Below are 144,179 nucleotides of genomic sequence, written 5' to 3'. Positions count from 1 at the left end.
GTATTGATTTTTTCCAGCGACTTTTCCAGTAAATTGATAGTCATTAAATGACCTAATCTCAGTAACTATAAAATTTCTCTTTGTCAACAGTATTGTTCATAGGCTGAATCTTCCTTCAACTTACACTAAATTGACAATTATTACATTAAAAGTTTTATCGCTCTTCTAATAGTATCTGAGATTTTTGTACATTCTGTTTTATCAGCTAAATCACAAATATAGTTTAATTAAGTCAAAAGTATAATTCTTCAGTCCAGCCCACAGGTGATATGGTGTGTATGTTAAAAGTGTGGGGTTGGTTTGACTGACTGAGAGTTTGGAGTCCTAGTTCAGCCATTCAAGTTCTGAATACTCTCTCTGTGGTGATAACTATAAATAGCTTTCTAGTCTCTAAAATGGTAATAACTATAAATAGACAAAATGAGTTAACAGACATTTTAAAAAGTGTCTAGCACAAAGCAAATGCTAATAATTGTTAGCTCTCATTTTTATTAACCAAATCAATGTTATGAATGCCTATGAACTGCAGGCTTTCAGTGAGCTTTAATGAATTTGACTCACTACATGAAGATGAAAATTCAACAGGGATGATGAAAAAGGAGGACTTGTACTCTATATTTCCTAGCTCTAAACTGGCCTGGTGAACTCTCTCCACCCTCAGAAGCCTCTTTCCTTTCCTGGGAGTGCCCTAAAATATCAGCAGAACCCATATTGCCAGGTTGGTATCTGCAGTCGCCGTTATTAATACCCACATGCTTTTCCAGGCCCTTTGAAAACAGAAGTAACTTGGAGGCTGCAGTTCCTACAAATGAACTCAGGAGGGCCATCCAAGGCAGCTCTGGCCAGTAATAGGTGGCCACAGTCTAGGAAAGACCAGATTGGCAAGAAGCGTTGGTCTTTTGATGGGCTCTACTAATGGAGTGCTCTCTGCCTCGTGGAGGTCTGTCTGCATCTGCTTTAGTTGACTCAGGGTATGGTATTTAGTATATGGGAGTCAAAGCAGGTTAGCTGGCTGACCAGCAACTATGTGGCTCCCTAATAGTAACAGTCAGTGGTGCCCGGGACCCAGAAAGAGGGCATGAGCGTAGTAGCATGGTTTGACCCTCCAGAAACCCTGCGCAGGGGAAAGATAATGTGCCTGGGGAATGGAAATTTTTGTCTAATGAACTTGAATCCTGCAACCTTGATAAACTCACTAGTTCCTGTAGCATTTTTGAAGGTTCCTTACAATTTTCTGTGCAGTTGATCATCTCATCTGTGGATAAAGACATTTTTACTTATTTAATCTGTATGCTTTTTTTTTTTTTTCCTTTTTACTGCCTTGTTGCACAGGCTAGTACTTCTAATACAATGTTGTCTACAAATGGTGACAAGTGGACATCCTTGCCTTTTCCCTAATTATTTTACCTTAAGAAATGTTAGATATCTTATCAAGTTGAAGAAGTTCATTCCATTACTAATTTGCTGGAAATTTTTATCATGAATGAATGTTGAGTTTTCTCAGGATTTTCTGTGTATTTTGTAAGATGGATATATGGTATTTCATTTTGTCTGTTGACAGGGTGAATTACATTAATTGATTTTTGAGTATTAAGCCAAATTTGCATTCCTGGGAACCCCAGTTGGTCATGGTATATTACCCTTTTAATATAATATTGGATTTGTTTTTTGTTTTTGTGAAGAATTTTTACATCTTTACATTTTTTGGTAGATGTTGGTCTCTAGTTTTCTTTTTTGTAATGTTTTTGCCTGGTTCGCTATCACAGTAATGCTGGCCTTATAACATTAATTGAGGAGTGTTCTTTCATCAACTTTTGGAAAGGCTTTGTGTCAAATTGGTATTATTTCTTTCTTAAAGGTTTGATAAAATTCACCAGTGGTATAATCTAGGAATGAATTTTTCTTTGAAATAGTATATTTAAATTATGAAATTTTTTGGATAAATATGTGGCTGTTTAGAGTTATTTTTATTTCTATTCCATTTTAAGTATTTTCTGATTTCCCTTGTAATTTTTTTCTTTGACCATTTAACATTAAAAGTGTTGTTTAATTTCTAAATATTTTTCCAGATATCCTTTGTAGTTGACATTTAGTTTGATTCCATTTTGCTTCAAACCTATACTCAGTAGCATTAAAATCTTTTTTAAAAATTAGCACTTATTTTATTGCCCAAAATGCAGTCTATTTTGGTGGATGTCCCATGTGCACTCATGTGTATTTGTAAATAATGTGCATTTTGTTATTTGTGTGTCAAATATTCTACATATGTCCTTTAGGAAAAATTGGTTTACAGGACTGTTCAAGTTTTCTATATACTTTCTGCTATTTTATGTAATTATTATTTCAATTACTGAGGGAAAATTGTGGAAATTTTCTTTTCCTATTTTTTTTTTTGTCTTTTTAGGGCTGACCTGTGGCATATGGAACTTCCCGGGCTAGGGGTAGAATTGGAGCTACAGCTGCCAGCCTATACCACAGCCACAGCAATGCAGGATCCAAGCCACATCTGTGACCTATACCACAGCTCACAGCAATACTGGATCCTTAACCCATTGAGCAAGGCCAGGGATTGAACCTACATCCTCATGGGTACTAGTTGGGTTTGTTACTGTTGAGCCACAAGGGAACTCGTTGGAAATTTTCAACTGTAATTGTATATTATTTATTTATGTATTTAATTTTTTATATAATGATTTTTATTTTTTTCCATTATAGCTGGTTAACAGCGTTCTGTCAATTTTCTACTGTACAGCATGGTGATCCAGTTACACATACATGTATACATTCTTTTTTCTCACATTATCATGCTCCATTGTAAATGACTAGACAGAGTTCCCAGTGCTACACAGCAGGATCTCATTGCTAATCCATTCCAAAGGCAATAGTCTGCATCTCTTAACCCCAAGCTCCCAAACCATCCCACTTCCTCCCCCTCCCACAAGTCTATTCTCCAAGTCCATGAGTTTCTTTTCTGTGGAAAGGTTCGTATGTGCTGTATATTAGATTCCAGATATAAGTGATATCATATGGTATTTGTCTTTCTCTTTATGACTTACTTCACTCGGTATGAGAGTCTCTAGTTCCATCCATGTTGTTGCAAATGGCATTATTTTGTTCTTTTTTATGACTCAGTAGTATTCTCTTGTGTAATATATACCACATCTTCCGAATCCAGTCATTTGCTGATGGACATTTGGGTTGTTTCCATGTCTTGGCTAGTGTAAATAGTGCTGCAATGAACATATGGGTGCATGTGTCTTTTTCAAGGAAAGTTTTGTCTGGATATATGCCCAGGAGTGGGATTGCTGGGTTTGTGTATAGTTTTCTAAGGTACCTCCATACCGTTCTCCATAGTGCTTGTACCAGCTTACATTCCCATCAACAGTGCAGGAGGGTTCCCTTTTCTCCACACCCCCTCAAGCATTTGTTATTTGTGGACTTATTAATGATGGCCATTCTGACCGGTGTGAGGTGGTATCTTGTGGTAGTTTTGATTTGCATTTCTCTAATCAGTGATGTTGAGCATTTTTTCATGTGCTTGTTCACCATTTGTGTATCTTCTTTGGAGAAATGTCTATTTTTCAATTGGGTTGTTGGCTTTTTTGCTATTGAGTTGTATAAATTGTTTGTATATGTTAGAGATTAAGCCCTTGTCAGTTGCATCATTTGAAACTATTTTCTCATTTATTTATTTTAATTCTATCAATGTTTTATATACTTTGAAGTTTGTTTTTAGGTGTTTACACATTTAGGATTTTTTTTTCTTGATTAATTCACCCCTTTATCATTGTAAAATATTCCTTCTTATTCATAGAATATTCATTGCTAAATGAATTGAAGTATAGTTGATTTACAATATTGAAGTATAGTTGATTTACAGTATTAGGTTAGTTATAGGTGTACAGCCTAGTGATTCAGGGTTTTTTGTGGGTTATATTTCATTAAGGGTTGGTTATTACAAGCTATTGGATATAATCCCCTGTGCTATATTGTAAATCCTTGCCACTTATCTATTTTATGTATAGTAGTTTGTATTTGTTAATACCATACAGCTAATTTGTGCATCCCTCATCTCTGTCTTCCCTTTGGTAACTATCAGTTTGTTATCTATGTCTGTGACACTGTTTCTATTTTGTGTATGGATTCATTTGTATTATTTTTCAGATTCCACATACCACATTTTGCCTTTGACTTACTTCACCAAGTATAATATTCTGTATGTTCACCCATGTTGCTACAAATGGCAATATTTCATTCTTTTTTATAGTTGAATAATATTATGTGTGTGTATAAAGTCTTAATCCAATTATTTATTGATGGGCACAGAATTTATTTTTTAGAATAGTTTTAGGTTCACAGCAAAACTGAATAGAAAATACAGATATTTCCTATATACACATGGCCCCACACATGTAAAATCTCCCCCTCAATTAACATCCTCCACCAGAATGGTACATTTGTTACAATTGATGAACCTTTAGGAATAAATTATTATCATCCAAAGTTTATAGTTTACATTAAGGTTTACTCTTGGTGTTGTACATTTTATGGATTTTAACAAATGTATAATGACATGTACTAACCATTATAGTATCATGCAGAATATTATCCCAACCTAAAAATACTCTGCAATTTTCTCATTCATCCCTCCCACCCCCAACCCCTGATAACCCGCTGATGTTTTTAATGCCTCCATAGTTTTGTCTTTTCCAGAATGTCATGTAGTTGGAATCAAACAGTATGTAGCTTTTTAAGATTTCCTTCTTTCACTTAATAATATGCATTTAAGGTCCCTACATAACTTTTCATGACTTGGTAGATCGTTTCTTTTCCGTGCTGACTAATTGTGCATTGTTTGAATGTATCACAATTTGTTTATCCTTTCACCTCTTGAAGGACATCTTGTTTGCTTCCAAGTTTTGGCAGTCATGGATTAAGCTGCTCTAAACATCCATGTGGAATTTTCTGTATGTATAAAAGCTTTTAACTCCTTTGGTTAAATACCAATGAGCATGATTACTGAATCTTATTAAAAGAGTTGTTTAGTTTTGCAATAAACTGCTAATCTGTCTTCTAAAGTGGCTGTATCATTTTGCATTTCTACTAGGATTTAATGAGAGTTCTTGTTGCTCTACATTCTTGCCAGAATTTGGTATTGTCAGTGATTTGAATTTTGGCCATTCCAATAGGTGTATAGTGGTATCTTGTTTTTTAATTTGCAATTCCTGTATGACATATAATGTGGAACATCTTTTCATATGCTGACATGCCATCTGTATGCCTTCTTTGGTGAGACGTCTGTTCAGGTCTTTTGTCCATTTTTAAATCAGGTTGTTAGTTTTCTTATTGTCAAGTTTCAATATTCTTTGAATATTTCAGGTAGCAATGGCTTATGTGATGCATCTTTTGTAAATATTTTCTCCCATTCTGTGTCTTCTCATTCTTTTGAACTATTGGCTTTTTAGCTATACTGTTATTTCTGGTGGCTGCTCTAGGGTTTTCAATATATATCTTATCATAGTTTACCTTCTAATAATGTTATAGCACTTTATATATGGAATAAAACCTTATAGAAATATATTTCCTTTCCCCATTTCTGTCCTTTGTTCTATTCTTGACATACAGTATACATCTACATATATTTTAAACACCACAATACATTGTTAATATTTTTACATCAGGGTGCCATTTGTCTTTTTCAGTAATTATGTGAAATTTACCTAATAAAAATAAACATTAAAAATGAGCATTTCTGTGGCATTTAATACATATACAGTGTTGTACAAGCACTATTTTAATCTAGTTCTAAATAATTTCATCACCCCAAAAGGGTACACTTTACCCACTAACTGTTATTCTCCACTTCCCACTCTGCCAGCCCCTGGTGACCATCAGCATACTTTCTGACTCTATGAATTTTCCTATTCTGTATATTTCAAATAAGCAGGATCATACCATATGTGATCCTTTGTATCTAGCTTGTTTCACTTCAATTTTTTTCTTACACATATGTAATGAAGTAAGTTAACTACATTATTAGTTTATTATTCCTTAGTTACCACAGATTAATTTGCTAACAATATTTTATTGATTTTTTAATATAAATTCTATGAACCTCTTTTAAAGTAAAAAGTCTACTAAACAAAGATAAGAAAAGCTAAAGTACTTTTTGGTGAAATTAATTACTTGTTGATAAGATGTTGAGAAATGGTTACACATGTTATTGTGAGTACAGTTAATACTATTCAGCCAGAGAAATAATATCTAATTACCAAGAGGTTATATAAATAACAAAAATAGGGTGAAAGATATTATACTAAGGGCTAGAAAAATAAGTTTTGATATATTGGAAAGAAAACTTGATACTGATCTGATTTTATAACACTACAAATTTTATTACAGAAAACATTAGCAATTCCTATTAACATTTATACATGACCTTCATTTTTAACATGTTTTGAAATGGATGGGACAAGTTTGCATAAATTCATATAAATCTGGCATATTAGGGGCTTTAACCAGTTACCAAAAGGGAGAAGCAAATTGATAATTCTTATACATATTAAATCAAAATTTTCTTTCCACTTCAGGGTTTTGGGATAATAAAATGATCAATATGCACATTAGGTCAGCACTACTTGCTATCAATTATCTGTATTGTTTAAGAAAAGAGCATTGAAAGGAGTTTAATAAACATTTTGTTTCAAAATGCAGACTATTGTAATTTTATTCTTACAGATAACGCAGACTTCAAATTAATAATCTGATGTTTAAAAATTATCAATCGCATAGGATTTTAGAATTTTATAGAACTAGAGCATCCTTCAAGCTAGAAAAGTAACCACTCCTTGAGGATGGGAAAGTATTAGTAAATCTGATCTGTATTCCAGTGCCACTTCTCTGTTTAGCTAATTGAAGATTATGAGTGGCTTTTTTTCCCTTTGAAAATTAGTTAAAATTTTAATGTAATGAGAAGGATCTTAGAAAGCTTGGATTTTAGCCTGGCTTTGCTTGTAACTAACTATAGAACACTGGGGCCATTAATAACCTCCCTATGTATTGAATTATACACACTGGGGTTAACATCTATATGTTCACTTATTTATCCATTCTCTCTCTCTCTCTCTCTCTCTTTATATTTGAACTCTGAGGATGGTGATGACCAAGAATAGATAAACCCCTCCATTTATGGTGCTTACATTCAATTTGGGAAGGAAGACACATTGAAAAACATGTAAACAAATAATATAATATCAGAAAGTTATAAGTGCTATGAAGAATGTGTGAGATAATGGGGTAACAGATGATGATAGGGGCAGTGTGATATATTAGATTTGGTGGTCAAGGAAGGCTTTTTTGAGGAAGTAACTTTTCAGTTGAGATAATGAGTAAACCATTTAGAGATCTGGTGAAAGAGCTCTTCACAATTAGCAAACATCAAATGAAAAAACCCTGCTACAGGAAAAGTTTAGAATGTTCAAAGGAGCATAGCGAGTAAGAGGTAGAGTGAAAGAATGGTATGACATGAATGCAGAGAAGTAGGAACAAATCATTTCTATCTACCGAATTTTCAAAAACAGCTTTGCTGGGGTATGATTTACATACAATAAACTGCATGTATTAGTGTCTTAGGGCTGTTATTAAAAAGTACCAAAAACTTAATGGCTTAAACCTCAAAAATTTATTGTCTCATAGTTCTAGAGGCTAAGAAGTCCAAGATAGGGTATTAGTAGGATAGGGTCAGGCTACTCTAAAGGTGCTGGGAAAGGATCTGTTTAGGCCTGGTAGATTCTGGTAGTTCCTTGCCTTGTGACAACATATCTTCAATCTTCACATGGCATTCTCTCTGCTCATATGTGCATCCAAATTTCCCCTTTTCATAGGACACCAATCATTTTGTTCAGGGGCTTAACATACTCTAGTATAACCTTATCTTAACTAATTTCATTTGCAATACCTCAATATCCCAAATAAAGTCATATTCTGAGTTAATGGGGGCTGAGACTTCACATGTGAATTTTGGGGGTACGCAATTCAAACCACAACAGTGCATATATTTAAAAGTACAACTTGATAGATTTGACATATTTATACATCCTATGAAATCATCACAATTGAGATAATGAACATATTCATCACATCTAAAAATGTCCTCTGCCCCTTCATAGTCCCTCTCTCTTTCTCTTCTTTGCTTTTCCTCATCCCCATGCAATTACTAATTGCCTTTTGCTCTCTAATGATGATTCATGTTTTCTAGAATTTTATATAAGCAGAATCATATGCCAACTACTTTATTTGGTCTGCCTTTTTCACATAGAATAATTATTTTTATTGAGGTAACATTGGTTTATGACATCGTTTTGTGTACAACACTATAATTCACTTTAGAATATACTACACTGTACCCACCACCAAAAGTCTAATTTCCACCTATCACCATACAGTTGACCCCCCTTACCCTTTTGCTCTTTCTTTAACCCTCTTTCACCTCTGGTAGCCACCAATCTGTTCTCTGTACCTATGTGTTTGTTTTGGTTATTTTGATTTTTAAAATATTCCACATATGATTGAAATCGTGTTATTTGTCTTCACTTAGCATAATATCCTCAAGGTATGTCTATGTTGTTGCGAATGGTAAGATTTCATCTTTTTATGACTGAGTAGTATTCCATTGTGTATATATAATCACATTTTCTTTATTCATTTACCCATTGATGTGCACTTAGGTTGTTTCCATGTCTTGGCTATTGTGAATAATGCTGCCATGAACATAGGGATGCACATATATTTTTGAATTAGTATTTTCATATGCTTCAGATAAATACCCAGAAGTGAAATAAATGGATCACATAGTTTTATTCTTAATTTTTTGAGGAATCTCTGTATTGTTTTCCATAGTGGCTGCACCAATTTACCTTTATCCCAAACAGTGTATGAGAATTCCCTTTCTCTACATACTCTTCTATACTTTCTATTTCTTGTCTTTTTGATAGTAGCCATTCTGATGTGTATGAGGTGATATCTCATTGTGGTTTTGATTTGTATTTCCGTATTGATTAGTGATGCTGAGCATCTTTTCCTGTGCCTGTTGTCCATCTGTATGTATTCTTAGGAAAAATGTCTATTCAATTTCTTTGGCCATTTTTAAGTTGGATTGTTTGGTTTTTTGATGTTGAGTTGTAGGCGTTCTTTATGTTTTTTGGATATTAACTCCTTATCAGATACATGGATTTGCAAATATCTTCTCCCACTTGGTAGGTTGTCTTTTAGTTTTGTTGATGGTTTCCTTTGCTGTGAAAGAAGCTTTTAGTTTGATGTAGTTCCATTTGTTTATTTTGTTTGTTTGTTTGTTTTTCTTGCCTGAGGAGACATATCCAGAAAGATATTACTAAGACCAATTTGAAAGAGTATACTACCTGTTTTTTTTTTTTTTCTAGGACTTTTATGGATTCAGGTCTTACATCCAAGTCTTTAATCCATTTTGAGTTAATTTTTGTGTATGGTATAAGATGATGGTCTAGTTTCATTCTTTTGCATGTAGTTGTCTTGCTTACCAAACACTATTTATTGAAGAGACTATTTTTTCTTTATTGTACATCCTGCATTTTTGTTTGCTGGAACATTTTTGATTATTGATTCAACCTCCTTACTAGTAATTGGTCTCTTCAGATTTTCTTTTTCTTTATAGGGCTGCATTTGCAGCATATGGAGGTTCCCAGGCTAGGGGGTCAAATAAGAGCTGTTGCTGCTGGCCTATGACACAGCCATAGCAATGCAGAATCTGAGCCATGTCTGTGACTTATACCACAGATCGTGGCAATGCTGGATCCTTAACCCTCTTAGCAAGGCCAGGGATTTAACCTGTGTCCTCATGGATGCCAGTCAGATTCATTAACTGCGGAGCCAAGATGGGAACTCCCAGATTTTCTATTTTTATCATGATTTAGTGTTATTATGTTACTTATTTCTAGGAATTTCCCACTTTTTCTAGCATATCTGATTTTTTGGCCTATAATTGTTCATAGTAATCTCATATTCTTTTGTATTTCTGTGATATCAGTTGTAATATCTCTTCTGATTTTATTTATTTGAACCTTCCTTTTTTCTTGGTCAGTCTAGTTAAGGGTTTGACAATTTTGTTTATTTTTTCAAAATTGAGCTTTTAGTTTTGTCTTACTTTTCTATTGTTTTTGCTCTTAATTTATTTCTGCTCTAATCTTTGTTATTTACTTACTTTTACTAACTTTGGGATTAGTGTGTTCCTCTTTTTCTAGTTCCTTATGGTGTAAAGTTATGTTGCTTATTTGCTATCTTTCTTGTTTCTTACCATAAAAATTTATTACTATGAAATTCCCTCAGAACTGCTTTTGCTGCATCACATTGGTATGTTGTATTTCCATTTCCATTTGTCTCAGTGTAATTTTTCTCTTTTGACTTCTTTTTGACCAATTGGTTATTCAATAGCATATTGTTTAATCTCACATATTTGTGAATTTTACAGTTTTCAATTTGTAAACTGATTTCTAGTTTCATACTATTGTGGTTGGAAAAGGTGCTTCATATGATTTCTGTCTTCTTAAATTAATTGACTTGTTTTGTGGCCTAACATATGATCTATCCTAGAGAACAGTCCATGTGTAGTTGCATTGGATAAAACAGCCACCTTTTTCTGTCTATAATGAAGGGCTTCATGTAGAAGATGAATCTTATTTTTCAATATGGTTGCTTATAGTAGTCGCTTATGATCAGAAAGAGAAATTAAGGAAACAATCCCATTTACCATTTCATCAAGAAGAATAAAATACCTAGGAAGAAACCTATCTAAACAGGTACTCTGAACACTACAAAATGCTGATGAAAGAAACCAAAGATGACACAAACAGATGGAAAGATATACCATGCTCTTGGATTGGAAGAATCAATATTGTCAAAATGTCTATACTACCCAAGGCAATCTGCAGATTCAGTGCAATCCCTATCAAGTTACCAATGGCATTTTTCACAAAACTAGAGCAAAAGAATTTTAATTTTGTATGCAAGCACCAAAGACCTTGAATAGCCAAAGCTATCTTGAAAAAGAAAAATTGAACTGGAAGAATTAGGCTCCCTGACCTCAGACTCTAATACAAATCTACAGTCATCAAAACAGTATGATAGTGGGATAAAAACAGATATATAGATTGATGGAACAGGATAGAAAGCTCAGAGATAAACCTATGCGTCTATGATCAACTAATCTGTGGCAAAGTACACAAGAATATACAACGGACAAAGATAGTCTCTTCAATAAGTGGTTATGGGAAAACTGGACAGCTACTTGTATAAGAATAAAATTAGAATATTCTTTAACATCATGCACAAAAATAAACCCAAAATGTGTTAAAGACCTAACTATAAGGCAGGATACTATAAAACTCCTAGAGGAAAACAGAACAATCTCTGACATAAATCATAGCAATATCTTTTTTGATCCACCTCCTAGAGTAAAGAAAATAAAAACAAAATAAACAAATGGGACCTAATTAAACTTAAAAGCTTCTGCACAGCCAAGGCAACAATTAAAAAAAGACAACCCGCAGAATGGGAGAAAATATTTTCAAATGATGTGACCAACAAGGGATTAATCTCTAAGATGTACAAACATCTCATGCAGCTTTATATAAAAAAACAAACAGCTCAATCAAAAAATTGGCAGAAGACAGACAGATGGCCAAAAATCACATAAAAAGATCCTCAACATCACTAATCATTAGAGAAAAGCAAATCAAAACTACCATAAGGTGTCACCTCACCCCAGTCTGAATGGCTATCATCAAAAAGTCTACCAACGGTAAATGTTTAAGAGGGTGTAAGGAAAAGGGAACATTCCTACAATGATGGTGGAATGTAAATTGGCACAATCACTACAGAAAATAGTCTGGAGTTTCCTTTAAAAACTAAATATAGAACTACCATGATCCAGCAATCCTATATATACCAACTCCTGGGTATATATCCGGAGAAAAACATAATTCAAAAAGATACATGCACCTTAATGTTCACTGCAGCACTATTTAGAATAGGCAAGACATGGACGCACACTAAATGTCCATTGACAGAGGAATGGATAAAGAAGGCGTGGTACTTATATAGAGTGGAATATTACTCAGCCCTACAAAAGAATGAACAAATGCCATTATCCTATAGGGATTATCCTAATAAGTGAAGTAAGTCATAGAAAGACAAACATCACATTATAGCAGTATAAGTGATATTTAATCACTTAGAAGCTCATCAAAATGATACAGAATAACTTGTTTATAAAACAGAAACAAACTCACAGATTTTGAAATGAAACTATAGTTACCAAAAGAGATACTGTTGGGGGAGGGATAAATTGGAGGGTGAGATTAACACATAAACACTACCATATATAAAACTGAAAATGAACAAGTACCTACTGTATAGTACGGGGAAGCCTACTCAATGTTCTATAAAATCTTATATGTGAAAAAAAGAATGGATATATGTATATGTGTAACTAACTTTTCTGTACACCTGAAACTAATACAACATTGTAAATCAACTCCACCCCAGTAAAATTTAAAAAACACAACAAATTTCCAATTACAATTTTGGATTTGTCAGTTTCTTCTTGACGTTCTATTAGTGCTTGATTCATGTACTATGAAACTTTGTTATTAGGTACATAAACACTTAGTATTGCTATGTCCTCTTAATGAATTGATTCCTTTATCATTTTGAAATGATCCTCTTTAAGCCTTGTAGTATTCTTTGAAATCTATTTTGTTTTATATTAATAATGTTATTGCAGCTTCCTTTTTTGATTAATGTTAGTATGGTATATTGTTTTGCATCCTTTTAACTTTTAACCTGATTGTGTCTCCATGTTTAAAGTAGATTTGCTACAAGCAGCATGTAATTTAGTCTTTTTCACTTCACTCTGACAGTTTCTACCTTTTAATTGGTATTTTTTTAACATGTATTAGTTTGCTCAGTAAAAAATTTCCACAAACTTAACAATTTAAAACAGCACAAATTTATAATCTTGCAGTTTCCATGGGTGAATACTAACTGGGTTCTCTTCCCAGAGTCTCACAAGGCTGACATTAAGTCCCAGCAGACTGCATTCTCATTAGGAAATTTTATGGGATAAGTTCCCTCATATTGTTGGCATAATGCAGTTCCTAGCAGATGTATGATTGAAGTTTTTTTTTTCTTTTTTTTAGTTGCTTTAGGTCAGGGGCCACTCTCAGGTCCTTGTCATGTGGCCCTTTCCTGAATATGGTAGATTGAACCTTCAAGATCAGCAGGAGAGCATCTGCTGCAGCTTTGAATCTCTCTAATTTTTTTTTTTTTTTTTGGTCTCTGACTTCTAAATCATCTTTTAAAGGGGCCTAGCCACAATCAAGGAGAAAGAATTACACAGTGTGTACATATTGGGAGGGCTTTCTGAGATTCTACCTGCCAAAGATTATTTAAATTAATATTATTATTGAAATGGTTGGATTTAAAATTACCATCTTGCTCTTTGTTTTCTATTTGTCCTATCCTTTCTTTTTTGTTGTTGTTGTTATCTTTTCCTCTTTTCTCTGAGCATGTGTATAATTTCATTTTATCTATCTTCTTCATTTATTAGCTATAAATCTTTGTTGTGTTATTAGTTGCTTTAAGGATTATATCTTTATTTAATTTAATCTTAGTCTATCTTTAGGTGACGTTATATCATTTTACAGAAAATATAAGAAGCTTATAAAAGCACACTCCCATTATGACCCTCTTAGCTTTTGTGCTATTGTTGTCATATAATTTACTTCTTCCTATGTTAAGAATTCTATAATATTATTATCTTCCTTTAAACATTCAATTATCTTTTTAAGAAATTTAAATAATAGTAGAAAAAATTGGGTGTTTAAATTTTATTCTGTGCTTTTTTTAATTGAAAAAGGTTGACATATAATTTTTAGTTTTAAATGTATTATATAGTGATTTGACATTAGTATACATCATGAAATGATTACAATGAAATGTCTGGTAACTATCTGTCCCCATGTAAAGTCATCATGGCATTATTGATTATCTTCCTTATGCTGTATATTACATCCCCATGACTTATTTATTTTATAACCAAGGTTTGTACATCTCGATTCCCCTCACCTATTTTGCCCACCACCCCGTCCTCTCCCCTCTGGGAATTACTTGTTTTTGATATCTCTGAGTCTGCTTTTGTTTCATTTTGATGACTTGTTTATTTTTTAGATTTCACATATAAGTGAGATCATACAGTATTTGTCTTTCCCTGTTTGATTTATTTCACTTAGTGAAGACCTTTTGGATTCTTCCATGTTGTCACATATTGCAAAAATTAATTTTTTATGGCTGAGTAATATTCCCTTGTGTGTGTGCATGTGTGTACTGGCCTATAATTGTTGGCCTATATCTATATATAGATACATATACACAAACACCATATTATCTTTATCCATTCCTCTGTTCATGGACACTTATGGTGTTTCTATACCTCCCCTCTTATAAATAATGCTGCAGAGAACATTGGGATAATATCTTTTCAAATTAGTGTTTTTGTTTTATTCAGAAAAATACCAAGGAGTAAAATTTTTATATCACATGGAAGTTTGGTTTTTAATTTCTTGAAAAATCTCTATACTGTCTTCCATAGTGGTTCCACCAATTTATAATCCTGCCAACAATGCACAAGTGTTCCCTTTTCTTCACATCCTCTCTGACACTTGCTATGTCTTGTCTTTTGATAATAGCCATTCTAGCAGATGTGAGCTATCTCATTTCATTTGCATTTCCCTAATGAGTAGTGATATTGTGCATCTTTTCATGTGTCTCTTGGCCATCTGTATGTCTTCTTTGGAAAAAAATGACTATTCAGGTCCTCTGCCCATTTTTTAATCAGGTTTCTTTTTGATATTGTGTTTCACGAGTACTTTGTGTATGTTTGACATTAAGCCATTATTGGGTATATCCTAGCAAATATCTTCTCTCATTCAGTATATTTCCTTTTTTTAGTTAATAATTACCTTCACTGTACTAAAGTTTTTAAATTTGATGTATTTTTTATTTTTCATGTGTTTTTGTTTCCCTTGTCTGGGGAGACATTAAAAATATTGCTAAAATTGATGTTAAAGAGCATACTGCCTATATTTTCTTCTAGGAGTTTTATGGTTTCAGGCCTTATGTTTAAGTCTTTAATCAATTTTGAGTTTATTTTTTTATATAGTGTGGAAAAGTAGTCAAGTTTTATTCTTTTTGCATGCAGATGCACAACTTTATGCTGTTTGTGTATGGAATGTTCTCTATATACCTATTAATTCAATCTGGTATAATGTGTTGTTTAAAGCTAGTGTTTCCTCATTGATTTTTTTGTCTGAATGATATGTTCATGGAGGGAAGTGGGAGTTAAAGTCCTCAACGATTATTGGATTACTTCAATTTCTCTCTTTATATTTATTAATATTTGCTTTAACAAAAATATTTTACTATTCATGTAATTACCATTTCTAATGCTCTTCATTCTTTTGTGTATACCCACATTTCCATCTGGTATTATTTTTCTTCTGCTTTTAGTACAGATCTGTTGGTAATAAATTCTTTCAGATTGTGATTGTGCATGTCTATGAAAGTCTATATTTTCCCTTCATTTTTGAAAGATATTTTTGCTGACTTAAGAATTTTGTGTTGATAGTTTTAAAAAATAATTTATTTAAAAACGACAGTCCACTACCTTCTTTCTACCTAGGAATTTTATAATTTCAGATCTTACACTTAGGTCTTCATTCATTTTGAGATTGTTTTCATTTTTTTACATATACCTGTCCAATTATCTCATCACCACTTATTGAAGAGACTGTCTTTTCTTCACTGTATATTCTTGCTTCCTTTGCTATAGATTAATTGACATAAGTGTGTGGGTTTATTTCTGGGCTCTCAATTCTCTTCCGTTGATCTATGTGTCTGTTTTGTGCCACCACTATACTGTTTTTATGACTATGGCTTTGCAATATAGCTTACAATCTGGGAGTGTGATGCCTTTAGGTTTGTTCTTCTTTCTCAAGATTGCTTTAGTTATTTGGGTTCTTTGGTGGGTCCATACAATTTTAGGATTATTTCTGATTCTGTGAAAATGCTATTGAAATTTTGATAGAGTTTGCATTGAAACCATAGTTTGCTTTGGGTTGAATAGACATTTTAACAATACTAATTTTTCCAGTCCATCAACACAGCATATCTTTCCAGTTACTTGTGACTTTGTCAATTTCTTTCAACATGTTTTATAATTTGCAGTGTACAGGTCTTTTACCTCGCTAGTTAAATTTTTTCCTAAATAGTTTATTGTTTTTGATGCTATTTTTTTTTCTTGGCCATGCCTGTGGCATGCGGAAATTCCTGCACTAGGGATTGAGCTTGCACCACAGCAGTGACCTGACCCAAGCTGCAGCAGTGACATTGCTGATGCTATTTAAATGGGCTTGGTTTGTTAATTTCTATTTCTGTTAGTTCATTGTTAATATATAGGAATGTAACTCACTTTTGCTTATTGATTTTGGATCCTGCAACTCTACTGAATTCACTTATTTTAACAGTTCTTTTTGGTGGTATCTTTAGGGGTTTTGTGTATAAGATTATGCCATCTGGAGAGATCATTTTACTTCCTCTTTTCCAATTTGGCTGCTTTTATTTCTTTTTATCCCCCTAATTGCTGTGATTAGGACTTGCGTGAATGTTGAATTAAAATGGCAATAGTGAGGGTTTCCCCTTGTGGCTCAGCAGGTTAAGGCCCCAGTGATGTCTTTGTGAGGATGTGGGTTTGATCCCTGGCTTTGCTCAGTGGGTTAAGGATCCTGTGTTGCCACAAGCTGTGGCATGGGTCACAGATACAGCTCTGATTTGGTGTTGCCATGACAGCGGTATAGGCCCAAGAGGCAGCTCTGATTCAACTGGTGGCCCCAGAGGCAGCTCTGATTCAACTGGTGGCCCAGGAACTTTTTATGTTGCCAGTGCAGCCATAAAAAGCAAAAACAAAGGGGGGTGCATAGTGAGCATCCATGTTTATTCCTGATCTTAGAAGAAAATATTTTAACTTTTCACCATTGAGTATGATGGCTGCTGTGGACTTACCATATTTGGCTTTTATTATTTTGAGGTACATTCCTTCTATACCTACATTTTGAGACTTTTTATCATTAAATTACATTGAATGTTATTGAATGTATTTTCTATTTCTATTGAGATAATCACATGCTTTTTATTCTTCATTTGTTAATGTGGTATATCACATTGATTCATTTGTTTGTACTGAACTATCCTTGCACCCCAGGGATAAATTGCACATGATGGTGATGTATGATACTTTCAATCTGCTCTTGAATTTTGTTGGCTATGTTTGCAGCTATGTTCATTTAGCATATTGGCCTGTACTTTTTTCTGCCTTGTAGTGTCCTTGTCTGGCTTCAGTACCTGTGTAATGCAGGCCTCATGAAATGAATTTGGAAGTTTTCTTTCCTTTTCAGTTTTTTTGGAAGAGTTTTAAATGTATGAATATTAATTCTTTTTAGCAAATTTTTGGTAGATTTGCCAACAAAACCATCTGATCCTGGATTTTTAGTTTTGGGAGATTTCTGATTACTGATTCAATCTCCTTACTCATTATTGATCTGTTCAGATTTTCTATTTCTACTTGATTCTGTCTTGTATGTTTCTAGGAATTTATCCATGTTTTGGCTATCTAATTTGTTGGTGTGTAGTCATAGTCTTTTATGATACTTTACATTTCTATTGTCAGTTGCAATGTCTCTTCTTTCATTTACAGTTTTATTTGAGTCCCCTCCCTTTTTTTCTTGGTGAGTCTAGCTGATATTTTGTCATTTTGTTTATGCTTTCAAAAAAACACAAGAACCCAGTTTCATTGCTTTCTGTATAGTCTTTCTAATCTTAATTTCATTTATTTCTGCTCTAATCATTATTTTTGTCCTTCTACTAACTTTGGGCTTAGTTTGTTATTCTTTTTCTAATTCCTTTCAGTATAATTGTAGGTTGTCTATGATATCTTTCTTTTTTATTAGAGCCATTTATAACTATTAACTTTCTTCTTAGAACAGGTTTTGCTACATCTGATAAGCTTTACAACATTGTGTTTTCATTTCCATTTCTTTAAGACACATTCTCATTTTTTTCTTTGACTCATAGGTAGTTCAGGGGTGTATTGTTTTAATTTCTACATATTTATAAATTTTCCACTTTTCCCCCCATTATTGATTTTTAGTTTCATACCATTGTGGTCAGAAAATATACTAGATGTGATTTCAGTCTTTTTAAATTTGTTAAGACTTGTTTTGTGACCTAACATACAATCTGTCCTAGAGAATTTTTTATGTGTGCTTGAGAAGAATGTGTATTTTGCTGCCATTGGATAAAATGTTGCAGATATTTCTCTAAGATCTGTATGGCATAAAGCATAATTCAAGGCTACTATTTATTGATTTTTCTTTCTGGGTGATCTATCCATTATTGAAAGTGAGGTATTTAAGTTCTCTATTTTTATTATTACATTGTTCTTAATTTCTACCTTTAGATATGTTGATTATTGCATAATACATTTAGGTGCTCCAATATTGAATACATATATATTTAACAAATGTTAATAGCCTCCTGATGAATTGACCCCTTTGTCATTATATGATGACCTTCTTTGTCTTGTTATAGTTTTGACTCTTTTGTATAAGTGTAGCTATCTCTGCTCTCTTTTGTTTTCCATTTTCATGGAGTATCTTTTCCACCCTCCACTTTCAGCCTATGAGTGTCCTTAAAGCTTAAGTGAGTCTCTTGTAGGCAGCATACTATTGAATCTTTTTTTAAAAAGTCCGCTTAGCCACTCTATGTCTTTTAATTGGAGAACTTAAACCCTTTACATTTAGACTAATTATTGTCATTTAAGAACTTACTATTACTATTTTTTTCATTGTTTTCTGTTTTGTAATTCTTTTTTTTTCTTTCTGCTTCTCTCATCATCTTTGTGAATTTTTGAATTTTGTGTACTTGTATGCTGTGATTCTTTTCTTTTTCTCATTTGTATATCTATAAGGGTTTTTCTTTGCGACTGCCATGAGGTTTATATAAACACCCCATATTTATAAGTCTATTTTAAGCTAATAACAACTTAATTTGCATTAAAAAGTTCTACGCATTTACTTCCCTGCCCCATTTTATGTTGTTGGTGTCCCAACTTACATCTTTTTATGTTATATATTCATTAACAAAATATTGTAGCTATGGTTATTTTCAACAGGGTGTCTTTTAACTTGTATCCCATAGTTCAATATGATTTACATATTCTTCAGCCCCAGAATTTCTGTTTTGTTCTTTTTTATGATTTCTAACCTCATTGTTGAAGTTCTTATTTTTTCATGTATTATTTTCCTGAGTTCATTGTGTTGGTTATGTTCCCTTGAATACTACTGAGCTCCTTCAAAATAATATTTTGAATTCTTTTTTTTTTTTGTCTTTTTGTTGTTGTTGCTATTTCTTGGGCCACTCCCACGGCATATGGAGGTTCCCAGGCTAGGGGTTGAATCGGAGCTATAGCCACCGGCCTACGCCAGAGCCACAGCAACGCGGGATCCGAGCCACGTCTGCGACCTACACCACAGCTCACGGCAACGCCGGATCGTTAACCCACTGAGCAAGGGCAGGGACCGAACCCGCAACCTCATGGTTCCTAGTCGGATTCGTTAACCACTGCACCACGACGGGAACTCCCTTGAATTCTTTTTTATGTAGCTTACAAATTTCCATTTTTTTGGCATCAGTTACTGGAAAATTATTGTGCTCATTTGGTGGGTTAATGATATGATGTCCTTTGTCTACTAATTCATGTGTACCATTTCTGGGTCTGTTTCAACCAGTTCTTTTTTTTCCATTGTGAATTTTATTTTATTGCTTCTTTGCATGTCTAGTAATTTGTTTATTGAATATCACATATTGTGGATTATACCTTTTTGGGTGCTAGACATTGTTGTATTCTTTTTTATTGAAGTATATTTGATTTATAATATTATATTTGTTTTAGATATACAACATAGTTATTCAATATTTTATTTACTTATTTATGTATTTATTTATTTATTGCTTTTGAGGGCCATACCCACAGCATATGGAGGTTCCCATGCTAGGGGTGTAATCGGAGCTACACCTTCCTGCCCATGCCACAGACAGCAACGCCAGATCTGAGCCACATCTGCAACCTACACAACAGTACATGGCAACACTGGATCCTTAACCCACTGAGCTAGGCCAGGGATCGAACCCACAACCTCATGGTTCCTAGTCAGATTCATTAACCACTGCACCATGACAGGAATTCCAGTTATTCAATATTTTAATGTATTCCATTTAAACTTCTTAAATATTGGTTACATTTCCTGTGCTGTACAATATATTCTTGTAACTTATTTATTTTACACACAGTAGTTTGTGCCTTTTAATCCTTTACTCATGTCTCACCCCTCCCCACTTTCCTCTCCCAATTGGTAACTACTAGTTTGTTCTCTAAGATACTGTATTTCTATAAGTATTCTTCAGATTTGTTATTTGACTTAATTCTGTTACTTGCAAATTGTTGATCCTTTTGGGCCTTGCTTTTAAGTTTGCTAGGCAGGGTCAGAATAGCATTTAGTCTGGGGCTAATTTTTCCTCACAAATGAGGCAGAATCTTTTTAAGTATATTACCCAATTTTTCATGAATTAGGAGAGTTGGAACAAGTGCTATCCCTATATCTGTGTGAGTCCCAGGATTATCCTTTTTAACCTTCCAGAAATTTTTCTTCAGCCTCATCTAGTTTCCTCACATGCATGAGTTTATCAGTTTTCAGCTGAATACTCAAAGAGTTCCTCTACAGATCTCCAGCATTTTCTCTCTGCACAGATCTTTCCTCTCTAATATTCTTCTTTGTGACTCTAGGTAACTTGAGCTCCATGAACTCCCATGTGCATCTCCTCATTTTGGAGACATGTCTGGCCTCTGCCTTGGTACCCCTCCCTGCACCTGTAGGCCAGAAACTTTCTCCAGGGCAGTAAGCCATAGTTCCCTTGTTTCTTGCCCCATCTCTCTGGGGTCAGTTTCCTTTGCTGCCTGATGTCCAGTGTGTGTACTACCATTGTTTCATATATTTTGTCCTGTTCATAGTTATTTTATGTGGGAAAGCAAATCTAGGCCAGAAGTGAAATTTCAATCTGCCTGGATTATTTTTTTTCTGGCTGTCCCCATAACATGTGGAATTTCCTAGGCCTGGGATGGAACCTGAGCCACAGCAGTGACAACACTGAATCCTTAACCACTAGGCCACTAGGGAACTCCATGTCTGGATTGTTTTTACATTATGAGGTCATATACATGAGAGTCTTTTTGAAAAGAATACTATTATCTGGATGTATGACTTTTTTTTTAATATTTCTTCTAGTAATAGGCCAATAGTATATCGGTTACCTATTATATGTATATATATTTCTTTCTTTCTTGTTTTTTTTTCTCTTTTGTCGTTTTAGGGCCATACCCACAGCATATGGAGGTTCTCAGGCCAGGGGTCTAATTGGAGCTGTTGCTGCTGGCCTATGCCAGAGCCACAGCAACACCAGATCCGAGCCGCATATTCGACCTACACCACAGCTCATGGCAACGCCGGATCGTTAACCCACTGAGCAAGGCCAGGGATCAAACCCGCAACCTCATGGTTCCTAGTCGGATTTGTTTCCACTGCACCACAAGGGGAACTCCATGTATATATATTTCTCAGAGCTGTGTATATAAATCTGCTAGAAACTGAGATCCTGAATACTCAGGATCCTGAAAACCGAAATACTTCCATTAGAAACAAACATCTAACTTTCCCACGGTTATCATACTTTTGTCTAAACTTGGAATCAAATGAAGCAGGTTAAGCTTGGCATCCTTGTTTCCACTTTCCCTGTTTTCATAGTTCTTCTCTTACTACATATTATCTCATATTTCCAAGATTTGAGGGTTCCTAGAATGACTTTTCCTGGTATATATCCCAGATTCTTCCTTGACTTTCAAATCTCCCCTCTAGGGAGACTCACCTGTACCAGACATCATTTTTTTCAGTAACTTTTATTAGCAATATAGTCTAGGATAATTTAAAACTAATTAGATTGTCAATAGTCTATAATAATATCTATGATGTATTGGGTATGTACCATGTGCCAGATGTTCTATATATTTTCTCTAATTCTCTTAAAACCACTAACCATGAATAAGACCTTGGAGAATTAGATCTTTGCAGAGGGGTTCTTTCTCATTAAATTGTGAAGAATGAGCAGGAGCTGGGTGAGATGAGGAATGGAATGAGGGATCAGGCAGATGTTGTAGATAGAGGGAATGACATATGAAAAGTTTTGGAGGCAAAAGAAAATGTGACTAATTTGGGCAACTCAGTTCAGGGTGGCTGAAAAACATAGGAAGCAGAGAAAATGTTGAGGAGATGGGGGAGGGTGGGAGATGATGAAAGATAAATAGATTCTAAGAGACTTTGTAAATAATACTAAGGAATTAGAAATTTCTTACTGAGGGCAATGGCATAGTCTCATTGAACTTTTGGCATATTTTGTTACAGTAAGGCAAATGGGTTTTAAAGGGGTAAAAATTGAGTTATAGCTATAGAATGGCAAAAAAGTGAATGCTGGTTCTAAAAATTCAGTAATTATTTATTCATGCACTCTCTCAGCCACTTATTTATTAAACAAATATAATAATTGCCCACTATGTACTAGATGCTATAACTAAATATTTTAAGATAAATAAATGTTGAATTATTATAAAATAGCTACTATAGCTAGTAAATGACAGAACCAGGATTTGCTCTCAATCAGTTTGACATATCAACAGGTCTGGCTGTTTACTTACATGATTATTGTTTCCTACATGTAAATTTTATTTGTTCTTTTTTAAATCCAAAAAAGACCAATAAGATATTTTGATATAATTTGGGGGAAATTTTAATCAGTAAGATATATGCCAATTGCCCTGCATTACCATAAAGGTGTTGCCTTTGTTTTATAGATGAACAATAGTTTTATATATCTCTAAATGAGCATTTAGGTAAAATTTGGGGTGCTCAAGATGCAAATAAATTCTTATTCCCAAGACCTACTTAGTGGCTGTTAAGGGTTTTTTGATTTGTTTGTATTGATTACGTACTAATAAAGGAAGTATTTTAAAGGGTAATTTTATTTTGAAATAGGAGAAAAGGAAAATTCATGCTGCAATAATGTCAGAGTTTCCAGAGGAAGATGTTGTGAAATTGTTTGTCTAAACACATTTTATTTGGGGTTCAGTATGAATTTTCAATAGATGTTTTTCAGATAAGAAAGCAGTAATTCAAATGTGATTTTATAAACAAGAAGATCAGAGAGGAATTATCCTGAAGGGTATAAAATGAACCAAGAGATTTTAGTCTGGGTCATTACAGCATCAGCTCACCAATGCAAAGTAAGGTAGGTGTCTGCATTGAGAAGTCTTTGTGAAATGAAATGTTATTAAAATTTTTTTCATTTTCATAATTTAAGAATTTATGAAAAGTGGAAAATGCTAAATGATAATTTGCTTTGATAGGCTCTAGAAGTTCTAATTATTGCTCCAAGACTGTTCAATGGTGGGTAAAGATGAATGAACTACATACATAAGGATAAGAAAATATACTGCTGACATCAAAGAAGGTGAAAGATTGGTCAATTCCCTAATGAAGGCTGATTGAGATCTTATGGCCTTCCTTTCCTATTTACATTTGATTTAAATATTTGAATAATCTGCATATTAAATCCTATTGGTTACTAATGGTTATCTTTGATGATAATGTATTTCTGAGAAAACTTTGAGTAAATTCAGTTTCAGGTACCTGCAGAGGTAATTCACTTTGTATTATTTTAGTTGTAGCTAAACACCCTTGGATACATTTTGCCTTGTAGTACATTTTGCTCTCTAGAAAAATATATCGCTTTAGTGAATTTCCTGGATTGTTCACTGGGTAGGCTATTGAGCTTTTCATCCTCCACAGTAAAGGATTTGGAGAGAAAAGATTGGTGAAGGAAGTTGGCAGAGTAGAGAGAAATGTGTTTAAGAATGTAGTGAGAATGAAAAGATGAGAGAAAATGTTGGGTAAAGGGCAAAGGAAAGATATTTTGGAATAAGGAAAAATGTTAAAAGTATAGACATGGCATTGAAAAAGACATCTCTTATTCGTTACTTAGGGCCTGAAATCATATACTTCTGTGTTTGGGTACTCAGTAAATCACTATGATGATTTTAAAAGAGGCAGTTAAGTTGCAGAGGATGAAAATCCAGGTGACAATAAAGGAGAAATTGTGGCAGATTATGTAGGGTGGTATTAACTAAGACTGATTTACATATGTAGTGTTATATAGTTACATAGTTTTCTGTAGCATTCCAAGTGCTTCATATATACTGTTTTTATTCTTGTTATGATATTAGGAAGGAGTATATGGAAAAATGAAGTTTCATGTATATTAAATTTCTGTTACACACAATTGCAATAAAATCTGGAAGCAGAATTTTAGGTCACTAATTCTTGGACTAGGGATCTAACACTAATTTATCACATAGAATCATAGTTTATTTGTGCTTCTTGATGATCTTCTAGCTCTAAGCCTTCTTTTTACAGCTGAAGAAATTAAGTCCCAGAAAGATTCTGTGGGTGAAGTTTCACTATTTACAGTAAAGGAGAAAAATTATTCTTACTTTATTTATTGTTGTAGATAATTTACTTTTAATTTTTCTTTTTATTAGTTTAGAGTTTTAGGAGGAACTTGAGGAAAGTATGGAGTGTCCATAATGAATATGAGAACAATGGGTAATAAAAGTTCCAAAATTTTTTATTTCACAGTTTTCAAAAAGAGTTAGGTATATTTATCTCTTTCTGTTTTGCAAATGAGGAATTAAGGCCTAATAGAGTCAATATTTTCATTGACTCCATAGATCCATGGGAGATTTTGAAACAGAATGCTGTTCCTTAACTTTAGGACCAGCATTCTTAGTACTAGGTCACCACATATCTATTTTATGTAGATCATAGAGCTAAAATTTAAAATATGTGAAGTTAATTATTTCTTATGGCAAAATCCAGTAGCTGGCTGGCTACACAGGCATGAACCATATATGATTATGACAAGTGAGTATTTTATATCACTTACTAAGTTGATACTTTTAAGATCTTGCAGAGGATCCTCTAAATCTGTAGCTCTAAAATAATGGAACCATAGAGGGAGCTCACATTCGTTAAGCACTGAGAAAACCTGATTCCATGAGCAAGAAATTCTTATATTTTTGTTCCCTAATTGAAATACCAGAAAGCTGCAAGGAATGCTTGAATATGCAACATTTTATTTGAAAGTGTTTACCAAAAAACCCTTCTTAATGGGTTAGTTCATTTTTTGTCTATATAGAAGAAATCTTTGATTATTATGGTTATCTGAGTCATAATTTCAATTCTTTCAGAGCACCGAAAACACTATATACTTTTTGGTAGACACTTGTTTTTATTTATCTTGAGTAAATATCTAAAAATGGAATTGATGGATCATCAGTTAAGCGTATGTTCAATTTTATAAGAAACTGGAGTTCCCATCGTGGCTCAGTGGTTAACGAATTCGACTAGGAACCATGAGGTTGTGAGTTCGATCCCTGGCCTCGCTCAGTGGGTTAAGTATCTGGTGTTGCTGTGAGCTGTGGTGTAGGTTATAGATGTGACTCGGATCTGGCATTGCTGTGGCTCTGGCGTAGGCCTGTGGCTACAGCTTTGATTAGACCCCTAGCCTGGGAACCTCCATATGCAGCGGGTGCGGCCCTGGAAAAGACCAAAAAAAAAAAAAAAAAAAAAAGACAAAAAAAAGAAAAAGAAAAAAGAAACTATCAAACTGTTTTCAAAATGTATTTATATACTTTACAATCCCATCAGCAGTATAAGAGGGTCCTAGTTCCTCAACATCATCACACTTGGTCTTATCAGTCAAACAAAATGTGTTTTTATTTTTAGTGTTCATAGTTATCTCTTTTCACTTGACTGTCTGCCCTTGAAGTCAAAGACCATAGCTTATGCGGTTTGTATCTCTCAGTGCTTCTTTCAAATGCTCAATATATGTTTATGTAATCTATCTAAAATTCTCATTCTATGAATAGGAGACTGTTGGAATGGCCACTGCTATCCAGAAGTTGACATTTGAACTAAATACCTGGTAGCTCGTTGACTGTGGTTTCATTTTCTTCTTCTTTTATTTATTTATTTATTTATTTTGGCTGCACCCATGGCATGTGGAAGTTCCTGAGCCAGGGATCAAACTCGCACTACGGCAGTAGATGGAGTCACTGCTGTGACAATACTGGATAGTTAACCTGCTGTGCCATAGCAGGAATTCCTAGTTTCATTTTTTTTCTTACGAGTTGATTAAAGATAAAAATTCTTGTTAACTGAGGCTGAGGAAGTTTTAGTGTATGCAGTGATGCTCCTGAGATACTGATAGATTTGAGAAGAATCTTGATCCATTTTTGATTTGAATAACAAGGTTTAATGAAGGTTTTTTTTGCTTTTTAGGGCTGCAGCTGTAGCATATAGAAGCTCCCAGGCTAGGGGTCGAATTGGAGCTTCAGTTTCTGGCCTTCGCCACAGCCACAGAAATAAGAGCTCCGAGCTATGACCTATACCACAGCTCATGGCAATCCTGGATCTTTAATGCACTGAGCGAGGCCAGGGATCGAAACTGCATCCTCATGGATACTAATTGGGTTCATAACCTGCTAAATCACAATGGAAACTCTGAATTATAATTTGTTTAATAGAATAATAAAGGAAATTTGTGTTCAAAGTTAATAGTACTCCATTAAGATGTGTATTTTCTTTTGTGACAATGGTAGTTGAGAAGGAAAAAAAAAATCCAAATACATGTAACTGTACAGTATTTCTAAGATGAAAAAAACTTCTTAATCTTTGAAGTGATAAACCTACATCTAAAAGTCTGAAACTTGATTACCCTCTCTCAGTAGCAAAACTTAAATAATAACTCATAACATTATCCAGCTCATTACAACATCCAGTTGATATTGAACACACTATTCATCAGCCAGGCTCTACTGAGATGCATGCTCTCCTTCCTGAGACCCAGTGGGTCTTCTCTTGTCTTGGATGAAGCCACAATTTGTGTTACTTTCCTGGCTATCTTTTTAAGATAATAAATTCTGTACAACTTATGAGTAAAATAATTTTATTTTTCCAACTCTATTTCTTTCAACATTAAAGGAATATCCTAAGGGTTGAAGTTTTTCTTTCTTTTTTTTCTTTTTTGGCTGTGCCTGCGGCATGCAGAAGTTTCTGGGCCAGAGATCGAACCTGCACCACAGCAGCAACTTGAGCTGCTGCAATGAAACATTGAATCCTTAACCCATTGTGCCACCAGAGGACTCCAAGAAGGGTTTTTGTGTGTGTGTGTGATTTTTTGGTTTAGCCCTTAATACCAGTGGTAATTTTAGTTGACATTTTTAGAATTCCTCTAGCCTCATCTTTCTTGACACAATCATATATAAGATTATTTTCATTGAGCTAGTACTGAAGTTTAATTATACACTTTCTTGGTTTCTTTGCCCTTTCTTATTATGACCAGTTTATTGGCCTTTCAGGCTATTGAACCAAAGTTTTTAGAAAACTACTTTTCTGGGAAAGCCCTTATTGAAGCCTATTAACTCACTTATAAAAATAGAGGCAGGTATTTCAATTGCTTCCATTGAATGAGTTATCTCATACTTAGTTGATGTATGTGCCCCTGTCACTTTTCTGTTGTGGTGTTTCGGGCTTGCCATTTCATTGCCCAGTGGAGCTAAGTGGTACTTACAAGCAGGACCTTCACTATGTGAGGTCCAACACAATGGTGTTTTTGGATCATAACCACTTCTAAGTGTATAAAGAAATGTTATTGAGAGTATTAACTACATAAAAACTCCTAATATAGGACCTAGGACAAAGGCATTCAATAAATACATATATTTATACACATACACACATGTACACACATTGTAGATCTTTCCAAATGTCCCTTCTGAGTACCTTAAAGGATACATGTAATAGATTCTTTAATTTTGTCTTTGATTTAGGATGACTGCTATCTTCTTGATGTCCATGCTTTTTGGCCTTGCATGTGGGCAAGCCATGTCTTTTTGTATTCCAACTGAGTATATGATGCATGTCGAAAGGAAAGAGTGTGCTTACTGCCTAACCATCAACACTACCATCTGTGCTGGATATTGTATGACACGGGTATGTAATTCATCTCTTCTTTTAGCTGTAAATTAGATACACATAAACTCAGTCCATTTATATCCAGAAAGAAAATGAGATAAACCACAACCTCATTTCCAAAATCTAATCGTTATTGGCTCCCTAGAGGTAGAATGTGCAGGTTACAATATCTACTCCACACAATAGGTACAGATAATTTTATAATAGTTTTACCTCCAAAATTTATTTAAACTTTATCTTGTTCTCATGATAGAAGATAAAAAGAGAGAGGGTATTACTTTTGTCTCTATGGGACTTTCTGTGGATTATGTTGAGTTGATATTGAAGAATGGAACTAAGGAATCCTTCAGTCCTATTTGTGACAAAAGAATATAAGTGAATTAATTTTTATCTGTTTCCATTATCCGTATGTTTCCTAAAGTCCTGTCACATTATGCTCCTTCTTTTATTTCTTCCTCAGGATTTCAATGGCAAGCTGTTTCTTCCAAAATATGCTCTGTCTCAGGATGTTTGTACATATAGAGACTTCATGTACAAGACTGTAGAAATACCAGGATGCCCACACCATGTTACTCCTTATTTCTCCTACCCTGTAGCTATAAGCTGTAAGTGTGGCAAGTGTAATACTGACTATAGTGACTGTATACATGAGGCCATTAAGACAAACTACTGTACTAAACCTCAGAAGTCCTATGTGTCGGAATTTTCTATCTAACTTCAAGAGCAATGTAATTTTCATTCAGTTTAATGTGTTTACCTGGAATAAAACTAATAAAATATCAATATATTTCAAAACACCTTGTGTGCATTTGAATACTGTTTCACCCGTACTCATGCATTAGAGAGTTTAAGGGCTTTAGAAGAAAGGGTAGGTGAAAGAGGCTTTCCAGTTCATACAGAGGTGGTTTCCACATGAAGTGGCAGAGTGCAAGTAGAGTGGAGAGCAGGTTCGTGAAATACTAAAGAAATCCAGCCTTAAGTATGCTCTTAACAGAGGGCCACGAGGTTTGTCTTGACATAGAAAATGAATATGGGAAAGCTACAGAGTAATGTGATCAGCATCTGAAGGAACATATAGCATCAGGGTACTGGAGACACCTTCTTCCAAAGGCTGAAACAGGGCTGGAGTGGAGGTGGGGAGTAAAGTATATGTGAAATCTGCAATACACTACTTTATCCTGTCATTCAAATGCACAAGATAACTCAGTAAACAGTATATTCTAATCTCTTTAATTTAATTACTGTGGTAGGCCAACTGACTTATGAAAGTTATACTCCAAAAGCCGAGAAAAGAGGCCATGATCATTTTACATGTAGAAGTCTAAATCCTTTGTAGTCTTTCAGGTAATATGAGACATTTTCCAGCAACTTGTACTGTTTTTGGCTTTTGATGTCATGAAAAACTAGTATGATTATGAAAGATTTTAGTAATAAAGAGACTGCTAAGGGACTTAACACTTAGAGAGGAATCATCCTAATTTCTAACCTAAACCTTCAATATTGAAACACTGTTTTCTAGTAAATGTGCTTAGTAAGTGGTTTATTTTTCTTTTCCTTCCTTAGGTACTCTTTCATGAAAGTTTGGTTTCAACAGCTGCATGAAGTGAGACAGTCCTAGTGCCCTGCATACTTGACCTCCAAAAGATGATTTCTCCTATATTTGTCCATTTCTCTCCATCCATATTGCTGCCAGGGTCAGTTGCCTTTGGTATATCCCACAGTCACTGGTTGCGTTCATCTGCGTATCCTGTAAATGTTTGAAGGCTGACAGTGCCCAGGGGATGCTAAAGTGATGCAGATGGATTATTACAAAACCCATGCTCTGCTGATGGGAGGGAATAGTTGTACATTTATATGCAAAGTCAGGAATCCACATTATTCTTACCTTAATATCTGAAATTGATATTAGCATGGTCTCCAAATATTAATCTGGGGCTTTCAGTTCTCATAACACTTGATAACATGGACACTTAAAGCTGAAGGATTATAATATCCCCTCTAAAAACTGTGTTTCTAATATAGATCTTTGATTAATGAGTAAAATGTCTAATGTTCAAACCTAACTGGCACTAGTCACATATGACTTTCACATAATTTGAAAAATATTTTCCAAAGACTTGAACTATGAAAAGGCTGTATGGTTCAAGGAGGACAATTATAGATAGTCCAGCTCAGAAAACATTACTTAAATGGGCTTCCTCAAACTTCAGGGAGGAGGCTAAGCCTGGACATGGATGTGGTGGGCTGTGCAATCATGGGCCATAGAACCCTAGAGTGGTTGCATCAGAGACAACTTGTTTCCTTCCACTGAAGGCAAACCATTTAGATTGGATACATATATAAATTCTATTAAAATACCTTTGTAAGTGAAGTTGCTCAAGACAAAGAATCCTTAGAAAAGAGCTTAGAAATTGGCATGACCAACAATTTGCCTCAGCTGGAGCCCAAAACTTTGGTATATGGAGATACTGTTTTGAAAGTTATTCATAGTCCTTGGGTTTAAAGTGGGAGAATGAATAGAGAACTTAGAAATGGGAAAGTGAAGAATTATTGCTTGCATAAGGAGAGAAGGATGGAAATTTTGGAACATCTTCTGAAGTGGTCTTTAAATTCAACCTGAAGTTTAAAGGAGTCAGGTTTTGGCAGAGGAAGTTTGAGATTCAGTGCTTTAAAAAGAGTCCCTCTTGTTTCTTATTTGACTTTGAAATATAAAGAGTTGTTTCACAACTAAATGGATTTGGTATTAGTGTATCAACAATCTCTGCTTTTCTAATGGCCAAACCCTTTAGAAATAAGTGAATGTACTAAGGTAATATACTGGTGGGTAACAGTGCAATGCTGCTTGGTAATAGGATATTCAAGTAATAAAAGTTCTCTTTTAGAGGGAATGTACCTCAGCATATTTAAGGCCATATATGCAAGCCCACAGCTAATATAATACTGAAGGAAGCTTTTTCTTTAAGATCAAGAGCAAGAGAAGGATATTCACTCTCACCATAGTATTGGAAGTCCCAGCCAGAGCAAGTAGGAGAGAAAAAGATAAAAGACATCCAACTGTAAATGAAAATATAAAATGGTCACTATTTGCAGATGGCATGATACTATATATTAGAAAACTCTAAAGACTCCTTCAAAAAACCTGTGAGACCTAATAAATTCAGTAAAATTTCAGGATACAAAATCATACACAGAAATCAGGTGCATTTCTATACACTAATAATAAACAGAGAAATTAAGAAAACAATCCTATTTATTATTGCATCAAAAAGAGTAAAATACCAAGGAAGTGACTTGTACACTGAAAACTAAGATACTGATGAAGGAAACTGAAGAAGACACAAATAAATGGAAAGACATTCTGTGCTCTTGGATTGGAAGAATTAATATTATTAAAATATCCATAGTACACAAACAATCTATAGATTCAATGCAATCTTTATCGAAATTCCAAAATCCCATTTCTCACACAACTAGAAAAAACAATTTTAAAATTTGTATGTAATTACAAAAGAACTCAAATAACCAAAATGATCTTGAGAAAGAAGAACAAAACTAGAGCATCATGCTCCCTGATTTCAAACTATATTATAAAACTTTGGGAATCAAAATAGTATGGTATTGGCTTAAAAAAGATACTAAAATCAGGAGTTCCCGTCGTGGCGCAGTGGTTAACGAATCCGACTGGGAACCATGAGGTTTTGGGTTCGGTCCCTGCCCTTGCTCAGTGGGTTAACGATCCGGCGTTGCCGTGAGCTGTGGTGTACGTTGCAGACTCGTCTCGGATCCCGCGTTGCTGTGGCTCTGGCTTAGGCTGGTGGCTACAGCTCCGATTCAACCCCTAGCCTGGGAACCTCCATATGCCGTGGGAGTGGCCCAAGAAATAGCAACAACAAAGACAAAAAAAAAAAAAAAAAAAAAAAAAAAACTAAAATCAATGAAACAGAATAGAAAGCCAAGAAATAAACCACGCATATATGGTCAATTAATATACAACAAAGGAACCAAGACTATATAATGGGGAAAGGACAGCATCTTCAATAAATAATGTTGAGAAAGCTGGACATCTGCAAGCAAAAGAATGAAACTGGACTACTTTCTCACACAATATAAAAAAATCAGCTCAAAATGGATTAAATAATTAAATGTAAAACCCGAAACCATAAGACTCCTAGAAGAAAATGTAGGCAGTATGCTCTTTGACATTGGTTTTAGAAATATTTCTTCAGACGATGGGAAAAAAAAGCAAAAATAAAAATAAGATAAAATAAACAAAAGCAAAAATAAATACATCAAACTTAAAAGTTTCTGCACAGCAAAACTATTAATAAAACAAAAAGGCCACTTAAATGGGAGAAGATATTTTGCAAATGATATATCCAATAAGGGGTTAGAATCCCGAATATATAAAGACTCATATAACTCAACATCCAAAAAAAAAAAAAAAATTCCAGTTTAAAAAAATGGGCAGAGGACCTGAATAGACATTTTTCCAAAGAATTCATGCAGATGGCCAACAAGTACATGAAAAGATGCACAATATCACTAATCTTCGGGGAAATGCAAATAAAAACTACAATAAGATATCAGCTTATACCTGTTAGAATGGGTATTATCAAAAACACAACAAATAACAAGGAGAAGAGGGAACCCATATGATCTATTGGTGGGGTTATCGATTGGTGGATCCATATGGAAAACTGTGTGCAGAATCCTTTAAAAATTTTAAAATAGGAGTCCCTGCTGTGGCATAATGGGATCAGCAGCATCCTTGGAGCACTGGTGTGTAGGTTTAATCCCCAGCCTGGGACAGTGAGTTAGGGATCCAGCCTTGCCATGGCTATGGCTTAGATCTGATCCCTGCCCTGGAAACTCCATATGTTGTGGGGTGGCCAAACAATTAAAAATTTTTTTTTGAAAATAGAGCTACCATATGATCAAGCAATTCTATTTTTGGATATTTATCTGAAGAAAATGAAAACATTAATTCAAAAAGATATATGTACCCCTATGTTCATTGCTGCGTTATTTATAATTGCCAAGATATGGAAAAAAGTGTCCACTGATGAATGAATGGCTAAAGACGTGGTAGATATATACAATGGACTACTACTGATCAGCAAAAAAGGAAATCTTGTCATTTCTGATAGCATGGATGGACCCTGTCTATGTAATGTACAAAATGCAAAAGTCAGATAAAGACAATTTCCATTTGATTTCACTTATTTGTGGAAAAAACCACAACAACAGCAAACAAGCTCATAGATACAGATAACAGATAGGCAGTTGGCAGAGGTGGAGAGTTAGAGGTGGGCAAAGGAGATGAAGGGAGTCAAAAGGAACAAACTTCCCATTATAAAATAAATAAGGCACGGGGATGTAGTGTACAGCATGGCAATTGTAGTTAATAATACTATGTCGCATAGTTGAATGTTGCTAAGAGAATAATTTTAAAAGGTCTTATCATAAGAAAAAATATTCTGTGACTATGTATGGTGATAGATATTAACTAGACTCATCGTGGTGATTATTTTCCAATATATACAAATATTGAATCGTTATTTTCTACACCCGAAACTAATGTAATGTATGTCAATTACACCTCAATTAAAAAATGTTTTTAATATAAAAAATTACCCCTCCCCCCTTTGTTGAACAGCAAGTCTGAATTTAAGTGCAATAAAAATTGCTCTACTATCTTTTAACACAACTCTGTCTCACTTTCTCTACTTCTGTTACCCTCCTTTCACTTGCCAACTTTGTCTGCCTAGCATCTGTGTCCCTTCTTTTGGTAGTTGCACCTTGATTTTCCTTTCGGGGCTTGCTGCCCCCTCCCCATTTCCAATTCAAATGGTTTGAGAGGAGCTAATGGACATAGGCATGCTACTTAGGTTCGGCCAGGCCTGACGGATTAATGAATGGGCATGTGACCTAATCTCTTTCGGTAGGAGTCAGTCTCAGGGCTTTAATTGTGAATGTTGGACAAAGAGGAGTGCTTGGCCTGTGGGAGTTCCCAAGCTGCTAGAATGGGAGCCTAGAGCCACTGCAAGTCATATTCAGCATCTCCTAGAAACAGCCAGCCCAAGAATACAGCCAACTCAGAGGAGAACTAAAGAGTGAGGGCAGGGAGACCTATTGATGTCATTTGAACCTAATCTGAATCCGGCTTCAACCCTTAAAGAAATTATAACTTTTGTGTTCTGCTTAAGCTGGAGTTGGGTTTTTGAGACTTTTTCAACTGAAAAGTACTGACTGATTCAGCTTCTTTCCCACTGGTTTCAAAAAGTTCTCCTGGTTCCATCCTTCATTTCCTCTAGGACCTTGCTTTTTCCTCTTCTATCTTCTCTTGCTTCCTGTTTATGGATTCCTTTTCTTCCGTATGAAGTATCCTCAAATTGCTTCTCATCCTTAAAAAAAAAAAAAAAGCAAAACCAAACAACTATCTCTTGACTCTGTAAAACCTTAGTTGCACCCCTCTCTCCTTGAATCCTTATTCAGATTCTTTGTGAAATAGCCCTGACTTAGTATCTTTGGGCTGCTATAACAAAACAACACAGACTAGGTAGCTTATAAATGGCAAAAACGTATTTCTTATTGCTCTGGAGGCTGGAAAGTTCAAGGTCATGGTGCCAGCATGGTCATATTCTGGTGAGAGCACTTTTCCTGTTTCACAGCTGGCTCCTTCTCACTGTGTCCTTACTTGGTGGATGGGGCAAGGGATCTCTGTAGGGTCACTTTTATAAGAACATTAATCTCATTCATGAGGGCTTCACCATCATGACCTAGGCACCTCCCAAAGGCCCCATCTCCAAACTTCATCACATTGGGAATTAGGATTTCAACACAGAATTTTAGGGATAAACAATCAGACCAGTGCAAGCCCATTACACTAGCCATTTACTTCCTCACTCCTTCTCTTCTTAACTCGCTATGCTTTGGGTTTCACTCTTACCTTTCCCAGAAACTATTTTCAATAAGGTAAACAATGACTTGCTAATAGTCCAATATTTAGGACACTTTTTAGTCCTAAACTTCTCTGATCTCTCTGCTTTCTTGGAGGGACCAGTGGAGGTTACATGCCTGGAGTCACAAAATAATACATCCGTGGCATTTAAAACCAGTCTTAATAAGGCTGAAGTCAACATTTTCTCCTTTCATGCCTTTTCGTTATACCCTTTTCCTCTAAGATGGCTCAAAATCTATTCTGTAGTGTATAGCAGGCAACAGAAATATGGTTCTAGACTAAACTTTCTTCTGGGAATGTAATTTTGCTTGGTGCTATAGGGGAGAAGATTGCAAACTTTGTGAAAAAAGGGCTAGTGTTGTGGTAGTCTTATGTGTCCTATTGTTCTGTGGACACTGAAAAATGTAGAGCATATGAGAAACTTGAATTTGTATTAATTCAACCTTGGTTGTCCTAAGGAATTACACTCATTTCAGTAAAGACAGTTTAGATGGCAGCTACTGAAGGAATGCAGGTAGTTAAGAGACACTCCAATCTGAAATTAAGAAATGAATGGGGGAGTTCCCGTCGTGGCGCAGTGGTTAACGAATCCGACTAGGAACCATGAGGTTGCGGGTTCGGTCCCTGCCCTTGCTCAGTGGGTTAACGATCCGGCGTTGCCGTGAGCTGTGGTGTAGGTTGCAGACGCGGCTCGGATCCTGCGTTGCTGTGGCTCTGGCGTAGGCCGGTGGCTACAGCTCCGATTCAACCCCTAGCCTGGGAATCTCCATATGCCGCGGGAGCAGCCCAAGAAATAGCAACAACAACAACAACAACAACAGACAAAAGACAAAAAGACAAAAAAAAAAGAAATGAATGGGGAGTAAAGAATTGTTTGGGGTTTTTAATTTACAACAGTAGAGGATTATAATCTTTTAAACTTTAGTTTCTCATGGAGGTCTTAAACATGAGAGGTGGCTTACAAATCTGGGCACTACTAATTTATATTGCAGATTTCTAAACTATAGTTCTAGTCCAGACTTCTTTCCTGGGGTTCAGGGTCATTTATCTAGTGCCTGCTTGTATTTTCTCTTGAATGTCCTACAGTCGTCTCCAACTTACATCATCGCTACAATCTGCTTTTCCTCCTGTTCTCCACTATCCTCCAGCTGCCAAGAAACCTGGGCATGATTCTAGTTTCCTCATTCCCTCATTTCTCTTGTATCTGCCTACTTCTTCTTGGCAGAACTTGAATTTCATTAGTTAGAAATCCTCATGACTCTGCCCTTTGCCTTCCAACTGTTGTTTATATCTAAGTAAGTGATCAGTCAAAAGGCTTAAATTTGATTTTATAAAAATTAATTTGACTAAAACCAATCAAATTAATTTGATTTTGTTAAAAATCTCCCCAATGACTTCTGTAAACATAAGACTTCTTAGTACAGTTTAACAGGGTCCTTTGCCTCTTCAGTTCTTGAATGTCCTCTTTGAATGTTTCCACGCTTTTCTGTTTCGGGGCCTTCCTGCATGTTTTTCCCCAGGTATCTATCTTTTTTCTCTACCTCTATTACTTTTTACAGCTCATTTGTATGGGTTCTTCAGGACTCAATTTAGTGACTTCAAAATTCAGGAAACCTCTCTCAAAATTCATCCTCCCCAGGGTTGAGTGGGTCCACTTGGGGTTAATGAATATCATAACACTTACCTCATGGTAGTTATATTTGCTTGCATTTTTTCACTCTAAGCTTCTTAGGAGGATAGAGATTTGTCTTGTTTATTTTAGCATATCAGCATTCTTATAAAGAATTTTTTCAAATGTACGAAATATTAGCGCCAAAGCAAAGTAAAAAACAATTGTAATATTAGACTGGGTTGCATCTTACAAGGCAGAGCAGGCCCAGAGAAAAACATAGGAACTCTAGCTATGGCTATTGAGATTGTCTTTAAATTAAAACAAGAATTGGGGAGTTCCTGTCGTGGCGCAGTGGTTAACGAATCCGACTAGGAACCATGAGGTTGCAGGTTCGATCCCTGCCCTTGCTCAGCGGGTTAATGATCCGGCGTTGCTGTGAGCTGCGGTGTAGGTTGCAGACGCGGCTCGGATCCTGCGTTGCTGTGGCTCTGGTGTAGGCCAGGGGCTACAGCTCCAATTTGACCCCTAGCCTGGGAACCTCCATATGCCGTGGGAGCGGCCCAAAGAAATAGCAAAAAAAAAAAAAAAAAAAAAAGAATTGGGAAATATATCAAAAACTACTAATTCAACAAGTGAATGTGTTCAAATAAGTGTCTGGTATCATATGGGATTATCTTTAGTTACAACTACTCATGTTTGATTTATAGTTAATGAAACGTCAACATGATAATTATAACAATAGTTATAATAATATTCATTAGTTGCCAGGTATGCTAGGCACTTTGTTGGTTATTTCTTTAAATTTCTTTTATTTACTATAAGTAAAGCCATTATAAATTATACAGGACAAAAACAATACAAATGCCAAAGCTCTGAAAGTGTTTCTGGCAAATTGCTAAAAACTTTGTGAAATCAGCAGAGATTTTGCTTTGCAACATTTAGGACATTTTACTTCTATTTTTTGTGTTCCATATTCTCAGGAGATAACCATCTGAATAGTGGATTCCTGAAATGTGTTTCGTTGTCATTGTTAAAATGAGAATACCAACAAATGATTAAAACAACATTTTGCATCTTTTTACCACTCAAAAACACCTACATACAATACCTCACAGGTACGTTTTATAGAAAAAAGTCATGTCAAAAGAAAATAGAAACCTTTTTGTGCCTCTTAAAATATATGTTAATACAAGTTTGATTTTGATGAGTTCAAACTAAAAGATATAGTTAAGTGACTAGTTTCAAGGATCCATGAATGCTCCCTCCTAGCAGTGGGGAAAATGAGGTTGCTGAAATCGAGGGGCTGGTGATTTCAAGGGAATGGTGATCCAGGAAAGTTAGGGTGCATCTTCTGAAAACTCAGTGGCTGTCCTTGGGACCATGGAAACCACGTTTTACCCATGACACAAAGGGTGTATCTTCCTTTTACTATTTGGTAAACTTATATCAGAAGGGAAAATATGTTATCTCCCCTGGAACCTCATTCTCACCAGGCCAAACCTATTGGTGCTGCTCCCAGGGGAAAGGAGAGCACCTTTTATTGATGACTGCATGGGAGTTACACAGGCCTCTGTATCAGTGTGCAATTTTACAGGTTGCACCAAAGATAACAAAGGAGCTACTCTGGGGAAGGGAGGTGTAATTTGGGTGAAACAATAGTACGGAATATAACCATATGCAATAACTTTGTAAGGGTGTTACTTCTTCTTCTTCTTCTTTTTTTTTGGTCTTTTTAGGGCTGCACCCACTGCACATGGAGGTTCCCAGGCTAGGGGTCAAATGGGAGCTGTAGCTGCTGGCCTAGGTTGAAGCCACAGCAATGTGGGATCTGAGCCCCATCTGCGACCTACACCATAGTTCACGGCAACACTGGATCCTTAACCCACTGAGCAAGGCCAGGTATTGAACCTGTGTCCTCACGGATGCTAGTCAGATTCATTTCCGCTGAGCCGCGACAGCAACTCCCAAGAGTGTTACTTCTATCCAGCTCCCAATAGTAATGCTATGAAAAGGTTATTACTCTTTCCTTTTTTTACCACGTTGTTTGAGTTAATTGGTAGTCATATATTTAGATAAACTGTGTGAAGGGGTGTATAAAGCTATAATAGGATTTTAGGATAAACCAAACAAGCAATTCTAATATATAGAAATTTTAATTCAAAATAACAAAATATTTCATTAAGAAGTTTTAATTCATTTAATTTAATTAAACGTATGCCTTAGCACCATACATTTAAGAAAATGTTTGGGTCTGATCTCAAATGAGCTCAGGTAAATAGACATGACCAAAAATGTATACGTGTGTATATATTTGTACACAAATAAGTATATGTGTATGTGTGTATGTGTATATATATACATATATTCAAAAGATATATAATCAAGATAATACATATATATTGTCAAGATTAAATATATTCAAGATTTTATATATATATGTAAAATTACACACACACACACTCTCACTCAGAGGTGAAATTCTCTAATTTTACTCATGGCACATATTTTGAAAAAATTATTCCCAAAAGGCATACTTTAATTCTATATGAACAGATTGCCACTCTTCTATTTTTAACTACTGAAGTTTCTTTAAGGTTAATTCAGATATAGAATGAAACTCGCTTTTATTGAATCCCAGATGATTTCGAGCTGGAAGAAACCTAAGTATGCCCTGATGCCTGTTTCCTATCTTTAGGCAGATAGATGAACTAAAGCCACCAAGAGAGATGGAGTGTTTGTTCTTTGCTTAAAATGTTCTATTTCTCAACTGCTAGGGTAGCAACATCTATTTCAAGAAGTGATTTTCTTAAAAATAATCTTTGTTAGCTACGGACACAGTAAAGTAGCCATGCATGATTAAATTTTTAGCTTGCTTCCAATACGACTTTTTTTTTTTTTTCCTAGAAAAGCCTCCTCCAAAGTTCATAGCAGTAGCCAATATGGCAGGAGAAACATGGTTCTCTATGGGAGTGAGATTATTTCAGATAGTTAATTCTTAGCAAAATGTTTGTAGGGGTTCCCGTCATGGCGCAGTGGTTAACAAATCCAACTAGGAACCGTGAGGTTGAGGGTTAGATCGTTGGCCTTGCTCAGTGGGTTAAGGATCCGGCGTTGCCGTGACCTGTGGTGTAGGTCACAGACAAGGCTCGGATCCCATGTTGCTGCGGCTCTGGCATAGGCCAGTGGCTACAGCTCCGATTTGACCCCTAGCCTGGGAACCTCCATATGCCACAGGAGCAGCCCAAGAAATGGCAAAAAGCCAAAAAAAGAAAAAAAAAAAAGCTTTGTAGCATTTTCTTGAGAGTGTACACTTTCCTTTAGTGCAAAGCTAAAGATTTGTGTTCTATGAATATAAACTTACTTGGTATTTCCAAAGTCCTCCATGCTTTTGCTTTTGCTCTTGTGTGGCCTTTTAAAAAATGTAATTTTCGGGAGTTCCTGTCGTGGCTCAGTGGTTAATGAATCTGACTAACATCCATGAGGAGGCCGGTTTGATCCCCGACCTTGGTCAGTGGGTTAGGGATCTGGCGTTGCAGTGAGCTGTGGTCTCAGACTTGGCTCAGATCCTACATTGCTGTGGCTGTGGTGTGGGCTGGCGGCTGCAGTTCTGATTCGACCCCTAGCCTGGGAACCTCCACATGCCACGGACGTGACTCTAAAAAGGAAAAAAAAAAATGTAATTTTCAAAAACTCCATGATTTACTAAATGTACCATGTTGTTAAAAATGGGCAGATATGTCAATTTAGATTGCAAATTGGGATTGCATACCTAAAACAAAGCATCAACACCATAAAGAACATGAACATTTTATTTTTATAGGGAACTTGCACAGAAAAAACATATTTCCGTTGTGTCTAAGTATTTTTGTTTCCTTGCTTGATTCTGTTGTATGCACAAAATCTCCTGGAAGAGGATGTTTTTCTTTATTTTGGTTTGGCCAAGAATGCTTATGATATAGTATATTTTAAATGGTGAAAATTGTAGTTCTTAATCTATAAAGAAGACTTCTCTAGGAGAATAAATAAGAAAAATACAAAAATTAGTAAAATATGTAAACTCAAATTATGAGGTATTTCAAATATACAGTGCCAGTAAAAATTCTCTTTCCCACAATTTGCAACTGCCAGATCTCTTGCTTTAGTCTTTCTATGCTTACATCTGGAAAAACACCAGAAAAGTTTGAGATAAAAGCCCTTTTGTGGATATGATTGTTGCAGTAGTTCAGAAGAGCAGAGTCAGAAAAGGAAAGTAATAAAGCAATATTTAAAAGTCTTTATATAAAGAACAAAAATATTTCCTTAAAAAGTTGTTAAAAGTTCTTTTTGTTTTTTAGTCCTAAAAACACTCAGTTTTATAGGGCACATGATTGTCTGTGTGACACTCTTTCCAGAGCGAGGTTTTTGTTTTTAAATACTAGGAAAGTATGACTTATTCAAATTAGATTTTCCATGCTATATTTAGTTTTGTAGATGTGCGTAGGTCTAAATTCTTGGGAGAGTATGTATATAAAAAATCCCAGGAAACCCTTGCACCTAATCCAAACACAGTCACTTTTAACACTGCACCATGATCTTTCGATTTTTGTAGCTTGTTGCTTCTGTTAACTAGAAATCCCTGTATTCTCTGTATCTAACTTCCTATGGCCAGAATCTGAGAAACTGATGCACTATCATTTTTTTCTAAATAGCCAAGTTTTAAAAGTTTATCAAAGGTTTTTGATCTTTTTCTGAGAGTTAAATAAGTTGTTCCTCTCACATAATAAGAATCAGGAATTCCCAGCAAATAGAGTTCATTATTTATAATGCATATACCAGAAACACACAGCTCACACATTAATATGCTCTCAGTTAACATACACAGGCGTTCACTCAAGGGCTATGCCAGTAATTAGCCAAACATACATACATGTGCAAATGTACAATTGACAGCAAATTATTTTAGATCCTAATGTCCTTTGATTATTAAAAATGAGTCAGGAGACAGCTCCTGTGACATTTGTATGCTCTAAATTGCAATTTTCACGTAGAAGTAGCTTCATATCACATCTTGTGAATTTCTTATTGCACAGCAGAGGACCATGCTGAATATCATGCCAAAGATCTGAAACAGAAGGAATCACCTCTTAATGACATTCAAATGATGAAAATTGATTGTAAACTTCTTGGATGTCTAACTCAATTTAACAAGTAATTATAAACAATAATTACTGGTCATAAATGGCACTTTTATATGTTAATACATTCCTATTTTATTATTGTTAAAATATAACAAGGCTCTGCTTTAAGAAAAGGGCTCTAGTTCTAGCTTATGGAGTAGTTCTTAATAGTTATAGAAGACCAATATACTACTACTACTACTAATGGAATTTTATATTTCAGGTTCATCCAAGATCTCATTTATATTTTTACTTTGGAAAATGTGTTCATAACCACTAGTTTAAATACACTTGTGGTCTAAATAGTTTTCTACTGTTGGAAAAGCCTTGAATATTTGCCATCGTGACCACAAATGAAAAAAATGGGCATCTCTTTATTCCTGGTTTATTTTTAAGTGCAAATGATGCTTCATTATTTAACTCAATAGTCCTACCAAACCATGAACTGAGGTGTTTGAACTATGGGTATTACTGATACCTTCTAACTATTGAATACCTCTTTGAGAAGCCAAATACTTGGCAAAACCAATAGCTATTTAAATGGTTTGAATAGAAGGATGTCAAAAGATCCTTCTTGTCCCCAGTCATTTCCCTCCAATTTTGCAGAGCCTTTGGCATGATATCTGTAGATGCAATGTTTACAAATTACTATCAATGTTGGTTCAAAGAAATCAGTACCATAACTTTCTGGTTCTCTTCTCAATCCCATCCTAGGATCTATAAATGCTGAATTTAAAAAGGCATGTATTATCAGTTATTTCAGAAGGGAAAGGGTAGACTGAGGGAATAGCCACAAGCAAGACTCCACGCTTCTGGCTGACAGAACTCAGTACCAGTGTGTGACAGGGGTGACACCTAATGGGCATTTTGTGAACTGATTACACTGTGCAACTCTTCCTTATGCAGAAAAGAACTATGGGTGCTGATTCAAGATGGCCAACAGAGGGCATTTCCCCTTTCCCATGGTTGTAAGGCTAGATGCAACTCCTGCTTTATCCTGGTTGTACTCTAAAGGGATCACTTCAGAAAGAAACTTTTCAGGCTCACCCTGCCACTGTCATGAATCAGGAGTGTCCACTTCTAGAATGCTCATTCCTTGAGACTATAGATGTTGGGAGGGTCTATTTGTTACCTCTGTTATGGAACACTTTTTCAAATATTCTACCTCAGAACTGTCCTTGGGAACCAGCAGACTGGCCATCAGGCTAGTCCCAGAGCAGGTGCCAAGGGCCTGAGAGAAGCACCTGGATTGGGGGCCCTCGGCATAGTATTTTCAGCCACTGCCCCACCCCTCTATGCTCTAAATACAGAAAGGAGAATTTTGTGTCCCCTGAGAGCTGCCAATTCATTGATTTCCTCACAATTCTCGTTTCCTCTGCCTTAGCTTAGGCCATGAATTAATCTACATAGGAGGGCTAGAGAGAATAAGTACTATTTAGCATTAGCTATTATCACTCGTCCCCTGGACAATGAAGATCATCTCTTTACTGGCTCAAATCTTAATCTTATCCAATCTTTCTTCCCCCCAACTTCATTTCCACACTGCACTACAGGTCGTTCCAAACCTGAGTGGCTACTCTCTACCTTAAGGCTAAAGCCCATCCTATCAAAAGAACACACTAAGACCTCAATTACGTGGACCACACAGCCCTCTCCAGTGTCATCTCTTGCTATTCCTACCATAGCCTTCTTGCATGCCCTTCTTTTGTACCTTAGAAGTACCAAGCCACCTGCAGGTATGCGGATGCAATATGCTTCACACCCCCACAAATGCTATTCCTTCTACCTGGGTTCTGGGTTTGGGAACACTCAGGTTATATAGAGAGCTAGCATTTACTGAGTGCTATGTTCTAGACACTTCGTATGAATTAATTCCTAATAATCCTTTACATGTATTATCCCACTTAATCTTCACAGCAATCTTAGGAGATCGGTACATTAAAATCCCCATTTTGCAGATGAAGGAATTGAGGCACAGAGAAATTAAGAAACTTTCCCATGATCTCAGGCTTGTTAGTAGTGGAGCAAGGAGTTGAATTCAGACAGTGTGATGGCAGAGCTTGCACTATTAATCACTATACTGTGTGGCTTTTGCAAATCATGGGTGAGGAGATTAACCTGATATGTTATTTTAAATTTCTAACAAAGGGAGAGGCCCAGAATTAAAAATCGCTTGTCTTGCTTAAGCTTGGTGGCCTTAAAATAGGAAGTTATTGCAGTGATCAACTTAAAGTCATACGTGGTTTAAAATTGAAATTTGTATCATAATTTAGAGAACTAAACATTGATGTATCTCATTAGTTTTGTTCTTAGATGTCCTACCAACAAACATCTTTGACTTTTATGAGAAATTGCTGCTAAGATACTGCCATATCACATTTGAAGAGAAATAAGATGCAAAGATTCAGGCTTCACAGAGGGCAAAGAAGGTACATTCTGGGACTTTCTCACCGTGAGACCTGCAATTCCAATACCGACAATTCCGACGAGCTGGAGCTTAACACTGATTATGGTCTCAATTTCATCAATGCAGTTCTGTTTTGGAAAAGAAAAAAAAAGAATAAAAACTAAAGGTATGTGTGAGTCACTGCCTGGACCCAATCCTTTCCTCCTCTACAGAGCATCCTGTGACAGATAACCCTGTCAGCTTCTGTTCACATTTAAACCATTCCTCCTTGATATCATTCTGATAACTTTAAAGCAAAAATGCAGTCTGGGAGAAAATTATAATCCTCTACTTTTGGTGGAATTTTCCTATTTAGGCCAATGGCTGCTTAAAAGCCCTGAAACTTGGCTGGAGGAAGCTATTCTAGGACCTGAAGCACTTAAAAATTGGGGGAAATTGACGGGATCTTTTCTTACTTTCAGCAAGTAAAAAATAAGGAAAATTCCCCCAAGCAATAGCTTCTTGCTTTTGGATGGTCGCTTATAGTTTAAAAGACTTGCTACACACTCAGTCTGATTACTATGCAAGGTACGCATCACCTAGTAAGAAGCTATAAAGTCTGTACATGTTCAAACTTAACCAAAAAAAAGCCAGGTGTCAGGAGTTAGAGGACTGTTCTCTTCTATGGTGGCTGGGTTGAGTGGCCATATTCTTTCATCTGTGCCCCGTGGAGACCTGTGCAGGGCAGGTCCAAAGAACCTCCATGGATGGGGGAAAACTGGATGGGGCAGAAAAGATCACTTGTAATTGTAATTAATTTCTCCTGCTTCTGTTTGGTCCTCTTAAGTTCAGAGGTAGTCTCTCAACCCAATTTTGCCCTTTGGCTACCCAGGTCTTCTTACTTGACAGTGGTTAGCTCTCTCTTTCTTTCTCTCTTTCAATGGCCATGCTGTGGCATATGGAATTTCCTGGGTCAGGGATTGAATCTGAGCCACAACTGTGGCCTGTGCTACAACTGTGGCCTCACTGGATCCTTAACCCACTGTGCCGGGCCGGGGATGGAACCCGCGCCTCTGCAACGACCCAAGCTGCTGCAGTTGGATTCTTAACCCACTGTGCCACAGCGAAACTCTTGGTTAGCGCTCTCTAATATTCACATAAGCTGTATGAAATGCTTACCACTATCCTCACATCTATAATACTTCATTCACTCAACAAACATTTCTTGAGCATCTACCTTGCATCATTTACTGGAATGGTGTGATGGATATGGAGATAGTAAGACATGGTTTTTTCCATCCTTGAGGAGCTCAGAATTTAAAGAAGGACACAGACTCACAAAAATAATTACAATACATTCTGGTAAAAGTTGGAGAACCACGGCTCTAGATAGTGGCTCCTTTGTTCGAGTCACCCTGTAGAAATTCTTCCAGTCTCTGTCTCCCGCACCTAAAAACATACACACCCTATCCATCCAGGACCAGGCGCAGTGAATATATAAAGTGAGCAAAGCACACCGCTCCTTACTTCCTTCTCTCTCATCAAAGCCAAAAACGTGACCTTCTCTGCTGAAAACTAATCCCTTTACTGGCTCTGGATCTCATTCTCTCATCTCTCCAAGAAACCTGTGCTGTCACTTATCTCCTTTCCTTCCTACACATTCAGCTTCTCTTTCTCCATTGACGTTTCCTCTCATCACCTAACACCATGCTCACATTCTTCAGTCTAAATAAACACAAATCCCCTCCATTACTGTCCTCTAGCTCTGCCCATGTCCCCTCCTTTCTTTCACAGCCAGTTTCTTTCTGTGAAAAACAAACTCAGCAGTAAGATAAGGAAATATGAGAACATGAGGGACCATCATATAGACGCTTCTAGATCCCATATTGTTCCCCACATTGTTTTTGTGCTTTCCTAACCGCTGAACGGAGACTGCATAGCAAACATCATTATGGATCTTCTAAGCACCAGATCCAACACATTGTTTCCAGCCTTTATTTCCTTGTCCTCTTCTCAGCATTTGACTTTACTGATAAATCATCTCCTCCTTCACTTCCCAGGAGCACTGTCTCTGGACTCTCCCTGACTCTGACTCTTCCCTCAGTCTTGTTCTGGCTGCTTGTTCTCACCTTACTCCTTAAATGAGAGTGTTGCAGCCCACCTTTCCTTATTCTACATGCTCCCCCTAGGCGTTCCCATCCACTCCTGCGCTTCAGCCACCACTAATATTCTGGGATACCTACACCGTGTCTTCAGCTCAGAGTACCTGTAGGTCCCTCAGGCACCTAAGGTGCAAAAACTAACTGAAACTGAAGCTGTCGTCTGCTCCTTTCTTTGTATTCATGCCTTTACCTTCCCACTCTGCCCAGGGGAAGTCTGAGGTCATAGCTACCTCTCTTTCACACCCCACTCACACTCAATCAGTCACCAAGTCTGTAGATTCTACCTCTGGACATCTCTGAATCTGTTGCTTCCGTACCGTTTGTGACTTGCTCTAGTTCCTCATCCTCTCTTACCAGGGTGACCCCAAGTACCACCTAAGTGGCCGCCCTTCATTAGTCTTCAGCCTTCAGTTCTACCCATCACACCCCGCAGCCCAAGTGCTCTTTCCACAATGCAAAACTGATTATGTTAACTCTCTGCTAAAAGCAAGGGCTTCCCCAGACTTCCAGGTGTAAAATTATGCCTTGCCTGCCTCTCCAGAAATCCTCCTCACTCTTCCCTCTACGCTTCCTGTGCTGCTGCAGTCCTGGAGTTTCACACTATCATGCTTCTGTTCCTCATGCTTTGGGGGCCCAGAGCGACCTTCCTTTGTCAAAATCAGCTCAAGGATCTCATCCTGTGCCAAGCTTTCCTGACTCCCCTGTGTCTCCATTGTACTCTGTGCAGACTTCAGGCACAGTACCAGCTCCCTTGACTAGTCCGCGAGGCCACTGAGGTAAGGACCATGTATCTTTCAGAACCTGGCATAGTGCCTGCCATATAGCACTAATATAGGAAGCATTTATCTGTGTCATGACACCCATGGAAGGGTGGGGGCAACATTCTTAAGGTACATGACCCTGGCCCTGGTGAGCCTATTTAATGCCACTGCATTTGCATCATTACTGGCAAATCAGCACACTGTTATTCTGTAGGGTACCAGAAGACTGGGACACAGCATTTCTTTGCTTATTTTACATATAGAATAAAGCTGAGGCACAAAAGCCACTGGGAGAAGCCCCCTAGAATCACAACCCCCACCCCAAGGGCAAGAACTGTTTTATACACAGTCACGATAGGAACCTGGTAGAGAAGCTTACCTTGTGTCCTAGGAGTTCCTTTGGGCAGGTGGGTTGGACCTGTTCAGAGCTTTCTTTTCCACAGCACTGAAACTAGAGAGGCAGAAAAGAGTTTTTAGGACAAGGAGGGAGAAGCAGCAAAGCAGCTCTGAGGCCCATCATTGCTGCACCGCAAATAGCTCCTCTGAAGAGAGTGTGAAGAGTCACAGAGTCATGCTGGCAAAACAAGAAAACGATTTCACCAAAGTTTTCCAGGTTTTATGATAGGAAGTGACTAAAGGCAACCCAAATGAGGCAAGAAGCTAGCTGTCAGTGTCTGTGTTAACTGCTGTTTTTCAAACAGGAGTTGGGTCTTCAGATTCTTTCAGCGCTACTGAGTAGCTAAAGTATGAGCTTCAGGAAAGGCTCATTAACTGGGGACAGTCTGGGACAGACAGGAAAAGTAGCCACAGAAAACCCCAGCAGCTAAAAGACTGGCCATCCAACAGGTGTCCTGCCTTAGGGCTGCCCTTCAAAGACAAAGGAACCTGTGTGCTGCTTGACGTCCCTGGGGTATCTGAGGTAGAACAGGATAAATAAATGGTTGGCACCTTCCAGGGCAGATCTGTGACAGACAAGAACTGGGCTACCTGGAAACACCTGGCCAGAAGTTCATAGCTACTTCTTCATGTCACAGTGGTTGAGAAATCAGGATGATCCTGGCCTGGCCCCTCTGCCCTGGAACCCTTCCTTGATGAACTGTGTGTGAGCTGAGAGCACTGCACTGACAGCCCATTCCCACAGGGAATCCCAGGAAAAAAGGAGTGTGCCTGTCTTTTAGGAATGATGGGGCTGAGTGAGGATGGGAGGCAAGGAACTTGCTCCCAGTCACAAAGCTGTTCAGTGGCAGAGCTGCAGCTCTGACTTAAAGGTCATGGTTGTTTCTGTCCCATCACAAGGCCACCCTTGAGAGAACCTGGTATTTATTTTGGGGCAGCTCCTCTGGTGTCCTGGTTTGTGCTCTTTTGTCACTTTGGGTAATGTTTTGACTTCTCCTTGTTGACTCTGTGTCATGCCTCTTTCTCTTCCAGGTTCTACATATAAAGCAAAGTGTGGCTCTCACGAGGCCTGAAACACTTTGCTGCTTCCTGACTTCACTCAATGTATCCTTATTTTTAATCCAGGTGATTAGGGGGAAACTGGCTCATGCATAATATTTAGAAGATGTGATTTTAAGGAAGAAGTAAAGTTACTTACCGCTGAGTGGAAGGTAATGAGAGTCCCATTTCCCTTCTCCCTGTCTCTAATGTAATCATTATAAGCCTCTTCATACATGGTCTGAACATGTCGTATAGCCTGAAAAAAATACCGGAAAAATGAAGGGATATGAGTGGGAAATTTCAAGTGTTCTCCTGACAATCAAGAAAAATCCCTCTTTCCCACCCTTTAAAAATACAGCCTTTTCATATGTTTATCTATATTTTAAGATAATTCTGCATATATGGAACAAATTAAAGATTCTGGAGTTTCTGAGATACTTCTGAAGATGGAAGGATAGACTAATCAAGAATAATTTTCAGAGTTCCCATTGTGGCGCAGCAAAAGTGAATCTGACTAGGAACCATGAGGTTGAGGGTTCAATCCCTGGCCTCGCTCGGTGAGTTAAGGATCTGGTGTTGCCATGAACTGTGGTGTAGGTTGCAGATGTGGCTCGGATCCTGCATTGCTGTGGCTGTGGTATAGGCTGGCAGCTGTAGCTCTGATTTGACCCCTAGCCTGGGAACCTCCATATGCCACAGATGTGGCCCTAAAAAGCGGGGCGGGGGGGAGCTTAATTTTCATAGACTAGCAAGATTTCTTTGAGTGGAGGTTCTCAAACGTGGATGGATGTCAGCAACACTGAACCCCAGACTCCTGGGCCTCACCCAGGTGATCCCGATGCACAGCCAGGGTGGGAACCTGTGCATTCTTGGGACTCCACTGGCTACACGTACTCAAGTCTTTTCATGATATGGTTTAAAAGGTGCTCACGACCAATGAAAACTGTTTCAGCATTCAAATATAGAAAACACAGAGTGTCTGACCCCAAGTTCATGGGACTTCAAGAAGTCATAAGCTCCAACTCCTCTAACCTACAAATATAACCAGTTACTTCAGAAATATTCCTGGGGAGGTAATATTTACTTATTCCAAATGGTTACCACTTTTAATATCTAAAGTAAACACAATATTGGTGGCACATAAATTTTTGTGAAATATAGTAAACTTAAGATTCTATTCTTCTTCCTTTTCCCTTTCACTCCTCTCTTTCCCACTGCATGTTTAAAACTAGAAAGGCCCTTTCCTCTGTGGGCTCTCCGGATAACCCATTCTGTACACCTATAATTTGAGCACAAATCTTAACAAATTGGCTTCCCCAGCACCCGGGGGATAGGCTTTAGTCTTTAAAGATGACCTGGCCTCTATGCAGGCCAAACCCTAAGGACAAAGGACAGGCTAGCAAGGGATGAGAAGGCGTGTTCTTCCCCAATCCTCAGGTCTGTGATCTAACCTCTACCACATTCCAAATGGGATTATCTTCAATTAGAGATCCTTTTTTTTTTTTTAAACAAAAAGCCCCCTCTCAGACCCCATTATAAATCTAAAAAAAGCTATGCAACTTTCTCCCCAGAAATATGTGTGCACATATATGCATGCACATACATAAACACATATGCTCAAATCTGAACCACACTTTTGGGTTAAAAAGTTCTGTGTAAATGATAATTGTGGAGGTTAATTAGCTTTAGAATATCACTCTGTGTATCAATATTCTCAAAGCCTTTGCCATAAAGAGAATACTTTAATGTCATTAAAAAACAATTATAAGTTATATTTACTTACTACACCCTTGCCTATAAAAGCAAATACTCCAGTGGTTACTTCAGCAGCAAATATCACTAGTAGGCAGGTGAAAAACTGTAGAGGAGAGAAAATATTCACTTCATTAATTTGGTACCTTTTTGATTAATTTCTTTGACTCTAGTTCTATTTGAAAAACACTGTGCAAGGTTATTAGTTTGAACAGATCTATCAGGAAGCATTTGGCCTCCTAGTCTCCTTGTAGTTCATTCACTCATTAATGCACTCAGCAATTGTTTATTAAGCATTTGCTCTGTGCCAGGTATTGTCCTTGGTGCTGGGACAGTGGTGAAGATAAGATCTTAATGCCTATGTTCTTATTAAATAAGGAAGCAATAAAAAAGTGAGTCTGATAATTTCAGAGAGTGATATAGAAATCCCACCACCTTGAACAGTGCCTGGCACCCATACGTTCAATGAATATTTGATGAACAGAGAGGTTCTATAAAGATATAAAATGAGACCAGGAGATAGAGAGTGACTGACGGGGCTGGGTCTGGGGAGAAGGTGACCTGAGACTACGTGTGTGGAAGGCCTCTCTGAGGATGTGGGAGAAGTGGTGACAGGTGTTCCTCTGGACATATTTCTGTCCTGATGTCATGGGTCTGCTCTGATTAAACTAAGTTCAGCGATAAATAAGATGTGAGATGTTCAGCAACAGGGAAAGAGGAAGAATGGAGAACTGAGGAAGTGAGTTAGAAACCTTACATGGCAAGAGATCAGAAGAAGCAGCCACAGTTCAAACCTCAAAGATTGCAATGAGTAAGGCGAGGCCACCTAACAAAACTGCTGTTTCTGACTCCTCATGGAGAAATGCAAGAATTTTCTTCCTGCTCCTCTTCCTTAGGTCACACTGGCACTAGATGTATAGCAGTTAACTGAAATTACTGCATTAAAAAAAATTTATTTGTTTATTTAGGGCCACACCCTCAGCATATGGAAGTTCCCAGGCTAGGGGTCAAAATGAAGCTGCAGCTGCCAGCCTACACCACAGCCATAGCAATGCAGGATCCGAGCTGGGTCTGTGACCTACACCGCAGCTCACGGCAACACCGGATCCCCAACCCACTGGGTGAGGCCAGGGATCAAACCTGCATCCTCATGGATACTTGTTGGGTTCATTACCTTTAAGCCACAATGGGAACTCCCTGCGTTTAAAAAAATGAAACAAAACAAAAAACAGGCTGCTTGTTAAATAAACCGCAAGAGGGATGTGCGCTTGCTTAAGTTATTGATCTCAAACAACAATACTTTTCTTGTAGCTAACAGCACTTCCCTGGCTACAGGAATCCTGGTGCTGCTTCACTCACTGTGAAATAATTAGTAGGCACTTTTTCTTCCAAACATCTTCACACTAATGACCCAAATGGACAAAGATAATATCATTCTTATGCAAGAGATGGAGAAAGTGAGATTGAGGGAGAGGGAGTAAGTGCCAAAGCCTCAGTGGATATGAGGAGCTGGCACTGGAGGCCAGACGTCCAGCTCCCTTCAGGTCAAGTCCTCGCCCCTTTGCCCCACTTACAGATCCGAGAACACACTGTGACTCCCGTGTGGCTCCGCAGCACCCGAAGAAGCCCACAGCCATCATCAGGACCCCTGCTCCAACCAGCACGTAGAGCCCTGTAGGGAAGAGGCCAGAGGAGAACTGAACACTCAAGATCGGCCCTCCCTGAGCCCCCACCACCAATGCTCCAGGCATCCTGCCTGGCAGAGCCTTCAGTTGCTAATTCTGAAAAGGTAACCCTTGTGGAATGCCTCTTTCTGAGGGCTTCATATACCTGACTTAACCTGCAGGAGGATCCTGAGAGGTAGGGGCTACTATTATCCCCAGGCAACAAAGAAAGCCCATGGTTATAGGGGTGAAGGAATTCACTCAGGGTCACAAGACTAGCAAGGATTGGACACCACATCTGTACCATAGCTCATGCTCTTAATCATCTCCAAGTGCCTCCTACATGCCAGGCACGTTACCTTCCAGAGCTCCACCACCCTTGTCAAGTGGCTATTAGTCCCATTCACATGAAATTGATGAAGTTGAGTCCAGGGACAGTGAGGAGCCAGTGCCAGAGCTGAGATACAAACTCATGCCTTCCCAGGAGCCCGTGGCTTCTGGATTTAGTGGCAGCCTCCTTCTCATGAAAGGCCCTGAGGACAAAGAATCTAGGAGGGAAGGGGACTGTTGATCTTCCCAGGCACAGATGGGGAAGCAGGGAGCAGGTGGTGTGGAAGAAGAGGGCTTTTAATCAAGGAGGAGGGTGGAGGAGGACACAGTGGTAAGGCAATAAGATTTTGTCTGAATGATAAACTTTAGAGGGTAATACCATGTACAGTGGATACAAGCAAGGCTGTAAGTGTTATATGAAAATTGCCAGTGGAGTTCCTGTTGTGGTTCAGAGGTAATGAGCCCACCTAGTATCCATAATGATGTGGGTTCCATCCCTAGCCCTGCTCAGTGGGCTAAGGCTCTGGCATTGCCATGATAGCAATGGTGTAGCACAGATCTGGCGTTGCTGTGGCTGTGGTATAGGCTGGCAGGTACAGCTCCAACTGGACCCCTAGCCTGGGAACTTCCATATGCCACAGGTGTGGTCAAAAAAAAAAAAAAAAAGGGAAATCGCCAGTGAGTGAGGGTAGGTGATAAGGTCATATACACCAAATAATGTTATTATTAATGTAATATTAGCTATATTTATTAAGGGCTTATTTTTCCAGGTACTGTTCTAAGCACCTGGCAATGATATATTAATCTTCATGAAGCAGGTACCATTATTATCTCCATTTTTTTAAACAGAAGAACTAGGCCCCCAAAGGTTAAGTGATTTGCCCAAGATCGTGGAGCTGGGATAAAATACCCATCTGTCTTTAAAGCCAGATCATCACCATTACTCCATCCTGCCTCTCCAGCAATAACAGTGGCCTTAATTTCAGTGTAGTTTCACCTAGTTCTGAAGTCAAGCCACAGGAACAGCTGTTCTCACAGAGAAAGAAAAGGGCATAAATGTTCTGAGAGAAATAAAGGCAAGCCGTTTCTTATTTCCTTTTCTGATCCTGAGATAAGTTAGAACACAATATGGGACCTGGCACTTGACTTGCTTAGAATCATGCCAATCGCCTCTACTTTATTTTCTGCATTTTGTTCCTATGAGTCACCTGGAAACCACTCCCCCTCATGAGAGGGTGGGGAGCTGGCGTCCCACCTCTGTGGGGAAGCCCTGAGGCCAGCCTGCAGGGTGCCTCCGGGGGCCCCCTGGGTGCTTCGTGGTTTGTGGGTAGCTCTCTGTTCCCTGACAGGCCCGCAGGGAGGTCGGCCTGGCTGCTCTGCTTCCTGCACCACCCAGGCTGTTCTCAGGGCCCTTTTCAGGGTCGGGGAAGCCATGCTGTTCTAAGGTCCTGAGACAGGTATTTATTTATTTCCTGCAACAAGGCTCTGCCACTTCCTCCCTTTCCCTTTTCTCTAAAAAAATAATTTCATGGGGAATAGATGTGGTAATGAGAGAAATGATAGCATATTTAAAATAATACTATTGTTGGCCCCACTACCTAAACACCTTATTAAAACATTTATTTTTTCAAAGCTCTTTTATTTCCATCATCTCATTGGCTCCTCAAAACAGCCCCACTAAGTAAGGCTAGTATTATAAGTACTTCTATTTTACCAATAGGGGTCAGAGAGGCAGGAGGGCTCCAGACAGGAGATATAGACCTGGCGCCCCGAGTTCCACCCCACTGAAACAGTACCTCACAGAACGTCTCCTGGGAGGCTGGGTGGGCACCTTAGTCTACTGACTTCCTGCTTACAATGTTCACTGCCTCCCCACTACTACATGACACAGTCTAGAGCTTCTGCTTAGAGTCACAGACTAGAGAGTAGACATGCTGGGATCCTTATGCATCCTACAACTCCAGCCACATGGGAATTCGCCATGATAGGATCTAGCCCACTCTTTTCCATTGTGTGCCTTTGTGGGTTCTCATATATGTCTGTATCTGTAGATGTTAATCTTATTCACTCTACCTAGAATATGCCAGGCACAAGACAGACTTCTTGGGCAGTGTTGTTGGATAAGAGGATAAAGAGAGTGAATCCAATCTGAAGTCCTGGAGAGGTTGTCTACATGGCCCATCTTTGCTTAGAGACACATGCTGGGGATACATCCAAACAAGCATCCAAGAAGCCAGCACTGGGCGGGGTGCTTCCCTGCTCAGGTGATGAGGACATGCTGCACATCCTGGGGGAGGGTTCTGGCAAGTGTGGAATCTGGGTAAGAGGGTGCTCCTGAGGAGGGTGGGGTACAGTGGACAGAGGCACCAGGGTCTGAGGAGGACAGAGGTGCTCTCCACTGCAAACATGCTCGCTCAGCTCCTTGCCCTTGGGAAATAAGAGCTCCCTAGGAAATGTTGCTTATTTGTACAATATTCCATTCTTAGGCTATCGGAACCCCAGTGCCCACAGCAAACACCTGAAACTGCCCCCATTGCTCCAATTCCTGAGGCCACTCCCCAGCAAATCTCCATATGCAAATGCGGCCATGAAACTCAGCCTGTTGCCAAATGAGTGCTGCCTGTGAGAGCTGAAGGGAAAATCAGAAGAAATTCTACATGTGGCAAATTTCTTGGGTCTGCTGATTTTAATTCTAAAGCTAGTTGTAATACTCTGCATATCAAGAGGCCACTTGTAGCTTCCAATGATACCTTATCCTTTTTATGATCTGGCCCACGGAACACAGCTGTTGAATGAATACATTAGTTGGCAGTCACATTTTCATGATGGTTTCTGTAGAGCCCTCTTGCTCCCACAGCAGTCTTGTGACAAGTGTATGACCTATTTCCCAATTCCCCCATGCTTTCTAAGTCCTATTTCCCTTGATATGAAAAAGAGAAAACACTTTGATACTGCATTTTTATCACTAATAACTGGGCCTTGCAATGCCAGTGATCTCCAGGTGACATGCCACCATCAATTTCCTGACAATTCCGTCACTTGTTTCTAAGGTTTCAGATTCTTCTTTTGAAGCTAGAAGCATCATTTTGGTTAACATAAAAAGGAGACTGTGACCTCCTAAAAGCCTTGTCTGTTTCAATTCATTTTGAAATGGCTCCCCTTCTAGAGACTGGAGAGTGGTCATCAATTTCAGTGGCTTCTTGGCAACAGATGATTTTACATATCTGGCTAATGACCATTTTTCATCTAAAAATATTTTTTTCTCTACCTCTGTGCAACTTTCCCTTCCCGCCAGCTTGCTTTGGACACACATAACTATATGTATATTTAGAATACTGGATGGGACTTAGTTTATGGGGAAGGTAAGGACTTGGGTCCTTGCTAAAAAACAACAGCAGTGTTAGTGATTGAGTGCTGTTCCAGAGCTTAACATACATTAGTCACGGAGCCCTTCGACACTAAGAGTAACAACCACCAGTCCGGGTGCCTCGGTGCCCAATGTACTGTGACCTTGACAGGCATTATCTCAGGAACCTGCTGCCATGAAGCCTCAGTGTTATCAGCAAGTCTCTCACCCCGACTCCATGGCATCTAAACCACTCCTTTCTCTCTCCCTCTTTACTCTCCCACGTCATCGTGCCTCCTGCAGGCTGACTCCCTCCTCGGCCTGGCTTCACTGCAGTAATCACAACAGCTAATGTTTATTGTGGGCTCGCCACACAGCAGGTGCTGCCCTCAAGCACCTTCATAGGTTACATTGTCTCACACTCACATCAACCCTAAGAAGTACGTAGAAGTAGCATTCATATTTCACAGGGGAGGAATCTGAGACACAGAGAAGTTCAGTAGTTACCTAAGATTGCACAGCTAGTGAGGGGCGAAACTGGAGCTGAACCCCGTGTTCTACTCCAAAGTTCACACCCTCACTCCTATGTTGCACTTTCAGGAGGGACTCAGAAGAATGGTGACTCCCTTAGCTAGAAATCTGTTCGTTTTGCAATTTTATAGATGGCCAGAAGCTTCTTTTTTTTTTTTGTCTTTTTTTTGCTATTTTTTTGGGCCGCTCCCGCGGCATATGGAGGTTCCCAGGCTAGGGGTTGAATCGGAGCTGTAGCCACCAGCCTACGCCAGAGCCACAGCAACGCGGGATCCGAGCCGCGTCTGCAACCTACACCACAGCTCACGGCAACGCGGGATCGTTAACCCACTGAGCAAGGGCAGGGATCGAACCCGCAACCTCATGGTTCCTAGTCGGATTCGTTAACCACTGCGCCATGACGGGAACTCCCCAGAAGCTTCTTTTTCTTCTTCCTTGAGAAAAGTGCCCAAGAAGTCTATCACTGATGGTTTCTGGGTTTTTCCCCTCAAAGCACAAGGGTGGGAGCTGGAAATCCAGGCCTGCCAGCTGTGGCTTTAGGTAAATCCTCTTATTCCTCAGCTTTGTTTTCTGCAATGTGGCAATAATTATCCATTCTTAAGTTCTTGTCAAAAGGCTTTGGAGAAATTGTCTCAAGAATATAAGCTATGGCCATGTGTGGTCTGTAACTACTATGAATCTGAGGTACAATTAAAAATCAACAAGTAAAAAAACATTACCAGAGTAAGTCAGAGTTTTTAAAAAGGCAAGCCAGTCCCTCAACACTCAGCACTGGAATGCTTTCCTTATACATACAACCAGCTACAATCAAAGCCAGGCTCTGCAAGGCTAGATTCCCAGGGAGGGACAGCATCCGCAGCCTGTGACCCCGGAGAGCCAGTGTCTGCAGTCTGTGTGGGCAGCCCCTTCGTGGAGAAACCCGCTGACGTCCTCTGTCGCCTGCTAGCAGACGTGACTTCATGCGCTCCAGCCTTCCGGGCAGGGCCGAGGCGACTGCTCCCCGCTCTGAGTTCCTGGAAGAAAGACCCCTGCAGTGTCTGAACCCTGCCTCCACCACCCCTAAGGAGCAGCCCCAGTGACAGGCTGTAATAGGAAGGCAGAGGGGCATGTTGGTGGGACTTGGAAGACACTGGGGCTTCTCCCAAGAGCTCGCTGAAGAAGACGACGTGCAGAGGGTCTGGAAGCACTAAGTCACCCAGCCTCTCTTGCTGCCAGCTCCACTCTTCCCAGGCTTTCCTTTCTCTATCTGAGCAGCCAGTGGACACAACACCTGAGGTCAGCCTCCAGGTCTTGGCCTGAACTCAGAGGTCGTGGAGAAGAGGCGACGGGCACAGTCAGTCTGACAACCCTGGCTGCCTGTCCTCATTTCCAACTCCCCTCAGGGGATCGTGAAGCCTCTCCACGCTGGTCTCTGGCTGTGAAGTCACCTCTGGATCTTTATCACAAAAAGAGACTTATTTCCCACCACCAAGCAGCTGAAGCCAAGGGTCCCAGAAAGGTAAGTATCCCCTCAGAGGCAGAAGGGTTTCTCCTACAAAGTGGAGAGGCAGGGAGCTAGACCACGTGTCTGCCCGGGGTCCCTCTCTGTGAGAGGCTGTCCTTCTTTCAGAGGCTTGAAGGTGCCAAGCCTGTTCCCCAGGGCTCTTGATAAGGGGGTGATAAGCATTTCATGGGCTGACTGCTCTGGAACTTATTCCGAAAAGAAAATACATGGATCAGTGCGCAGCACCCTGTGACATGAAGTGAGATTTTCCAAACACTGGGCCTATTACCTCACTCTGTTTGCTATGCAAGTCCATAAAACTGGTATCCTGGTGTATTTTTCTTCTCGTTTTATTGCTAGAGAACTGGTATCTTTCCTCTTTGGAAAATTATTTATTGAGGAAAGAAGTATCAATTTCTGCAAACAAGTATATTGCTCTATTTATAAGAGATATTTGAAATGGAGCAAAGGTCCTTAACTTCACAAGGACTTTTTCTTGTTGGCACTCTCCAGAGAGGCAGTGCATGGAAATAAACAGACCCAGCAAAGTCCAAGGTGTGAGTAGGCCTGGGTGGTGGGCTGAGCCCCACCGGGAAGGGCTGGAAAACCATGGCTAACTGCCAGCCCTTCCATCTGCCTCACTCCCTGGTCCTCATTTCCTTATTCTGCCTAGTGCTAAGACTCTAGGATGACCCACCGCCCTGGACTTCCAGCACTGACCATCGCAGCCTCACCACCAGCCTTCCAAGGGTGACTCACAGAGATAGACTGTGGCTGAGGAAGAACCAAGGGTGGGCAGACCCTACCCATGCCCCAGGTCACCAAGAACAAGCAAGAAGTATTCAGGCCCTGCTGGGGGTACTGTTTTCCCCACCCAGTTAGACAAAGAACTTCCTCCACTATCGGTCCATGTGGTTGGAGAGGGCCACCTCCCCTCAGCTCCAAGGCAGGCGTGAAGCCCAGGCTTCCCCAAAAAGCCTGTCCCTAACAACTGGTCACAATGAGGGGTATGGGCATGGGCTCTGGACCCAAGATTGCCAATGACAGGGAGGCCCGGGACTTTAGTTGGATCAGGTGGAAGGAAGAGTATGCTGTTCCCAGGGTTACTCAGGGGCTGGTGCCCAGAACAGCCATTTTATTATGTCCAGGGGGAACCTGCCCCAAACTGGAGCCACAGGAAAGCAGAGCAGAGATGGCTACAGACTGGAGTCCCATCACATCACTGGTGTCCCTGAGAGGAGTTCTAATCCTGGACTTTTCAGTTATGTGAGCCAAAAAAATTGTTTTGCCCAAGACAGTTTGAGTCAAGTTTCTGTTATTTGCAATGAAAAGAGTTCTGACAGATATGTCCATAAACATATGACACTTTCTTGCATCGCTGGCAGTTCATATTGCTTTAGTTTAGATTAGGAAATAGGATCAGGAATGTTTATACTGAGCTAGTTCACCCTCCTACTCAACATAGGAATCGTCTGTTTGATAAATACTCCATTCTGATTTGGGGTTAAATGCTGTTATATCAGAGGGATCACTTTCATCTGTAGAAGTCTTCTCAGCTGCTTTGATTTGTCAGGTCATTAAAAAGGTTTTCTTTGGTAGGGCCTAAATCTCTACTTGTGAAACTGCCGTCAGCGCTTTGTCTCTGGAGCAACACCGATAGAGGCTTCCCCTAGACCAGCTGTCACCCCTCACCCCACATCCCCGCCCCTTTTTCTGACCCAGTAGGGTCCCGTACTTCTGTAACCCAGGTTTCCATCCGAAAAGCATGAATTGCAATTTCCAGGCTTGACACGATCACTGATATCTTTTTTGTTTTGATTCCTCTTTTCCTGAGTTTAACAATGTTTGCTTAATAATATTTAATAGTGCTTAAGAATATTTTTTGTCTTTCTGTGCTTTTGTTTACAATTCCTGCTGCATCCACCATGGGTCAGTCATTCCCTTATTTCTTCAGGCCTGACTATATCAATAATCTAGCCCGGTCTTTTTCTGTCCTCTCCCCTCATTCCAGAATAATCTCTTTAAAATGCCATGCATATTGTACCCTCTCCCAAATCCTAAATCATCCTTTCATAGTTTATTAAATTAACTAAACCTGCCATTCCAGATCCTCTATACTTGTACCAGCATTTCTAGCCTTAACTGTCACACTCTGGTGAGGGTCCTCTGCCTGGCCTGGGCTTGCTAATCACTGCCCCACAGACATACCTCGTGCAGCCTTGCCCCAGATTTCTCCAGTCTCTAGTCTTTCCCTTCTTCTAATTATGGCTGGTCCATCAAACTTAAGTCAAATCCTTCTGACCTCACCAGTTTAGAATGACCCCGATCCATCAACTGCAAATACCACTTCGTTGGCACTTAGTTACACACTAGTTTCCATTTTAATTGAAATGTGTTAAGTCTGTGAGTCTTTTCAATAGATTGCCAGTTACGTGGAGGCAAATACAGCTTCCTCATACTTTTTTCGTGTGACCCTAGAGCCCAGGACTGTAAATGCTGGCTGATGTATCCATGGATAGGTTTATCTTTTTTCCCCAAATGTAGGAGCCTCCAAAAACATGGAAAGAATAGAGGCATTTTGAATGCATACATATATTTGCACAAAACCAAATATGTGATGAAATCCAAAACCTGAAATGACCATGGAGAGATTTTTAGATAGCCAGATGTTTATTATCATTGAAAGGGAGATTGCCTTTCTTATGTTTTTCACATAACCCAGGTCTTCATGGTCTTTTAAAATTTTTTTTTTCCTTACTGTTGCTGAAAATTTCTAGTTCAAACTCAGAAATTATTTCATAGAGATTTAAATCTTTCAACCTTGATCTTGGTGGTGAGGTTAGTGGGTGGCTGGGTTTTAGGCAGTTAATTACTGCCAAAAACCTTGAAGGAGAATCAGACTGTAACTGAAACTGCTTGATGTTTTCTCATGTTTTGATTCTATCTCAGGGTGGACTCCTCCCCATCCACCTGAGGGCACAAATGCAGCTTCTGATGGAAAGTCCGGACAGTTGGCCCAGAAGGAAGATGAGATAAATAGGGTTCCAGCAAACCCACAACACGGGACAAGTAGACAGAATGAAATGCTAATACCCTAAACCCCTATGTGCTTGAATTTCAGGAGCAAAAGACTCCCACTGTCTTAATGGGACTGGCCTGAAATTACTACTGAATTCAGAACAGGGGGAGACATCAACATTCACCCTGAACATCAGTTTTTAAGTGGTTGAGAAGAGTGAGGGTCAGAAGACTCCCCTAAAAGAACATCCTGAAGAGTTGGCCATAACTGCCACAGGCAAGGGAGAGATGGTAACTGTCTGCTGTGTACTTGCCAACCCTGATTCAGAGTCGTGTATAAAGCTCTCCCTAACTTGGTCTATCTGAAACCTCCCTGTCCTCCAAGGTCCCAGTCAAGCACCCCTCCACCTTGAGGCTTGTCCTGCCAGCTCCATTTCCCAATTCAGTGGTCACGTTCATCCCGCTCATTAGAACTTAACATGTGCTCATGATTGTTGTTGGCTTTTTATTGTTGAATGTTTCCTCCATATACATCTGGGGAGGCAAGAATCCCTTTAAAATGGGATTACACTCTTGCTGTGGTTAATCTGATGGGAAGAGTTGTGACTCCACTGAAACCAAGTCAGAAATTTCAGGGAATAGTTATGAAAGAAGTGGTGTCTGGAATATCAGCAAAATGAAGGAAGATTTATTCCTTCTACTCTCCTCTGCTTATTCCTGTGAGACCCCTGAGTGTGCCCCCGACTCCTGGAGATGGTGCAGGACAAGCACAGGCTGAGCTTTGTTCTGGGGCCCTTGGACCTGCTCTGGGATAGAGAATGCTTTTGAGGAGGTTTTGTGTGTGTCACCTTTTGAATGGAAGGGCGTGTACGACCTGGAAACCACGTGGGTGGGAAGGAGCATCTCAGTGTTAAGTATGATGGTAGATTCTTCTGCTTCTTTGTTGTAATAAAACTCTGATTTGGCCCAAGTGTCAGAGGCCAAACTTAAGTCAAATCCTTCTGACCTCACCAGTTTAGAATGACCCCGATCCATCAACTGCAAATACCACTTCGTTGGCACTTAGTTACACACTAGTTTCCATTTTAATTGAAATTGCGGGGGAGCCTGGGCCCCTCCGCAAGTGAATCTCAGTGAGTCAGGAAGCCAGTCACAGTAATCCTTTTCTTGGCCTTGACTGCTTTAAGCATGAACATACAATGCAATTCTGGCCAATAAGCTGCAAGAGGGAAATCTGCTGGGGAACTCCTGACAAGTTTTATTCATTCCTAAAAAGGGCCACACGAGGTGAAATTTCCTTTTTCTCTCCTTTGGATGTTGCTGTAAGAGGATGTGATGCTTGGGGCCACTGCAGCCATCTTGGAATCTTGAGGGGATGTGTTTGAGGATAGCCAGAGGATGGTGAGCAGAAAGATGGAAAGCACCTGGGTCCCTGATAACTTAATTGAGCCCTGAATTAATTCTGGAGATTCTCCATCTCCAGGCCTCTTTTATCACATCTTAACAATTCTGAGGTATGTACATATATTTTATATTTTAATGCTTCTGCAATTAGGATATATCTTTTATGTTATAGCTAAATGGGCAGCATTACCTTTTTTCTTAATGGAACTTATAATAATTGGATATTTTACCAAAAACTGCATCTAAGATTTGCTGAAATGTGGAATGTTCTTATTGCTAACCAACTTTTGGTAGGCTTTCTGCTACTTTCCTCTGAATGTGCCCTCACTGACATAGATGCTGTCCTCACAGGAAGGAGCAGTGTGGGAAGGGCGTTCAGAAGAAGAAGTAATACAGCTGTGAGCAGCTCTTCCTTCACGAGGACGTCTGAGGCTCTGAGTGGGGCCTGGACTTTGGATCCCTCCCAGGAAACAGACCCTGCTCTTTTTAGGATTTGGAGCAGATATTCTGCACAAAACCCTGCTTCTCCTTAAGCTCAGAGGTTGCCATAAGCAACTGAAGCATCCTCTATGGCAGGCACATATCCTAAAACAGCCAGTCCATAGGGCTATCACCTAGCCCTGATGGTCTTGGGCTTTTTGAAATCTAGAGTCCAGGTGCCCTTAGCTGGGGCAAGAAAAAAAAAGCCCCCAAAGAGGACTAGAAGTAGATCCAAGGGAACTAAACCCAGGGGGAAACACTCAGCCCTACTCAGCCATGGTCTTGGAATTAGAGGCTACCCAGCCTCACACTCCCTCCTCAGCCCTTTCCCACAGCTGGGGGGAGAGGCTACTCCCCTCCCCCACTGAGGCCTCTCCCCAGGGCAGCCCTCTCCCCCTCCCCAGCCCCTCCCCTCTGCAGACCCCAGTCATGGAGGGACTAAGATCAGCGTCTCCACATCTTGCAATGTCTCTTCATTTTGAATTATGCGTCTCTTCTAGACAATTTAGAATTTAAGACCACACATATAAAATACCCAGCCCTGACTGGGCAGGAGCCCCCATCACCCCAGAGGGATGAGTGAATAACTGACTTGGTAGTGTTCTGCTTCACTCAGGGGGCAAAGAGGGTTTTCCAAGTCTTTGGAAATGAACTGTGGTGACATGCTGCCCTTCTTTTCTTAAGGAGGCTGAAAGAAGCACAACACCCCAGTGCCTCCTGGTCTTCCTTGGTTTTGGAAGCAGAGGGATAAACCATGTGTGGGGTGGGCTGAGTAGGGGTGGCAGGGCCCTCTCCTCTCTGCCTGGATTGCACAGCCCCCTCCCAGGGCCAGGTGGGCACACAGGGCTCAGGTTTGCCTCCTCTCTCCCTCTGCCCGCCTCCCACAGAAGCCTGGGTGCAGGCTCCGGCTCTAAGCCCAGCAGCCCCAGCTAAAGCCCAGGAAAGCTGAAGTCGCTCACCCATGTAGAAGTACTCTGGGGACTTGTCCTCCGAAGAAAAATCCTTCATGGTGCCTCCAAACCGAAACCACAGTCCAAAAGCAATGACAGCCGACCCTGCCAGCTGAAAGGTAAACAGCATGCTCTTACAAGGGAGGGGAAAGTGTGTGTATGACCCGGGAGGCCTGGGGCAGCAGAATGCTGAGGGCTGGAGGGGGCCCCCCTAAGAAACCAGCTCATCATTTCATGGTAGGGGTGAAAGGATGTGCTCGCAGCCTCCACCCCCAACCCCAGGTCCCTGATGTGATGTTAAAACTGGGGCTTCCTGATTCCAAGCGCAGAGTTTCTCCATTCTGCCAGGCTGCCCTGCGGTTATAGGGCACATACAGCCCAGCTCAGGAGGCGTCTCAAAGTGTTCCAGTAACAGCCCCCGAAGGCGTCTGCTCCCTGTTTATTGTCCCCTGCCGGGCACTTCAGACTTCCTCACCAACACCACAGTGAGAAGGGACTGTGTTTGAGCCGCCAGGTCACCAAGAGCAAGATGAACTCTGAGACCGGGGAGGGGGCAAGACCTACTTTTCTAAGTGGGAAGAAAACATGCCAACTTCAGAACCCGCCTACGCCTCCTGAGCGAGCAGCGCCCAGTGAGAAAGCTGTTTCAGAGGCGTCTAGACCTCTCCGGTCACTGATCATTGCACTGCACTGCCTAGGGATGGTTTTGCAGGCAATAAGGGAAACTGGTGGTTTTTTTTATTTGTTTCTTTTCTTTCTTTTCTTTTCTTTTTTTTTTTGGTTGCTATTTTGGGTTTCCATGGAAAGCAAGAAAGGAAAAAATAATTTTCTGAAAAAGCATGGTCTGTGTGCCGTGTGGCTCATGGAGAGGCTGAGTGGCTGGCGCAGGCAGTGCTGGGCAGGCTGGCGGCTGGTAGAGTCATCGCCTGCTTCCTCTCAGCCACTCTGAGGGCTTTTGTGAGACTCCGCACCAGGGCTGGAAGCCTTTTCTGCCATTGCAGGACTGTCACAAAGGCCCACCAGTGGGCTCCGGCATCCTCTTTCCCCGCAAACACTCATCTCAAATTTCATTGTATCAATAAATCAATGGATAATTCCCTGCACACCTTCTGGACTCAAGGCACCAGGGGAAAGTAAGCAGAGATGTCAAAAGAGCCTGCTGGTTCTGCTGACCCATACAGTTAGTGTTGGGCTGCCCTAGCCCATCCTGGACTGACACTTTAGAGGCTGCTGGCCCACAGGGAGAAGCAGATATGAGAGATGCTGGGCACAGGAAGACAGAAGCTCACAAGCCAGAGAAGTAGAGGTTTAATAAGGAAAAATGGTTTCAAGGTCAGGGTCAGACCAGAGCCCTGTTTATAAGGAATCCTGCTATCTGTGGGCTATTACAAAGGGCGGGGGCTATCTGGCCGGACTTGTTTGAGGATGTTATCTTTCTTCACCCTCCTCCCACCCCCTCACCCAAAGCCCATTCCCTCCGTGGCCGGCTTCTTCAGAAGAGCAGCAGGGCCGCTGCAGGAGGAGTTGGAGAGGCTGAGTTCTACCAGCTGCGATCCAATGTGGAACGACTAAAAGTTTCCAGTACTTACAGGAAAGCACTAATTGGATAATGTGAGGGACAGCAAAAGGAACTGGGCTCAAAGGGGCTATAAAAGATTTTTCAATTTTTAAAAAGGGTAGCAAGGCATGGAAAAATATTCCAAAGAAGTCATGTTAAAACATTAACCATATTTCTCTTCGAAGGATAAAATTACAGGTGACTTTTCTCTTTTAGCTATATACTAAGTTTTCTGCATGAAGCATAGATTACTAACGTAAGTTTAAAAGTGTGACGAGGTGGTTTATCTGATCAACCCAGAAAAGATGGTGGTGGTGGGGTTTCTTGGGCTGTGCTTTACTTTGGGAGGAAACCAGCTTTGAGGTGATTGCTGTTTCTGGTACAGGGAAGACAGCGATGGCCTTGGGAAAGCCCTGTCCTTGGGGTGTCGGGGGCTGCTGGGGACAGATGTGCTCAGCAAAGCCTCAGAGGCAGCCCTGCCCGCCCCGCCTCTGCAGCCACTCAGTGGAAAGAGTTTCCAAATACAAAGCAAAAATCTATTGACAGAGGCATCAGGCCAAGGCCTGCAGCCACCAAGCAGACTGTGGAGGAGGTGACGGGTCCCAGGGACACCCTACCACGAGGCCACATTTTTGGCATCTCTGTACACAAGCTCTAATTTATAGCTGTCTGGGATCATCCTCCCAGACGGAATACATTTGTCCACTTCTGGCACAGATGTGTTTGATGCATAATGGAAAATTAAAAGAGAGGTTGCAATTTAAAGCCATGGGGCAATGAGAAGAAATCTGCACTTGCTCATCCACGTCCCCCAACCCCAAACCACATGGGTTTCCTCCTGGGCCAAGGAAACTGTGGCATAGCTGAATGTCATCACTGTGAGGGAATCCTCCCAGCACGCCGGGGCAGGGATGCTGTGGGTGTGGACCCCTTCGAGCTTGAGATTGTTGCTGATGACAGCGATCGCTGCTTTGGAAAGGCGCGTCGGCAGAGACCACGTAGCCCTTTGGTCTTTTTGAACTCACCGTTCCTGCAAGGCTCTTGAAATACTCTGTGTTCACTGGACTTGGGTGGTTCTACTATATACCAGAAATTGCTTGGGGAAAAAAAAAAATCCATACTGACTGCAGTCTAGGCAGGAACAAAGTGAGCAAGTCTAGTGTCAGTAAGCCCCATCATGGCTCATCATCCCATATCTCATACTCTGTGTGAGCCTCTAGTCCTAAAGTTTCACCCTACCAGACCAACTGCCCACCCCCACTCCATGCCCCCATTCTTGCTTCTCCTTTTATTCTCAGCCCCTCTTTGCATTCAAATGGGACCCTGCACCTCAGTCACAGCGGGAACAAATAAGGATGGAGAGGCCGCCCCATTGTGTCACTTTCCTCCTCATGCCTCACCCGCCCTCTTTTCCTTCCCTGTCTTTGATGGAGTTCTGCAGTCCTGATTGCGTACCATGCCGTGCTGTGATAAACATTAGGGAAGCAAGGAGGAAAAAAGCACGACTCAGTCTGACATGGAGGTTAATCCCATAAAGCAATAAATGCCATAGGATGCAGGATGTGTGCTCAGTGGAACTGCGTCACTGCCCAGGGATTAGAGCAAAGTGTGACAAATGGTCTTCAGCAGAAGTCATTCCCTTTTGACATGCATGGAAGAATGAGTTGGAAGTCACTGAGCAGGGAGGGATGGAGGCGTGAACAACAGGCAGAGGGAACTGGATAAGGGCTCCACTCCCTTCCCTAGGACACTGTGCTGGGGAGAGAGGAGTCTGGGGGAGGTCAGGGTTGGGGCTTGAAACAGGAGTTGGGGCACATGGCTTGTGGCCTCTACTAAGCTTGCTACCATTTTGGAAAGCCCACAGCAGAGCCCTGAGGGGAGGGGAGGTGGGAGCCATCATTTTGATAGGGACAGTCAGGAGCAGGAGTGTTGCCGGATGCCAGACACAGTGAGGAGCCAAAGATAACAACCTGTGGCTGAAGGCTAAGGGCTGAATGCCATGAGTGCTGAGGACCCACCTTGCCAGCCAAAGAACTTTTCTGAGGGCTGCTCTGCACCCATGGCTGTTACTGATCTCCATGCCTTTGGAACAATTACCATTAGAAATATTGTCTTTCCAGGAGTGGACTTTTCCAAACAACAGCATGAATAGGACTTCAATGTTAATCATTTAATACACATCAATTGAGCATCTATTGTGAGCCAGGAGCCAAGGATTCATAGGTAAGGAAGATCCAGTTCCTTTTCCAGAGGGTCAGGGAGAAACTGATCCCCCTCTGTGGCCCAGGAGGGATTCTGACACAGCAGGTGAGAATTCCATCAGAGAACCAGCCCCTGAGAAGATGCTAGACATGATCATTTTTTTGTGTCACTGCTTCTTTTCTGAGTACCAACTGTGCATTAAGCACTCAGAGAATGTGATACAGCAGGATTTTGAAGACAGAGTGTGTGTGCCATTGAAAAAAAGAGGAGAGAAATAAAAGAGAAAAAGAAGGCAGTGAAAGGGAGAGACAGTGACATATAAATCCATGTCATTAGGGGATTACCCAGTACAATTATATTATGTTTTTTCATGGGCAAGTTATTTCAGTAGCTAACCATACTCTAGAGAGTTTGTAGGACAAAGTTGCAAATTGTTAGCATATGTCCCTGGAGACGACAGTGCGGGTTTTAAAACTAAAGTAGTAGAAGAGAGGACTACAGACCTGACCAGAAAACTTTTTTTTTTGTCTTTTTAGGGCCACACCCGCCGCATATGGAAGTTCCCAGGCTAGGGGTCAAATTGGAGTTACAGCTGCCGCCTATGCCACAGCCACAGCCATTCAGGATCTGAGCCCAGTCTGTGACCTACACCACAGCTCATGGTAACACCGGATCCTTAATCTACTGAGCAAGGCCAGGGATTGAACCTGCGTCCTCATGGATACCAGTCAGGTTTGTTACCGCTGAGCCACAATGGGAACTCCCAGAAAACTTTTAAAGCAAAGTGGATGGTCGAAAAGTTTCCTGTAAGTAATGTCTATCTGCCAAAACTAGTCATTTAGCATGATGCAAAGCTTGTTAATGGATTTCAATTTTATTGTACTGGATTTATTTCCACTCTACTGGGATTGCTGATGAAATGTTCTATCTTGAGGACATATTTTTTAACTTAAAAAAATTTTTTTTCCATGAATCACAAACATGGTTCTTAGGAAGGCACGAAATTAGAGGGAGGGTGGTGCTAAGATACAAAAATGTAAAGATCACTCTGTAGGCCTGGGTCCTCCATTCTGTTCCGCTGCCCCTCCCCCAACCCCTGGCTTCCAGCAGAGGGGAGCCAACCCTGATCGCAAAGAGCAAATACATGCTACTCTGTTATCTGATGACTAAACCCACCAGAAAGCCCATTTTGGGGGTAAGAAGCATCACTTAGGGAAATTCTCGGACAGCTCAGGTGTTTTACTCTAGATGGGAGAGACGGTTAATTGTCCTCAGATGCTCCGGCCAGTTTAAGTTTCTTCTCCCACCTTGGGGACCCTGCTCTTGCTATTCCCTCAGCTTAGAAAGCTCTCCTCCGCTCCCCCGACCCCTGGCTCACACCCACTCACAGCTGTCAGCTCTGATGTCACTTCTTCTAGGAAGCTTACCTTGGCCTAGCTAGGTACTTTCCTCCATGTCTCATATAACCATTTCTGTTTAAATATTTCTATAATTAAAATTTATAAATTATAAAAATATTAAGGCCTGAGCTGTGTGAGGGCAGGAACAAGATCTATATGGCTGTGTAACAAGTACCTACCTCTCTGCCTTGCAGAGCCAGCTCCCAACAAATATCTGTTAAATGAATGAATGGAGGCCCTTCACAAAGGTACCATTTAGCTGTGCTGTTGCCTGAACTGTGTCCCCCTAGATTCATTTGTTTAAGCCCTAACCCTCAAAGTGATGGTATTTGGAGGTGGGGCCTTTGGGAGATGATTAGTTTAGATGAGCCTATGAGGGTGGGACCCCCATGATGTGATTCCCTCATAAGAGAAACCAGAGCTTGCTCTCTCTCCCATGTAGGACACAGGGAGAAGGCAGCTGTCTGCAAGCCGAAGAAAACTCTCACCAAGAACCAAATTGGTTGATACCTTAATCTTGACTTTCCAGCCTTTAGAACTGTGAGAAATAAATTCCTGTTGTTGAGGCCACCCAATTCAGCTAATTTTTTTTTTTTTTTTTAGGGCAACCTGACCTAAAGCAGGCTGCCGGGAGCAATTAAGAACAACCTCCTTCAGAAGTTCCCATCATGGCGCAATGAAATGAAATGAAATGAATCTGACTAGGAACCATAAGGTTGCGGGTTCGATCCCTGGCCTTGCTCAGTGGGTTAAGGATCTGGTGTTGCCATGAGCTGTGGTGTAGGCCGGCAGCTAAAGCTCTGATTGGACCCCTAGCCTGGGAACCTCCATGTGCCGTGGGTGTGGCCCCCAAAAGACAAAAAGACCCCCCCCAAAAAGAACCTCCTTCACAGCCCTCCAAGGGAGTACTTCACAAAGCACAAATGTCAAATTCATCTGCACCTGGGAAACACCATGCAGACACCTCAGAGAGCACCATGTGATGACACTCAGCCAAACACTTCCCCGCGGAAAAACATCAGAGCAGGTAGTATCAGTTCTGTGTTTTCCTAAGCCTGTGGGGATGCATGCCATGCCTCAGAGAGAGACACAAAAAAACAAATCTCTACACCCTTAATATAATCATGGCAACACACACACACACACACACACACACACACATTCACACACTGCACTTGAACGGAAGAATAACATAATTTCTGTATTCCTGCTCCTCCACATTATACATACCCAACTCTTTGGCAATTCTCTTCTTTGGGATGATGTCACACAAAGCAGGAAATGACACTTCAACCCTAGAGATTTCATTAAAAGCTTTTAAGCTAATACTTACTCTTGGTGGCAATTCTCATCCCAGATGGAATCATGCAATGAAAACTTACAATTCTTGATCTAACTGCAAACCATATTATGATACCATAAGGGTAATGGAGTTTTATTTTATCCTTTTAGCAGGCAGAAGTCAGAAGCACATTGGCTCTAGAAGATGATACTAACTTTCTCAAAGAGGAAAGCCAGCCCCCAAGATTTTCATCCTATTATGCAGTGAAAGCAAGGCAAGGATTCAGATGGCACTTTCTCAAATTCAAGGATTCTGTCAGAAGAAATACGAGAGCCAAATGCCATATGATATTCAGGCAACACCACCTCCAGGAAATCTGCTGTCCTTGCTTCACTTCAGGACCGGGCGAGGCAGAATTGGGAGGCAGGACTGTGGCGGTGGATGGTGAGATGGCTGTTAGTCTGGAAATGCACTGGCTGGATCCCAGTGTTTCTGAGTTCCCCTGTTATTTTCCGCATAACGATTTCGTAGGAACAAGCTCATGCTAAGAAATTCCTGAAAGACTTCCTTCAGGTAAGGATATATTTTAAAATCAGTGCTTGTTTCTCTGCACTAATGGAAGGGTTCAAACCATGACAATTCAAACCATGACAGAATCAGGAGTGTTCTATTCATCTCTGGAAAGACAATCGGGTTATATATTTGTGCCATACACTCCTTTTGGTTTAGGTTGTTACAGAGTTAACTAGTGGGGATCAACTGACATTGCTAGGGTGGGGGGCAGTATAGAGGGGCTGGGTGGGGGGGTGGGATACCAAGCTCAGGGGAAGGAAACTGAGCCAGGATGAAAAGCTTGTGGTGAATGACAAAGCAGATAACTTATATATAGGTATGGAACATGTATGTATTTATTCAGTGGTTGTACATAATGGCTTTTTTTCTAAAGAAATACAGGAAAAGGAGAGGAGAGATGGGTAAGAATTAGGAGAAAGATGATGGCTGTATATTTTTCTTCATACAGTAAAACAAATGCCACAGACTACTGGCTAAAGATTCCAGTGAGCAGATGGCTTTATCAAATGAAGATCAAGTACAACTAAACTAGGAGTTCCCTGATGGCCTAGTGGTTAAGGGCTTGGTGTTGTCACAGCTGTGACTTGTTACTGCCTTGGCACGGGTTCAATACCTGGCCCGGGGAACCTCCCTGTGCTGCAGGTGTGGCCAAAAGGAAAAAAAAAAAAGGTACAACTAAACTAAAATCCAATACACCAAGTCACCAAAGTTACTTAAAGCCCATGTTTGCCTTACCTGACCTAGGGGATGAGCTCCAGGAGGACAATAATGGTCTTTTCTATGTTCCCTGGACCTCATCCTTGCAGCATCCAGCTGGCTCATACTCCAGGCTTGCTCTCTGAGTAAACACCGCCTTGAGGGCTACCCTGATTACTGTGACAGCTCATCTATGGTGAGCTTTACATAAGCAAAGATGGAACATTAAACATATTTATTTTACAGCCAAATATTTTTCAAGGTAGTTTGAGAGATGTGCTCTTGGGCAGATAAACAGGATTCTTAAATATAGATCAATAATAATGATCATCAGCTGGTTTTAGGTGTTGCAGAGAGACAATAAGAGAAAAAATGTTTCAGGTAAAACTTAGGTTAGATCAGAACAAGTCAAAACACTTTGTGTATTAAAAAGTTAGCTTGAATGGAACTCAGCAGAAATAATGAAAGTCTTGTATTCTACAGGTTTCTCCTAATAGTAATTTGACCAGAAACCATTTGGGGTCGGGAAGGCAGGCAGCCCTGGGCCATTTACAGGGGACTAGACAGATACAGCGTGGGCAAGGGGACCACATGAGCTCCCCAGATGAGTGGCAGCAGCTTCTAAGCCCCATCTGTGCCCTGTTGGCGAGCTTTGTTGTACCTGCCCAATTCTCTCACTCTAGTTTATAAGTGACTCTTTGCCAGTCACCACTACAATGGGAAGGACAGGGCCTGGCAAACACTGTGGAACATTTGCCAACTGCTCTTCTAGAAAATTTTCCTTCTTCTGAGTGTTCAGACTGAATAATGATGCTCTTGGACAGGGGAGTAACAAAAACATCCACATGTATATGCTGTGCTGCCCAGGAGTTGTAGCAGATAAAACTAGGGGATCTAGGCATCCTGGGTTTGAATCAGGCCCTGCCACTTGCTAGTCCTGTGATCTTGGGCAAGTCCCTTAACCTCTCTACCCCTCAGCTTCCTCAGCTGTAAGGTGGAGATAATAATAGTGCCTCTTGAAGAGATTAAATGAGTTCACGTTACACACCAAGGACAGGGAGTGTTCAACATTTATTGTTATTATGTTAGTAAACTCGCTAAGGTTACATTCAAACTGAAAACTTAATCCCACTCAGCATAGGAAATGCCACAGCCATAATTCTAATGACTTAGTCCTCTGTGGCCTTCCTCTACCAATTCTTATTTTAGCTCTACACTCCTTCCGTGGCAGCTGGGATTCCCTTGAGGTTTCTAAACCTCTAAACTAGGTATGTCAGCGCCCCTTTCCAGAAACTATGTTCCTCTTCTCTCTTTGGTTTTAGTTTTTATAAGACCCAATAAGAGAAAAACAGGAAAAGATGACTGATGAGAGAAAGAATAACTATATTCAGGCCAGAGCAAAATAGAATTTTCTCCAATGACGTAAACGTAAATGTTCTCCATCTGTGCTGAGCAAAACTGCAGCCATTAGCCACCCATGGTTATTGGGCACTTGAGATGTGGCTAGTGCGACTTAAAAGCTGAATGCTAAATTCCTTTTAATACTAATTAAATTTGACAAGCCACATGTGGTTAGTAGCACAGCCACCATATTGGAGACTGCAGGTCTGGAATTCACATGCTCATCACAGCTACAAACTTCTCTCCTTGTCAGTCTGCAGACTTGGAGTGGTTGAGAGCCGAGACTCTGGGGCCACACACAGAAACCCAGCTCTGAGGCCCTGGACAAGGCTCTTAAATGTTCTGTACCTCTGTTTACTCATACGTAACAGAGGTGACAATAGGTTTTTTTTTCAGAAGGTCATTGTGAGGATTAAAGAAATTTCCCAATTAAATCCAAAGAGGATGAAAAAAACCTGCCAGGGTAACCCCTATTCCTCTGTATGATGTGTCTGTCTGGTCATCCTGTGTCACAGGCCTCTCTCTCAGTTCCTTCCCCTTAATTACTTATCAAGCATGACATGATTTGTCTCAATGGTCAGTGCAGTATCACTTGTTTTAGGAGAACAGCCCTGTTGTGATATTAACTGCCAGTGTTAAGGTGGGGGATGGAGGGTATGTGCTCTTTTGTCACACATGGTTGAAGACCCAAAGATACTGCACATTCTGGAATAACACAGGGATATGCAATGGGCAATGGGCAGGTGGCCTCCTGGTAATTGTAGAAACCATCAAATCTTAATGTTAAAAAGAAACGTCTTAAAAAATAATGGTAAAGTGGTAACTACAATTAAGAGAACTGCCACAAGGAAGCCAGGTGAGCTGGCTAAGAGGCCCTGCCCCATTTAGAAACGAGAGCCACCAGTGTGTCTTTGACCTCTTCAGGCCACATCAAAACCAGTCATTCTCAAAGTGTGTTCCCTGGACCAGCAGTATCAACATCATCTGGGGACTTCTTAGAAATGCAGACTTATGAATATACATTTGAACAAGATTCCTGGGTGACTGTATGCACATTAAGGTTCCAGAAGCACTGATCGCCAAAGGTTTCCCTATTTCTACACACCAGCCTCCCCTTGGTAGGACAGGAGCAGGGCAGGGAACAAATAAACAGCTCCCACACTAGGGGCAGGAGGGGTGCTAGAAACTGCTGAAGCTCCTCCCAGTGCCTGGGGTGGAAGAAGGGGGATACCAGCACAGCATGCTCCACCCCAAAGGAGCAAAGACATTAGAGAGACCATCAACTACAATCAAAAGCACCATAGAACACCAGATAAAGGCCTCTTCTCGAGTGCCTCAAGATCAAGGACTTGGTCATTCTTTTTTTGGCTGTGCTTGGGGCGTGAACATGTGGAAGTTCCCAGGCCAGGGCTCAAACCTGAGCCACATCAGTGACAATGCCAAATCCTTAACATATAGCTTACCAGGGAACTCCTCAAGGACTGTGACTTAACCATTTTTGAATGCCTCGCATGTGGCAGGGTGCTGAGCACATAGCAGGTGGTCAACACATGTTTGCAAAGTGACTCACTGCAGAGGAAGGAATCTCTCCTTTTGACTCCACGCCTTTGATAAACTACAAGAATCTTGCCACTCTGCTTGGCTGGTTGGACTTAGAACACCTGTTTCCCACTTCCTACTTTTACAAATCTCTTGAACTCTGGATTCTGCTTTCCTACTTGTATTCTAGGGTTTAAATATGACTACCACTAATATGTTATTATTTACTATGCACATGTAATTACTGTACACACACTTACTACTTTATATACATTTACTCATTTTATCTGCACCAAGATTATAGCTCCATGTTGGTACCTGCTTATATCCATTATATAGATAAAAAAAATGGAGGCTCAAAGAGGTTAAACAGCTTACTAACCAAGCTCACCTAGTTAGTAATCAGTTCAGCCAGGAACTCAGGCAGTGCAATGCCAGTATCCACCTTCCATGCTTTGAATTTGTGGATATGAATTACCACACTGCCTAGACCTGGCTGAGGTCTACCAGACTCCCAGAACGATAGCTCTGGATTCTGCAGACTGGCCCCCATCATATAGCCTGTGCCCCTCCCAGCACCACTGGGCCCCTCTCGTCCACAATAGGGGAAGCTGGCCACTGCTGTCTCCCTGTTGACAGGAATCAGACATGGGGACTATCCTACAACAGGGCCAAGGAAATCCCTGTCTGCCTTCTGGGGTAGTTGAGCTTTTGGGTGGACCCCAAAGAATACTTTCTTCAGATTTTTTTTTTTTTTCAGCTAGTCTTTCTGACATGTGGTAGCTCTGAAGTCACTGTTTGAAATAAGTTTGGGAATGAGGAGGAGGCAACCTCTGTAGGCTTCAGTAGAGTCAAACATCTTTCACTCCCAAGCCTATGAGACACAGTCTTTCCTAAAAGCACCTGTCAGGCATCACCAAGGGAAACCCCAAAGCTGCATTAATAATGTTGAGAAGGAAAGGAGAGCAGCTTCAAGCAAACCATATATAGCATCCGACTTTCGACAATGAATGGTTCTGCTTCCTGTTGGTGGGCAACCCTTAGCCGCTCATACAGCACAATGATAGGAAAACGCTGAGCATACAACAATGAACCAAGAAATAAACAGCGCCAGTTTTTTTTTTTTTTTTCCTTTAAACCAACATATGTGGCTTGGTGGATTGTGGTGTTTTATTTATATCACTATGCAACGAAGGGAAAAAAATAAAGGTGATTTCAGTGAAAGGCATGGGACTATGCCATGCTATCTTATCGTAGTGTCTGAGTTTAGATATGACAGATGTTGGGAGGGGTTTCATATTAGGCATCAACCATGATAACAGAAATTAATTTAATGGGGCTCGGGGCTGGGCTTTACTTTTGTTTTGTTAAAATTCAGTGGTGAATACAGTCAGCAGCCCTGGGCCAGGGAGTGCTGTGCTGGCTCCGGCAGGATCTGGTTGAATGTTTATAAAATCAGAACAGCTGAGGGAAACTTCAACCAAGCTGCCAGAAGGAGGTTGCAAATCAATTTGTCAAATTGCAGATCACAAAACATACCCCGGCCCCGCCTGTGTCTGCCTTCTGGTGAGTTCCTGACAGGAAAGGAAGTGCTGTCACCCAGGGGACCTCATACCTCAGAAGGACAGGCACACAAGCATCTAAGAGTGTGTGTAAATATTACTCTAGAAGTCACAGCTAACACCTATCCTTCCAGGAAAACTGTCCCCTGCCCTCTGCCTCTTCCTCAAACTTCCCACAAACCCCTCCAACCAGGAAACAACAACTTCAGAAACTAGGGTTGGGCTTTTCTGGAATCAGGTTCCCTTGGTTACAGTGAAGGTAGATACCTAGACAATCTATCCCAATCGCTTTCCTCTAAATCATAAGCAACCTGTTTTGGGTCACCCCTTTCCCTTTGGTTGTACCCACACAGACACGGGGGAGCTCCCTGTGACTGTTGCTGATCCCTGGTCCCCACAACACATGGAACTGGGGGTGAGGAAGGCCCCATATTCCCCTCCTGGGCCTCTCTGTGCAAAGAACAAATTGACATGTAATGAGCAGGAAGAAATAGGCTCAGGCCTCTGATAAAGCTGACAACTATCTGTGCCAATTGAGAAGGGCCTCTGGGTCAAGTTCCTGAATTCTTTCTATGGATATTTATGGAGTGCCTTCTATGTGCTGGGTACTATTCTAGGCACTAGAGATATATCCATGAAAAAGATAGAAAAAAATGCCTGCTCGAGTATTCTAAGTTCTAGTGGGGAAAATCCACAAGGGCAAACTGAGAAGCTAATGTGTAATTATTCTAAAATGAAGACAAGCTGCAAGTCACTTGGCAAACATATACACTATTCCTCGCTACCAAGGGACTCTGGGGAAAGAGGGCTTTCATTAAACACTTTCTTTGTGCCAAGCACTTAATAATAAACACGATAATTTTAAAAATGTGAGCACTTAGTATATACTAGCTCATAGGAAGGTGAAGTCACATACTTTATATATTTCCTTTTAATCCTCTCAACAACTCTATTACCCCAACTGTTTGGCTAAGAAAACAGAGCCAGAAGTAAGAATAACTTGCTCAAGCACACTCTGCTTAGGATCTTTGCACTTGGGCCTGATCCCTTTGTCAGCCATCGGTCACACTCACCCTTGCTCTGCTCCTCTGCAGGTGAGTGGTATGTCACCCCCTCACCCTTGTCCACCTCCATTCTACCCATCCTTCGAGCTTCAGCTTAAACATCCCCTTCTTCAGGAGAACTGTCCTAACTCCTCACCATTGCTGCGACCCTTTCTCCGAATGCCTTAATTGGATCAGATACATAAAAAGTCACATCTAACCCCAGTGGCTAACATATGGTAGGCACTCAAATATTGCTTTGTCCTACTTCCTTCCTTCCTGCGTTTAGGGTCAGAAGTGTCAAATTTGTCACTTGATTATATACTGTATAATTTGTTTGTTGTTGTTCTATATGTATTGGTCTTATTTCCTCAACTAGATTGGCAGCTTAGGGAACCGTAGTTGTTTATAAATTATATATATTTATTAATATTTATATATGTATCAATTTTTTTCTTTTGGCCACACCTACAGCATATAGAAGTTCCTGAGCTAGGGATCAAATCTGAGCTGCAGCTGTAACCTCCACCACAGCTGCTGCAATGCCAGATCCTTAACCCACTGCATTGGGCCGGGGGTTGAACCCACACCATTGCAGAGACAACACGGGATTCTTGACCTGCTCTGCCACAGCGGGAACTCCTGTATCAGTTATTTTTATAATTCTTATTTAATGATTGTTTAACAGAATGGTTCTCAAACTTGAGCATGCATCAGCATTTCCTGGGTTTGTTTAAATAGATGGCTAGTTCCCTCCTCCAGAATTTCTGATTCAGCAGGCCTGTGATGGGGCTGAGAATGTGCATCTCTGACAAGTTCCTGGGGAGGTGCTGATGCTGCTGGCCCAAGACTCACACTTTCAGAATCAGTGGTTACTAAATGGGCCACAGTGCTTAGGAGCATGAAGGCTGAGTTTGAATCCCACCTCTGCCACTCATTAGCTGTGTGACCTTGGGCAAGTGGACCTATTTGAGCTTCTGTTTCCTTATTTGTAAAAAATGGGGATAATAATAGAATGCACATCAGGATTGTTGTGAGGATGAAGTTGATAATGAATGCCACGTGCTAAGCACTATCCCTGACAGGTTGAAAATGCTTAATAAATGCTGCCTATTATCTCTGGAAAGTCTGGCATAACATCAGGCACTAAATAAGCACTGAACCCAGCCTAAGGATTCCTTTTAAGACTTAGATAAAACTTCTTTTGTATTTGTAAGCAGTGAGAGTGAAGAGTGTCACTGAAGCATGACATCTATAATTAACAGCTTTTGAAATTAAGCCAGACTATTAAAAAGAACAATATAAAGGACCTTCAGAAATTCCCCTCTCCATATTACGCTGGATGTAAACGCCATGTACAAAGTGTACAAAAGCCATGTGTATTTTTAAAATTCAGGGCTGTCTACAGGGTACCTCCTTTATGCCTTCCCCTGCTGAAGGATGCTGAGGATGGCAACTCGACCTCTGAGAGTTTGGAATAGCTGGAGTCACCCAGGCATCTTAGCTAATGGGTTGGCAGTCACAAGCAGAGACCATCCTTCAATAATTAATTAGTTGGAGTCACAGGAAGACAAACTCCCCAGAGCCGATAAGGCAACCACCAACCTCCTCTATCCCAGTTGTTTCAGAGCACCCAGTCCCCTGCTACTCCCGCCTAGCTCTAAAAACCTCATCTCCCAAAGGAAGATATGTATTTTCCTTCAGGGTCTGTCTGAACAGTTACAGTGGCTGATTCTCTTGAGGAAGCCCAAGAGGTAATGTGCAGACAAGACAATTTTCAGACCTTGTCTCCAGCCCTTCAGGGCCTGAGACAGAGTATCCTGGAATGGAGAGATGTCTAGCCCTAATTTTGTCCCAATAATATAGAATATAAGGGTCGTGGCCCTGTCTGTGAACCTCTAATCCCGGGAATGTTGTTCATTCAATGCAAAGTTGAATGAGATCATCTCTGGGAGCATTAGTATTTAGCAGAGGCTGTGGGCTGGGGGTTGTGGTGAGGTGCAGCTGCTCCTTGGAAGCTCCTCCCTTCCGCCCATTCACTCGAAGAAGAGCACAACCAGCTCCTTCCATCCAGCGGTACCCTCCCCCAATACCCAGAAAAAAGACGACCCCCCCCATACCACTTCCATTTCTACTCCGATTTCCTATACAAGCCCCATCACAGCCAGGTGCTGTCTGCACACACTCCGGATGGGGTCCGGGTGCTCTGGCCAGGCCCCCCCCCCCCCCCCCCCCCGCCTCCGGCTCCAGCAGGAAGGCAGGGCGAGAAGGGGGTGTGTGCACGGGGTCCAGAGGTGAGGAGAAGCTGTTGTCCCCGCACCGGGAGTCATGAGGCAACAGATGAAAACCAAGGCAGAGAGGTTGCTCAGAGGGAAGAGCCGCACAGGGTCTCCTCTCCCCTTTCCTTTGCTCAATCTCTCTCGGTCCGTTTTATCCCCCTCTTTCCCTCCCCCCAACCTTTTGTCTGCTTTTTTCTCACCACCTCCGCCTTTTTGAACACCCTGCCTTCTGGAGCCCAGCTTCAACACCGCAGCAGTCAGCCCCCGGGGGACTCTGGCCCCTGCGCCCCCGCCCAGGCCCCTCCCCTCTCCGGCCCTCTCGGCTTCGGGTCTCACCCAGAAGAGCAGGTTGAAGCCGAGCAGCAGGTACTTGATGCACCGCAGGCCCCCTCGGAAGCGCCCCATGCTGCGGCCCGGGCGGCGGGATCTCGAGTTCCCAGGCCCCGGCTCCGAGCGCCGGGAGCGGCGGGAGCCGGCGGGGAGGGGGTGGAGCTCGAGGGGCGGGGGCGGGGCCTGCGGGGGCGGGGCGGGAGCCGGCGCCCAGGGTGAGAGGGCCAGCGAGGACGCGGACCGAAAGGCTGGTGGTGGGTGCAGGTCGAGCGGCCTGAAGGAGCAGTTACCCCCTTCTGCCCTTGGAAACAGGGACGGCCTCCTTCCCTCCCCGGGCCCTGAGGCGCCAGGCTTGCAGTGGTTATGCGAGCATCTGCGAGAAAGGAGCGTCCGCCGCGACTCGAGACCCGTTTAATCAGAGCTCTGTGCAGAGACTCACTTGAGGCCTGCGGTGAGGGTAGTGAATAAGGACACGGCCCTGGTGGCTATGGAAACCTAGGAGAGTGGCCTCAGGTAGAAGAGATAGTAGGAAGCACCCCATGCCAAGGCCGTCCTGAAGCTGACAGTACCTGGCGCGGGGTACCCAGGCCGGGGCACTGGGTCCCGGGCTGTGGTTCCGAAGCGCCTTGTGAGCGCACAGGCCTCGGAAGCCGCTTCTAGGGGACCCTCCCTTGGCCCCTCCCGTGCTCCTCCGAGAACTCTTACCTTAATAGGCAAGAACTGGGAGAAGGCGCGGGATGGGATGCGGCTTTCTTGCGCCGGGAAGGCTGCTCCCCACCCCCTTGACTTGGCCAGCAGAGAGTCATTCTCCCCGGGTCCTGCTAGATTCCACTTATGGGAGCGCTTGGAAAGGAATCCAAATTCTCGGGGATTATCGTGATGTGGAGATGGGAGCAAAAGGGGACAGGTTTTGTTTTGCTTTGTTTTATTAAGTTAGGCTGCTGGTGGGAAAACCAGGCTCCCACTCCCATTGACTAAGTGTCTACAATATGTGGTGCCAGACAGTGCGGGGGCGACACGAAGGTGTAAAATCCAGGGAGCCTATGCATTAATTCAGTAAAATTTTAAGTACCTGTTATAGGCCAGGCATAGTAGCAAGCCCCAGGGGCTGGACAATGAGGAGAGAGCTAGGCCGGATAACACCAGCTCGGGTGGTAGAGACAGATCTGTAAGCAAATAGTTATAGCCAGGTGAGGATGAGCCAGGAGATAGGTAGGTTCTAGCATAGACATTTACAGCCAGCCACTTGTTTATACTTGGAGATAGAAATAACAACAGGAACAAGGTAAATAACTCACTTTGCTTTCTGTAGACACTTTAAACAGGGGCAGAGAGGGGCTAAGCCCTCCTTGGGGAAAAGATCAAGAGGTCACATACTTCCCATCCTTGGGGTCAGGGAGACTCCAACTACGCATGTGCAGAAAGACCCCTCAGGGTCAGAAAGGGAGGGGGCACCAGGCCAGAATAAGTCCTGGTAACCTTCCCATAGGCCCTTGCTCTGGAATCTATCTTGGCCAAAAGATGTGCCTGCGTATCTGGGCAGACCCTGGGTCCAATCAGCTGTAAGAAGGAAAAGAAGATAACTGGCCAAAGGAAAACAAAAACTGGAAAGAACTGCCGCTATATAAGTGACCTAAATCATCCCCTTGGCATGCTTCCCACTAGCAGGGGTGTCCACACTCCTCTCTGAGTGTGCTGTTTGCTTTTAAGCTGCTCCTCTGTGTGCTCTCCCACATGTTGTATTGTGCCTCTAATAATAAACTTTGTAGCTGTTTTTACAGTTTTTGCCTCCTTGAAACATTCTTGCTTTCAATGGGGGCAAGAATCAGGGCAACTCTGCTTTTAGACTTTAGCCTCTAGGTGGTCTAGTAGCTAGGACACCCAGTTTTCACCCAGGCTGCTCAGGTTCAATTTCTGAGCAGAGAATTAAGATGTCAGTTCAAGCCATCACTTGCCTCTCTGAGATCAAGGAGGTTGGGCAAGGTTCTGGTAAGCATCACCCAGCCTCATGGCATTGGGCAGGGAAGGCTTTGCTGAGGGTGGTGGACCTGAGCTGGTCCTGAATGAGTCTGAGCAGAGAGGAGGGGCAGATGGGGCAGCATGTGCAAAAGCACAGGGCCTAGAGGACACGGCCTCCTGGGGGGAGAGGGGGACTGTGAGAACTGCAGTAGCCCAAGGGGAGAGGAGGGAGGTGCTAGGGCACAGCTTTCAGTCAGCTAACCAAAGTGCAAAACTATCCTGGGGCCTTGGTTTCCTCATCTGCAACAAGAAGATAAGTGTGTACCTCATAGAGCTGTGAAGATTAATGAGTTAATATTTGTAAAGTATCTAGAACAATGCCTGGTACAGAGTAAAGTACTATGCAAGAGTTAGCTCTCACTGTGTTGCTTGACTCCATCAGCCAATTGCTACCATGTTGCCGTCTTTGCTTCCATCTGTGTCTTTGGACATGGATGAATATTTCATGAATTTTATTTATGAAAATGAATAGAAGATAGAAAAATGAAAGAGTGGATTCTGGTAATAAGCATAAGCCCCAAAGAGTGAAATAGAGGCAGAGATGAAAGTTATTAGGCATGCAGAAGGAGGCATATCTTTAGTTTCAGTCAGACACATTGTAATTAATTTCTGATCTGTTATAAAATAAAAGAACTAAATTAAAGAATAGTGTCTAGTACCTAGTAGGAATTCAATAAATCATTGAACTGAATGAACAACAATGATATACTTTAAATATATTGTTGAATTTTTGTCTCTAAGACAAAATACATGTAGAGACTATATTTCTATACTCTCTGGGAACAGAACTCCTATTCTAAATCTATTGTTTTTTCATACTACAATTTTATCACACATGTATTAGAGACAGATGTTGTCTGCCTAACACAACAGATATAAATATTGAATGTAGACTTTCCCAGCCACCTGCCTCCAGCAAAGCTGTGTCCTAGGGGAGCTGACCCTTGTCAGGACTAGGGCAGCCTAACTGCTAGTATGCTTTCAAGATTACATTTTTATTATATGAAAGTAGGAGACTACATTAAATGAATAAGGAAGTGAGCCTTTAAACTAGACATTATGCAAAGCCAGAGAGGGGAGCTAAGCAGGAGATAAAATGGTTGTATTTCTATTTTTAGTCAAATTGGGGCTACATGGAATATGATTTGAAGTTAAGACTTGACTAATTAAGAGACTGTTACAGCAGTTCAGGTAAGAAATGAGAAACTGAACCAAGACAGTGGCAGTCGGTATAGGAAGGAGGCTCAGATTTGAGAAATATTCTGAGACTTGATGAAAGATCAAGACAGATTGGATATGAGGAATAGGGAAAAGAGGCAGGGATAACTCCTGGGTTTCTTAATTGAGTAACTAGGCAGATCATGGAACCATTTCAGAGACGGTGGAGGAGGTTTCAGGAGTGAGTGAACTCACTTGTCACCCAATCCTACATCCAACTTAGAGGATAGGAAAGCTGTGTACTTGCTTCCTGGTTTCATTGCAGCTAGGGTGGCTGTGTGACATAGATCTGATTAAGGGGATTTATGTGGAAGTCTGTTGGGAGGCTTCTGGAAAATCTGAAATTGCCTTGATAAGAGGTTCAGTTATCACTGGCATTGCTTCCTTCCCTTTTCTCCTGTCTTGAACTCAGACATGGTGCCTGGAGCTGTAGAACATTTTGTGACTATAAGGAAAGGCCAAGAGAATTGCAGAACTGCCAGCCAGGAGATCGTTGAACTGTTGAACCAAAACCAGAAGCCACCTCCAGATTTCTTGTTGTGTAAGAAAAATAACCCTCATATTGTTTGCCTCATATTCTGTTACTTGTCACTGATGAAATTTCTAACTGACACAGGAAGACAATAAATTCATATTTGGCTCTGTTGAGTTCTAGATATGATGGGAAATCCAGATGAAGTGGTCCAGGAGACAGATGGAAATATGACTGGAGTTCTGGAGAGAGGTTTGGACTGTAAGTTAAGGTTAAAGATTCATCAGCAAATGTTGATAATGGAAACCAATGGTCTCCAAAGTTTTGCTCACGCAGCCCCAAAAAGAATTATGAAAAAATGTATTCTCCCTTGCACATTTCTCCCAATATTTTATTATGAATGTTTTCAAGCACACGAAAAATTTGAAATAATTGGGCAGTGTACACCATCCACTCAGCACCTAAATTCTACCATAAATATCATTCTGCTTTAGTTACATTACTTATCTTACATCTGCCTGTCAATCTATCTAATTTTTTATGCATTTCCAGATAAATTTTAGACATTAATACATTTTATCCTTAAACTCTTCAGAATGCATACCATTAGCTAACATTCAAATATTCATTTACAGTTTCTTTTTTTGGGATAAAATTTGTATCAATGCAATGTTATTTTAAGTATACCATTTGATGATTCTTGACAAAACCTTCTGCCTTTCTAACACCAGGCCCTATTAAGGTATAGGACAGTACTATCATTATTAGAAAGTTCCCTTTTACTTTTTTCCAGTCAATCTATGGCCCCACCCTCCCAGAGGTAACTACTGTTTTGAATTTTTTTCACCATAGATTAGTTGTTCCTGTTCTATAATGTCGTATAAATGGACTTGTACAGTATTTACCCTCATACGTTAACATATAAAATTATTTATTATGAGTATTTGCAAAAGGTGTCATTTCCGATGTATTTTAAATATTGATGTTTTAAAAGAAAATGGTCACATCTCTCATTTTAATGCATAAACTAAATGCCAGTGTGATCTGCCACCTACCATTATTCTTTTTTGTTGAGGTTGTTTATCAGGTTTTTTGTTTGTTTGTTTGTTTTTGTCGTTTGAGGGCTGCCTCCGAGACATATGGAGATTCCCAGACTAGGGTGTAATCAGAGCTCTTGCTGCCGGCCTAGGCCAGAGCCACAGCAACACCAAACCTGAGCTGTGTCTGCAACCTACGCCACAGCTCATGGCAACGCCAGATCCTTAAGCCATTGAGCGAGGCCAGGGATCGAACCCACAACCTCATGGTTCCTAGTCAGATTAGTTTCCACTGAGCCACGACTAGAACTCCTGTTCATCAGGTTTGATGCTTAAAATGACTGCATGAAATTTTTGATCAAGACTTGTATATGATGATCTTTTCAATTTTTAAACACTTTTCATTGATGAAAAAATTAATTCAAAATAATGTTTTAAATTGAGGTATAATTGAGATATGATATTTTAGATGTAGGACATAATGATTTCATATATATATTCATCATCTATTAAGAATACATAGACAAGCTCCTCTTTAATATGGTGTATTATTTCTTTAATTTTTTTTTTTTTTTTTTGGTCTTTTTGCCATTTCTAGGGCCGCTCCCATGGCATATGGAGGTTCCCTGGCTAGGGGTCAAATCGGAGCTGTAGCCGCTGGCCTACCCAGAGCCACAGCAACGTGGGATCCGAGCCTCGTCTGCAACCTACACCACAGCTCACGGCAACGCCGGATCTTTAACCCACTGATCGAGGCCAGGGATGGAACCCACAACCTCATGGTTGCTAGTTGAATTCGTTAACCACTGAGCCACTATGGGAACTCCGGTGAATTCTTTTTTTAAAATTGAAGTATACAATACTTACAGTATTGTGTTAGTTTCAGGTATACAGTAGAGTGATTCAGTTTCATATGTATGTATATTTTCAGTTATTTTTCATTACAGGTTATTATAAGATATTGAATATAGTTTCCTGTGCTGAAGAGTAAGCCCTTGTTAATATCTATTTTATATATAGTAGTGTGTATGTGCTAATCCCAAATTCCTAATTTATCCCTCCTCACTATCTCTTTCCCCTTTGGTAACCATAAGTCTGTTCTCTATTCTGTGAGTCTGTTTATGTTTCATAGATAAGTTCATTTGTGTCATATTTTAGATTCCACATATAAGTGATATCATATGGTATTTGTCTTTGTCTGGCTTATTTCACTTAGTATGATATTCTCCTGGTCCATCCATATTGTTGCAAATGGCATTATTTCATTGACTAAGTAATATATATACATATATATATATGGAACCATCTTCTTTATCCATTCATCTGTCAATGGACATCTAGGTGGCTTCCATGTCTTGGCTATTGTAAACAGTGCTGCTATGAACATTGGGGTGCGTGTATCTTTTTGAATTGGAGTTTTCGTCTTTTCCAAATATATGCTCAGGAGTGGGATTGCTGGATTATATGAGCTCTATTTTTAGTTTTTTAAGGAAACTCCATATTGTTTTCCATAGTAGTTGCATATGGTGAAAGTTTTACGGCTTTCTTTTTTCTCCTTGAACTTGTATTTCCATTTCACTTTTTCCATGAAATGTAATCCTAAAGTAATATATTTTTACTTGAAAAAATTTGAAAGATTTTTCTTAAATGTCTTTATATGCTTGTCTGAACAAATATTATTTTAAGTTTATTAAAAGAAAATTAAATTTTTCCTCCCAAGACTATAAGGCTCTAAGTGTTAATTAATTTCTTCTAGACTGAGTTATCATTAAAATTATTCTTAGTATACAATTGATTAAAATAACAAATATAGTTTAAATAAGCAATCATTAAACATAGTAAAATATTACTGGAAATTCTTCTCTTAATAAGAGTTTGGGATTTTTTTCTACTAGTTTATGTATCCATAAATTAATACTCCTTATTGCTAGAACAACATAGGGCTCAGTATAAATTCTCTTAATATTTTTTATTGCTTTGATATTAATGCTGAGAATTTTTGTTTAGACAAATAAGAAAATGGGGATGGAAGAAGTTATTATAGCAAGGCCAATCAATTCTTTAAACCCCTCTGAATTACATGTCCCAAATCACATACTGATCCATCATCAAAAACTATTTCTAATGATTAATCAGCTGACAACTTCATTTAGTCTTTCTTCAATTTTGTTGGAACCATGGTTGGAACTCTTCTAACTTACAGGAGCATTTATTACCCATATTATAGTCATTCACTATAATAAGGTCATTATAAGTGGTCTCAGTACCTATAGGAATTTTTCTAGTTGCTGGCCCAGAGGATATTTTTACATAAACTCTGGAAAAGTGTGCCATAATCAGATTTAGGATGAGTGAGAGGTAGCTTGTGAAGGAAGACACATTGAGCACAGGCATCTTCTCAGGCAGATTGATTCTAGGAAGCAATACACATGGATATTGAAAATCTGGAAATTGATTCTTTAAAAACTATTCACATTGGAATACCCTCTGCAAAGATTCCTTACATGGCCAGCATAGGCATGCCCCAGAGAAAGAAGGTTATTTTAAGCCACGAGAATGGATGCTATGGCCAGGAAGAATGTGAAAGTGTTGGGGACAGAAACTTTAGAACAACAGCATCGTAGGAAGTGGGCAGAGATGTAACACTCAAAGGAAACTGGGAAGAAGTGGAAGTAAGAGAAAAATCAGAAGAAAGTGACAGCACAGAGGCCACAAGAGGAAAGAGTTTCTGAGAGGAGGAAATGGGCGCAGAACAAATACCTCAGCAATAACAGGTGAGGTTATAGTTCACTGGATTTGGCATTATGGCAATTTAGAACCTTGATAACCCAGGTAAGAGCTATTTCAGAATAGCAGTGGGGATGTGCCAGAAGCCAGACTGCAGTTTAGGAGTGAATGGGCTGTGCGAAACTCACAATGATTGTGCTTTCAAGAACTAGCTTAGGAGTTCCTTTTTGTGACGCAGCATAAGCAAATCTGACTAGTATCTATGAGAATGTAGGTTCAATCCCTGACCTCACTCAGTGGGTTAAGGATCTGGCATTGCCGTGAGCTCTGGTGTAGATCACAGACGAGGCTTAGATCCGGCATTGCTGTGGCTGTGGAGTAGGCTGGCAGCTGCAGCTCTGAATTGACCCCTAACATGGGAACCTCCATGTGCTGCAGATGCAGCCCCAAAGAGGAAAAAAAAAAAAAAAAAAGGATTAGCTGAAAGATGGAGTTCCCACTGTGGTCCAACAGGATCAGTCAGTGGCATCTCTGCAGTGCCAGGACTCAGGTTTGACCCATGGCCCAGCACAACAGGTTAAAAGATCCATTATTTCCTGGCCTGAGAATGCTGCTGGGTAGCCTAAATAAATAAAGTTTTAGCAGAAAGAGGGGTGGAGCAAGATGAGGGAGAAGCAAATTTTCTTTCTTTCTTTTTTTTTTTTTGTCTTTTTTGCCATTTCTTGGGCCGCTTCTGCGGCATATGGAAGTTCCCAGGCTAGGGGTCTAATCGGAGCTGAAGCCTCTGGCCTACACCAGGGCCACAGCAACACGGGATCCGAGCTGCGTCTGCAACCTACACCACAGCTCACGGCAACGCCGGATCCTTAACCCACTGAGCAAGGGCAGGGATCGAACCCGCAACCTCATGGTTCCTAGTCGGATTCGTTAACCACTGCGCCACGACGGGAACTCCGCAAATTTTATTTATTTCCTTGCTTCCTTAATGGAAAAGGTGTGAACATAGTTTTAGTCCTTGAGGGAGAAAGAAAGGTTGAACAAGAAGAAAAGCAAGAGCAGGGTCTTAGAAGAAGCAGAAAGTGGCTGGGAGCCAGAGCACTGGTGGGCATTTGGAGAAAGGAGAAAAAGGCAAGGGTGAAGTTGTAGAAAGATTTTGTACCCCGGATTTCTTAATCCCAATATTTGAACTCCCGGGAGTTCCCATCTCGTGGCTCAGCAGAAGGGAATCTGACTAGTATCCATGTGGACGGGGGTTCAACGCCTGGCCTTGCTCAGTGTGGGTTAAGGATCTGGCGTTGCCGTGAGCTGTGGTGTAGGTTTCAGATGCTGCTTGGATCCCGTGTTGCTGTGGTTGTGGCCGGCACCTGTAGCTCCGATTCAACCCCTAACCTGGGAATTTCCATGTGCTGTGGATGCGGACCTAAAAAGCCAAAAAAAAAAAAAAAAAGAAAAGAAAAGAAAAAAAAAGCCAATATTTGAACTCTCTGTGATCGAATTTTGCTACCTGTGGAACTTTCTGCCTATTGATTTTAGTGTCTGGTTGCCTTGTGTCTTGTGTATATTGTGTAATTTCTTTCTTTTTTCTTTTCTTATTGTAAGCTGCTCATTTTCCTTGAAAAACTGTGGCGATTCTTTGAGTCCTCAGTGGAAGTTTTGTTCCTCCAGAGAAAATAAACCTTGACTTCTGCAGATCACCTCAAGGCACTACCACAGAGTATTGACTCAAAGACTAAGCCCCTTTAAAGTCTGGCTCTACAAGTCCAGGGGGAGATTTTTCCCCCCACTTGCTGTGGTCTAAACATGTACACTTCCTTGAATCCTTTGGCATGATAGGTGTACTTCCTTGAGGGTATAGCCCTTAAGAGGGGGCACCAGCTTTGAGGGGAGTCTCCTAATAGATGCTTAACCTTAGTGGGACTTCAGGCTTTCCTTCCAAGCCCTTGCAGCTGTTGAAAGAGAACCTCGGGGCCAAAGGTGGCCTTGGTACCTGCTTACTTCCCAAAGTTCTTGCTTTTGGTTCCTTTTGACCTTTGTAGATTCCCTTCCTTTAGTGCTGGCTAAGCAATGTTTTTTTAAAGCGATGGCTGTGTGTTTCCTCTGGTGTTTAGTTCCAATACAGAAGGTAGTTCAGGATATCAAGTCTGCCCTTGTGCTGGAAAAAGAAGCCCAATGTGCTTGCTGTTGTGACTTTGGGTTTGATAAGCAGGACATGAGCAGTGTTTTGACTGCTGGGTTTGCAGCATATTAATCCTGTTGCTATGCAGTTGTTGCTGGAAAATAGTCTGTGGGCTCAGGGTTTCTAAACCAACCATGGTGCCCAGAGAAGGAAGGAAGGCGAGGGCCTTGGTTTGCTGATTACAAATGATCTCCACGGTCACAGGTTGGCGAGCTCTCCTCTCACAGTGCTTTCTCAGCAGCATTCAAGCAGCTATGGCTTCCTTTCATTATTTTTCAGCTTCTGGTGTTGGCTGGTGAGAGGAAGGAGTGAATGCCTGCTTGTGCAGGCATGTCTGAAGCAAGAGAAGGGACCATGAAATAGGAGAAGGGGGGCAAACTCAAAGGATAATTGATCATTCCCTAAGGCCCTATGGGAATAAATTATTCACTTTTTTTTTTTTTAGGTCTGCTCCTGAGGCATATGGAAGTTCCCAGGCTAGGGGTCAAATCAGAGCTATAGCCACTGGCCTACACCACAGCCACAGCAATGCAGGATCTGAGCCATATCTGTGACTCTTCACAGATACTAGTCAAGTTCATTACCACTGAGCTATGATGGAACTCTAAGCTATTCATTTTTGTTTTCTTTTATAGGTGGCTGGGGGAAGGAGTGGAATGTAACCCATTCAGGTATGTCTCATAGATGTTTGAATCAAATAAATTAGGAAGTTAAATCAATAAAAAATTACAGAATAATCATCTGACATTATTGTAATGTGACTTGTCTTTTTGATTCTGTGTTTCAACAGAGGCCCCAAAAGTCTCAGGGTGAAGTCATAGGTACTCAAGGACCTTTACATTCTAAAGCTAAGTTGAATATATGCATAGTCAGGGTTCTCTAGAGCAACAGAACCAATGGGATATATGTGTATACATATATTATAAGGAGTTGGTTCATGTCATTTGGAGGCTGAGAAGTCCCAGACCTGCAGTCCACAGGCTGGACACCCAGAAGAGCCAATGGTATAGTTCCAGTCCAAAAGCTGGTAGCCTCAAGAGCCAAAAAGATCTATTTTTAAGTTGGAGATGAAGAGCAAGAAAAGACCAATAACCCATTCAAGGAAGTCAGGCAGGAGGAGTTTCCTCTTACTCTGCCTTTTTGTTCCAGTCGGGTCTTCAGCTGATTGTATGAGGCCTACCCACAGTAGGGAGGGCAATCTGCTTTGCTCAGCCTACTCATTCATATGTTAATCTCATATGGAAACACCCTCACAGACACATCCAGAATAATGTTTGGCCAAAGGTCAAGGCATCTTATGACTCAGTCAAGTTGACACATAAAAATAATCATCACACCAAGTAGGACTTGCAAAGGGATGGAATGAAACCTGGTTTTGCCAGCCAACGCATCCCCTATTGCCTTGGCTAAGCAAAAGCTCAGAGTATATGGGTGGATTGAAAAGAAGGATCAGTCTCGCCTCCTCAAGGAGAGGGGTGAGGGAGGGGATGCTTTCCTTCTCCAACTTAAGTCAGCTGTGAGAGGCTTCAAGAAAACCCTCGGAGGGCTTGACAGATGTCCCCTGGAGTTTGGGACGCAGAAGAACTGATACTTGACTCATTCCTGGAACTCCCCCTGCCTGTCAGCAGAATACAGCTAGGGCTACAATGAGAATGACAGGATCCTATGACACAAGTGTTTCCTGAGGACCAGACATGGGCCCTTTGGAGAGACCTGGACTTGGGATGTCTTAAAAGAGACCCTGGAAAGAGGAGCTCCCAGTAGAGGGATGTGGGGGGTAGGAGGGGACTGTTAGAAGCCAGGGGCCTGAAGTCATGATTACCTAGCTGGAAGGGGCATTGACAAAATCAATGGGGAGGGGACTTCAGAGACCTCACCAGGAGGCCGGCAAGAGAAAACAATTAGCATGGACATGTGCTCCACCTAGGGGCAAGGATGACTTTCTTTTGCTTGTTTTAGGGGCTTGACCCTGGAGAGGTCACTCACTAAAACAGCAGCTAGTGAGTGAGGTGCAAGCATGGAGTAAAGAAATGGGGCTACCCCGGTCTCTTTCCCTCTGCCTTCTTAACCTCAGACAGGCTCAGGCTGGGGCTGGGGTATGTCTTAAACGGATTGAGGATCTGGAGCTTTGAATTCTTCTGGACTGCGATTCTAATTAACTGGAAGGGGCCATAAAGGCTGCGGAAACTGCCTGTGATTTCATGCAGGGATGATGAAGAGAGTGCTGCAGAACAGACAGCTGGGTATGACGTAAAAAAGGACAAAATTGCTTGTTTGCACCCTTCTGCTAGTGGAATGATAGATACCTTCAGTGTCCTAAAAAAAAATAACTGCCATTCTAGAAAATTTGCACCCAGCAAAAATTTACTTCAAGAATACAAGGAACAAAAATATTGCCAGGCCAATAGAAACAATATTTGCCACCAACAGACCTGCATTAAAGAAAATACTATAAAATGTATTTCAGACAGAAATAAAACGGTAACAGCTGGACAGTCAGAGATGCTAGAAGAAACGAAAAGCAAAGAAAACAGAAAATATATGGGTATATCTAAATAAATAGGCAGGAGTTCCCGTCGTGGCGCAGTGGTTAACGAATCCGACTAGGAACCATGAGGTTGCGGGTTCAATCCCTGCCATTGCTCAGTGGGTTAACGATCTGGCGTTGCCGTGAGCTGTGGTATAGGTTGCAGACTCGGCTCAGATCCTGCATTGCTGTGGCTCTGGCGTAGGCTGGCAGCTACAGCTCCGATTAGACCCCTAGCCTGGGAACCTCCATATGCCTTGGGAGCGGCCCAAGAAATGGCAAAAAGACAAAATAAATAAATAAATAAATAGGCAACCATAAGTTTTCCCACTAAACATGGAATGCAAACTTAGTTTAAAAATAACATTAAGGGGAGTTAATGGGGGGACTCTGAGGCAAATGATGCTCAGTTTACTTCTATGGTCTCTAGTAGTTTAGTGATGTTTAGGGATGAAAACATGAGGGAATTAACTAAAAAGCCTTTTAAAATTCTTTTAAGGAGTTCCTGTTGTGACTCAGTGGAAATGAATCCAACTAGTATCCGTGAGGATGCAGGTTCAATCCCTGGCCTCGCTCAGTGCATCAGGGATCCAGCATTGCCATGAGCTGTGATGTAGGCCGCAGTCATGGCTCGGATCCCGTGTTACTGTGGCTGTGGTGTAGGCTGGCAGCTACAGCTCTGATTTGACTCCTAGCCTGGGAACTTCCATATGCTGTGGATGTGGCCCTAAAAAGAAAAAAAAAAAATTCTTTTGAGAGACCATATGGCCTGGGATCATTTTAATCTCCTCATTGTACAGCTGGGGAAACTGAGGCCCAAGGAGGTCATGTAGCTCATTGGCTGTTAAGGCAGGGCCAGAGCCCAAGTGCCCTGACTTCTCACTAGGTGCTTTCAGCTCATAAGTGCTCATCATCTTAAGCACACATATTGAAATACTTCCATCTTCCTTCATTCACGTTGTCTTTTTATTTGCATTGAATCCCACTTGGCCATATTTCTTCTTCTTCATCCAACTTCTAAAGACTCTTTAGCAAAAATCTACTGTCATTTACAAACATGGACAATTCATGGGGCATTCCGTGTTCAAGCTGGTTATGTAAGCATGACATGAGACCCATATGGTCACAGAGCCCTTGATGGAACTAATGTAAAAATAGACTTTAGTGAGCATTTAATGTGTGGAGCTCTGTTCTAAGCTCATTATAGTTGTTAAATCATTTAATCTTTAAAACAACCCCATGAGTAACGACCATATTAAAAATGAGAAAACTGAGGCACAGAAGAGTAAAGTAACCTGTCCAAGATAAGCAGTGACAATGCTTGGTTTCAAATCCAGAGGTCTGGCCAAAGAGCTTACATTATTACCCTGCACTGGTCATTCATCAAATATTGAGTACCTACTATGTGGCAGGCACTGTGCTAGGCACTGAGGATAGTGAATAAGATACCTGCTTATGGGAGTTTTGGGGCTAATAGAAACAACAGTCATTTAAACAAAAAACTATAATATTGAGAAATGAGTCAATTAAAAAGAAAATGTATAGGATGATTTGGGAAGCCAGAGGAGGGACCTGGGAAAGATGGGGACAGCCTCAAGGAAGAGAAGTCATTTTAATGAACACTTGAGAACTGAGGTGGGGTTTGATGGCTAGAGAGGGAGTGTGTTTTGTAGGTTGGTGGAAGAAAGACCAGCCAAAGAGATAGCAAGGAGGTAGGTGCAGCTAGAGATAAAGTGTGTGGTTGGGGCAGGGTGGTGGCTGGGGGGACAGTGGAGAGATAGCTGGGTGGATAAAATGACAGTTGGGCCCAAATCATGAAGGACCTCATCTGCTAAGTTATCGGAACCATATTTTGCAGGAAGCAGGGTAATGACGTCAGATTTGTGTTTTGCCAAAAAGGGGGCTGGACAGTGAGGGAGATACATTCACTCAGTAAGTGTTCATTGAGCCCAGACCCTCCGCAACATGATCAGATGTGGCCTCTGGCCTCAGGAAGCCTGCAGATGTTCTGAATGAGGCGAGGGCATCTACCTAAACCTCCTATTGCGAGGAGACCAGCACTGAGTCCTGAGTGAGAGGTCCCAGTGCTCCAAGTGAGGAGCACAGAGGAGGGAGATTTCCTTAGGCTGGGGCACGGGGAAGACTTCAAGAGTGGGGGCCACTGGCTGTTAAATGATTAATGTGATTTGAAAGGCAGAGACAGGTAGTGGACATACATGGAAGCGGGCAACATGTGTGAGGAATGGTGACTTGTCCATTCTGGCTGGCGTTCAGGGTGCATGAAGGGTGCTTAGTGGGAGCCACAGGCAGGTCTTGAATTATATTTTCCAAAGTGTGATGCTGCTAGGAGGGTCACAAGATGATTTTTGGTGGTACGTGATGGATGATTGATTGATTGATTGATTTTTGTCTTTTTTGTTTTTTTTTTTCTTTTTAGGGCTGCACCTGTGGCATATGGAGGCTCCCAGGCTAGGGGTCTGATTGGAGCTGTAGTCTCAGGCCTACACCACAGCCACAGCTTCGAGGGATCCAACTGTGTCTCCAACCTTTACCACAGCTCACCGCAATGCCAGATCCTTAACCCACTGAGCAAGGCCAGGGATCGAACCCACAACCTCATGGTTCCTACTCGGATTCGTTTCCGCTGCACCATGATGGGAACTCTGTGATGGACATTTTAAAGTTAGATGTTTATATTAAGGTACGTTGAAAATATTTGAATAGTAATTATGATATTTCTTACAGTGAGGCAGAGTAAATGAGGCCATTTAATCAATATTCAGGAAATAATGTAGATGGTGCACAGATATGAAAGATCATCAAGGAACTATAGAAATAACTAAAGATTGCGGAAAATTGGGTGAAGGAGTTTAGAATGATTTGGGAGGGTTGGCACTCTGGAGTGGTTACTCAATCGAAAGATCAATCTGAGACCTGGTATGAAGTGAATAAACTGGAAAGATATCTGAGCTGGAGAGACCAGTAAGGAACAGTAGTAAGAATCTCCTCTTTAAGGAAACTGTTCTGCTCAAGTTCTTATTGTAAATCCATTAGCTTACTTCACATGGAAACCACAGGTGCTGCTGAAAGTGGCCAAGATGTCTTCTACCGCCTTTCTGCAAAAGAGGTACCTCTTGGTTTTGGCAGTGAAAATTTGACACATTACCCCTCACAGTTTCATCTCTGCGCTCCTTTCCTTGGAGTCATTGCCACACTCTTTGCACCAAAAAGTTTTCATCTAATGCAGTGGAAGAAGTCTGTGAAAGTGGGGAAAAACTAGACTTCCAGAAACAATTGGGGCAATGCCTCAAAACTGCACAAGAACCTTGAGCTCTCGTCCCATGAAGCAAAATAGCCCGAAGGCAAGCCAGGGTTTCCAGTCCCACCCCAGTGTCCAACTCTTGTGCAATTTTGTCTTCAGACCTTTTGCAATGTCTTCTTAAGATAGAGCAACCACATTTGAGATGTTCTTCCTGTGAGACATTACATGTTGAATTAACTTATTTTGAGCAAAGCTTGCCTGTCCAGGAAGAAAACCATAATGTCATTCTGATGGATAGATCTCCAGGAGCCGGAGAAGTGGCTCTGGCCTATCTTGGGTGCTCCCTGCCTACAAGTTTGCCGTCAGATCCCATGTCTTATTTTCCTGTTGTTCTGCACATCCATATTCTCATCTATAGTTAATGCTTATCTCTTCCTTTATCCTCCGAAGCAGAGGAGCCTATCAGAGTTAGATGAACATGCTTATATATAATTCTTGGTAGAACAAATAGATTCATTCTCATTTTCCTTTGCCATCTCTCACTATGTTTCGTGGCTTATTTATTTGGTGGTTACCTTATCTCACTGAACGCTACAAATGAGTCAGAGAATGAGGCAGCCTGGGGAAAGGTTATGTGATGTGTAACCTGTTATGAGGTGCTGCCTGGTAGCTCCTGTCTCTACTTCTCATCTCCCAAACCTCCTGCATGGTCTTCCCTCTTGGCACCTGCTTTTGTATCCCAAGTAAACCACAGGAATCCAGTTTGTCCTTAACCGTCTTCCCACTTTTCTTTCAGAATCTGTAGTAGATGTCTGATTTTTTTCCCCCCTCAGAATCCCCTTCCTACTTCTTTGGGAGACAATCTCAAAGAATATCGTGGCAATTTTATTTTGTGATTTTCCTTTGGGGAACATTCCTCTCCCACCTTGGAAATAGTCTTATCGAGAAATTACCAGTCTAGGTGTGTGTCTGAGGCCAAGAAGTGAGCATGTAACCCAAGCTGAGCCCACGAGAGTCTCTCTGGGGAATCGGGATCCCAAGAGGAGCAGCGCAGGGGGTTGGGCAGATTCCTTGGGACTCTGGTGACCCTCCCTTCATCCCTGCTGCCTGCATCTGTAGCATTTCCTTGTTCCCATCCTTTTCAAGTCTCAATTGTTCAGCCTTTCCTTTGATGCTACCACATCTGCTTCCGATAAATTACTTTTTTTTCTGAAATAAGCCAGACACTGTTAAGATCAAAGAACCCCAAAACGTCCACCCCCCTGCTCCCTTTTCTCTTCTAGCTCCTCCTCTCCTTAAAGCTCTATTGTGGCTGCACATTTCTGTTAGACCAAGACACAGATCCCAACCACAGCCTGCAGACCCAGCCTGTCCCACCCTTGGTGGCCTCTCTGCCCACCTTCTCCATCACTCTCTCTGCTACCTGGCTCACCGTCTTCCCTTATCTTGAATGGTCTACACCCTGTCCTGTGGGGAATTCACATACACTGCTCCCCACCCTCCTCCGCCTGGTTCTTGGAGTTGGCCTTCCTGTGCTCTTGGCCAGGTTTATTGGTTAGGGGCTCTCTTAACACCCCTGGTACTTCCCTGTCTGTCACATATATCTGCTTGTGGCTTATGTGATCATTGTCTTCTTCACCAAATGACAGGCTCTATAAGGATAGGAACTATGTTCTTGTCTCTGACTATATGCTGATGTCTCACATAGCACCTGCTATTTGGTAAGCGTCCAGAATACTTTTGTGGAGTGAATTACATAAGAAGGTCTACAATCTGACCTTGTCAGATGAACTGAGATGCGAACTGTGCTCCCTGCCTTCCTCCCATCAGGATTTCTGAGCTTCATCTGACCTCATTAGGGCTCTGATCTGCACTGGGCAATGGGGGCTATAGTGGTTTAATCAAACATGTAGACCTAGCTTTTGCTCACAAGCTTTCCCACAGCTCTCCTTTCTCCAGTCTTCACTCACACCTCTGCCTGATGTCCACCTTGTACCATCCGATTGTATTCTTCTATGGATGTTCATTTTATGGTAGATTATTATACCCTTGAAGGCAGGAACAGGGGTGTGAAGACTAATTCTTTTTCTGGTTCTGCCCAAGTAGCTGGGCAGAGATTAGGTAATGTATCTGATCTCACTGAACCTTAGATTCCTCATCTTTAGAATGGAGATAATATCCGTTCCATTATATCATGCAGTCGGGCATCCCTCAGGATTCAGGCAGATTGGTTTTACTCCCTCCACCCCCACCCCACCCCACGTCTACCAAAATCCAAGGATGCTCAAGTCTCTTATGTAAAACGGTATTTTTACACATTCTCCCATATACTTTAAATCATCTCTAAATTACTTATGATACCAATACAGTGTAAATGCTATGTAAATAGTTGCCCATGTGGCAAATTCAATTTGTGCCTTTTGGAACTTTCTGGAATTTTTTTCTCTGAATATTTTCAATCTGTGGTTGGTTGAAACCGTGGTTGGTTGAAACCACAGTTGGTTGAATTGTGGATATAGCCCAGTGGATACGAAGGGCTGACTGTACCTGGTGGTGGTGAGAATGTGAAGAGATGATGAATGTGAAAGCACTGGAGAAAACTGCCCAATGGATATAAAGTGTAAGAAATATTTATTATTACACTATACCTTTCTGATATCCATTATAATATTTGGTCTTTTATAGGCACTCTCCAAATACTGAAATGCCTTAATTTACCTGCCCTTATTTCATCCAGTGAGTGAAATAAGATGTACTATTAGTTACCACTGAGCATCTACCATGATCTAGGCTCAGTTAAGGGCTTCGTATATGGGATCTCATTTCATCCTCATAAGACTGACATTAGTTTTCTCCCTTTGACTGGGGAGAAAATGGAGGCTGAGAGAGGTTAAGCAACTTATTCAAGGTTATACAACTAACAAATTGGGGAGCTGGGGTTCAAGTCTGAGCCCACTGACCCCAAGGCCAGTGCTCTTCACAGAGACCCAAGGGGTCTCCCCTGCCAATCCCTTATTTGGGGGACCAAAAGTCCCTCTCTTCTAAGTATCCCTGGGCTCTGGCCTCTGTGTTGGATGATTGACACCCTTCCTTTCCCTTAATGTTTACACTGCCACCATCATTTCACAAGTGAGGAAGCAGAAGCTTAGAGAGGGAACCTGGACTTCCGCTCCTGGGTAGGATTTAGAAAGTTGCAACAGGCCACCACCACTTCCACTGCAATAATGCAGTAACTAGAAGAGAACTGGGTAAGTTGTGAAAGGTATGTACTGAAACACAATGGGGAACAGTGGAATCAATGAGAAGGAGGTGAAGAAAAAGCCTTTCCTAGGCCCACTCATCCCTACTAATTTTCTTTGGGGGCATTTGCCTGTTCTGAGCAAATGTGGACTTGACCTGAGCCATTGAACCCAACGGAGGTAAAAAGAACCCACATAGGTTGTGGCCATCTTGAGGGTCTGGCATGATGGATGAGAAACAAGAGAAGCCTCAAAGGCCAGAATGGTTTTCCCCATGGGATACTGGCTGAGCTCTAGAGAAGCTAAGAGGGCTTAACAACCTGTGATCTAAATCTGGACCTGAGCTGCCTGCATCACAGGCCAGTCTTTAAAAAAATTTTTTTTTTTTTTTTTCCGGGATCATTTCTCCCCTCTGGTATCTGTATTCCTCTGCACCAGTCGTGTCTAGATTTTCCACCAGTAGCTTTTCGAAGACATTGGCGCCCCCTGCTGTCATAGTATAGGCAGCATTGCAAGGACTTGGAATCTGCCCAGCAGCACATTTTGTCTTATACTGTTCTCCCAGGAATCAGGGGTTAACTCGATGGTGAATTCCAAAGTCTAAGATTTTGTCTCACTGGTCTCCTCTGCCCTTGAGTGTTAACTGTTTAGATTGGCTGTCAGGTCCTCGTCTGTAAAACGGAGTCAACTGTGACCACTTCCCAGGCTGTTGTGCATTAAGCGAGGTAGCAGATAAAAGTTCTTAACATCGCCTGGTATACAATTACTATTTCCTGGGTGGAAATAATAGTAATAGCAGTGGTGACTCTTCGGGCTGCCCCCATTTCTTCTCAAAGAAGGCAGCCCCAGGTCTCACTATCAGCCATGGTGAGAACTGCTCTGACTCCGAACATTCAGATGTTTTCAGCCCTCTGCACAGTAGGACACCAGGAGCTTGGTGCCTAAAATCAAGAAGAGGAGAAGAAAAGTCTGATCTGTGGCAAGATGAGTACCAGCCAGTTCCTCTGACTTCAGCCTCCAGTCTGCTGAGTGGTGTTGGCAATTCTCAAACCTTAGGCCTATGGGAGCTGAGGTTGCTAAAACTGCCTCTGAAAAACTGTCTTTCTGAAGGTTGCATTTTAGTCCCCTTTTAGAAGATGAAATCTCTGACCTCCCTTACATGGAGGCGCTCTGAGCTGACTTCGCAGATGAATCTGGGGCTTCAACTCTGGATCACGAAGTTTCCTCTTTTTCAGTCTTCCTAGCGCCCAGGGTCCTGCGTTACCAGTTCCCTTAAGAGCATTGGTCTCACGGAGGTTTCTTTCCCGGCAACGAAGAAGACATCGCGTTTCTCTACAGTTTGAAAACGCGCTCTGTCCCTTAGGTACCCTCGTGCATTCCCAGATCTTGACCCCGCCTCCCTAGAGGCCCCGCCCCTGACCCTCCCCTTCCCAGGGTGCTTTGCGGCAGCTCCGGCTGAGTGGGCGCCTCAGGCCTAGAAGTCGAAGGATTTCTGTCCCTGGTTCCCACCCTGCTGCCTAGGACCCCTGGATGCAGCCTGCAGAGCCCTGTGGGGACGAACAGAATCTGAGGTATTCCGGAAAGCCCGGCATTGCGGGGCAGCTTGCAGACCCAGCAGCTTCTGCTGACTCTGAGCCACCTTTTATTTTCTGTCACCTCTGCATTGCGGCTCTGTGACTTCCGTTTCTACCTGCTCACATGTTGCCACATACACGGTCTTAGGTTTGGGCCTGTGATTTTGTTCAGTTCTAGAGTTGCCAGATACCATACAAAATAGTTAAATTTAAATTTCAGATAGAAAAGGAATCTTTTTTTTTTTTTTTTAAGGTTTAAGTATGTCCCAAATATTGGCGGGACAGTAAAAAAAGACTCCTTGTTTATCTGAAGTTGAAGTTTCCCTGGCTGTCTTGTTTTTATTCGTTAAATGCCATAGCCTTTTTGTGGTCTGCCTTGTCGGGGGGTCCTCCCTGGGCTGCAGAAGTTTCGGGGCGGGGGATGGGAGTGGCTCTCGACCTGAGGCAAGGACTGCGTCAGTCTTTACTTAGGAGCGAAACCACGAGGATTTCTTCCTTAGACTGGGGCCTGTTGCAGGCAGGCCTCGCGCTCCGCTCTTCCCACTGCCCCTCCAGAGGCTCTGGGCACGCGGCGTCTGTGTGCAGGGTCGCGAGCTTGACCCGAGGGCTGAGCACGTTGTGAAGAATTTGGGTGCGGGGCTTCCTTTCCTGAAGAGCTACCCGTCAGGGCTCTGCCTGCGCGGGGACCACATTTCCTGAAATGGCACGGGCTTGTGAGCAGCCGGGAAACCCCAAGGGGAGATTCCCGGGGTCACCGGGCTGGTGATGTCTTCAGGCTGGGGACTTGCCCTGAGCTAAGGGGGCTTCCTCTGGGTGTCTTGTGCCGTTCTGTAGGACATAGAGGTTCATTTGATACTTTTCTGCTGTAGGTGGTTTAGGATAAAGCGCAGACCTAGACTCCTTTCTCTACCTGATGGCCTTTGTTTCCTGGCCTATGATTCACCTCAGAACAAGGGAAACCACTCCTACGTTCCCTTCCATAACGTAGGAAATGCACTTCCTACGTTATGTGCATGAGGAGAAACAATTTGAGCAGGTTTCAGCTCTCTTAGCTCTTGGTCCAGGGCTCAGCACCAGGGTTCTCTCTGGGGAGTTGGGGAGGGGGTGCAGAGGAGGATGGACTGAGGCAGGAGGTTTGGCCACCCCTTGAGCCTGGGAGCGTCAACTGGTTGTTGCTTCTCTTCTTAGCAGAGATGATAGAAATTGTCAAAGCCAAATATTCACTGGTGGCAAAGTCTGAACACTTCAAAAGAGATTTAGTGACTCATCTGGTCGTGGCCAACTTGGGACTTTGAGAATCCCTGCAGGTTGTACACTGATAGCTGAGCTAACCTTAGGAAGGTAGGCAGGGGCATCTTCTGGTGTTTATATTTTGAAATTTCCCCTTGCCTCTTCCATTCAGGAAAAGTAAGTTTTATCCTTGTGTTGTGTATCCTGAGGAGGCCTCTAGAAGCTTGTGATCAGTGAGTGACAGCCTTAAGGTCTGAACACTAGTGACAGAGAGTTTGGGGCTCAGACAACCCCATTCTCTTCTCCCTTCTGACCCTTTGATGTCCACTCATTTCCAGGAAGCTTTGCGAATGTGTAGATCACACCAATGCTGCTTCTCTTAGAAGCTCAAAGGTTACCCCACCCCACTGTCCTCTGCCTCAATGGGGCCCATCTGAAAGAGTCTCTCTCTCCCTCTTTTTTTTCCCTAGCCTTTTCTGCTTTAGCCAGAGCTCTCCTTAGAGCATTGCTCCCACCTCCTATGATTATCATTGTACATTTCAAGTCCCTAAGTGCCCTTAGAGACCTCTGTTGGAACTTGCCCAGTCCTCTGGCAGGGGGAGGGCTGTTCCTGCCATTTGGTTTTTCTAAACTGCAGTCTGTTCCCTTGGGCTCTTTTCCACTTCCCCCCACCTGGCAGCTCTTAGGGAGTGATTGATGGTGTTGTCTCTCATTACGTTGCCAGAAGGGAGAAGGTGAAGAGGCTGAGTGAAAGAAAGGGGCCTGGGTCTGGGGCTGAGTGAGAGAGAGGGGCCTGGGTCTGGGGGTGGGTGGGCTTGTTTCCCTGGAGGGGCCTGGAGGCACTTTGTAATATCTTAAATTTCATGCACAGACCCTCTGTGGTCAATAAAGTAAGTTTTTAATTAAAAAGAAAGTTGTAGAAAGGACTCCCCTCTAGCACTGATGCTCTGGCATGAGAATAGTTTGTTCTTAAACCAGATGTAAAAAGAATTTACCATAACAATGATTATATTAAAATAAAGCATTTCTGTTCACTAAACATCTTAAAGACAAGTTGTACACTGGGAGAAGATACTTGCAATACATATAACTTGCAAAGGATCAGTATCAAGATTGTACATGCAGAAATCTTGCAATTCAATAAAAAGAAAAACAGCTCAATAGGAAATGGATAAATGGCATGAACAGGGGTTTCACGGAAAAGGACATTTACATGGCTAAGAAACACATGAAGAAGTCTCCAGTCTCATTAGTTATCACGAAAAAAAATTTAAGAAAACAGTAAGTTAACATTTTCCTGATTAATTGATAAAAATTAAAAAGTCTGGGAGTTCCCGTCGTGGCGCAGTGGTTAACGAATCCGACTAGGAACCATGAGATTGCGGGTTTGGTCCCTGGCCTTGCTCAGTGGGTTAAGGATCCGGCGTTGCCGTGAGCTGTGGTGTAGGTTGCAGACGCGGCTCGGATCCCGTGTTGCTGTGGCTCTGGCGTAGGCCGGTGGCTACAGCTCCAATTCAACCCCTAGCTTGGGAACCTCCATATGCCGCAGGAGCGGCCCAGGAAATAACTAAAAAGACCAAAAAAAAAAATTAAAAAGTCTGTTAATATAGGGTCTTGGAAAAGATGTACATTTATTCATTTATTCGTTAAAAATTCATCCAACCCTACTTTGCACTAGGTATGCTTTTAGGTGCTCAGAACATAGCAGTGAACAAAAAGACAAAAATGCCAGTTCTTGTGGTGGCTTCCAGTCTTCTGGGAGGAGATGGACAATAAGCAATAAATATAATAATTAGCTAGTTATGTAGTATGCTATAAAGGGAGATGCGGGAAAGGGTGAGGACAGTTAAGCAAAATGGTGGGGTAAATTTTAATTTAAATGGAGTAAGTCAGGGTATACCTCATTGAGAAAGTGACATTTGAGAAAGAGTTGAAGGGCATGGGACAGAGTGTGTGGTATTGTGCAATGCCTGGGGGTGAGCATCCCAGGCAGGGGTGGATACCCAGTGCAAGAGCCCTGAGGTGAGAGATCAACAGGATTTCTTATACCTTGTCAATGAAATGTAACTTAGTACAACCTCCTTGAAAGACAATTTGGCATTATGTTTTAAATGTGAACAGCAATTCTACAACTAAGTATATACCCCAAATATACTCTTTTAGACATGGGCTAGAGGAAATGTACAAGGGTGTTCATAGCAACAGTGTTCACAATTGCAAAAATATTAAGTAACTCCAAAGTCCAGGCATGGGGTTTTAAACCATATTGTCAGGGTATAAGAGCAAGTTATCTATTGCTGTAAAATAAATCATCCTTTGGAGTTCCCATCGTAGCTCAGTGGTAATGAACCTGACTAATATCCATGAGGACGCTGGTTTGATCCCTGGCCTCGCTCAGTGGGTTAAGGTCACAGCGTTGCTGTGGCTGTGGTGTAGACTGGCAGCTACAGCTCCAATTCGACCCCTAGCCTGGGAACTTCCATATGCTGTGGGTGTGGACCTGAAAAGACAAAAACAAATTAAAAAATAATAATCCTCCAAGTTAGTGGCTTAAAACAATGAGAATAATTTTGTTCTGTTTCTGTGGGTCAGAAATTTGGACAGGTCACAGGAGGAATGACTTGTCTCTCCTCCACAGCATCTGGGGACCCAGCTGGAAAGACTTGAAGATTGGGAGTGACTCAACAGCTAGGACCTAGAGTTATCTGGAGATGTCAGGAGTCATATGGTTTGTGGTTGATGCTGGCTCTTGGCTTGGGTCTGAACTAGGCTTTTGGACAGGAAACCTAGGCATGGTCTCTCCATGTGGGATAGTTTGGACTTTCTCACAGCATGGGGGCTTGGTTCCAAGAGTGTGGGCCCTTGAAAAGCAAGGTAGCAATACCTGGACTTTTTATGATGTAATCTTCAAAATTACAGTGTTACTTCTGTTTCACTTTATTGGTGGAGGCAGGTGCGAAGGTCCACTTAGGTTCAAGGGGAAGGGACATGGATACCACTACTTAATGGGAAGAATATCAAGATAACAGTGTAAGCAAAGCATGTGGATTGGGAGATATTGTTGTGACTATATTTGAAAAGTACAGTTTGCCATAGTCCACTGTCTGGACACAGTAGATCTGTTCCTCTCACATGCAAAATACACTCATCCCCTGCCTTGAGACTTCCAAGGCTTATTCCATTATGGCATCAGCTTGAAGTCCAGGATCTCATCATTTAAATTAGGTTCAAATGTGCATGAAGCTACTCAGATATGGTCCTTAAGGATGAATTTGAGTATATTCTGCTTAATGTGAAGAACTGTGAACTAAAGAGATGTTTTCTGCTCCCCACATAGCCAACATACAGTGGTAGGTTAGGCATAAGCTCTACACTCTTTGGTTCATAAAGAGGAAAATAGCAGGCATATAGCAGTCACTGGTGCATAGTAATTCTGAAATTTATTTGAGTTCATATTACAAGTTTATTCCATAATAAGGGCTCAATTCTGCTCCCTGGGAATTGTTGTTTGTGTCTCTTGGATCTTGGGATTTTGATCTTACCTTCTGAGTCACTTTCCTTTTTACATGAAAAGCAGCTCATGTTTATAGCTGAGTGATTTTTTCCAGACCTATTCTCTGCTTGTAGCAGTTTTTAGGTTCAAAGACCTCTTCATTTTGTAGTTTATGTCTCTCTCTATTGAAACTGACATAATCCTTTAAAAACTTTGTGGGCTTTTATATATCAGTTTATAATCCATTCCATTGATCAAAAAACCATATCAACAATAACATTTGAGTTACATGTTTGAGGCTGGATTCCTAATGAGGCTGCTGTGGAACATTGATTGCCTTTAAGATGTTAGGAATCTTTATTTTTTAATAGAGAGAATCTGCAAGACATGCTTTCACATCCTTATGAGAGAAGAAACATTTTTGTAATATTGGAATAAATACTTCTGAAAATCAATTCCTCTATAAAAGCAGGTAGAACACTGGAAAAAAATGCCGTAATCAATTTTTCAGAATTCTGGAAATTAACAAAAGACCTGTAACAATTAGAGGAGTGTTTATCTTAAGACACCATCTTGGCAAAACAGTAAGCTTTATGATATTTTAACTTGCTTTATTCCCATACCCTCTCCCCAGTTCCATGGTAGCCTTGAAAACCAACAGACTTGAAACTACGGTACCTGTGAAAATCATCAGCCTAGCAACCACTTAATGGAGCAGCATGGGTTTGAAGTGCCCCTCAAGGCCCCATCTCCATGAGTGGAGACTTGTCATTACTTAACCAGTCTGGCAGCTTCCTGGAAAAGTCCCATCCACAGAGCTTATCTTGATTTGCCTGACTCAGAGTTCACTCTGAGCTCTATCCCTTGTGTTTTTGTCAAAAACAATCAGCTGCAGTTGTTTAACATCAGGCTGTTTGAGGCAGTGATACTTAAAAATCTGAGGAATGAGATGTCCATAGAGGGCTCTATCCTAGAAGCTCAGCAAACTCCAAATAGGATAAATTCAAAGATAGCTACATACATCATAGTCAAAGTGCTGAAAGTCAAAGACAAAGAGAATATTAAAATAAGTAAGAGGAAAACAACTCATACAGGTTTTTCCTTAATAAGATTAACAGCTGACTTCACATCAGAAACCATGGAGGCCACAAGATAGTGAAATGACACATTGAGGTACTGAAAGAGTAAGAGTGTCAACCAAGAATTTTGTATTGAGCAAAACTATCCTTCAGAAATGGAGGAATTGCATTCCAAAAGAAACAAAAAAATAATAACAAAATTACTGTGAGAACTTCCCTGTAAATTATACTAAAGGGAATTCTTCAACTGAAATGAAAGGACACTCAGCAGTAAACTGAATCCACATAAAAAAATAAAGAGGCATTCCCATCGTGGCTCAGTGGTTAACAAATCTGACTAGGAACCATGAGGTTGCAGGTTCAATCCCTGGCCTTGCTCAGTGGGTTAAGGATCCGGTGTTGCAGTGAGCTGTGGTGTAGGTTGCAGACGCGGCTTGGATCCTGCGTTGCTGTGGCTGTGGTGTAGGCCAGTGGCTACAGCTCCAATTGGACCCCTAGCCTGGGAACCTCCATATGCTGTGGGTGTGGCCCTAAAAAAAAAAGAAAGAGCGTTGTATAGGTAACTACATGAGTAAATGTAAAAGGTGGTATATTTTTGTTTGTAACTTTTCTTTTCCTATCTGACTTAAAAGAAAATGCATAAAGCAATAATTATAAAATTGTAGTGGTGTGTTTACAATGTAGATATATAATTTATATGATAGTAATCGCACAAAAGAGGCAGAGAATGAGCAAAACCATATTATAGCAAGGTTTTATGCTATTGAAATTAAATTGGTATTAATCCAAATGAGATTGTTCAAAGAAGAAATCATAAGACAAATTAGAAAATTCTTTGAGATAAATGCAAATAAAAACATAGAATACTCAAACTTCTGGGTTACAATGAAAGGAGTACTTAAAGGGACATTCTAGTTATATATTAAAAAAAAGAATTAAGATCTCAAATCACTAAGATAACCTTCCATGTAAAGAAACTAGGAAAAGAAGAGCAACCTAAACCCAAAGCTACCAGAGGAAAGAAATAATAAAAAAAAAGTGAAATAGGGAATAGAGGAACAACAGAGAAAACCAATACAACCAAAAGTTGGTTGTTTGAAAAGATCAATAACTAAGTGGGGTGGGTGAAGAAGACTTAATTTCTAAAATCAGGGGTGAAAGAGGTTACAGACCTTACAGACATAAAAAGAGAAGGGAATACTGTGAATGACTGTATGCCAACAAATTAGATAGCTTTAGATGAAATGGAACAATTGATAGAAAGACACAAACTACTGCACTGTCACAAGAATAGAGAATCTGAATAGACCTGTAACAAGTAAGGAGATTGAATTAGTCATTTAAAAACATCCCATAAATAAAAGCCCAGGCCCAGATGACTTAAATGGTAAACTCTACTACACATTTTAAAAAGAACTAATGCCACTTCTTCACAAACTATTAAAAATAATAGAAGAAAAGGGAATACTACCCAACTCAGGCTATAAGGCCAGTATTACCCTGATACCCAAGCCAGACAAAGACATCACCAGAAAAGAAAACTATAGGCCAGTATTCCTCATGATTATAGATATAAATATCCTCAGCAAAATACTAGCAAACCAAACCCAGAAACATATAAGAAGGATTATACACCGTGACCAAGTAGGATTTATCCCAGAAATTCAAGGTTGATTCGACTTGTGAAAATTAATCAGTGTAACATACCATGTTGATAGACTAAAGGGCAAAGATCTCATGATCATCTTAACAGATGAAGAAAATCATTTGACAGAATTGAACGCCCTTTCATGATGAAAAACCCATAACTGATATTTTATTTTATATTGCCTTAAGATCAGGAAGAAGGCAATGATCTCCACTCTTTCCACTTCCACCTACTTATTTTTATTTTTTTATTTTAAAAATTATTTTGTTTTTAAAAATTAGAGTGTCGTTGATTTACAGTGTTGTGTCAATTTCTGCTGTACAGTATAGTGGCCCAGTCATACATATACACACATTCTTTTTCTCATAATTGTCTTCCATCATGTTCTATCCCAAGAGAAATTAGGCAAGAAAATGGTCAAAGGATTTGAATACATGTTTCTCCCAAGAAGATATGCAAATAGACAAAAAGCACATGAAAAGATGCTCAAAAATCATTAGCCATTGGGGAACTGCAAATCCAAATACAATGAAACAGCATTTCATGCCCACTAGAATGGCTTTTTAAAAAGCCAGACAAGGCAAGTGTTGCTGAGGATGAACAGAAGTAGGAAACCTCATACATTGTTAGTAGAAGTGTAAAATGGTACAGCCACTTTGGAGAACATTTTGGTAGTTTATCAAAAATTGAATGTAAAGTTACCATAGGAGCAATTCCACTCCTGGGTTTTTATCCAAGAAAACTGATAATTTATGTCCACACAAAAACTTATTTATGAAAATTTAAAGCCCCCAAAGTGGGAACAACCCAAATATCCATCAGCTGACAAATGGATAAAGTGAGATATATACATACAATGGAACATTATCTGACAATAGAACAAAGTACAAAGACTGATACTGTTACTATGTCTTTTTTTTTTTTCTTTTAGAATTGGAAACCACAGAGTTTAAATAAGCTGCCCAAGATCACACAGCTAGTAAGTGGTAGAGCTGTGATTATCATCCAGGAGGAGGCCATCCAGGCTGGAGCTGGTGGGTGAGGACAAAAACAGTAGGAGACAGGGCTGGAGGCATGTGGAGGTCCTGGGTCATGTCCAGCCTTGTAGACTGTGGAAAAAGGGTTTGACTTTTATTCTGTGTGCATGAGAAACCAGCAAAAAGATTTAAGCAGTAAAGTATATGATTTACTGTTCATACAAAAAAGCCAGTGATTAACTTTATTTTCTTAAAAAATTATATTTTATGATTCTAAAGCCTAAAATTATTCATTTGGAAAATACAGAAAAGCATGAAGTCGAAAATAAAAATCGCCCTTGATTGTACCCCTTGCAGACAAAAGGTGATCACTGTTAACCTTGAAATGCAGGAACCTTGGCATAAGTTTTCTAATCATTGATAGATGTTTATATTTCAGCAAAATTAGAATGATCACCCTATACTTATTGGTCTGCCAACCAGCACTTAAGAAAAATCTAGTGTCAAGTGGTAATTTTGTTGCAAGGTTTTGTAGGAAGAAATGGACACTGGTGCAGGTGATGGGAGAACCTGAGAGTGGGGTAGGGGGATGGAAAAAAAAAGCCCGTTGTGTTCCAGGGAGGTTAGCTCAGCAGGACGATGGGTCCTGTGTGGGGCAGGGGTTTAGGCTGTCTCATTGGAAGGCTGCTTTTGAACCACATGTGAGTTTGCTGAAGATTCCAATTTCTCTGAGTTCTCTGAGGACCAGACTCAAGCCAACACCTTTTCTTCCCCTCCAGGCCTTGGCCACAAAATCCCAGCTATCCTGTGTAACTTCTAAAGTGGAGAGACTGCCTTTCCATGCTGTTCCCTGTGTCTGCCTTGTCCTCATCTTCCCTTCCTTTCACTAGATCATAATTCTGGCATGAGATCTTGGTTAGGTTGTATGTCTCAACCTGCCCGCCTGTTCATAATTACATCCCCAATTTTGTATCAGATTCAGCCATAAGTACTTTTTGTGTTTATCGCTTAAACCTACCTCCCATCCTCGGAGGCAAGTCATATTAGCTTTTTCACTGATGAGGAAACTGAAACTCAAAGAAGTCACAACAGCTAGAAAGTAGCAGAGCCAGTTGAACTTGAGTATGTCTGACCCCAAATTCCATGTCTTTAACCACTTCTTCATATAGTCTATGTCTCCTCAAAACCTCTATCATCAGTCATTTTGTTAGTGGCAGAAGTTCGCTCTCCATCTCACCCTAGGCTGGGGCTAGGCTGAAGCATGAGCACAGGTTATCGGTCAGGCCAACCAGCCCTAAAGCCGGGGGTATTTAAGACATGCAAATAATGGGTATGGGCTTGGGGTCAGTCAGCCAGAAGCCCAGGCTGAAGAACTACCATGCAGATCCACCAGGGAGAGGACCTGGTTTGGGGGAATGAGGACACCTCCTCTTTAAAAATCAGGGCTGAAATTCTGAATCCTCACACCCATCAGGGCCTCCGCCACAGCTGGATTGGATCAGATTGAAGTAACTTCTCCAAAGCCAAGTGGGAAAATACCCAGGATGCCGGGCCACCAGGCACCATTCCCAGGGAAGCTGACCCTGCTGCTGCCCCCTCCCTCCATTCATGGAAAAGTACAGGCAGTGCTGGGCCCTGCAAGCCTTCAGGCAAATGCCTGGCTACCCTAGACTCACAACACAAACCTGACTGGTTTGTCCTTGGTCCAGGGCTGGAGGAAAATAGTTTCCCAAAAAAGCCGTTTAAGAAAAGTGGAAAATATCCACAGCCCAAGTGTCTGCACAGAGTAGGGGCGGGAAGTCCTCTAGACAGGCTCGTAGCGAAGATTCTGTGGTCCTCCTTCGACAAGGCAGGAAGGAATGTGAAACCCTATCACCCGGAGGAGGAGAAATGCACAGTATGCCTTTCACTTTCTGCCCGCTCGCTCTCAGAAGGGATCAGGGTTGTGGATCATGCTGCAGAGTCGCAGCTTCTTGAGCAGCTGCCTCAGACAGCAGTGGTTCAACGGGTGGGTGAGGCAGCATACTGGTCTGTGGAGTATCACCCAGGTGCTCAGTGGGGAGCTGGAACATGCATTAGTTTCCCATGTGCTAACCTAACTCTATTATCTCTTCCTCATCTCCTCCCTGGTATAGGGGTTCACAGTTTGCATAATTGCAGCAAATGAGAAAGCGAGGAATAGATAGATATATTACTGGGTATATTGTACAGAAGAAGGGACTAAGGTTCGTGGGGGTTGTCTGCTGAGGGCCACATAAACCTCAGTCTTCTGTGAACCCTGTGTCCTCATGCTACACCACGGCATGCCTCACAGCTTTGTCCCTTAGACACTCCCAGGGTCCCTGCCATTGTTATTTCAGAAGCAGGAAGTGCTAGGGAGTGAGTGCTGTGGTCAGGAGGCTGACCTGTGGTAGTGTGTGTAGTTGGCTTACTGACTGTGTGAAAGAGTGCATGTCTGACCTTGGACAAGTCACTTTACCTCTCTGTGCCTCAGTTTCTTCATCTGCATGATGCAGGTGTAGAGTTGGATAACCTCTAAGTCCCCTCCTACTCCAAAGTTTTGAGGTGCTGGCTATATTTTCTGATCAAACACAAATTTCCTAGGCCCTGCCACTGAAGCCATCACCTTCTCCCTAGTTTGTTCAGCCGTGTTCGCCGGCAAAGACTCTGCTGTGATCTTTCCTGATATCCACCTTGCCCCGTGAAGTGGGCCAGGCACAGAGTTTGGAAGCCCAAGGCCTGCTTTAGCCTCTGCATCTCGACACAGAGCCCAGGCTGGGTTGCCCACGAGAGATGCTCTGCAAGTGTTTTTGATCCCTTTTCTGGTTCAGCCCTGGGAGGGTAAGAGAGTGAAAGGTGAGAGGGAAACTCATGTGTATAGGAAATCCAGAGCCTTAGTGTTGGGGGTTAGGTGTGAAGCATTCAGCCAAGGTTTGGGGTGAGAGGTTGAGGTTTTTGATCAGGATAGGGGAAATGCTGTGACTCCATCAACCCAAGTCAAAAATCTTCTGGATTTAGACTGAATGTTGAGAGGGTGGTGTATTTCCTTCTCATGGTCTTAGATGGCTGGGTGTCCTTGATTGGACTAATGGTATGGGGTATAGAAAGGCAGGTGAGGGGCTCCGACAGGCATCAAGGAGTTGAGTTCCTGAAGCCCCCAGAGTGCTCGAGGGCCTTGGAGAGCTTGTTTTTCACACCTGGTGATCAGCTGAGTATCATTTGTCTGGAAGTTCTGTGGACAAGCCTCCTCTGGGTCCAGACCTGAGCTGGTCCAGTGGTGCTGGTGGTGTGGGGACAGCATGTTGAAGCTGCTTGGGAGTGAAAGGACTGGCACGGGGATGAGGGTGGGGCTGCATTTCTGCTGGGCTGGAACGCCTCCTCCTGTGTGTGTGTGTGCAGATGGCAGGGGGTGGAGGGTGGCTGTGTGGCTCCAGGCTTCCCCAGCCCAGCCACCATGTTTGAAATCCAGTTTATTGAATTTACAGTAAAGGTTTTATGGGGCTTTCCTGGAAGCTTCTCATTATGGAAACTCTTGTGCTGGCAGTTTGGTGGCTGGTGTCTGGTTTGCTTGGGAGAGGTTGAGTCAGGCCCTGCCTTGATGGAAAGTTCCTCTGCCTGGGTCACTGGAGAGGAGCAGGCTTGGGGGCCCCAGCGGGCCTGCCAGGTCCTTGGAGGGGATGGCGGTCCCAAATTTGTTTCCACTTGTTTCCTCTCTGTCCATCCTCTATGGGTTCCGAACATCTTCTCAGGGAAAGCTGTGATGAGAAAGTCACCTCAGTTATTAAAGCGATTTTTGTTATTTTCCACATGTTTGGAAAGCATGAGGTGTTGGTCCACTTAAAAAAACTAAGCCAACTTTACAAAAATAGATTTGCTGATTATAAACAGCAGGAAAACACACATGCAGGGTCACATCTGGATCAAGGGTCCTTTGGCATGGCATGATGTGCCACCAACTGCCCCTTACCAGCTTCTTTGACTTTTCCACCATGTGCTTGGACTCCCAATTTGCACCTTCCTCACCACTAGGCTCCCATTCCAACCCCAGGGCTTTGGGGAGAAGAACGGGGGTTTTGGGCTCTAGGATCTTTGGAAAGGCCCAAAAGCCTAGTCTATGAATGTGGATGGCTCTTTCCCGTCGAGGTCCTGGCATAGAGACAGATTCACAAGTTACCAGTCCTTCTTTGGCTGTTCATGAGACTAGCAGGCCTGCAGTGCTGGGTCACTAGTCCTTTCCCATGTGCCTTTTGTCACTGGTCTTCTGTTCTTTAAAATGCAGGCAGAGGAGTTCCTATCATGGCTCAGCAGAAACAAATCTGACTAGCATCCATGAGGACGCAGGTTCAATCCCTGACCTCAGTCAGTGGGTTAAGGATCCGGCATTGCCATGAACTGTGGTATAGGTCACAGACAAAGCTCAGATCCTGTGTTGCTGTGGCTGTGGCGTAGGTCGGCAGCTACAGCTCTGATTTGACCCCTGGCCTGGGAACTTCCGTATGCTGCAGATGTGGCCCTTAAAGGACTAAATAAATAAATAAATAAAATGCAGGGACATTCATAAAACAGGACATGCTGCCTGGTGTTTGACAATTGCGAAAATCAATTACATTGTTAAGGTTTCTCTGGGCGCTGATGTGTGTCCCTGTTTATGAGGGTGTTAGGGAAGGTTCCCTAAGAGCAAATGTGGTCCCTCTGCAGTGCTAGTGGACAGCTACCTTCTGATGGTCCCAGATGTTCAAGCCTGGTCTGGGCTGCCTGGGACCCAACGAGCCGCCCGCCACCAGAGAAATCAGCTGTGGTTTTCGTGACTGCTCTGAGGAGTGGTTGGCCCAGATAATCCCTAAGCTTCCTAACCTGAGGGTCTATGGGGAAGCCAGTTAGAGTGGACAAGGGTCATCTTTGGAGTTCAGGTGCCAATTCTCATCCACACTTGGTTTTCTTCTCTGCAAAATAGAAGAGAATAATATCAAGACCACTCTAAGAAATGAAACAACTGGAGTTCCCATTGTGGCTCAGCAGTAATAAACCCGACTAGTATCTCTGTGGATGCAGGTTTGATCCTTGGCCTCCCTCAGTGGGTTAAGGATCTGGCATTGCCGTAAGCTGTGGTGTAGGTTGCAGATGTGGCTTGGGTCCCATATTGCTGTGGCTGTGGCTGTGGCTGGCAGCTGCAGTTCTAATTGACCCCTAGCCTGGGAATTTCCATATGCTGTGGTTGTGGCCCTAAGAATACCAAAAAAAAAAAAAAAAAAAAGAAGCAAGTTATGTGGAGTACCTGGTACTTGGATGGCAGCTTACTAGAACTCCCTTCTCTTCACTTCAAGTCAGTTGTGTCAGTTCCAGGCTCCACACTGTAAACAATCCTGTATTTTAAAATAAACAACCATGTAGCTTCATTTGATACATGATATATATACCCACATGAGTGTTTGCATCTTGTTTTGATTTCTTCCCACTGTTTGTGTTTCCGATACATATGTCTGGGTGAGTGTGTCTGCCTAGACGGCAGAGCCCTGAGGAACTCCAAGCCACATTGGCACAGTTATCTTCCTCGTGATGATGATGATGGCATAATGACATCCGTCCAACATTTATGATTGCATGTGACTTTCACAGTAGCCCTGGGATGTAGGAAGGGCTAATAAGGTGAATAGCCACAGCTGATGAGGGATTTCCCAGAGAACCACAGCTAGGATAGCAACAGGACTGGGCCTGGAACACAGACCCAGCTATGAATTGAGCTGAAGACTCCTTAGGATTTCCCTCTCTTCATCTCCCTCCAACCTTACGCTAGACACTCTTTTTTTTTTTTTTTTTTTTTAATATGATTCTTGTTACTCTTTTGGGGGGCTTGGCTTGAATTCCAGTAACCAAATTAGATGGCTAATTTTCCATGTGAGCACTAAGCAACATAATCTAAAAGACAAAGAAGCCTGTTCTTCAGACCCTGCAGGCCTGGGTGTCTGGGGTAGCTAAGGGCTCAGTCACCTGCAGCCTGAAGGCCCTGGGGAAGCAGAGCGATGGGCCCTGTAGCTAGAACAGCACAGAGGAACATGGCCATTTGTCCAGGGATCTGCAGGCTAACTGCCTTAGACAGTGATGCTCTCCTGGTCAGCCTTTTTCTCTTCCTAAATTAATTAACACGTTCATTCATTCATGAATGGCCTGCATGCCTTTGGCCTGCGTGGCATGCTATGCTCAGTGCTTTGTCATATACAGGAAAGGTGAGATCCTCCCTGGCCTTGAGGATTTTGCAGTTTGTTGATGAGTCAACTAGACAATGGAAATAGACAAATAGAAGCACCAGAGAATAATCTAAATATTTCTAAAGAAAAACATACATGGCAAAACCAGGATTTCAATCCTGGCTCAGTGTGGGAAGCAGGGATTCAGCCCAGGCTTTACTGCAGAATCCCAGGTGGAGGGGAAAGGCGAGGTGTGCATGAGCGATTCAAGGCTTACAGCTGTGTGCCAGGCTGGCCCCTGATCAGACACAGCAATCACCCTAAGTGCAACTAACGCATGGGCCCACCAGTGACTTGGATGTTTGAAACAGTGAGCCAGGCTGAAGAGTTTCCCCTCTAAATGTTCTAAACCAGAGAGAATAAGTTCTGAACTGTTCTGAACTGAGAGAATCAGGTAGCCTTGGGTGCTGAAACTGCCAGATCAGGACGTGGGAGAGGAGGGTGGCCAGGCTGGATGCAAGTGAGCCAGCAGTCAGAGGAGCAGGTGCTGTGAGGTGAGGAAAAGATACGGAGAGTTTAGGGGATCAGAGAGCCGCTCAGAGGTGAGGAACAAGAGGTAGGTACAGAAAGAAGTCAAATCATGTGAATGGAGGAAAGTTAGATGGAAGATGTACAAACTACCCTGCTAAGCGCCCCAGGACTGCTGCAGATCTAGAACCAACCTCCCGGGCCTGAGCCTGCACCTGCCCCTGACGCTAGGCTGCTTGGCTTCACTGGTTTCCTGTGTCCCTGGGTCTGTCAAGAAACACCTATTACCAGAGGGAACATGGTCAGCCTCAGATGCATGCAAGCAACAGATAATTTAGCCTTGCTAACTTCTTAGAGACCTGGAGGATGAGGATTGGTGGAATGGCCATGTGTCCAAGCACATACACACTCATGTGCGCACACAACCGTACCTTAATTTAAATGGCCTTGTAGGCTCAGATGCGATATGGGAATTTGTGGGTATGGAGTGGCAGGGCTGTGGCAGGGCTGTGGCAGGGCCAAGTGGTGCGACGTGGGCCAGATTGGCAAGGGAGTCGTAGCCTCCTGTCCTGGGTAGTCCACTTGGAAGAATTAATGGGTCATGACAGTAGAAACTGCTAATTTTGGTTTCCTTCAGGATGTAGATGTCATTTAAAGTCAAACTCTTTCCCAGTACTTGTGCCCAGAAAATGATTTATTGGGAAATACTAATGCTATTCTCCGTGTCCGATGTGAGCAGTGTGATGCTGTCTCAGAGCAGAGGACATGTGGCCAGAGGAGCAGCAATTCAGTGTTGTCCCTAGAGGCCATTTCTGGGAGGTGTTTATCTTGTCTGCCCTAAGACCCTTCATTATAGCTGACTCTTCCTCATATTAATTCTTCAGATATCTTTAACATGTGTCATCTGTACATATCCTTTTGGTATCCATCACCTACAGTTTTGTCTGTTGCCCTCAGACAGAGGTTTGTATTTGGGGGTTTATTGTTTCCTTTGCTTCCCTGAACCTTGGATCCTGAGGGGCCAGGAGTCCCTGATCTGGTACTCTGTGCTATGTGACCTTTGGCAAACCACAGCTGTCTCTGAATTTAAAGTGGGAATGATGATATTCAGCCAGGCTATCATAAAGGAATAGGGATCATATGCCAGTGTTTTGAGAAAGCTTTATAAACTCTGAATTGTAGTGCTAAGTGAGGAATTGATATTATTTTTCTTGTAAGGACTCTGCCTCATAGTTTTTTAATGGATTTCTCCCAACTCCAACCCCAGAAAAATTAGTGCACTGATGAGCAGATAGGAGGAGCTCAATAAATAATTGTTGAATGTGATCATCATTGTTTTCATCTTCACACATTCCTTATTATGCCTCTCTGGTGCTGCACAGGGAACTTGCCCTTGCTGCGACACTGACGGATGAGCATGGACACACATGTGACCGTGGGAAGGCATCAGGAAGTTACATAACTTGCCAGTAGAGAATAAACATCATTTACACATAAAGGCTAAATGCACATCAGAGATTAGGAAAAGCAATGAGTGAATAATTGAGATAAGAAAGTAGCTTGTGGGAACAGCTTTGAGATCCAGATTGAGGCAGGGTGGAGCAGGGGAAACTGCTCTTATGTGATTAATCTAAGAAGACCTTCCAGAGGAAGTGGGTTTTCAGGAGCAGGTAGACTGGAGGAAGGGATGGGCTCAGTGATAAGGTGGCCAGGGAGCATTCCAGGCACATGAGTGTCAGTTCTGCAGGCTGCCACGCTGAGATATCCTCAGGGCGGCCCACTCCTTTCAACAGCTTGGAATGGCTAGAGATGTGTGCACATGTGTTTTTGGCTTTGTGTGTAGATGGTAAGTAGGAGGAAGACAAGGGACAGAGAGTGAGGATGGGAAAAAGGAAAGGAGAACTTGGTGGGAGCAATGAAGAATATATTAGATTGATAAGCCATGGACATTAGATATTAGAGGAATCCCATGAAGAAATGAAGTCCTACTGTACAGCACAGGGAACTATATAACCAATCTCTTGGGGGTAGAACATGATGGAAGATAGTATGAGAAAGAGATTGTACATGTATGTATGACTGGGTCACAATGTTCTACAGCAGAAATGGACACAACACTGTAAATCAACTATAATAAAAAGAGAGAGGTTAAAATCCGAGGAAGGGATAAGGTTAGGGGTGAGAGCAAAGTAAAGACTTAGATCCTGAGATCCACATGGTGATGTACAGACCTCACCAGAGTTTAGTTGAGCCATGGCCAGTTGGCCTGGCACCTTTCCTTTTGAAGGCTTATTGTTTGAATTGAGTTTTTTAAAATACATTTTATTGGAGTATAGTTGATTTACAATGTTGTGTTAGTTTCAGGTATACAGACAGCAATGGTGAATCAGTTATATATATGTCCATTCATTTTCACTATATTTATTTTCACTACAGAGTATTGAGTGGCTATCCCCATGCTGTACAGTGGGTCCTTGTTACCCATCCATCCCATGTATAGTAGTGTGTATATGTTATTCCTAATCTCCCATTTTATTCCTCCCCCTACCATGTTTTCCCTTTGGTAATCATAAGTTTGTTTTCCAAGTCTTTGAGTCTGATTCTTTTTTTTTTTTTTTTTGCCTGTCTGATTCTGTTTTATTAATAAGTTCCCCTGTATCATTCTTTGTTAGATTCTACATGTTAGTGACCTCATATGATTTTTGTCTTTATCTGACTTCACTTAGTATGATAATTTCTAAGTCCATTCATGCTGCCTCAAATGGCACTATTTCCTTTTTTATGGCTGAGTAATATTCCATTGTGTATATGTACCACATCTTTTTTTTAACATTCTTTTAAAAAAATATTATTTTCTATCATGGTCTTTCCCAGGAGATTGGGTATATTTCCCTTTGCTATACCGTCAACCTCATTGCTTTTCCATTCTATTCTTTTAAATGATTTTTATTTTTTCCATTATAGTTGGTTTACAGTGTTCTGTCAATTTCTGCTGTATAGCAAAATGACCCTGTTATACATATATCCATTCTAAATGTAGTAGTCTGCATCTACTAAACCCAAACTTCCAGTCCATCCTTCTCCCCCCGACCCCCACCTCGGGAATCAAGCTTTTATTTGTTGTTGAAACCCCCAAGTTCTCATTTTGTTCAAGGTATCAGGAGTGAGCGATCTGATTAGGAGGCACCATGCAGTTGGCCTGGATTTCTGAATGTGCACGTCCCCTTGGAGTGAGCAGGACTGGGCTTCCCTCTGCCCAAGCCAGCATTCAGACATGATCTCAGCATGGCCATGCCCCAGAGGGCGGGGGAAACACAGGACTATTTCAGCCTATTTCCAGCTGGAGAAACTGAGGCCCTGAGAAGTAAGAGGAGCTTCATAAACATGAGCTAATGAACTAGCTGCAGAGCTGAGAAGAAATTGGGGATTTGGCTCAGAGTGGCTGCTATCCAGTACAGTTAATGGGTGTGGTTGTGCGCCTGTTCCTCTGGTCCTCCTAAATCTTCAAAAAGGACATCAGAGATGACATGGTTTAAAAACAGACCCTGTTTCCTGGGAAAGAATGTGTGGCATTGGGAGAATTACATAATCTTTAGAAGTCTAGTGTCCTCATCTGTAAACAAAAGTCATGACAATACCTCCTCATCACTGTTTTGATGGGTCACTGAGGTCAGTAATGGATCTTAATTTCAGGATCCAATTTCTGACCCTTTAGCTGAACACATGAGCCACTGCAGTGCCCACTTGGTGGAGATTACGTCCACCTGGACTGAGCCCTCTCTCAGTTACCCAATTGAGTGCTGGGGGCCATGACTTGGTCAGCTTAGACACCAGCTAATCTAATGTGAGTCTGTATCCTGTTAGGTTTGCTTTCTTAGTTGTGTTATCACAGTGGGGTGGGGGTGGGAAAGTAGCTTGGAGTGCCTACTATGTGCTGGGCAATTTCTAGGTGCTCTACATAAATGATTTTATGGAATTCTTGTCACAGTCCTATAAGGGGTTTATCAAACCAAGGGTTGGCATCCCTTAAGACATTTTTTTTTTTTAACCTGGGTAGTCCTGGATCCTGAGTGGTAGAAGGAAAGACTGGTATTTTCAGAATCCCAATTGAAGAGACCATGAAGTGAGTGTTGTGAAGACCACATTCCTTGTCTCAGCCCCACGCACTCTTCAACTCACCGCGAGACTTATAGTCTTGGTACTTGTTGGAGGAAATTGACCATACCCTTTTTGAAGCTCTCTTCCATGGCTTCAGTTCTTTTCTGGTTCTCCCTCACCTCAGCCTTTCCTTTATTCTCTGTGGGGGGGGCAGCTCTTCTTTTGCCTACCCCTTAAAAATGAGCTTTCCCTAAGAGCCTCAGCTTTTTTCTCTCTTCATGTTGGCTGTTCATTTTCCCTTCCAAGGTCATAGATTACTCCACACCTTCAAATTAGTTCCCAGAGCTAATTTGTCAACTAATAGTTACCTCCCAGAGTTGCCTCTTGGTTGTCCCTCAGGCACATCCAACTCTACAAGCTCCAAATTGAACTCAGCATCTTTCTTCCTAATCAGCTCCTTCTCTTAATTTCTGGTTTGATGAATGACATCATTATCAAGCTGACCTCCCAAGCCTGAGGCTAGGAATTAGTCTAGACTCCTCTATTTCTTTTACCTTCCACACCCAATCTTTAACCTCCTGCCTTCATATCACTTCTTCCTTGCCATCTTGATCCTTAATTTAATTAGACCCTCATTTTTTGTTTGTTTGCGGTTAAGCTTCTGTTCCCTTTGTTGGAGAAATACTTTTAAATCTGTGAAATGGATTTTTTTCCCCTTTCTGGCTCCTGGGACCTTCAAGTTGAAGGCCAAACTCTGCATGATCTGACTCAATTCACCCCTCTCCAGAGAAGCTATGCCCCCAGCTTCTCTCTCCCAGATGGGATAAGAACCCTTCCAGTTTGTGCTGTTCTGTCTGGAGTGCCTCTCTTCCACTTAGCTGTCTGGCGAATATCTCATCTCAAGGGTCACCTCTCTTGGGAAGACCTTCCTGATAACCACTTAAGCCTCTGCACGCCCACTGTCCTTGACACACACACACATCTTCCACAACTGGTGGGACGTCCTCAACCAGGCTGAAACCCTCTTGAGAGCGCAAGCATGTCTTATCTACACGTCTCCCTAGTGTTTATCATCGTGTTTAGCACGTGGTGGGAATTCAACAATATTTGTCGAATGATCAATGATGGGAGGTAGCGCACATTGAAATCCATGCTGCTTTGCGCAGGGGGTTGGTGAGCGCTTGTTCTCGCCGCTAGAGGGCACCCTCGCCGTGTGCTTCTCTGAAGGCTGAGCAAAGTAGAGCTCCACCTCCAACCAGTCATTGAGAGCTACAGTCTGGCCACTGAGTGTGTGCTGTGAGCTATTCTGTCCCCTTAACAGGCTCCTGGATTCCCTTTAGATGCATCCTTTATTTCCTTCATTACCCCTCCCTCACCTTGTGCTCCCTTTGGATGTATACAGCTTTCCACTGGGGCAAATCCAGACCTTTCCTTACTTCCTCTAGCAATAGCCAATAAAATCTTGACCTGAGCTGAGACACTAATTAATACCAAGTTCTTAGGGTATCATCTTTCTGGTGACATAGTTGCATCTTAACAATTGCTTTTAAAGCCTTTGAGTAACATGCTATGTGTGCTGGTAGTGGGCATATTTTGATGGGGGGATGGGGATGCCCTCAGAGCCTCTCAGATCATACTGACCGGTGGTCCGCCTGTGAGTGCTCAGCCTTGACTGAAGGTACACAGCCATCCACACACCACTCACATCTCCTTTTACTTACAGACTGTGATGGCCGCTTCTGAAAGTTAGTGACTAGTTTTGAACTGGGCTATACTTTCGTTTTGTAGAAAATGTTGTAAAGAGTAATGCATTCTTTAGCTTCATTAATATATTTCTTCTTCTTGGAAAATTCCACGGTGCCCTGTGTTGTGAAACTGTACTTGAATTGTTGTGTTCAGTTATGAGCATCTCTTTTTAAAGGCAGTGGGGATTATCCAAGGATAATATCAAAATGATGGGTGCTCCGGGGACTTGCCATTTGAGGGTCAGATGAAGAAACGGGCTGTGTAGAATGGAGAAAAAAAGATGTAGGGAAAGTGTGATGGCTTTCTATCATGTGGATGCTTCCATTTCTACCAGCATATACTAGAAGAATAGAAAATGTGTTTTCAATACCAAGGAAGCTCCTGGGCTTTCTTTTTTTTTTTTCTTTTTTCTTTTTTTTTCTGGGCTTTCTTTTGTGGTGCACAATCTGGGGAATGGGATAAAGGAGAAAACAACAGAGAAAAAAAAAAAAAAACTAGAGAGGCTAAGACTATCCACAGTAGTTGCACAATCAGAGAGCAAGTTAGGGTGGTTTCCCTGTGGAAGGAGACTGCAGTCTACTAGCAGGCTTGGTTGGGAATGGTTAAGAAAAAGAGAGTTTTGGGGTATCTCTTCACTAGTGTGGGAGGTCAAAAGAGAAATATAGGGAAAGGGGAGTATGAGGAGTTGTCTGCAGTTTATTATTTGATTGCCTTATGTATGTATGTATTTATTTATTTTCCACTCTACAGCATGGGAACCAAGTTACACATACATGTATACATACTTTTTCCTCCCATTGTTGTGTTGCGATGTAAGTATCTAGACGTAGTTCTCAGTGCTACACATTAGGGTTTCATTGTAAATCCATTCCAAGAGCAATAGTTTGCATCCGTTAACCCCAGTCTCCTGATTCTACCCTCCCCCCCCCCCCACCTCGTGCAACCTTTTAATGATATTTGAGGAGTTCCTGTCATGGCACAGCGGAAACAGAAACGAATCTGCCTAGGAACCATGAGGTTGTGGGTTTGATGCCTGGCCTTGCTCAGTGGGTTAAGGATCCGGCGTTGCCATGAGCTGTGGTGTAGGTCGCAGACGCGGCTTGGATCCTGTGTTGCTGTGGCTCTGGCATAGGCCGGCAGCTACAGCTCCTATTGGACCCCTAGCCTGGGAACCTCCATATGCCATGAGTGTGGCCCTAAAAGGACAAAATATATAAGTGTATATATATATATGAGAAATTCTAGGACACTCGAATAGCATCTTCACCTATTCTTAGTTGTTAGACTGTTTACTTCGAATAAGACATTACTAAGGCGAGACCATAGGGAGCTCTGGGATTATGTGGGTTAAATGAGGAAGCATTTTGTAATGACCAGTAAAGAATATGAGGGCCCCCCACCCCACAAAAAAGGAGTTCCTTTCGTGGCTTAGCAGTTAAGGAACCCAACTAGGATCCTGAAGTTGCAGGTTCAATCCCTGGTCTCCATCAGTGGCTTAAGGATCTGGCATTGCCATGAGCTGTGGTGTAGGCAGCAGATGCGGCTCGGGTCCTGCATTGCAGTGGCTGTGGTATAGGCTGATAGCTGTAGTTCAGATTCAACCCCTAGCCTGGGAACTTCCATATGCTATGGGTGCAGCCCTAAAAAAGAAAAAAAGAATAGAAGAGGCCCCTCATGCTGTGGTGAGAGTTCCTACTGGATTTGGATGAGAAGTTGTCAGGGGTGCCATGTTGAGGTGCTATGCCCTGGTGGAAGTTTGCAATGGCTTCTAGGCTTCCTTTCAATTCTGAGTCTATAACTTCATGAAAATGACATTGCTGGGCAAGCTTGTGAAACCCCTATTCTTACCTGTCCTCCCACAGTCTGATATGGAGTTCATGAAAAGCTGGGAATATTCCAGGAGATGATGGGCCTCCACCCTGTGCAGGCCAGTTCTCTACTGGGAGCTAATTTAGCTCTAGGAGACCCCGGTTCCCAAAACACCATTGAAGGATTGACCTGTATTAATGTGCTTACAATCAGAACAGTTAATGGAAATGCACGTGGTTGGCTTCACAAACATCTGCTGCAGACATTCCGTGTCCATGTACAGTCCTAGGAGCTGGGGTACAAGTGTCAGAGAGACACAGTCCTTGTTCTTGAGGGGCTCATCTTCTGTGGCGGAGACTCACATGTCAGTGGCTACATCCGGTATCCTAGGCATGGGTAGAACTATGCATGAGGAGGATGTGATGGGAGATGAGGAAAGGCTTTGCTAAGGAAGGTCATTCTGGAGCAAGTTTTAAAGAGTAAATAGAGGATTGCCAAGTGAACAAGGGGAAGGAAAGGGTATTCTAGGCAGACGGAGGGAGCCCCATGGACCAAGGAACAGATAGGAGAGGCCATGTGATGTATTAGGGAGGTTGGAGCCATGGAGGCGGAGGCACGGCCAGAGCCTGACCATCTAGTTGTAAAGTGTGATATGAGACTGCCGAGTTGTGAAGGTTTTTCTCTTTCATGCTGTGGATCTTTAGCTTTACTCTACAGAGACTGTGGATCCCAGAAGCATTTTCATCCTTGTACTTTTGATGAGCAAATGGAGGATAGATTGGAGGGATGTGACGGAGTGTGCGTTTGTGAATACACACCTACAGATGTGCCTGGCCAGATGTGACTAATCAAAAGCCCCAAGGAGGTGGGGGGCCTTCCCCAGCGGGTAGCTTCATAATCTGCTTCTGAACCATGTTTCTGTTCTCATGGAATTAAACAAAAATAATCATTCAGCTCAATTTTCTCATATGACAAAGGAGGAATCTGAGACCCTGAGCAGGACAGCCCCTTGCCCAAGGTCACAGAGCCAAGAAATGGCAGATCCCTTGTTTTTTGTCTTTTTTTTGGGGGGGGGGTCTCCTGATCCTTCTGAGAACCTCCAGTACCCACAGGGGAGAGTTGGAGCTTTGGAGAATGTTAAATAAAGCCTTGGCAGTTAGGACACAGTTGTCTTTCCTTCCCAGCTAGGTCCCCAGCACATGGAGTGCCCTGGGACACCTCTCTGCCTCACTTAAAAAGCTCCTGATTCTCTTCTTCCTGAAAAACTTACTCCTTCTTTAAGGTTCAAGCAAATGTCACCTCTCATCTGAGGGAGTCTCTTACCTCAGTGACTCTTCTGGGCAGAACCAATGGTGTTTCCTCTGCACAGCACCTACTATGGCAGGTTTACAAGCCTCCTGCCCCAAGAGTCTTTAAGCTCCTTGAAGGAAGGCACCTTTTCTCTCTGGTTCCTGGCTATAGCTTCAGTGCCTAACAGGGTACCTGGCATAGAGTAGATGTCCACAGAATGTTTGTTGAATGACTAAGTTGATGAATGTATGAATCAAGAATCGGACCCTGAATCCTTCTTTGTGGATCTATTGTGAAGCTCTCAAGGGATCTAGCATGATTTTCTTATGTTGTAGTGGCAGGTGCTGGTGTTCTAATTAAAAAAGCATTAGGGTTGTAAAGTTTACTATGTTTCTTCTTCCTAAGGCAAAGTGAAGGTGGCCATGCTGGGTTCATTGTTCCTTTGTAATTCCTCTGTATTACATTGACCTCAGGATAGTAATTTCCCTTGAGTACTTTTGGCCTGGAAGATTTCAGCTATTTCATTTCTTTCTTTCTTTCTTTTTTTTTTTTTTGCTTTTGTCCTTTTAGGGCAGCACCTGCAGCATATGGAGGTTCACAGGCTAGGGGTCTAATCGGAGCTGTTGCTCCTGGCCTTTGCCAGAGCCACAGTAATGCCAGATTTGAGCTGCATCTGTGACCTACACCACAGATCATGGCAATGCCAGATCCTTAACCCACTGAGTGAAGCCAAGGATCAAACCCACAACCCCCAGTTGGATTCATTTCCGCCGCGCTACAACGGGAACTCCTCTTTTCTTTTTTAAGCTACTGAGAGCTAAGCTGTTCTTACAGTTTAGATTTGTTCTGGGTCTTTTGGGAAGAAAAATTCTCTTGCCTTTTTTAAAAAAATTTTTCCTTCTCCCTCTCAAATTCCATGCTTGTTTAATCTTGTTTAAACAGTTAGATTCACCTTAAGGAAGCCAAAAATGGAACCACTTTGGGGAGGGGGCTGGAGGCCAGCACTCTTGCCCAGCCTGCTTTTCTTCTCTCTTCAAGAAGGGCCTTTCTCATCTGAGCTCTTTTGCCAACTGATTAACACCTTATGATGAAGTACCAGGTTGGGCATCTCCAAGGGGTTAGCTCTGAAGAAGAGAACTAGGACTTGTTCTTTGGCTAAAGGAGAACTACTTAATTTTTTTTTTTTTTTTGCATTTGATTAAAACTTCTGGGCCTGGGCCAGGGAAAGCTGTGAGAGGGTGACCCCAGGGCTGGGGTGGACCACATCTGAGAGAGCTCTGGGCTCTCCTTTGGGGGAACAGCAGCGTTTGGCCTAGACAGGAAAGAACCTCTTTGGTTGTATGTGTGTGGATCCCTTCTCTCTCTCTGGCCTTTATTTTGTCTGAGTCTCAGGTCCCTGGGGCTTTTTGGGGGTGTTTGTGGCTGTTGTCAGCTGGTGGCCTTGGGCAAGATTTCACACCCAGCCTTGAAGCCAAGTGGTATGGAACAGGGACAGACACATCTTCCTGGGGTTCAGGGATGTCTGAAGGACCTGACCTCAGTAATGGAGTAATAGCCCTCTGGGCAGCTGACATTCCAAGAGTGAAGGAAGGGGAGCGAAAGGAACACATTTGTGGATCACCTTGCAGCTGTGAGGAATTGAGCTGAGGATCTTTAAAATGCATGTTCATTTTGTCCTGGGAATAACAATCACTAACTGTACTGAGTACCTACCCCATGCAGGCACAATACACGCATGATCACGTGTAGATGTCAGAATGTTCCCTCATGAAGTGCGTACTATTATTTCCCCTTTATGTACATAGAAACTGAAGCTTGGAGAAGTCAGGTAAATTAAAGAAATTCCCCAGAGGAGGGAACCAGACTTGACTCAAATCCCCTTTCTTGGTGCCTTGTCATGGAGCCTCCTAGGTTGGGTGCTGAGGCGTGAGTCATGAGGTTTTTGCAGAATGCCATAAAATAGGATCTATTGAATTCCCTCGAGTGAGAAAGGAACAATTTCCCCAGTAAATAACTGGTCGTATGAAACCAGAAACACAAGCAGCCCAGGCCAGGAGAAAGCAAACTGTTGAAGGATGTGTGAGTGTTTGCTTCTGAGTTTTCTCAATAATAGTTTCTGCTCATTCATTTATTTCGTCTTGTACTATCTCTGGCTATCAGGCGAGTGGTAACAGGCACCAAGGGTGGAACAAAAATTTATGGGAGAAATGCCTATGAATTGAGAAAAGTCTATGTATGTTCACATTTTTTAGTGCATCAGGAAAGCTCCGAATATTTGATTTAAGCAACGCACCCACAGACATGCTTCCAGAGCACCAGTTTTCACGGAAACATTGATTCTGAGCCATACCAAGCACAGATGGTGGTCATAGGTATGTGCGAGGGAGGGCTTACCCCAAGGTATGGATCTGTTGTTTTGAACTCTGGAGGATGCTGTTTACTGTTTTACAGGCAGATAACTCGCCTCCCATACCCTTTTCGCTTAGGTCACCATCAAAGTGATTGGAAATGCTCAAGCACTCTGGCGGGCCTCAGAACTTGGCCTGAGTGTGTTAGAGCAGGGATAGGGGTGGGGAAGGTATATTTGCTTGGAATTTTAGAAACGTTGGAGATAACGCCATGTGTGGACCACTGCCCTCCAGAAATCACCCAGGTGATTATCCTCTTCTTTCCAACAGACACAGGCTCATAGACCATCATTTTCCCCAACTTGCACACATTCTCCATGAGAGAGTTGAACAAGAGCTTTCTGGTGCATCTTCCCATCATCATCCCTTACTGGGGTCTGAAGTTGTGAGCACCACAGATGCCCTTTCTCTTTAGAAAGATCAGAGCTCTCTCTGATTTCGCTTCTCTAGGTAACTGTTATTGTCATGCATGAAGTCAGTTCTCTTAACAAAATCTCATGTGGATCTTTGGTGGATCCCTCCCTTTGGATGGTAAGGATGGGTGAATGGGTTGGGTTGGGGGATAATACCAAGTTACAGCACTGCCAATATATTTTCCCAACTCACCTCTATTTCTAGTCTCTGCAGTGAGCAGGGACTGGGTTCCAGATGATAAGAGACTAATGAAAATGATTACATTGCACTTTACACCTGTAAAAAAGAACAAATATTAAATAACAACAATGATGGTAGTAATATAATTTTGATTTGGGGCTGAGGCCTCAGAATTTCAGAGTTGGAGTATATATGGAGTACATTCATAGCTCTGTGTAATGCCCTATAAACTGATTGGGTTCATATGAGAAACATTTGTCGGCAAAGTTCCCATCACGGGGTGTGGTGGGGTCTGGCCTGGGCCCTTACCAGAGGGGCTGCCTTAGGAGACAAGGTGCTGTAGTTAGCTGTGGTAGTGGGAAATGTTCTGTGGAGAATTCTCCTTATCTTCTTGTAAGCTCCAAGCCAAGGAATGGATGATCTGGCTTAAATCACTCATTTCAGTCTGTTATGCAGAAGGTATGATGGGTCAAACAGGAGATGCTAAATCCATAGGAGGAGACCTGCTCAAGTCACAGGCTATGAGAACAATTTCAAGTTCATCCTCTTAAGGCCCTCACTATTCTGGTACCAGTAATGGGATGTCATTGGGAAAGTTATTGCAGGTTTGGTTAATGTAGAAGACCACGGATGATGAATTCCAACATACCAATAGTTGTTTGTGGTACATCGCAGTGCTGCTGGGGCAAAGCATACAAAGCCCCTGGCCTTCCAGCATTTGGGCTGGGCACCCCTCTCATGATAAGAGAAACCACCACATGACTAGATTTTTGTTCTGGAAAAGAGGAAGCCAAAGGTTTTTCCAGAGGGTTCTGTCCCTGGAGTTTCCTGCTTCTCTGTGGTTTGGCTTCCCCACTTGGGTGGCCTTAGTGGTCTGCTGTTTTTATCCAGTTTCCTTGATGCTATTTTGGTCATTGTTGCCACCAGTCACTGTTGCATGTTCTAGTTGAAATTTTACAAATATTTAAAATGAGACTGATTTAGAGGTTTGTCAAATAGAGATCTTTGCTGCATTTAGGGAGTAGTTCTAACATATGTGGAATAGTTACAAAGCCAAAGTCTATTTTAAGCAGGCTTCTCCTTCGTAACATGAATGAGCTTTTAAAGTTTTGTTTTATAAAACTTCAGTTTTTGCTGGAATTTATCAGGGGTATGGATAGATAAGAGAGCTTCAAGGAGCCTGGGGTAGGGTGGGGTGGGGATGGCAGTGGCAGGGGTGAGGAAGGGTGTTGGAAGTAAGGTCTGAGGAAGGAGGTGACAGTGGGAAGATGAGCAACTAATGGAGGGGAGATATTTAGACAGATGGTCTAGCAGCCACGTTATCATCAGAAAATAATTATCATTAAATACCCATGTGTGCCACTAATAGCAACATGGGGATTACTGATATGGCCAAATCTAGGAACCAAGGTAGGTAAGCTAGTGTTTCTCATTTAATCAAAACAGGAGGGCTTTTTGGAGGAGGTGGACATTTAAGATAATGTGTAGAAAGAATGCTGGCTGAGAAAAAGAGCAAGGCTTGGCCTTGGCCCTGGGGTAGCCTGTGTGGGCTGCTGGTCATGTCCTATTCACTTTGTCTATTTTTTTAAAAAAATAATCCTCCTTTAATGTATTGAAAAGTTTACACATTATTAGATAAATTTCTCTTTTTTAAAATTAATTTGTTTTATTATCTATTTTTAATATCTTTGCCAGTCCTTTGTCTAGTTCAAACACTGCAAAGCAGTGGAAGAATTTCAGCAGAGAGCTGTGCTAACTTCCAGCAAGGCACGCTCTACCTCCACAGCTTAAACCATCCCCTCTCTGCAGAGTCTGACTTTGACTCCTGCCTGAGGTCTCCCTCAAATTTCACCCTGCTGGCTAGACTTCTCCAAATGTGTCCAATTGGTACTTCACATTTGAAGAGTGTAAAATATAATTTTCTTATCATTCCTCTCTTTTCTTCTGCTTACATCCAACTTTACTCTAGATGCATGCCACATTTTTTTCCTATGATTTTTCATTCCAGTCACCACCACCACCATCCTCTTCTCAGACCAAATTACGTCACAACTAGTATACCCATGTGGCTGTATTTCCCATCACCCTGCCTCCCCCCATACTGTCTCTTCTCTCATGTGTTCACGCTAGTGGTGCCTTCCATATACAGTCCAGCTTAAGAAATACTGACTGAATGCTTAATATGTGCACAAGGCCTGGTACTTAATAGACCTCAATAAATATGTCTGGAATTAAACCAAATTGAAGTACTTTGAAGATGCATGCATTCTCTTTCAAGAAGACAAATACAAAGTCATTAACCCGAAACAACTGAACAAAGGGGAGGAAAGATTCGTGTAAAAGGAGGGTCTGGAGAAGAACTTCCAGACAGTCTGAGATAGTGGGCTGTGTCCTGAGGGGAGATCTAGGAGCTTTTGCTGGTCAGTGATAGACTTGCAACCAAGTACAACCCTGTACTTCCTCCTTATAGGACCTGGGCATTAACTATCTCTGGACCTGTGTTTTCTCATTTTCAGGGTGATAATTTAAAACTGTGTCATCACTAGGGTCCCCTCTAGGGGACAATTCTTTGATTGTTTTGTTGACTTTTGGCTATTTTCCAACTCTGCCCAAGGGCTTAGGGTTGGGGTAAAGACTGATGACTTAGTTCTGAAATGAGTAACTCAGTAACCTATTTGTAAACATGGGACCTTGAGACAATAAACACGGCACCAGGCCTGCCAGTTTATATTGAGCCAACAGACAGAGATACATGAGTGATGGGCCCCTGGAGGGCTTTAGTCTGCATCACCCTTCTTCCTGATTGGAAATGATAATTGTGGCTGTCCCCCAGGATGGCTGTAATTTCCCCACCTGGTGCAGGACTTAGTCACCACCCCCTGCTCCTGTGAAAGTTCACCTTACTCTTTACTCTCTTAGCCCAAAGTCCTACCATAGTCCTCGTTTATAGTGATGTGCACATCGCTTCACAAGATGCAGGCATATCCCCATGCTAGACCATCAGGTAAACCTGGGACCTCAAATAGCTAAGGGATTCAGGGAGGCTCCTTTCGCCCTGAACACAGACTTCTGAGAGTCTGGTTCCAGTATTTACTAATGCAAATTTTAAATTGTCAGGAGAGAACTTATGAGGTCAAAACAACTCCAACTTTAAATATTACTTAGCATTTCCCCCACCAGTTGCCTAATGTGGCGTACATGGCCTAATTTCCCTGGCTTATTTAATGCCAAAATATTAGTTTTGAGGAACAGTACTGTGGGCCTGGGAATGATCTCATGAAAAATATATCATATATCTTTTAATTCTTCCTAAATCTGGGAGGGCTTATTGTCATCAAGGATAATACATTTGGTCAGCCTAACAAGTCTAGGAAAATATTAATTTGGGTCCAATGATAAGATTAATAAAGGAAATCTTCGCCAAATGCATGCATTCTTTGCTCTTCCAGCCAAGCTAATTTGCTCTCAGAATCCTCTCTGTCCCAGCAACTTTTTATTCCTTTGCCTCTATCAGGGTTTGACTCTTCCCTGTAATGACCTTCACCCTCTTCTCCTTAGAATTGTGTCATTGGAATCCTCCCGAGCTCATTCCTTCTAGAAGTCTTCCATTGTCAAGATATCCAGTTGGAGGATCACAGAGGTGTGTGACAGTGGGCAAGACTCTAACCCCTGTGCCCCATTATTTTCTTAATCTTGGAAATGAGTTGAGAGGACGTTAAGGATCTGTCTAGCTCTGGCTATGAGCTGTAGCTCAAGATGCGGAAACCTGTGTGTGTGCATTTACCTTCTTTGTAACAACTAGATTGCAGATCCAGGTATACGGAGAACAGAAGGAGATCTGTGGCTCTGTTTGAATAGAAATAAAACATAGAAAACACATTTCATCCCTCTCTGCCAAGCTGACTTTCTTCCTCTTCAGATTAATGTTATCTCCACCCTTCCTGACATCCACCCTGTAGGGACAGGCTCATTTTTGATTCTTCCTGCTCCTGTAGGCCTCCTTCCCATTTCAGGTCACCATAGTCTGAATCCTGTTATTAGGATATACTGCATGAAATTGCCTTTTTTTTTTTTTTTTGTATGTCAAAAAATGGTCTAATATTGGCAGTTTCATAGGTCAACCTAATGCAAAAGCTTTTGTAGAAGCTGTTCTCTCTGTCTTGACCGACAGACCTCTGCGCCTCTCTTAAGGCTTTACTCAGGTGTGAGCTTTACCTCTGCAGCTTTCCCTGACCAATTGGGCTCTCACTGTACTGCCCTTGTGCTCGATGAGGTCTGGGTATGAGTAAGAAATCAATGGCATGTTCCAGTGGGGAAGTCAAAGAGGGCCTAGTGAGGGCACTATTTATAAAATTGTAGGCAGAATGAAGGGAAACTAGAAGGGACGTTGAAGCACCTGGGGCTGGTGACACCAAAGAGCCATTACCCACCCCAGGGCTGAAGAAGCAGGGGCAGAAGGGATTACTGCAGCCCAGAGAGGGGGGCCCAGGAGGGGTGGCCTTCAGCAGAGAAATGCAGCTACTTCCAACCTGTAGGCCAGCAGGGAGGAAGCCACGGAACAAATAAATACCCAGTCCTTTCTTTCTTCCTGTTGGGCCATCTCTTCTTCTGCCTCTCATTTGCAAAATCCAATCAGAAGCCAGAAGCCAGAAGCTGTAAGGACCTGTTGTCCTTACAGATGAGCCTCTTGGGTCGTGGGTCAGGGTGGTGATGGTGGGGTCTGCTGGGGTCAGGAATGGCTGGCTTGGAAGAGAATGGGTGACCCTACTGCCAACATTTATCATAAATTTCCATTTGTGTCTTGAAGAAGCAGGAAATTCTGGAAGAATTATACAAATTATCCTTTGTGAGGAATGCAGGAGACTGGGGAATGTTTTAAGAGATATTGGGTTTTTTAAAAAGTTGGACATTATTTCAAATATAAGAAAGTACAGCAATAATATAACAGACACCTGATATACCTATGCCAGATTTGAGTAATTGTTACTATTTTATCATATTTGTTTCAGATACTTATTTAGAGAGGTAAACTACTATAGCCATCTCTCCCATTACCCTCCCTTCTCCTAAGTAACCACTTTTCTGAAGTGTATCAGGTCTCCATAATTTTGTTACACATCCACAAACAACATGCCTTGTCTTGTGTGCTGAACTATATATAAATAGCATCCTACTCTGCATATCTTTTACAACTTCTTTTGTTTTTACTCAGCTGCATATTTTTGAGATCTATCCATGTTTACTAAGTTAGATCTAGTTCAGTCATTGTTAACAGCTGCTCATTATGTGGCTACTTCATAATGTCTTTACCATACCTATATTGATGACTACTGAGGTTGTTCCAGGGTTTTTTTCCTTTTCTTCTTCTTTTTTTTTTAAATTGCTGTTCCAAATAATGGTACATTAAACACCTTTGTACCTGTGTACTGTGCCAGAACACCTCTGAGATACAGATCTGCAAGTGGAATTGGTGGGTCACAGGCAATATGCATCTTCCACTTCACTGGCGGTGCTGTTAGCCTCCACACTGTTGCACCAGTTTACAGAGCTGTGGAGCAGAAGGCAGGGGCATGTGAGGATAATCCTAAGAGTCTTCCCTTAGTCTGGGTTTGGTGGAGCAATGAAGAACTCTGCTTCTGGGTTCCTTCCTCTTATCTATGACCTTGGTCCCAAAGGGAGAGGAAGAGCAAGGTCAATATTTGCCAGTGACAGCTTATAATTTTCCTTGGAGAGCCCTTTGGGAGAAGAAAGTCTGTTTTATGTGCTCAGGGGTGAGAGAGGTGCTGTGAAAGGAATAGTGAAGACTATTTTCTAAATGCTTACTACATGACAGGCACTTTTATTTTCCTTTATTTTTACCTGTTTTTGATTAAGAAATAAAACCCTCATTCAGAAATATATATAAAATAAATGTGCCTAGTAAGTTATAACAAAGCACATATCCGTGTAACCCCCACCCAGGCCAAGAGAGAGAACACTGTCACTTCCTTCCTGCCATTCCTCTATCCCTCAAAGCTAATCATTATTTAACTTGTAATGCTGTAGTTTAGTTTAGTTTGTTTTTAAATTTATCTAACTAGGACTACACAGTAATTTTTCTTTTGTGTCTAGTCTCTGTGACTCATTCATGTTGTTATATGTACCTGGAGTTTGCACATTTCAATACTGTGTGGTATGACATTTTACATATACACCATAATCTATCGATACATTTTTTCTCTCGATGGACATTTGAGTTGTCTTAAGTTTTGATTCTTACAAAGAAAGTTACTCTGAACATTCTTGACCATGTCTTCTGGTGCCCATATACATGCATTTCTGTGGGATGTATCCTGGGTTACAGGATATGAGTGTCTTTCATACTTAATGTCAAACTATTTTTCAGAAAGGCTGTGCCAATTGATGCGACCACTGGTAATAGATGAGAAATGCTGTTGCTCCAAATCCTTACCAATACTAATTATTTAAAGTTTTAAAACTTTTAGCCAGGCTGTAGAAATGTAGAGCTGCTTACCTCACTGTGGTTTTAGTTTGCATTTTTTTAATTTTATGACCAATGAGGTTAAACAGCTTTTCCTACTTATTGGCCATAGGGGTATTATCCTTTGTAAAGTGCCTGTTTAAATCCTTTTCTTTTCATTTGTAGCTGCATTATCATTAGGTACCTTTTCTACCTTTTACATTACTATGGGAGACGGTGTTGCTAAACTTTCTGTCACAACATTGCAATGATCTCCTTTCTTCAAGTTTCCAACAAGATTTTCCTCACTTTCCTTTTTTGATTAAGAAATAAAACCCCTATTCAGAAATATATATAAAATATATATATTTTAATATATGACCTAAATACATAAAATATAGTATATATTTTAATATATAAGACCTCACCAGTAATGTCCTCAGAATCTAACAATTTGTTCTAGGCAATTTAGGCTTTAATTAGTGCTCTCCTTAAAGTCCATTGAGAGAGGAGCTAATGATTAACACATGAGAGCATCTAGGTCTAGGTCAGTGCTGACTGTTAAAGAAAATAAACACACGCACAGACACGTAGAAAATCCAAACTGACCTAATTTTACAGATGGGGAAACGGTGATTCAGAAGGGTGAAGTGACTTGCCCAAGGTCACATGGCCAATTAGTAGTAAAGAAGGAACTAAAACCAATTCTTCTACCTCTTTATGCATTGAACTTTCCAGGTACCATATGGCTTGGATTTCCATCATGTTCCATGGTTACCAAAAGGCCCCTCCTAGTGAGAATTATTAGTGGCAGTATGTGGGAAAGCAAAGGGAAGAATGTTAGGGTTTTCTGCAAGAATATTCATTGTTTTAATACTTTGTAGTCGGCAAACTAATGCTTGGAGAGCTAACGCTGCTCATGGGAACATTCCATTGGTATTCTGAAGATATGAGATGTTGACAGTGACAAGAGTGAAGGATTATCTCCCACTCCTCCTCTTTCTTTTTTTTCTTAATTAATTAATAGGCTTTTACCCCAAATTTTATTGAGATGTAATTGACCAATAAAATTGTCTTGTCTTTGCTTTTGTTTCAGGAGTGATGAGGCAGGGATCTTTGAAGACAGTTTTCATTTTCTTAGTTACTTTTTCTTTGGAAGTCAAGTTTATAGCACATGTTCAAAAAAACTAGATTATGGATAATTTGGCTCACCTGCCTGTATGAGTGACTGTAAGTGAAAATCAGCCAATAAACTCTTCTGAGATTCTGATACATATTTCCATTTGTCTACGGGGCTTAAGGATGGGGACCCACAGATACCTCCAATTCAGCATATTCCCAATTGAACTCATTGCCTTTCTCTCTCAACCTGCTCCGCCTCTTATAATTTAAAAAATCTTAGAGACCTTTTTAGTCACTCAATATGGAAACTTTGGATTTCTCTATTTTCTTCAGAGGAATTCTTTTAACTACTGTAGATATATTTTTTGAATATGCTCTTTTCTCCACATCCCCACTGCTGCTGCCTTACTTTAAGTCTCCATTCATTCATTCACTGCTGAAGGACATTTATTCCTTCATCGTGCTTGCACTGTGTCAGCCATTCTGCTCTGTGCTGGGATACAGAGGTGAACAAGACAGGGTGCTTGTCCACAGGGAACTTATCTCTATTAGGGGGTGGGGAAGAATACAAAAACAAAGAAGGACAGTACCATGTGGTATGTTTTACCTACATCATTTCTCTGCTAACTGTTACAAAAGATCGTGACCTCTCTCTGCTTTTTTCTCCTTCCTGGTCCATTCTCTTCACCGCTCTCAGTATCACCTTTCTGAAGTACAGATCCGATCATGACCATGACCATGACCATCTCTGTCTCTTTGTCTCCTGAAGAATGAAGGCCAAAGTCCTTAGTATGCTGTTCCTTCACGAGCTTTTGAAGGCTAGTCCAAAACTCTCCATCCCTTGTTCTCTATGCTTTAGTCACATTAGGCTACTAGTAGATCTCCAGATACTCCACATGTAATCTTACATTTCTGTGTCTTTTTTTTTCTTGGTCCTTTTGCCTTGGATATCTTTCAGATCTCATTTATCACCTGGCTAGCTCTTACTCATCTTCCGTCTCTTACTCATCATTTACCTTCCTCAACTTCCCTACCCTGAGGCAGAATTAATTATATCCTCCTTTTAAAATACCACTATTACTATAGAATTTGTATTTTTGCATTGTATTTAATTCATAGCTTAGATGTTGAGTTTCCTTCCAGCACCTAGCATAATGCTCGATATATGTTTTTCGAGTGATTGAGGAAAAAGTATAAAGTACTGAAAATATACCATGTACCATTGTAAAGGGTATTTTAATTTTTACTGATAATATATTGTGAAAAAGTAAGCGGAGTCTCCAAGTGCCTGGACTGGGTAATCAAAATTCCTGCATTTGGAAATCAAAGGAAGTTTCCAGTCATCTTTTTATCCTTTCTCTTTCATGTGAAGTTTGGGGATATGAGTTGGGACATTTCTATTAGGCTATCCTGAGTTTCCAAAATGTAATACGGGACTGAGTGACCTTAGGAGTTCCCATCAGAGAAGTAGTGCTGAGAGAGAGAATACGTCAGGGATGCTGGAGGTCAGGAGAAAGTCCCACTTTCACTTTGTTGATGAGATTGAAGTTCTTTCACAATCTGTCTCATGGTTCTGGTGGTGAGGTATATGTGAATGTGCATGTGGCAATACTTGGAGATAATTTAAAACCTTAGACATGAGATGACCTGGATATGATTCACCCATTGCTGTCAGCGCATCTTCCTTAACTTTATGAGTAAGTGGCAAGATATCTGAGCCTAAGTGCTTTTTCCTACCAAACCCTGCCTTGAGAGTGCAAACAGGATGCTTCAGGAAAGAATCTGCCCCACATCCAATTGAATAAGGATTTTTCATACATTTGGGAAAAATCACTCTGAAAAATTTCAGCCTTTATTGCATATTAATCCCCAGAATTTCATTTCATGGAATGTCCACTATTTCAAAACATTTCCCACAGGGAATTCTATCAATGGATAAGAAGTCTGCAGAAGGTTACGGATAAGGGCTGGAATTCTTTCCTTTCTTTTTAGAAGCTAAATTTCCAAGAACTAAATCTCATGATCCCTAGACCTGGTTTAGGGTTGCGTGCTTTCAGGCTCTCAAAGTGTTGGAGCTGGAAGAAACTTGAAGGAACATCTTGTTCAGCCCTCTCACTTGACAGATGGGGTCGGGAAGATAAGTGGCCTTTTAAGATCACTTAGCTTGTTGGCATAGAGCTGGGACAAAGACCCAGGTCTCCTAACTCTCAGCCCAGGGATCTTTCCTCTACATCAAGTTAGACACAGGCAAGTTCCTGTATGAGATGAATGGAGCAGTTTTAAAGTTTAGATATAGGACTGTAAACATTTTGAGTATGGCCATGTCCCCTGCTTTGCTGACACCTGGACCTCACTGTAGGCCAGCTATCAGAGGCAGCCCTCTAGGAGGGCTAGGAGGCTTGAGCTGTCAGTCCTTATCTTGGACCTATTCTTAAAGGAGCTATAGATGCCAGTGTTAATGATGGATCAATATTTAATGTAGATTTTGGGTGCTAGCTAATTCAATGAACTCGTATCTGCTTGCCTTCCTATTACTGTAAGGAATCTCTAGCCCATCCTTAACCTTCAGCCTCCTCGGTACTGCCTCCTACCCACTGTGACAGTCCTGCTCTCCTCTCTTCCTCCCCAGGTTGCCCACCCTCCGCCATCCAGGATACCTTCACGCTCCCTCTCTGGGACTCTTCCACTGGGCCCAGTAGAACCTGTGTTCTATTGAAAACAAATAGAACTCCACTTTTCCCTACAGCCTTCTTTCTACCTCCTTATTGCAACACAAACTTGCCTTTTCCCTGGATGCTGTCCCTGTAGCTTTCTCCAACAGAGGCTTCCCTTCTCTCATTCCCAACGGCTCACAGTGAGGGGAGGCTGAGGAGTGTGGGCGCCTTCATTTCCCTCCAGATTATACTTATTAGTCATCCTCTGGCCCTCTCAATCTTTGTACTATTATTTAAAAAATTCTTTATGACTCACCACATCTTCCTCAAGAAGTGTATTTCTTCCAGATCCTTTCTTCTCTCTTTAAGCCTTGAACAATAATTCCACTTCCTCAGGCTGCATGGATAGCTCCATGTCCTTCCTTTAGAATGATTGAGGCTCAGAGTTGTTGTCGTGGCTCAGGGGAAACGAAGCTGACTAGCATCCATGAGGATGTAGATTCGATCCCTGGCCTCGCTCAGTGGGTTAAGGATCCTGCATTGCTGAGAATTGTGGTGTAGGTTGCAGATGCGGCTTGGATCCTGCATTGCTATGGGTGTGGTGTAGGCCAGCAGCTGTAGCTCCGATTCAACCCCTAGCCTGGGAACCTCCATATGCCGTGGGCGTGGTCCTAAAAAGAAGGGGAAAAAAATGATTGAGGCTTTTCCTTCTTTTTATCTCAAAATTTCTATGTATCTTTCCCCATATTTTTGTTCTTCCCTACTGTTTTGGAGAAAGGAGTCAAAACTTCAAGGCCTACTTCCCCATGGTTCCTAGATTCTTGCTCCATCTGCCTGCTCTGGGACATTAAGACCCACATCTCTGCATTGTATCTCTGGATATTTCCTTTTCAGTGGATGCACTCAGTGTCACAATGATCTAAGGTATTTTAAAATGCAGCTTCTTGGGTCCTTTCCCAAAGAACGCTATCCAGTTAGTGCTATTAGTGCTATATCCCCAGTCTCTAAATAAAAATCTTCTTTTTTCCAGATCTGGTGCCTAGAAACTGTGTTTTGTCTTAAGATAATAAAATTTAAAACCAGAATCATGTGTAGGCCTCTCTTATTAAAAAATAACCATCCTGTGTTAGCTACCTATTGCAGTGTAACAAATTATCCCCAAATTTGGTGGCTTAAAACAATGTCTCTCTCTTTTTTTTTTTTACGTTTTTTAAAGTATAGTTGATTTAAACATTGTGCCAATTTCTGCAGTCATATATATGTATATGTGTATGTATATGTATGTGTGTGTGTATGTGTGTGTATATATATACACACTTTTATTATATTATCTTCCGTCATGGTCTATCCCAAGAGACTGGATATAGTTCCATGTGCTATACAACAGGACCTCATCACTTATCCATTCTAAATGTAATAGTTTGCATCTACTAACCCCAAACTCCCAGTCCCTCCCACTCCCTCCCCTTCTCCTCCTTGGCAACCACAAGTCTGTTCTGTATGTCTGTGAGTCTGTTTCTGTTGTGTAGATAAGTTCATTTGTGCCATATTTTAGATTCCACATGTAAGTGATATCATATGGTATTTGTCTTTCTCTGTTTGACTTATTTCACTTAGTATGAGAATCTCTCGTTGCATCCATGTTGTTGTGAATGGATTATTTTGTTCTTTTTTATGGCCGAGTAGTATTCTGTTGTGTATATGCACCACATCTGAATCCATTCATCCGTCAATATACATTTAGATGTTTCCATGTCTTGACTATTGTGAATAATACTGCAATGAACATAGGAGTACATGTATCTTTTTGAATTATAGTTTTGTGCAGATATATGCCCAGGTTGCTGGATCATATGGTAGTTCTATATTTAGTTTTCTGAGAAAATTTCATACTGTTTTTGATAGTGCTTATACCAATTTACATTCCCACCAACAGTGTAGGAGGGTTCCCTTTTTCTATATCCTCTCCAGCATTTGTTATTTGTAGACTTATTAATGATGGCAATTCTGATTGGTGTGTATGAGGTGGTACCTCACTGTAATTTTGATTTGCATTTCTATAATAATTAGTGATGTTGAGCATTTTTTATGTGCTTGCTGGCCATCCATATGTCTTTGGAGAAATGTCCATTTAGATCTTCTGTCCATTTTTCAATTGAGTTGTTCGTTTTTTGTTGTTGTCGAGTTTTATGAGTTATTTGTATATTTTGGAGATTAAGCCCTTGTTGGTTGCATTTTTTGCAACTATTTTCTCCCATTCCATAGGTTGTCTTTTCTTTCTTTCTTCCTTCCTTTCTTCCTTCCTTTCTTTCTTTCTTTCTTTCTTTCTTTCTTTCTTTCTTTCTTTCTTTCTTTCTTTCTTTCTTTTTATGGTTTCCTTTGCTGTGCAAAAGCTTATAAGTTTGATTAGGTCCCATTTGTTTATTTTTGTTTTTATTTCTGTTGCCTTGGGAGATTGACCTAAGAAAACATTTGTAAGGTTGAGGTCAGAGAATGTTTTGCCTATGTTCTCTTCTAGGAGTTTGGTGGTGTCATGTCTTATGTCTAACATTTCTTATTTCAACATTTGCCATAGTCAGACATCAGGACGTGGTTTGCTTCAGGGTCTCTCAGGCTGCAAAATGTTGGCTGAGGCTGCCATCCACATCAAGGCTCAGTCAGGGGAGGACCTGTTTCTGGGTGCATTCATGTGATTGTCACAGCACTCAGTTCCTCAGGGGCTATTAGTTTGAGGACCTTAGTTCCTTGCTGGTTGTTGGCTGGAGGCTTCCCTCAGTTCCTTGCCGTGTGGGCCTTTTCTTAGGGTAGCTCATAACATGGCAGCTTGCCTCATCAGAATGAGCAGACTGAGGAAAGCCAGAGGAAGAGTGCATGTGAGACAAAATCTGTCTCTTTTAACCCGATCTCAGACATGACATCCCATCACTTCTTCAGTCTTCTCTCTGACAGAAGGAGATCACCAGTCCAGCCCATACACAAGGGGAGGTGATTAGACGTGGGTGTGGATAGCAGGAGGGTAGATTATCAGGACCCTTTTAGGAGCTGACTACCATATACCCTGACCGCAAAGGCTTTTTCTCAGACTTGCTTCTACCCATTTAATGTATAACTTATTTTTCTCTGTATATTTACCACTCAGTTCCTCAATAGAGGAGAAGTGTGAGTTGGTGGCCTTCATTTTCTGGCTACATATTCACTCTGTATGTGAATAACCTGTCTTACATAACCTGTCTTACTGTGGCTTCCACTTTCACCCCTCTACACAGCTCTCTTCTCGAGAGTTGCCCATGAACTGCTTGCCAAGTCCTCTTCCCCTCCTCCTCTGCCACAGCATTTCTGCAGCATCTTACTGCCCTTCTTTCTTAAGAGTCTCTCCTTCTTGGCTTCCATGCTACTCTACTTTCCTGGGTCCTCAAGCTCCCTGCGCGTGTCTTCTCTGTCTAGTCCTCTCCCTGACTCCTGGCCCCCAATTTTGACCAGCTGCTACACTAGACATAATTTCATATTTGGATAGGACGTATTATCTGAGAGAGACTGAAAACGTTTTCAGACCAGCTCAAAATTTCATCTAGGGGCAGAGAAGTGACCAGTCCACTATGCCTTGGAGAGACAGTATAAGAAAAAATAAGGTGGGTTTAAAAGTGAAGGCTGTCACATGTCACAGTCACAAGGAAATAAAGAGATGTGATGACTAAATGCCCTGTGGTCTCCTAGTTGGGATCCTGAAACTGAAAAGAGACATTAAGTAAAAATTAAGGAAATATCAATAAATTACAGACTTTTATTAATAATAATAATCAATATTGGTTCATTAGTTGTGACAGATGTACCAAATATATGGTATGATGTTAAAAATGGGAGACTTGGGTATGAGGTGTGGGAACTCTGTGCTCTATTCGCAATTTTTCTGTAAATCAAAAAATATTAGAAAATATTCATTGTAAAAAATGCACCCTATCAAGCTCTGTTTTTCCAGGTAAAGGTCACACTAGTATTTGTACATTTACATTTATGTTTCATGGCTGTATAGGATTCTACCTTTGGGTTTGTGCTCCCCTTTCTACCTCCTTAGAGCTAAGGTCAGGGTCCTGCATGTCCCACAAGAAATTGTTGAATGAGTGAGTGAACGAATGAATGAATGATTGTGAAATACCACAGGGAACTCTTGAACAGGCTGTTCGGTAAGGACATAATTAACCCAGTTGAAGCCAAGGGTGATGGGAACGTTTTGCTGGCCTTTGTCTTCAGTTCACTCAGTTCATCCAAACCTCTAAAGTGGTGTGTTCCCACTTTCTTCTTCAAATTACATGTCCCTGCTCTGTTTTTATCTTTGTCACTTCCTCTCCTTTCTTTTATCTTTTTCTCTCTATTATTGTTTCTCCTACTGTGGTGCGCTTTCCACTCATTCTGACCCAAACAATGGTGGTTCTTCCTAATGTGTTGTGGTCTAGTGAGACGTTTCTGGAGTGTCAGTGCTGAAGCAATAGAAGAACAAAGACGTCTGGTTCTGGATGTGTGCCACCCAGGTAACCACAGATCCTGGACAGGAAAATGTGTGCTGCTTCCCATGGAATTAGTCAAAATCAACTTGTTTTTACTAGCATTAAATAGAGTTAGTCCCCAAATTTCATCATTTTGGAACAGTTGCTTTGGTTTCCATTAGCTTCAGTTTTAGTGTTTGTTCATGGGTATGGTTATCAAATAAAAAGTCTCCTTTAATGTCACTCATAGGGCTCCCATCTCTACATTTGCATATTTAGAAATATTCGCCACTACCTCTATCTCCTCCCCCTCTCTCCATCCTCCTCCTCCTTCTTCCTCTCCCTCTTCCTTTTCCTCTTCTTCCTCTTCCCGCTTCTGCACATATGATTTGCTTATTCATGAACTTGAATTTCCCTAGGCCTTGCAAAGTGCCTTCTTTCTGTTCTTTCTTCCCATTTCAAAAATAACATGCTATTCTCTATAAAGGAAACTGGTGCTATTGGCTGATCCTAAAAAAGGATAGATAGGGATCAGCTGATTTCTATTGGTTTTAATCAGCTCTTTAGGGTTTAAGTCTCCGTTGTGACATGACGATAAATGTAGTTAATGAGATCACCAAGTTTTGACTTTGGCAGCACAACTTTCTGATCCTCTGACCTAACTGGCTATAGAATATAATTAAAAATGCCTTGTATTTTGACAGTGTTCCATGCTCTTCAAATAAGTTAATTTCATCTGATTCTAATACTCTTAAAACATAGTTCTTTCAAGAATTGTAGTTCTCAGGTTTTCAGACCAGCATGGAACTGAGTGGGAAGTGTGACTGAGGGGTACTAGATGTTGGGGGGACTAAACTTGGGGTGAACTTCCTTGGATTGTGTTTCAGGGTTGTGAAGGCTTAGCAGGGAGGATCTAGGAGGGGATTTATGGTCCTTCATGGAGGCAGGGACTGTGTCTTCCTGTCAATGCTCTGTCCTTAGTACCTGGAGCAGTGCATGGCATGAAGTAGACCCTGGGGAAAGTTGACTCAGTATCTCTTTTTCTTGGTGGAGATGAGAGAAGGAAGCTGAAATGGGTAGAGAGAGTGATTCATTCTCATCATTCATGTCCTAAAATAGAGAGTTCAATCCATAGTCTTGGGGAGGCTGTGGTTCCCAAACTGTTCCTATTTGTAAGACAGGGGTGAACTTAACTCTATTCCTACTTCTCTTTTCATGCCCAACAGGGAGGATGAGTTATTAATTAGACTGGTCACGATATAGGACATAAAGCCATATTTACTAGTGGGGAGGATTTGAAGGACAGTGGGCTGGTATATTTACCAAACCCATACAGGTTTGTGGAAGCTCATTTCTTTGGTCTTCTACAATTGACCAGAAAGTGGTAAGTCAAACCTCCCTCTACACGTGTCAGCCCAGCTTACCAGGAAACTCTACAGGGGACTTTTAGGTCCAAACCCGGTTAGGTGATTAGAGGTATGTTGGTTTTGTATTTATTTTTTCTTGTGCTCCCATCTCTTAGGAACTCACAGGGAGGAAGGCTGGCTGAGCCAAAGCAGGTCCTGAGTACTCCTGGACCCAATGGCAGGACCTCAAGTAAGAGCCCTTAACCTCACCCAGGTTCCTAATGCTGCTGTTGGAAGCATTATTCTCCTTCAGCTTTGCAGTAGCTCTTTAATCTGGGTGGACCCTGGATAGATGCAAACCTCAGTCACCAACGAAACCTCCCATATATAGAAGGTCTTATAGCCTGTTAGTCGTATTGTTCCTTCTTTACTTCCATCTTGAGGCTTGTCTGAAGTGGTTATTGTAAATAGCCATGTATTAGTTTCCTGTGATTGCTGTAATGAATCACCATAAAGGTGGTGCATTAGAACAACAGAAATTTATTCTCTTATAGTTCTGGAAGCCAGAAGTCTAAAACCAAGTCATCCATACTCCCTCCAAAGGCTTGCTCCTTGCTGCTTCCATTTCTGAAGGCTGCGGGTATTCCTTGTCTTGTGTTTGCATCATTCCAATCTCTGCTTCCATCTTCACATGGGCTTTTCCTCTTCTGTATGTGTCAAACCTCCCTTTCATAAGGATACCTGTGATGGCACTTGAGGCCCCACTGAACAACCCAGATAACAAATCCATCTCAAGATTCTTAACTTATTCACATCTGCAAAGACATTTTTTTCAAATAAGGTAATACAGGTTCCAGAGATTAGGACCTGGTGTCTCTGGAGCCACCATTCATCCTGCTGTAAGCAGACTCTAGAACCTTGCTTTTATCTATCCTTTTCCCCCCACCTTCTCCTCCTTTTTAGAAAGAGACTGATATGTCCACAGCTAAATTTCTTTGAGCAGATTAAGCCCCCAGGTCTTTTCTTGGGTGTGGTGCTGGAAAGAACAGGCAGCACACTTCTAGTTGTTGTGACTGATTCCAAATTGTAATAGAAAACACAACTTCTAGCTGTGGTTGCAGGACTTCCAGGCAGGGTCTACA

The 144,179-nt window shown here is 41.6% G+C and overlaps 2 protein-coding genes and 2 long non-coding RNA genes across 6 annotated transcripts; 3 read left to right on the top strand and 1 right to left on the bottom strand.

The window, feature by feature from the left end:
* The first annotated feature begins 28,193 nt into the window (after positions 1-28,193).
* TSHB (thyroid stimulating hormone subunit beta) lies at positions 28,194-29,131 on the top strand. Its single transcript, XM_047783073.1, has 2 exons — positions 28,194-28,358; positions 28,801-29,131. Exons 1-2 carry the CDS (start codon positions 28,197-28,199, stop codon positions 29,053-29,055), a joined length of 417 nt encoding a protein of 138 aa, XP_047639029.1. The 5' UTR covers positions 28,194-28,196; the 3' UTR covers positions 29,056-29,131.
* An 11,573-nt stretch (positions 29,132-40,704) lies between these two features.
* On the bottom strand, positions 40,705-79,797 carry TSPAN2 (tetraspanin 2). 3 transcript variants are annotated; one of them, XM_047784931.1, is made up of 8 exons: positions 79,645-79,797; positions 63,783-63,885; positions 52,142-52,239; positions 50,599-50,673; positions 48,973-49,071; positions 47,758-47,829; positions 44,521-44,604; positions 40,705-42,014 (listed from the first exon to the last, which is right to left on the bottom strand). In XM_047784931.1, exons 1-8 carry the CDS (start codon positions 79,711-79,713, stop codon positions 41,949-41,951), a joined length of 666 nt encoding a protein of 221 aa, XP_047640887.1. In that variant the 5' UTR covers positions 79,714-79,797; the 3' UTR covers positions 40,705-41,948. The 3 variants fall into 3 exon arrangements, with proteins under 3 accessions (XP_047640887.1, XP_047640888.1, XP_047640889.1); XM_047784932.1 differs by having other exon boundaries at positions 40,705-40,923; XM_047784933.1 differs by lacking the exon at positions 50,599-50,673 and having other exon boundaries at positions 41,698-42,014.
* On the top strand, positions 57,219-61,430 carry LOC125129810 (uncharacterized). The gene is made up of 2 exons (XR_007135564.1): positions 57,219-57,936; positions 61,043-61,430. It is a non-coding gene; the product is annotated as an uncharacterized LOC125129810 (long non-coding RNA).
* On the top strand, positions 69,738-83,832 carry LOC125129809 (uncharacterized). Its single transcript, XR_007135563.1, has 3 exons — positions 69,738-69,960; positions 70,386-70,788; positions 83,288-83,832. It is a non-coding gene; the product is annotated as an uncharacterized LOC125129809 (long non-coding RNA).
* The last annotated feature ends 60,347 nt before the right edge of the window (positions 83,833-144,179 follow it).

Source organism: Phacochoerus africanus, chromosome 6 (genome assembly GCF_016906955.1).
Source record: "Phacochoerus africanus isolate WHEZ1 chromosome 6, ROS_Pafr_v1, whole genome shotgun sequence".
Taxonomy (NCBI): Eukaryota; Metazoa; Chordata; class Mammalia; order Artiodactyla; family Suidae; genus Phacochoerus; species Phacochoerus africanus.
The sequence above is the reverse complement of the archived record's forward strand: the minus strand, read 5'-3'. Positions and strand labels throughout refer to the sequence as shown.

Coding starts and splice junctions, on each gene's coding strand:
- TSHB (XM_047783073.1), top strand. CDS start 28,197: ATGACTGCTATCTTCTTGATGTCCATGCTTTTTGGCCTTGCATGTGGG. Junction 28,359..28,800: donor CTGGATATTGTATGACACGG/GTATGTAATTCA, acceptor TTTCTTCCTCAG/GATTTCAATGGCAAGCTGTT.
- TSPAN2 (XM_047784931.1), bottom strand. CDS start 79,713: ATGGGGCGCTTCCGAGGGGGCCTGCGGTGCATCAAGTACCTGCTGCTC. Junction 63,886..79,644: donor GCTTCAACCTGCTCTTCTGG/GTGAGACCCGAA, acceptor TTTACCTTTCAG/CTGGCAGGGTCGGCTGTCAT. Junction 42,015..44,520: donor TTGGAATTGCAGGTCTCACG/GTGAGAAAGTCC, acceptor CTTCTGTTTCAG/ATCTTTGGCATGATATTCAG.